Source organism: Lissotriton vulgaris, unplaced genomic scaffold (assembly GCF_964263255.1).
Source record: "Lissotriton vulgaris unplaced genomic scaffold, aLisVul1.2 SCAFFOLD_1719, whole genome shotgun sequence".
NCBI lineage: Eukaryota > Metazoa > Chordata > Amphibia > Caudata > Salamandridae > Lissotriton > Lissotriton vulgaris.
Genome location: NW_028255121.1, coordinates 95,043 through 239,221, shown reverse-complemented (window position 1 = coordinate 239,221; position 144,179 = coordinate 95,043). Strand labels below are relative to the sequence as shown.

The window sequence follows — 144,179 nt, the reverse complement described above, 5'->3', positions numbered from 1 at the left end:
TGTTTGTGGAGGCGAAACTGCCTGTAAGAGAATGGAGCAGTGTCTGAAAGCATGTGTGAAAGAGAAATGTGTGTGTGCAAGAATGTGTGTGTGATAGGCTATTTTAGAAAAAGTTTATGAGTGTGTGTGAGTGCTCATGCAAAAACTGCGGAACCGCCTCACCGTACACATGCACCCCAATGCTGCTAAGTCATAGCCGTCCACCCCCTCACAAGATAATTGTGATGCTCCTTGGTTAAGAGCGGGTGGCAGTTACAAGTCGTTGGCGCCACTTCTGGAGTCTTAGCTGAGGAGCCAATAATCCTGTATTAGCAGGTGCTCAGTATCTGCCCCTAGGGGTGGCAGTACTTTAATTATTAAAGTACTGCCACCTCTAAGGGCAGATACTGAGCACCTGCTGTAGGGCGCTGCTGTCACCCTTTCACAAGACCTGGCGTGGTTATCAGGGGGCAAGGGTCAGGGAGTGGGGGTAGTCGAAGGGCAAGATGCACTGACAGTGCACACAAGGGTGTTCAGCTGTCCTCTCAGCCTTCGGCACTGCATGGTTGGAAACATAGTATCACTGAGAAGAAAAGAAAAACGAAGGAGCACTGATAATAAGTATTAAAGATGAAATGTTGAGCAGTGAAGGCGAGGGGTGTGAGGCACACGCATCTCATTGGAGAGACTGAACTAATACCTGCTTAATAGCATGTATGTGAGATTGGGCTCAATTCGGTTTTTCCCCACTGATTTTCTGTTCCAAATGTAATTATCCGAACTTGTTTAATTCTGTGTTCAATGAATACCAGGTGTTGTTATTGCCCTTATGTTCATTCATATATAATGACTCACAATACCATGCCCCTGTTGCCGCTAATGGAGAACCACAATCTATTAATATTAAGTATCATATTGCTTTCCTAACAGTCAAATCATGAAGGAGATTCTGCCTCACAACGCAATACTTGACTTAGGTAATTAGTTCCTCTGTGACCTAAAACACGGTCATTTAAATATTGGCTCTTGGAGTTGGGGGGCGATGAAGGGATCTCTTCAGTTTTGCTATTCTGATGATTAAAATGCTGCTGTCACAAGTGTCATCTTCTCAACATTCTCTCGAGCTCTTACGTCACCACATCGTTAGAAGGGGTATGAGCATTCTCACGAATTATCCCTGAGCGTGCAACATTTCTTTTAATATTGTCACATAACGATACGAAAAGAAAGGCACGCACGCCGCCAGCTGCACCTCGCATAAACCTAAAGCGTTTCCCAGACTTGACCGGTGGTGGTGGATGTGTTGTGTAGGTACAGCCCCCCCACCCCTTCTGTCCGTATTGGCCAGGCCACATCTGGTAACAGCAGCTCGTGGCTTTGCCATTCATCAGTCTAAAAAACCACAAAGTGACCTGCCTTGAGGAGGCCTGGCCGAGACACCCGGTCAACCAATGCCTGCTGTCAGTAACAAACTCGCCCCAGTCACGCAAAATACTGCCTGCTGTCGGGGTGGATTATGCCAGTCTTTTAAATTTATGCCGCCGGTATTGCATACCGTCGAAGGTATTAGGCCAGCAGCACGTTATCCTTTCATTGCACTTGTCACGAAATTCACCAGTGACCCTAACATGGACAAGTGTATGTTAAGGGGCAGATGTGATAAATAAAGGCGGGGCTTACCGTGCGTGTTCCAGTGTGGTATTGCCCTGGCCCAGTGCTCACTCAGAAAAATCCCTGGATCATTCATCGGCACGAAGCGAGGGAATCCCAAGCAGCCTCCTGCAACTCCACCCCACCCCTTCCCAGGTCATCAGAGGGTGGGGTCAGTGACGCTTACCGACCCCACCTCATCCTATGACGACATGGGAAAGGGTGGGACGGTGATGCAGTCTCAGCAATGATTGACAAGACCTCCGGGAAGTACAGGGCTGATGCCCTGCACGCCCGGGCTGCTTCTAAAATGTGGCGCTGCTGCGCGTCATAATTGGGTGGTCCCAGAGGACCCTAATTACAGCAGACCAGGGCCTGCGCTAGGTCCGCCCTGCGTAGCCAAAAAAACTAAGAAGTTTGTCGGGCACATGCGCACAGCGTGCATGTGTCACACTGGAAAATGGCCTGGTTGCCTGACCCTGCAGTTTGTGAGAGTCAGAGTGATAGAAAGGTAGGCACGGCCGCACGGAGGAACTGATTTGTTTTGTTAGGCATGTGGATGGATGGTAATTGCTTTTGCTTTAAGCAGTTAAAACATCCACATGCTTCACAAAATTAGGAGGGCGGAGCCCCGACGCCCAGGCACAGGAACCGCCACTGTGCTGTATCCTTAGCAGCATTGCATTAAGGAAATCATGGAAAAATCTAGAAAGTGCACTCTGTGAAACCCCCCCAGCAATTGCTATTAGTCCCTGGAAGGAACCTGAGGCTAGAAGGTGTAGACAACATTAGACCTGCACATGGGTGGGTATGGCTAGGGTCATACGTGTATCTCTGTGTAAAATAGGGTCTAATTCAGCAATGAGATCTATTATGGAGTCGGCATTCAGCCTATACTTGTCATATATTTCTGCCTGTGTCTGACCAAACAAAGTGATGCGCAATCTAAATATCCTTTCACTGAGCATCCTCCTTCTCCTTCCTGCTGCTCTCAACCTCCAGCGACGTGCCAGGACAATGGCTGCTGCCATCCTCAAAGAGGTCTACTGCAACTGTACAACCCCTTAAGTACCCTACTAATTGATTTCACATGTTTCCCTTAAAAAAAAAAAAAATTACCACCTGCTCCCAGTACTTCTAAATTCAGGAATTCCTAAATGCGATTCCTTAAAATCGCAATTAGCGATTTTTGATGCATACACTTTTTTGAGAATTTTTTGCGATTCCTTAAAAATGCGACTTTTTAAGGAATCGCAAAAACAATTGCGAATTCGCAAAATGCGAAAATTAAATTTCTTCTTGATGCATCTCAAAATATATTTTTTTATACAAAAACAATTGGCCTAGAGTTCAGTTCTTGAGTGTGTGAATTCTTTTGCTGACTGAGTGTGTACATCAAATGCTTAACACTGTCCTCTTATACTGCCTTACTGCTCGACCAAGCTACCACTTTAGAGAGTAAGGTTCTATCTAACTTTAACCTCTGCCTACCTCTGGAGACCCTTGGACTCTATACACACTATACCTCACTTTGGTGCAGTATACAGAGCCAGTTTCTTACAATACCTCACTGTTATGTCTCTCTCAATTTACATGTGATGTTGCCCAGTGGAAGGAGCAAGCTGCTCTGGTAACTTCTTCAATGCTGGAGTTACACACCCGCATGAGGGAAATATAACTGCTGGGGTCTGTACTTCAGCATAGCATCTTAAAAGGTCAGAGTTATCAGGGGAATTTAACACTCATGTGTAGGGACATCATGCAAGGAGGAGTGGAAGCTATGGGCTGTGCACGACAAGCAGGCTTACACATGGAACATACTCCCAAGGGTGTTGAGCTTAACTTCATCTTGCTTGAATTTGATCTAACATCTGTAATAAATAAGCTGCCTCCGGGGAACACAGACATTACTCCCACCTTTATTGAGAGAGGGTGTGAGACCGTTATTGATTTCACCTTTGTATCTACCCCCTTTTACTCTCTGGTTACCGCTTTTCCAGTGCAGGCGAGTGAATGCAGTGACCACAACCCCATTTGTGTCTCAACTTGCTGGACCCTAACACTAGGACAAACCAAGATGGGCGCGGGGCTGGTGTCCCCCTTAAAGAGGTGGAAGCGGGAAGGAGCGTAAAGTGGGGGTGTATTGTCCCAGAGCTACTCAACGAGTCCCTTTTAACTCGGTGTTGCAGCGAGTTTGCCACCTGCCTCGACGATGAGGCAAGTGCTCCAGACATCATGGGTGCATTTGGATCCAGGTCTACTGTCATAAGGAACTTTCTACGGGGCCTGTTAGAAACCAGGTTCACGATGGTTTGACTTGGCGTGCTCCCAGGCTTCGAGGAACCTGAGAAAGGCCTTGGGTGTTAAGCCCCGAGACTGGGTGGCGGTCAAAGGACTACGAAGAGCATATAAGGCACCTCTAGCAACTCGCGAGTCTGTCCTGAAGGAGGAGGCCTGGATCAATTTAGTGGAGGCTAGTACACTGCGTAATAGCTCAAAGTTCTGGGGCATTATTAACAGCCCATTTCTATCTGGAAATAATGCTAATTTACTGGATGCCCAAATCACAGAGGATGATTGGGTACATAATTTCGAGGGCATCTTTCAGTCGGGTACCCCTCCAATTGAGGGGCAGGAAAGGGTAGAAGGCAAGTCGGAACGTATTTTCACCACGCAAGAGGTGAGTGCCGGTATTCTGGGTCTATCTAAAAACAAGGCCCCCGAGCCAGATGGGATCCCAACAGATCTCTACATCACCCACTTAAAAACCTGGGTGCCTGTCCTCACAGCTGTCATCAATACTGCAGTCCAGATTGGCCGCACAAATTCTTGGGCTTTATCGATTATAGTCCCTGCATTTGAAAAGGGATTAACGGGACAGTACCTATTGTTATAGGCCCATTTCCCTGCTGGACTCTGTGGTGAAGGTGATGGGCCGCATGGTACTTGACACACTTGTATTATGGTTTAGGTTCTCTCTTTGTTTAGAGGACTACACCGTGCGGGAGGCTGGATTATCCCAAGCCAAGTTAGGGAGACCTTGGTCCCGAATACTCAACACCTCCCCACTACCGAATATCTTAGGGAAGGACTTTAAGCTTGGCAGCTCAGCGGAAAAGAGCTACACTCTCTTTAGCCAGTCCATCTCGAGCTCGTTGGATAAGTTGGCACCCCTCCGGAAGTCACGAGGGAGGGTGAATCGAGCTAGCCCTTGGTATACGAGCGAACTACGCCAGCTTAAACTTGGCTGCAAACGCGCAGAAAGAGCGTGGAGGAAACAGTATTTAGACTCGGAGAAAACTGTGTTCCGGACCGCTTTACAAAAATATAAGGCACAGATTAAGATGGCTAAAGCGGCCTATCTTGAATCCACCTTGAACCAGGCCCCAAACAAGGCACAGGCCCTCTTTAAGATCGTCAGGGACCTCGCCCACCCTATGTGTGCGGCCAACACCGTCCCCACATCGCAAGCTCTATGTGATTCGCTTGCTGATGCTTTTGAGGAGAAAATCTGCAAAATCCTGGAGGGTTTGCAGGATCCAGTCAATCCTACTACTGGCTTGGGAGCTCCGGAGGCGATGGCCAGTCGACCCCTGCAGAGGGTTTCTCACCTCTGTTTGGAAGCTCCGGCCACGCCTTCCAGTCGACCCCGACCAGAGGATCATGCACTCAGCCTGGGAGCTCCGGCGATAGAGTCCAGTCGACCCCAGCTGAGTAGCTTTCCCCTCCCCTCCTTGGAGGAGTTTGGCAGCCTGGCTCTCACGATCTCATCTGGCTCGCCTCTTGATCCTTTCCCTCCAAAATTCTGGAGGGTGTTTCAGGAGGAACTTTTCCAGCCTCTGCACTCCATCTGCTGCCAGTCGTTTGAAACAGGGACTGTACCGGACTGCTGGAAGAAGGCAGTGGTATCTCCGCTCCTAAAAAAATCTACGCTTGACCCCGCTTGTCTTTCCAACTATCGGCCAATTTCCCTGCTTCCTTTTCCAGTTAAAATCATGGAAAAACTGGTCACCCGCACTCTGTCCGGCTTCTTAGAAGGTAACACCTGGTTGGATGAGACGCAATTCGGTTTTCGCCCAGCTCATGGGACGGAATCCGCGCTAGTGACCGTGTTAGACAATCTGCGGGCGCGAGTCGACAGTGGTCGGGCAGCCTTTCTGGTGCTGCTCGACATGTCGGCCGCGTTTGACACGGTCAGCCATCCTACCTTGATCATGAGGCTGGAAGAGTGCGGGGTCAGAGATAAGGCCAGGGACTGGCTGATTTCGTATCTGGACAACCGTCAGCAAAAGGTATCGCTCCCTCCCTTCAGCTCAGAGGAGCGGAGAGTAGGACAAGGAGTACCCCAGGGCTCAGCCATCAGCCCCATACTCTTTAATATTTACCTCCGCCCTCTGGTCCAGCTTATTAAATCATTTGGGATCTCCGCATTTAACTATGCGGACGATACCCAGCTGGTCTTTTCACTGGAGGGACAGGATGCAGTCCCATTGGAAACCTTCCACCGGTGCATGCAGGCTACAGCGGAATGGCTCCGATTGAACTCGCTGCAGTTTAATGGGACTAAGACAGAGGTCCTGTACTGTTCCAACGACCGAGTCCCCCGGGATCTCCCAGACGACTTATGGCCTTTGTCATTTTCAGAGACGGTGTCAGCTGCACAATCGGCGCGCAACTTGGGTGTCATTTTCGGGCCCAACTTGCAGCTAGATCTGCACGTAAATAAGACCACCTCAACGTGCATGATGCTGATCCGCATGCTGCGCAAAGTTTTGCCCCTCCTCCCTGAGCAAGCCAGACCCGAAGTAGTGCGGAGTACCATTTTAAGTCGTCTCGACTATTGTAACGCACTACTTCTGGAGGCCCCGATAACACTACTGGGCAAGCTCCAAAGGGTGCAAAACATGGCTGCCAAACTCGCCCTCTCCCGCCCCTACCATAGCTCATCCACGGCAGCGCTACAGGAACTTCACTGGCTGCCGGTCCATCTACGCGTTCGCTACAAAGCAGCTTGCATTGTGTTCAGGGCCATTCATGGCCTGGGCCCGGTCCCCTTGCGGAAAATGTTCGCCTGGTACCTTCCACCCCGAGCCTTACGCTCCTCTTCATCCAGGCTACTTGTAGTACCGCGTTTTCAGAGAGTGAGGATGGGCGGCCGATCGTTCAGAGTAGCGGCGGCCAAACTCTGGAACTCCCTGCCGATATCTCTAAGGAGTCTTGAGGAGCTTTCAGCCTTTTGGAAGGTGTTAAAAACCCACCTTTTCCCCAGGATAGGCTAAGTCGCTGAAATTGTTGGCTCATCGTTCGAAGCGCCAGGATGCCCTTGGGGTGACAGGTCTGCGCTCTACAAATATACCACGATACAATACGATTTGAGGAAAACAACTTTTTATCCGATATCCAAAACGGCATTCACCCAGGTTGTTCCATTGTGGAAGTGTTTAAACCTGTACATGGTTCTGAACAAATACACTGTGGCTCGTTCCAGCCCCATATACCTAGCCTTCATGGACCTGTCGTCAGCATTCAACTGTGTTAATAGGTCCAAGCTGTGGCAGTTGATGTCCTCCATTGGCATTGACAGTAAGATCATTTTATTCACCGTGATTAAACTGTGGTTGTCCGCTATTCAAAGGACCTGAACGTGTCCTGTCAGCTTGACATCAAGAGAGGGGTGCATCAGGGGTGCATTTTAGCACCCTTTCTTTTTAACCTATATATTAATTCCTTAGAGAAGGCCCTTTTGGCCACAAATGCGGATTGTCCCCAGGTAGGCAAGCATAGCCTGCCAGTCCTCCTATATGCTGACGACGCAGTCCTCTTGGCGAGGACAGCTAAGGGCCTGCAACTTCTTCTGAATTCTTTTGCCCTTTTAATGGAGGACTTGGACCTGTTGTTTCATCATGCCAAGTCGTTCATTATGCAGGTGGGACCTCGTAAAGCTAAGCAGTTCACTTTTAAACTCGGACTTTCATTAATACCGAAGACCAATGTTTTCTCCTATTTGGGAGTTGTGTTTGGCGATTCCTTGAGTTGGTGCCCTTTGCTTACTTGGAAGAAAGGGGATCTAGTGAAAGCTTTTGCAGCTGTTTTTAACTTTGCCAGCAGAAGGGGAGGGAAGCCAATAGGGGCTCTTTTGAAGACATATGAAGACAAATATATCTCAAAGGTTAGTTATGGGAGTGAGACTTTGGGCCACATTGGGGTAGGAGCAGTGCAAAGTACTGAAAACTCTTTCCGGCAAAGGGCCCTTTCTGTCCCACAAAGCACTTCGTTTTATGTTGTGCACAAAGAGTTGGGAATGCCTTTCCTCTCAAATGTACTGGCTTTCCGTCCCCTGGCTTTGTGGCTTAATATTTGGGCTAAGCAAGAAAATACACTTAGCAAAGACATCCTACGGGAATGCCTTTCACTTGACAGTGTCTCACGCATCCGATGGCTTCAGTATATAAGAGTTGGCCTCTCCAGGGTAGGTGGGAACTATTCGCTAACCCTGAGCGCAGATGTAAGAGTGACTTTTCACAGGTCAAAAGAATGTTTTTAGGAATGAGCCACTGTGATAGAGAGGGAAATGAGCTGTGTAAGCCTAGTGCGCGTATGTACATCGTGTTAAAAACCGAACCAACCAGCGAACCTTATCTTCTAGGGCTTAGAAGTATCCATAATAATTTTCAATGACCCGGTTTCGGCTCAACCTCTTCCATTACCTTATGGCACACCCCCGTGGCTTCCACAGAGGCCAGGGCCTCATGCCCTGTAGCTGCAACAGTGAGTCTCGTCAGGACATGATGCACTTTATAATGTTTTGTAGTTTTTATACTGTCTCTAGAAAGTTATTTATTATTCCCATTCTCAAAAAAACAGGTTTTAGGAGAGTGAGACCAGCTCTTATCTTTTTACAACTCCTCTCTAAAGACACTGTTTTAGATATGCTTTGCGTTTTACGGTTCACTGTTAGACTCAGGTCAAGCTGCGATTAACTTCGGTACTGTAATTCATGAATTTTTATCTTGTGTTTTGATTAACTTGTACATATTATATTTGTCAATCTGTAACTTGGAAAATGTTTTATCATTTTATGTATGACTTTTATGGTTTTCTTTTATAAAACAGAATAAAGTTTGATGATAATAATCACTAGGGGATTCATTTACAGGGTGGCGTGGTATCCCTCACAATAACTCCAGGAGTCACAGTCCACACAATGTACATGTGTTATTCCCCCTACTTCCAACTTTACATGTATCCCCAATCACCTGCCCAAACCTCTCCCTCGTGATACCAATGTGGTACTCCGTCAACCCGCAGACTCTATTTTTGGCCTTTTTGAAAGTGCCCATACAATAAAAATGCTGCAGTTGTAAATACATATCAACTACCATTTGCTGTGTTTGAAACATTTTATTGAATAATAAAACCTAATAAACATAAGCTGATTATTAAAGCAAAACAGAACATCAGTTGCCATACACATAAGAGACGAAAGTTGTACATAAAAATCAACAAACTGTAACACAGCAAAGTTATGTAGAGCACAATTCTTAATTTCGGGCAATCTTTAAAGTTCAACAATTGAAACATTCATACATAACAGATTCAGGAAAGAAAGAAGGTGGGATACAGTGGTTTCATTAATGTAATGTTTCCTACATATAAAAAACAAATACTAATTATTTTCCTTAAGCAATAAAGTCCTCACATTAAAATACTAAGAGAAATATATTGAACAATGAACATTTCATGTGTAATTAGAATTCAATTTGAATATTGTAACCTTCTCAGCATTATTTGACTCATGATTACAACCTGAATGCTTTCTGGAAAGGAACCGCCTCATGGGGTTCAAAATCATATATTTTGCAACAATAGGATTCAAATGATAAACTTGAATTTCAATTTGATTTATTGATTTAGGCCTTCTTGGAGATCAACAATTTTAAATATATACAAAATCCATACACTTTTGTAAAATTGTCACCTAAACTTGAATTCAATCCACCTTTTGATCAAACACTTCCCATTCCAGCAAGCATCACAGGACCACTTGTTATTATCTTCCCAATTAGTGATAATGTGTCAGATGGCAACAACAATAAATATGTTTAGAATTTTACCTCCGAAAGCAAAACCATGCCATTTCTGAATATGGTGCACAATAAAATGTAGGAACAGAAGGGCATCTTTAGGTATAGCATTCATTAAGGTTTGACCAGGCTTGAAACTAGAATTCCTGAACTTTTGGACATTTAAATGTCATTTTAAAAGAATTCACACAGACCCAGCATGAGCTCCGTGAAAAATTGAAGATGATTGAATTGTACTTAGACAACATGTGCGGATTAGTAATCTATGGATGTAAAATACAGTGGTCAGGCAATGCTTGTGGATTTAATCTATTCAGTTTTCAGTTTCAAAAGCTTTTATTCGATTTGTACATACAAATCATACAAGCAGAAATACATAATTGAAATATTAAAAATCGCCATATAATCATTCCTAAGGGGAAAAAAAGGCTAAAGTGCATCAAGTAGAAAGTGATCATGCCTCTATCGGTCAACATATTATTATAAAATACAAACATTCTTACATTGACTAGCTGGGGATCAGTAGGAATTACTCACTAGGCTTTTCATTAGAACTGTACATTAAAATTATTAAGTAATCATTCAATACTGTGGACCTCTTCATGTTTAATAATACCTTAATTACAGAAATTGATATAAAATTTAAAAATGAAAGCATATATATACAGACAGGAGTGTTTAACAGTAATATCATCATAAACAGATCCTGGCAGCTGTATAGCATAAGTACAGACAGGTAAGTAAACAACATTATAATACAATACTTTTCCTGGCAGCTGTACATTTTAAAATAAAAGTAGCCAAAAAAAAAAAAAGTCTCCTCGTTCTCTAATGAAGATAAAAATATCAATGCTGTTTGTGTGGTACAAATGTTATATTTGATAAAAATAGGTTTAAGGTATTTTAACCTAAAAAACTGATAAAATTTACAAAAAAGTAAGAAATGGCAACTACTCTGCCTGGAGGTGCTATCGCATGGACAGGGTATGTTTGAACTAGTTTTTGTGTTTGGAAAAGCAACCAAGTGGTGTACAATGCCCAGTCTGACCCGTGTTAGGACATACTGGTGAGAAGGGCGAGTCACAAATACAAGATAGGATTGTAGTCCGGGAGCTAGATTTAAGTCTTTATAAAATTTCATAGTAACAAGATTGCCAACGGCTTTGTCTCGTTCGGCCTTGCGAAAATTAAGGAACGTTATCTTAATTTCTTTTTTTGAAATGGAGACAACCTTTTCGGGCTCACGGAACACATCAATGTTAAAAAGAAGTAGATACCAACGATGAATGTATCTTAACCATAATACACGTGAGGAGTGATCCAAACCTATACAGTCAAGGATAATGTCCTTGGTGAATCGAGTCTCTGGCTTAGCCCAAATAGAACGCCACAATAAGAGTGGCCGAACTGCTGCTAAGTCAGAAATATACTCGATCCCAACTTCTTCATGGATCAACTGGATGGAGGCAGAAGGGGGAACACATAACAACCTCCTTAAGAACTTGTTTTCCTCCTTCTGCAGGGAAATACCCTCACAGTGACCCCACACCCCTGCCCCATACAGAGCAGAGGAAACACAACATACATTGTATATGTTCATCATATCTAAGATACTTCGTGAGCCGAGTTTAGAGGCAAAACGAAATATGCTACTAGTGGACCGTAGCATTTTTATTTTTACGGCATCAAATTCCGCATTCCAAGACCCACTATTATTATATGTTATTCCCAGATAACAAAAGGACTTGACAGAAGTTAGCTTTTCCTTGTCAAGGAAGAAAGTATGCTTTACCTGCTTGGCTGCCTGACCACATGACATTACATATGTCTTAGTTTTATTCACACGAAGCCGCCTAGCTTGAATGAACTGCATGAAATTATCAATTAGGCGCTGTAGGCCCAACTGTGTTCGAGATAAAAGAACAGCGTCATCCGCATAAAGTAACAGCGGAACAGGTTTACCATCAATCAAAGGGGCATCTGCTGGGATGTCGGTCAGGGATCGGTCAACACCATTAATAAAAAGGGAAAATAAAAGCGGGGCTAAAACACAACCCTGACGTATGCCCCGAGACACTCTAAAGAACGGGGTACATTCACCAAGGGTGCCATAGCGGACTTTACATGAAAGTTTTTCGTACAGTCTAGCTAAAAAATACACTATTTCCCTTGGCGCCCCTGCATCAAGCAGAACCTCCCAGAGAATGTTATGGTTAACCAAATCAAAAGCGCTGCTCAGATCAGCAAAACATAAAAAGAGGTTGCCACTTTTAGCCACAGTATATTTACTGATTAAAAGGTCCAGATTTACGCATTGGTCCAGTGTACCCAGGCCTTTGCGAAAGCCATATTGGACTCTAGTTAAGATGTTAAAATCAGTTGCCCAGTCTTCTAGCCTCTTCAGCAAAATCCTACTCATCACCTTTACAGAGGCGTCCAGTAATGAAATTGGACGGTAATTAGAGGCCTCTGACTTGTCACCTTTCTTATGTAAAGGAATGATGATCGATTGACCCCAAGTAGAAGGAAATTCACTTTCAGCCGCACAGTTAAAAACCCGCGTCAAAATGGGAGCCCATAACGCTGTTTCGTCTTTGTATAAATCCAGCGGAACCCCATCAGGGCCAGGGGCCTTGCCTCCTTTACTTAAAGAGATAGCTTCCTGGCATTCTTCTAGTGTTATAGCCATCGAAAGGGGCAACCATGGGTTTATATCTGGTGGTGATAACTCAGAGGTTGACCTTTCTGGATTAAATATTTTAGAAAAATGATTAACCCAGTCGCTACATGCCACGTGAGGTCAGTTCTGGAACATTTTCTTTATTGAGAAACGGGCTATTAATTGTTTCCCAATAGAGTTTGCTATTTTTGGTCTCAGCAGCCTCCCTCAGCTTATCCCACGCCTCAGACTGTAATACCCTTTTCCTTTTATTAATAGCTGTTTTATAACAGGCCCTAAGGTATTGTATATCCGTCTTAACACGTGGTTTAGTGCCTAACGCATTCTTTAGATCGCGGAGGGCGACTATACATGTCTTATCAAACCACCCCTGCTTTGGACCGCCATTGACTGACGGGGTCTTAGTAAAAATACCATCAATAATGCTATTCATAGATACAAAATAATCTATTAAGCAGCCAGAATCACTGTCATCATCCAAACAATAACTAATTTGATTCTTGCAAAGAGTAACAACCTCCTTCTGCTTGACTTTGGAATTTAAACCAGTCCATTTGACCCTTAGGCCCTTTGGTCTAGTAGGCACTATATCAGTTGTACATTTACCACCTGGAACCGATGAAGTACCATGCCCCAAAAGGGTAACACGTAGGCTATTGTGGTCACTGAGACTTTCTTCATTCACATACAAATCCGTGTAGTCTCCACTGCTAGACAGCAAAATATGATCTATAAATGAACCTGCACCTCTGCCTGTAAATGTAGGGCATATAATTGCCCGATTATTAACATTGCAGTTTAACAGGGTCATGTCTAGCGTGACTAACATATTATTTAAAGTGGAACCATAACTGCAATGTTGGAAGTGGGGAGAATCCTCCCTCCCCCCCTGGTCTCCCCAATGGCTATTTAATGCTGCATCGAAGCCACAGATGTTCCCATTAGACAGATGGCAGGGCTGCAAGTTAAAATCACCAGCCCAAACCACCTCAGCCTTTCTTTTCGAGATATCAAGGGCCTTAATGATTTCCCTTTCTAGAGGCAGTAAAATATCCCCCCTAGTAGCATCAAAAATATTATTATAGAAATTAACAATGACTAAATCAATATTCTTCCTACACTCCACCCTAATAACTTGGCTGTATGTCCCCACGGTCGTGCTATATTTGACCGTACAGTCACACAGCTTGGTTGACACTAACAATAAAAGGCCCCCCTTAGCCCTACCCGAGCTAGATTTAGTTGCTCTAAGACAGAAGGATGCATACCCTTCGATGTTAATAGGGTCTGGACACCAAGTTTCCTGAAGTAGGATTAGGTCAAATCCCTCACCCAAAAAGCTGGTCCAAAAGGGTGTACCTAATTTGCCGGTAAGACCAGCGATGTTCCAAGAAATAAGAGAAATTCCTGCTGGTTTACCAGGATTACCAACAACAGATAACTCCGGCTGATTTGCTGGTGGTAAAAAGGCAGGACCCTCTTCCCGAAAGATGGTAACTGGACTTAGGCTCGGGCTAGCAGTAGTTATACATATATCAGAGCTACCCTGATTACCTATGTACTGGGGAGGTATTGATAGTGACAATATAGTAGATTCGTGAGGTACAGCAAGGGGCGTGACAGAGGAAGAAGAACACTCCATATCAGGAAAGGGCTTAGGAATGTTTAGATCCAGTGCTTCTAGAGGGCTAAGTCAGTCTACCTCATCTAGCACGGCATATCTATTTGGGTGGGCGAATTGTGAGGACATGGGGTCTTGGGAGTGGGGCGGGTCCTGCCACGTTTGTTGCCACGGATGTTTGTCTAATTGTGATGGCTGAAAAGATTGCTGCCATTGGTAAGCAGACTGAGGTAAAGGTGGCGGAAAATGAAAAGGGTGTTGCCAGTGGGCTTTAACTTGATGCATAGGAAAAGGTGAGGCATTTGATAGCTGTTGCTGTAAATTAACGTAATGTGGGAAAAAAGGGGGCGGATAAGGTGGTTGCAGCCAAGGTTTAACGGCTTGCTGTGGAAAAAACCCCGGTCCACTGTTACTTTGAAAAGTGGAACAAGGAGGGTTAGGTCGTGCAGGCTTTGATAAAAAATACGACAAAGGAAGTGGTTTAATTTGGGTCGCAGGACCACTATTGGGTGCATTACATACATAGCTTGCTGCCCCTACATCCCTAAAATTAACAGTTATTACGTCCCCTACTATTGATTTCTTACTTCTGCCCACCCAATCCCCTCTACGCACGGTAAGAATTTCACCGCTCATGTTATTAGGTAGGGGTTTATGTAGATGGAGCCATTGAGCACATTTATTTCTAAGCTCGGTAAACGTTTCTTTTACTCCCTCTTTCAATGGGGGAACTGCTGTCAACACAACAACAAAGGGAGAAACCTCTGGTGGTAAATTAATGGACCTGAAACGTGCCTGCTTTGGCTTAGGTCCTTCAGGTTTATTTATAAGAAGAGGTGCAAAGGTTGGATTGGGTTTCCCTGCTACTTCTTTAGCTTGAATAGTTGTGGTGGCAATGTTAGCAACAACAGGGTGTTGATTCGCCTGAACAGGGACATTCTCCTTTGAAATCGGTACAGTTATTGGTTGAACGGAGTTGTTCACTGTTTGCGACACAAGGGATATAACTGGGTTCCCAGGGGCTGCAATACCTTGAACCTTATTTGATACGTCTTTAGGGGACTGGATGCTCGTTAAACATTCAGGGGCTAATTCTGTAGTCCCTTGTAACTGAACATGCCCTTGTCCCTGCTTTTTTTGTGGCCATTTGGAGTGTATTAAGGAAGTAAGCCTATCCACTTTAGAAATTAAAGGTTTGATTTGTGCTGCTAAAGTGGCTTCAAGGTCTAGTTTTAAATCAATAACCATATTTTGCACCCAGCATGGAATACCTGATGTCATTTGTGGAGTGGGGGAGATCAAATTGTGATTCCTAACTGGTGCTTTTGCTTTACTTTTGCCCTTCGATGTAACCTTAGGCGGGTTAGGAGCCCTTCTCCGGGGAACAGTGGGTACAGGGGCTGTTTCCACATCATTAGACCCACTCAGACTCGGCTCCTCTTTGTCAGGTGACTGGCAGGTTTCTAGATCTGGTGTAACCTCCAGGTCTTCAAAAGACGGATCCGAGTCTGATGGGGCAACCGATAGATCAACAGTATTCGGTACAGTCGGAACACTGTTAGTAGGCATAGTTATGGGTAAGGAGCAATTATTCAAAGTCTGCACGGCAGGGGATTTAACCTTTGCCAAAGGGCCCAAGGATGAGCGCCTAGCGTTTGCAAGGTCCATAGAGACTCTTTTTTCCAATAATACAATACTTTGGTCAATAGTCTCGTGCACGCGTGAAATGAAAAGATCAATAGGTCCAGTCACCTGGGCTACCGCCGTAGCTTTTTTCGCGCAACTTCGAGTTCTGTTGCGTATGGTCGACATTTTGGACGTTATGGTTATCAGTGGCGAAGACACAAGAGTTCTGGGCCAGGGCCGTCCTCTGCCGTCCTTGAACGGCCTTAAACGGCCCGCTCTTAGCCCGGTCTTCGCCCCGGTAGTCGCCCCGCGCGCGTCCCGCGTCGCGGTAGATCTGAGGCCAGCAATGAAGGGGGAGGCTAGGGGCGTGGCCGCCGGGGGAAGAGGCACAGCTGTGTGCAGCTGAGGCTGCTGGACCTCGCAGTCCCCCGGTAGGCTCCACGCACAATCTGTTGATTCAATCCTCAACCTGGGAGCGCGTTACTCACCACGGACTGTGGATCTGCTCACACCAGGGAGGACGGGGCAAAAGAGGCGTTGAGCGGCACCCGCGAAGCGGGTGTCGCGAACAGTTGCAGGAGATGCCAGGAAGCAGGGAAGCACACAGCACGAGTCTGGCTCCTCACGAATAGCAGGTAAGCCCAGAAAGCGCCAGTCAACCAGGAACCCAGGCGATGTTAAATGCGGAGGCTGGGGGCGTGGCCGCCGGGGGAAGAGGCAGCAGCTGTGTGCAGCTGAGGCTGCTGGACCTCGCAGTCCCCCGGTAGGCTCCACGCACAATCTGTTGATTCAATCCTCAACCTGGGAGCGCGTTACTCACCACGGACTGTGGATCCGCTCACACCAGGGAGGACGGGGCAAAAGAGGCGTTGAGCGGCACCCGCGAAGCGGGTGTCGCGAACAGTTGCAGGAGATGCCAGGAAGCAGGGAAGCACACAGCACGAGTCTGGCTCCTCACGAATAGCAGGTAAGCCCAGAAAGCTTTAACTCCATAGTTTGTTCAATAAATTGACTGAGCATAATACTTGAAGTCCATCTCTCAGATCAGTTCTATTACAGTTTCATTTGCGATAACAATAAAAGAGATCAATGATAAATAGGTTTTAAAAGCCATGGGTGGAATTGATCCTTGGTCTAAATCTAGATCATTGTCTGCAATAGAAACCAGTACAAACAGATCAAATTTAAAAGCATTGAATATGTTTATTATAGTGGTTTAAAGTAAACACAGATGACACATTGTTGCTGAAACTCAGAAAATGTATCGAAAGATTATGATTACAACCTATTTTATGTCCAGAGACCGGTTTAGATGCTTTCCTGTTTAAGTGACAACATTTGCAACTATATTTAACAAAACATTAAAGATGGATGTCAGAAATTCTGTCTTTAAGCATTGTGTAAGAGTTATGTGTGATGGTTTTTATTTGATCTGAAGCAACACTAAATAGGTACGTGCACCGGTTATCATTTAACTAACATTATAAAAGCAAACTTAATTTGGAGGGAATTGAGAAATATTGACTCATGTACCAAGGGTTTTATTGTTAAAAAATCCACTGGTTCGGTAATTCACAGAGTTTGCAAATGTCTTTTTGAAATGTACTAAGCCCATTTAACAATTAAGAATTTGGAAGGGGAATGTTAATAGTGTACCTTCTAAATACGTTATACCTCCTTAAGGTATGTATTAAGCTTTGAAACCATACGTGGGCTGAAAAACAGTAACAGGAGGTAGTAACCATAGGGGGCATTCGTGAATCTGAAAGTAAAATGGGGTGCATTAAAAATGCCTTTATTTAAAAGCCATCACAGACACAGTAGTGTGCTGACTCCACAAGCAACCACTTTTACCAAATGGATTATTAATACATGAACCTCAGTATTTCCTATATATTATTGAAATGTAGTCTCTAATATTTTTGTCGTGTGGTGTAAATATTTGTTTCTATTATTTTATTTCCCATTTCAATATTGTCATGAAATGTACCTATTCTTTTTGTCAAACATATTGAAATATCTTTATCACAATTTTTGGGGCATTCTAAAAAGTGTTTTCACTCTCTAACTTAAAGCTTTCTAAGAAAAATACTGATGTGCAGACCTGGTGTCTTCTAGATCATTTAGCTTTCTAACTAAACCGAGCACAATATTGATTTGAGAGAGGTGGTTATTGTAGTCATACGCACTGGGGTTAGTTTAGAAAAGACAAATATAGAACTTCCTTTATCTTTAGAAATAATACTTGCAAAAGTTTATGTCCAATAATTTCAGATAATTTACTGATAAAGATATCAGATAAAGATCCCCTAATTTCTTATACCTTGTGGTATCAAAAATCTGCTAGAATTAACAGACTTCTCTTCTAGATAAATCCAGGTATGAGAAGGTATTAAATGCAATTATCAACTTTCCGTCACAGCATTTCAAGCAATGGTCTGTGCTTAAACGTACAATGAAGGGGTAAAAATGTATTTCTACCACAATCAAGAAACCCTTGGGTCTATGAGGATTACTGTTGCAAATGAAGACCTAGCTAAGATGAAATATCCCTTTAAAGGGAAGATTTCTCTCACCCACCATAGTTGGCATGCTTCCTCATTTGGAATCTCCTCCCACCGTTATACTTAGTTACAGTACAGGGTACAGCCCCCTCACTGAGAGGGAGCAGTTCAGGCATGTTTTGTTATAGAGAATGGTATACGAAATACCACAAACATGAGCTCAGGGTAGTTGGGGCAGCAGAGTGAAAGTTAATAAGAGGTCAACATGTTTCAGCCTATTAACCCTCCAAAAGAGGTGTTTGCGGCTTTCTTCAGGACCTAATCAAAAGTGCTGCTGCTCATTGTACTCAATCAATAACAAGCATTGGCATAGCCAATAGGTCTCGCCTTTGGGACCTAGCGTTTAGCCATGCAGATCCAGTAACAATGTGAAATAATTTCTCTTAAAAAAGAAGACTATAAACAAACTAAGCTAGAAGTGACTTTATTACTGGTTTATCAGATCTTTCTGGATGTTTAGTATATATAAAGAACTCCTTTTTTCTATAGCGTATCATATAAAATTGATGCTCTAAATTTTGGTAAGAGTAAACAATGTCAAAAAATTCAATACTGCTTTTATATCAATTTACTTTTGAAAGCTTGAAGTAAAAGAGAATTCTAAATGTCATTTGCTTATGAGTAGGTGCTAATGACTATTTCCGGATGACAATGTAGTTAGCATTTTTTTTGTAAAAGATGCGTTAGAAGTATGGGTAGGAAAAATGGATATTTTGGCCAAAGGCTCCCCTTTCTTTATGCATGCTAGTTTTAATTTGTACACAGAATCACAATTTTTTTATGTGGTACACTGTAATGTTGATGAATCTGTTTTACCCTTTTGATAAGCAAGAGGTGACGATGAACCGTTTTTTCGTCCCTGATTTTAAATGGATTCAGGTTGGTACAGACAAGGTGTTGGTTGACTGCCTCAGAAAATAGTTGTTTCCCGCATGCTTCTTTCATGCGACTTAACCACATCGCTGCTATCAGTCTTCCCCTGCTGTGCTGGGCCATAATGTAAATGGGTGTGGTCATGACGAGCTCAGCTCGTTATCAGCACACGAGCACTGTGCTGCATGACGAGCTGAGCTCGTCATGAGCACAGAAGGGGTTAAATCCCTTCAGTCGAAGAGGCGGCTGCATGCCTGCAGATATGGACAGATCAGCACTTGACTGGTTCAGTTCACCAGTGGGGCTAGAATAGAAGCTGTTAAGGGCAGGGGCTTAGCTTCCTATTGGTGCAGCAGGTGCTGTGGCACCAGGTCCCAGACGCCTTAAAGGCCCACTGAACCCTGATAACTGCTGTTTGTCACAGTTCAAACAAAGCAAAAGGAGTTAGGTCCTTGTCGGCACAGAAGGGAAAGCTGGACCGTTTATGAATTCAAACACACACGAAAATGCTACCCTTCATAGACTATTTCAACTTTTCATTAGTAACGACCAAATAAACACTTGAATTAAATCTGGACAGGTATATTTATTTGTACCTTTCACTTGTTATTTTTATTTATTTATTTATTTATTTGTGTCCTCATTTTCGCCCTTGGTGATCAACTAGTAGCATGTGGAAACGATCTTACTGTCTCAGATATACTGGAGGGAGCTCCGGGGCATACATCTCTAATTGCTCCACAGTGAGTAGAATCGTAATCCAACAAAGCCACACTGAATAACCATATGGGACACATGCTGCGTTCATATACCCAACGTGTTGGAATATATTGGGTATAGTCAAGTGGAAAATAAAAAGAGGATGCCAAGCAGCTTAATCATTGGAAATGGGGAAAAAAAAAAAAAAAAAAACCTCAAGATCAACCATAGCTCTTTACCAATTCAGCAGACTCCAGAATTTTCTCTTGCTTTGATTTCCTGATCTTAAAAGGTCCATCTTTGATGTTTGTAGAACTGACCTTTGCCAATCTAGCAAGATTGGAGGTGATGGATCTTTCCATTTTTTACATATTTCCCTCCTTGCCAGCAATATACAAAAGAAAAGTAGATTTTTTGCTGGACCAATAAACTCTGGTGAAATTCCGAAAATAACAAGAGCAGGTTTCACTTGTTATTTATGTAAAAAGATCTTCTCCTCTGAAACGGAATTTCATGGACAGAGAGAGAAAACACACAACAATCACAAAGCACTTATAGTTCTATTACTTAAACACAGTGCATTACAATACATTTAGACTAGCATACAATATCACAAACAATTATAAAGCAACAAATTCTCAAAAGCAACAACCAACGAACATTTACAAAAAATAATGTGACGAATTTGAGATACAGTGGATTATTTTTTAGAATCACAGTCTTTAGAACACCAAAGTATCATTTATAAAGAGCATTAACATTTATGTCATATAATCAAAAAGAACACCAGATGTATTGTTTTGGCTCTTCAGAATCGTGGCAACAGGAACAACAGAGGTAGACCGGGCAACCAGGGTCACCATCAGCAATGGCATCCACCGCAAATGGGAATGGGCCCCCACTGCTACCCATACCAACAACCTCAATATCCCTTCATGGGTTGGAACCCAGGCTTTATGCCCCCTGTCAATTTCCACAACCAATACAGACCGCCTTTTTTAGAGAGCGGCTGGAGGGGACGAGGCAAAAGGAGAGGCAGCAACAGGGTATCCTGGGAAGAGGACGACTCTGTAGAGAACCACACTCGCAGCAACAATCAACAACCAGGAACGAGCGGAGTGTGAGTCTAGTGACTAACCTGTCTGAAAGGTTGCTAACACCAATTGAAGTCCAGGTCTTGGAGAAAGGCCTAGGGTTTGTTCCAACAGCAAGACCTGACAAATTCAAACTGCACTGTGAACTTGCTGGTTTCTTCTGCAAACTAAAGCTGAAAGCTTTCTTCGAAGGGAAAACAGACCCCAATGAATCCATTCGGAAAGGTGATATGGGGTTAAGACCCAACTCGACTTTCACTCCTCCTCCACATTCTATACCAGCGACTATTACCGCCTTTGAGCAGGCAGTATTTAAAGACCTAGAATCTTGCCAGAACCCGAAAACGTTTGGTAATTTCACCACTGCTGAACACCAAGCACTACAGCAATTGCAGAACGACACCACAATAACCATCAAGCCGGCAGATAAAGGTGGAGGGATTGTCATACAGAATACCATAGACTATGAGAAAACCTGTGAAGACCTGTTAGGGGACAACAGGAACTATACTCCACTGACGACAGATCCAACTGCTGATCTCACCAAGAAGATCACTACCTTAGTTAGACAGGCGGAAGAAAGAGGACACCTGTCCAAAAATGAAGCAGATTTTCTGAATAGCAACAGTAATGTCATACCATATTTCTATACACTGCCAAAGATGCATAAAAAGCGGTTGCCACCTCCTGGACGTCCCATAGTGTCAGGGATAGGCTCCCTCTTGGAGCCTTTGTCGCGATTTTGCGACCAATTCTTGAAACCACTGGTGCAGTCAACCCCCACCTATCTCAAAGACACCAAGAGCCTATTACGGCTCCTCTCAGACATCACCTTCGCAGAAAACACAGTCACTCTGGTGACACTGGATGAGGAAAGTCTTTATACTAGCATCCCACAGGACGACACTATCAAAGTCCTGGGCAAGTCACTCAACTCAATTGAGTGGAGATACCAGACACCTAAGGCATTTATCATCGAGTGTGCTACCATAGCCCTCAAAGAGAATTTTTTCTCCTTCAAGAACAAGCTGTTACTTCAATGCTCAGGTACATCTATGGGCAGCACCTTTGCCCCGAGTGTGGCCGGACTCTATGTGGCTGATTTTGAAGCCAAATACATCTTGCTGCCAACTGCAGAATTCTTGCAGTCCATGCTTTTATGGAAGCGCTACATTGACGATATTTTGCTCTTATGGACAGGCAGTGATAGAGACCTTGAGTAATTTCTGGTATGGATCAACACCCTTGACCATAACCTGAGGTTCACCAACACCACTAGCAAAACTGACATCATCTTTCCCGATGTAGTAATTTCTGTTTCCGGAACTGGTCTAACAACAAAAACTCATCATAAGCCGACAGCTAAAAATAATCTACTTGAGTTCAGCAGCTTCCATCCCCGCACTCTGAAGGAGAATCTTCCCTATGGGCAATATCTTAGGCTGAGAAGAAATTGCAGTAAACTAACAGACTTCAAAGAACAGTCCTCTGGTCTAACTTAAAAACTGAGAGATAGGGGGTACCCAGCGTCTACCCTTAGCAATGGCTTCAAGAGAGCAAGAAACCAGCCAAGAGAGGCGCTACTGGAAGAAAAAAACAATAACCGAGAAGCAACACCACTCACGTGTGTAACCACATATAACAGCCTTTCCAACCTCATGAAGAAAACAATAAATAAACATTGGAAGATCATAACATCTTCTAAAGAGGATTGGGAAAAACCTCTCTTCTCCTTCAAAAAGGGTCGGAGTCTGAAGGATGCCTTAGTTCACACCCGTCCAAAAGAAAAGCCACCCCCTAAAGTCCCTACAGTCACTGCGGCATGGGGTTTGCCTCAAATCACCGGGCACTACCCCTGCTCTGATTGTAGCGTGTGCCACCTAACGGAGGCTTCAAAAACACTTTCGTTGGAACAAGGTAAAACCTGGACACAGAATGCACACACTAACTGCAATTCAACGAATGTGGTTTATTTAATCACATGTCCTTGTTCTTTACGTTATGTTGGCATGACTACACGCAAAGTGAAACAACGTATCTGTGAACACCGGAGTAATATCAGGTGCAAAAAAGTAACAACAAAGTTGAGTCGTCACTTTCTGGATTGCAATCATACAACCAATGATATGAGATGGACAATTATTGAGGCAATCACTGGCACAACTAACGTAACTAGCAGGCTCTTTGAAAAGGAGCAGCGCTGGGTGTACCGTTTAGGTACCAACACCATTGGGCTGAATGATGACATCCCGTGGAATACGGTCCTGGCTTAACAATGTGGTCACCAATACCCTATAGTCTCTATTATGTTCATGTACAAACTACATCTGCAAACCAGACTCAGTACCTCTTTCAACATTCATGTGTGACTACCCCACCACTGTACTGTTACACTGTCTGTGTGATTATGCACTCTGTTATTGTGTGTGGGCAACTATGGCCATGTTCATGGTAATCTACACCAGCCTGGCACAGTACTTCACCCTAAGTGACTTTTGTCTGAATGTCCATTGACAACTAGAGTTTTCCTTTTTATAAAAAGCTCTCACTGAAAAACAGCTTCAGTGGCACAAGACTGTAACTTTGGATGTAATCCATGTCATTACTCATGCTCTGGGCAATTGTGATACTCATGGGAACCCCTATTATTAGCCTCTATACCTCGAAGGCTTTATAACTATGCTTATTGCATTTTCTAAACAATTCATACCTCGCAGCCTCACCCAACTGGCTGACGATAAGCGGATTAGTGCTTGTTTACTTTGTGATCGGAGAATGTTAGTTTACATAAAGCTTCCGATCATCATTGAAGCCGCTTAGGCTCCCCATTGGCCATTAAATTCAAGCCTCTTTGTGAACAAAAGCTGCGCCCCTCCATCCAGGGCCGGCGCGTTCCAAGCCTCGCCTTGGCTATGGACACGCCCACCCGGAAGAGCGCGGCAGAACGAACAAACGCTTTTAAACTTATTTACCGGCCCCGCTCGCCATCGTCGGGGTCCGGTTTTGAGGTTATGCACAGGTGCAAAAGCGGGCTGAGAGCGTTGAGGGCGTAAGTGACACCACCATCACGATCGGCCAGCATCTACAAAATCGAGCTAAGTGAAAACCCGATCCTGGGTATTTTAAGCCTCTTCTTTCTAATTTCAGGATGTGCCAGGTACGCTCCAACCCCCCTCCCGAGACCCATGGTGCCAGTAGCGCCACATTGTAAAGTGAGATATGATTTGTAATTAACCATTCAAGGGGGTCACAGACCTTTGGTCTATTGATCCCTTCAAAAGGAGTACATGTATCGTGTTTTTAACCCTTTCTAGCTACTATGTACGTTTTAGAACACCTTTTCCACTTCACTCTAGTGGTATCATCCCTATAGGGCTATATGGATGGTGTTAAATTTAGGGTTTATATGGGAACACTATCTATGCCACAACTATGGAGCACCCTGAACAAACTCAATGACCTATATTTACAATTAATTGTGTGTATGTCTTCTGTGTTTGTCTGTGTTATTTACTTTACAGGTGCAGAAACACTCCGCAATTTGGAGTATTTTTGGAATGAGCAATTTGCTCTTCCCCTTTTTTTATGCACTTTATCACCTTTTTTGACTTTTCACTTTCACGTCCCCATGTTAGGGTGGACGATTAGAGAGTGGAGAAGCGTGGCTCAATGGTTAGAGCGGCAGACCCTGATGCTGAGGTCTGGCCCGGGACAAGGGTTCAATTCCCGCCTCGGCGGCTGTTGGACTCAATTTCCCCGGACCTGATAATTCTCGCCTCGGTGCCTAGTCTAATCATGGGTCCCACTCTGTGACTCTGGGCAATAGCTTGCTTAATCTCCACAACGGCCCCAGCAGCGCTGTGGATGCCTGGCTTCACCTTGGGGGTGCCCAGGAGTGGACATTTCACAGGAAAGCCAGCGGTATGAATACAGCGCTACGAGGCCTCCGGGTAGAAGTGCGCTATATAAATACACTACATTTACATTTACATTTACATTTACATTCATTTACCGCCAGGGTATAATTCTGTCCTGATGAATGCCTAGGTAAATTTAAACCACCTCTAAGGCTGAAACATGTTGACTGACTTAATTATTTTCTGAATTAAACCAATCCTTGGATTGTTTAAGACTTGACCATCGCTCCAGTATACCTTGGCCCTGCCATATTCAATCGTGGTATAAAACACTTTATGAAATTGACATCTTCATGGAACCTGAAATGGGGGCGGGAATATCAAAAAAAGAGCTTAAAGTTTCATTCCTGAAACATAAAAGAAGTACTAGACTGATTGAATGTGCAAAACAAAGTATGTTTAACTTTTATCAGGAGCATAATGTTAGTGAAGGCTTCCAAATGTACCTTACTGTTGTTAGCAGAAGCTCTCATCGCTTTGTTTTAACTCGTTTACGTCTAGGAATTGCACATCATTTAGTTGCATTCCCATTGACTAAGCAGCATGGTACATGTTTATGTCCCTGTGATGGTATTTCTAAGCAGAGTAGCTCCCATTTTATGCTGTTTTGTAAATTTTATATCCCTTTTAGGAAATTTTATTTAAAGCCCATCTTTTTCAAATATGATACTCGTAGCACTAAGATAGCGATGCAGCTGATGTTTAACCTAGGGAGCCCAGATATATGTTTTTATGTGGCTACATATATTTTAAAATGCATTTTTGCACGGAAATCGATAATTATATGAACTTATCGTATGGTTTAACATAAATGCACTTTAATATTATTGCCAATTGCACATGTATCAAAAGAGGAAGGTGTACATTGAATTTTTACTCAAATGCACTTTGTTACTGCCAAATTTGCACATGCACAGGAAGATTAAGATTGCACTTTGCGATTGCCATTTTTGCACATTGTTTATTAGTTACGGTTACCATGTATTTTAATAAGGATTATTGTTGCCCTATATTGAATCGTTATCATATGTTACTTTTAAGAATTAAGTTTGTATAATGTGTAATTTAGAACTAAAATGGAGTTAATCCCTGCTCGTACATGTTACTTGTCAAATTAGGATGTGATGTAAATTAACGATGTACATGTAATTTTCTTTGTTGCTATATGGTTATATTTATATATACCGAATAAAGCACTTTTGAATCAAATCGACTTTAGACACTAAGCTCAGGGGGAGCAGGAAGACTACGCCAGTGTCTGTGCAAACAGCCACGTTTTAAGTAGTTGCCTGAACTGGAGAAGGGATGTGGAAAAACGAATATCCAAGGTAAGGGTATTCCACAACTTGGTGGCAATTGTGGCAAACCTGCGTCCTCCCATACGTTGGAGCCTAAAGCGAGGAACGGTCAAGAGAACTTGGGAAGCAGACCGAAGATTGCGTGAGGGTATGTATTTGGGCAAAAGTTCCTGAATGAACCTGTGGCTATGTGCAAAAAGGGCTTTAAACGTCATGCAAGCGACCTTGAAAAGGGTACGTTGTGCAACAGGAAGCCAATGAAGTTGCCTGAGCAATGGTGTGGCAGATTGCCAGCGAGGAAGACGGTAGATAAGTCTAGCTGCTTGGTTTTGTGCCAGCTGCAGATATTTGCTCAGAACAGTCGGTAGGCCCAGGTAGATGGCGTTGGCATAGTCTAAATGCTACAGCACCAGGGCCATTACAATCTGGGTCAGAGCAGAGTGGGTGAGCAATCGGCTGATCTTCTTTATTTTCCAAAGTTGGAAAAAGCACGATGACACCACAGTATTGACTTGAGGCTTCAATGATAGCTCATCATCAATGAGTACCCCTGGCTCATCACCGATTTGGAGGGGTTAGGAGGTGAACCAAGTTTGGGAGGCCAGAAGAGCTTACTTTTACCGAAGAGAACCAACTCTGTCTTTCCGGGATTCAATTTGAGATGATTACTGTCCATCCAGTGACCTATGAAAAGCATGGTAGATTGGAATTGGTGGACAGATTCTGGGGAGTCGTCAATAGTGAAGGTGAGTTGCAGATCGCCTGCGTAATTAAAGGTGGTGACTTTAAATGATTTTAATGATTGTAGCAGGGGGAGCATGTAAATGTTAAACAAGATAGGAGATAAAGAGGAGCCCTGAGGGACCCCACAAGTAGTGAGTAATTTGGGCGAGGAGAAAGGGGGAAGACCTACTGCCTGGGAGCGATCACTTAAGAAGGACCTAACCCACTCCTGGGCAGGGCCCCGTATTCCGGCTGATTTGACATGGTCGAGAAGGATGTCATGGTCGACCGTGTCAAATGCCAGTTGACAAATGGAGCAGGACCAGGGCCTGAGGGACGCCCAGGTCCGCATGATGGCGTAGGGAGTCCAGGACAGCAGTAATGACTGCCTCAGTAGAATGAGCTGGACGAAATCCAGCTTGAGCAGGGTCCAAAAAATCCGACTGCTCAATAAAGTTGGAAAGGTGCGTGGTGACATGGGCCTCCAGGACCTTGGCCCGATAGGGCAGTAGCGAAATAGGTCTATAGTTCGACAGAATGGTAGAGTCCACTCCTGTTTTTTTTGCAGGGGTATTACCACAGCCTCCTTATATGAGCTTGGTACCCTGCCTGATGTCAAAGAGTTATTGAGAAAATTCAGTATGGGCAAAGGAAAGGCAGTTATTACCTTTTTAAAGATATGAGGAGGGCAGCAGTCACGAGGGGAGCCTGACTTAACCCTAACCATGAGAGCAAGCAAGGCTGAGGCATCCAGGGGGGGGAGGAGAGGTCAAGGGAGGACTTATTAAGGGAAAGGGTGTTATCAAGAGGAATGGGAGAAGTAACAGGGATACTAGTCTTGATGAGCCTAATCTTGTCTTGAAAATAATTATTAAGGGTATTGCAGAAATCTTGAGTAGCTTTGGGTCTGGGCTGAGTTCTTGCAGGATTAGTAAGCCCATCCACAGTGGAAAATATATCCTTTGACTTATTAACAGAGTTTTCAATGGTGTTGGAGAAAAACTGCTTTGGCCAAAAGAATAGCCTTCATGTAGGCAGAACGAGCAGTCCGATATTGGGTCTTTCCGATGGGATCGTAGTTCCTTCTCCACTCGCGTTCCTTCTGGCGAACTGCAAGTTTCTTGGCCCGGAGGTTCGAAGAAACCCATTTATGAGCGTCAGATTGGCGCAGTGTTTTTGATGTTTTCAAAGGGGCATGTATATTGCTAGCTTTTACAAGCCATTCGGAAATATCCTCTGCAGATTGATCAAGATCGTCATTAAAGACGGGGATAGAATTCGGCAAGCTGTTAAGGAAGGCTGGGGTGTCCAGGGATCCCCACTTCCTAATCATGCCTTTCCTAGTATCAGTAGTCCTGATAGGCTTGGAGATGGAAATAGAGAATTGAACCAGAAAATGATCGGACCATATGCACAGCGAGATCATGGGCAAGGAGACGCGTTGGAGCTCCAAGTCTGGTCCAATGTGTGCCCTTTAATATGGGTGGCTGAGTCAATATGGTGATTAAAGTTAAGCCCTGTGAGAAGGTCCCCAAGTTCGCTTGCTGACGGGTCTCTGGTCCTGTTGTCCAGCCAGTAGTTGAAGTCACCAATCAGCAAGATCCTAGTTTAATCGGTGACCAGCGTGGCTAACTGGTCGCATAAGGAGAATGGGAAAGAAGTCATGGACTGGGGGGGTCTGTACATCAGAACACAAATAAATGTACCTGGACCGGAGTCAAACCTAATTACCATGTTTTCGGCTGCTGAGAGGTCGAGTGACGTCAGTTTAGTGAATGCTAATTGTTTGTTAATAATGACAGCAACCCCACTACCTATTTTGCCTGGGGCACGGTCTACCTGTAAAATATAGTAGTCCTCAGGGAGCGCGCCGAGGACATCTGGTGAAGAGTCTGCATTGAGCCATGTTTCTGTGAGCAGAAGGATATCAGGCTTATGATCCGTTAATAGAAGGAAGATATCCAATTGGTGTTTTACCAATGATCTCGTATTGAGATAGAGGATGAGTAATTGTTGAGTGTCCATGGTGATTTGGCTAGGTGAGGGAGGTCTATGAGATGTAATAGAGAGATGGTTGGTAAATGCCAAGTCGCCTAAGGTGATTAGTAGTGGGGGGGACTGAGGAGTCCAGCAGTGCTGCAAATCTTCAGCAGGTCACTTGAGGGGTAATTCAGGAAAGACGTATAAACAAAAGAAGAGAGGTTAAATAGGTCTCAAAAAGCCACAGAGACGGAGCGATGCAACAGGGGAATCACACACCCACTTTGGGTGGATAAGAAAGCCCTCACACACCGACCTAGTCAGTGTCATGCTTCATCATAGGGCCCCACCAAAGAGGCTGAATGCCTCTTTGGTGTGCTACGACGCCAGAAGACTGCGGAGCTGGTTGTGTGAAAAGGGCGTGCAGTGAGGTGTAAAAGTGCCTAAAGGGTATCTGCAAATAATATTTTAATGGTTGATCCCTAGGACACGATTAAAAGGGTTATGTGTCTGAATTTGCTGCCAAAGGTAATGGATTGGTTAATTCAGAATTTTAGTTAGTCAGTCAACATGTTTCAGCCTTTACAGTGGTTTAAATTTACCTAGGCATTCATCAGGACTAGTTTATACCCCGGCGGTATGGACTCTCTAATCGTCCACCCTGACCTGGGGGCGTGAAAGTGAAAAAATCAAAAATGTGATAAAGTGCATAAAAAAGGGGGGAAGAGCAGGTCGCTCATTCCAAAAATACTCCTCATTTAGGAGTGTTTCTGCACCTGTAAAACAAATAACACAGACAAACAAAGAAGACATACACACAATTAGTTGTAGGTATAGGTCATTGCGTTTGTCCAGGGTGCTCCATAGTTGTGGCAAAGGTAGTGTTCCCAAATAAACACTAAAGTTAACACCATCCAAATAGCCCTATAGGGATGATACCACTAGCTCTAGGAAGTGAAGTGGAAATAAGTGCTTAAAACACGCAAAGTAGCTAGAAGGGGTTAAAAACACAATAAAAAGCACTCCATAGGAGGGATCAATGGACCAAAGGTCTGTGACCCCACCGAATAGTTCATAAATTCAAATAGATATCTCACTTTAGATTATAGCGCTAACTGCACCATGAGTCTCGGGAGGGGGGTAGGAGCGTACCTAGCACATCCTGAAAGTAGAAAGCAAAGGCTTGAAATACATTGGATCGGGTTTTACTTAGCTCGATCGCGTCGATGAAGTCAAATCATGGTGGTTCAGCAACTCATGCCCTCAACGCTCGCAACCCGCATTTGCACCTAGCATAACCTCAGGACCGGACCCCAACGATGGGGAGCGGGCCGGTTTCTGAGTTTAAAAGCGTTTCCTCGTTATTTCTCGCTCTTCCGGGTGGGCGTGTCCCGCATTTGAGCGAGGCTTGCAACGCGCCGGCCCGGGTCAAAGGGAGGCTTGGATTCAGTGGCCAATGGGAGCGGGCATGTTTCCATGGCAGCCCGGTGGTTTCAATGTTCGGAATGAAAACTTTAAGCGATCCATAAGCCGCCCAACTTACACCGCAAGCAGCAATGCAATGATGCAATAAGCCATAAGTCAATTGCGGGGCAGACTGCCCAGAGTGTAAAAGGATAGTAAGAGTTGCCAAGTCATCCAAGTACATAAGCTAAGGCACGGGGCATAAGTATGCAATCAGTGTGACATCAAAGCTACACAGGGGTGGGGGTGTCACTGAATTGAGAGTATTAGATAGGTAGTATCAAGGGAGGAGAAACCTCTTAAGTGAAAAAACGGTGGTGGAGAAAACCACTACATTTGGTATGCAAAAACAGTTGTACACGAGCCCAACAAAGACTACAGGGTAAATAATGGTGACAGCTGCTGTAACATGTGTCATGGACCACCTTGTTACCCCAGGACTGTATTCCACGGGATGTCATAGTTCAACCCAACAGTATTGGTACCCAAACGATAAACCCAGCGCTGTTCTTTTTCAAACAGCCTGCTCGTGATGTTAGTGGTACCAGTGATTGCTTATAAAATTGTCCATTTCATGTCATTGGTGGTGTGATTGCAATCCAGAAAGTGACGACTCAGCTTCGTCGTTGCTTTTTTGCACCCGATATTACTTCGGTGCTCACAGATACGCTGTTTCACTTTGCGTGTGGTCATGCCAACAAAGCGTAAGGCACAGGGACACGTGATTAGATACACCACATTGGTTGAGTTGCAGTTCTTATGTGCTACCTGGGTCCAGATTTTTCCTTGCTCCAACGAGTGTTTTTGATGCCTCCGTTAGGTGGCACACACTGCAATCCGAGCAGTGGTAGTGCCCTGTGATTTGAGGTAAACCCCATGCCGCCGTGACTGTAGGGATTTTAGGGGGTGTCTTTTCTTTTGGACGGGTGTGAACTAAGGCATCCTTCAGACTTCGACCCTTCTTGAAAGAAAAGAGAGGCTTTTCCCAATCCTCTTTTGAGGATTTTATGATACTCCAATGCTTGATTATTGTCTTTTTCATGAGGTTAGAAAGGCTATTGAAGGTAGTTACACAAGTGAGTGGTATTGTTTCTTGGTTACTGGTTTTCTCTTCCAACAAGGCCTCTCTCGGCTGGTTTTGTGCTCTCTTGAAACCCTTGTTTAAGGTTGATGTTGGGTAACCCCTATCTTTCAGTTTCTCAGTTAGTCCAGAGGACTGTTCTTTGAAATCCGCCAGAGTAATGCAATTCCTTCTCAGTCTTAAATATTGACCATATGGAAGATTCTCCTTCAGAGGGCGGGGATGGAAACTACTGAACTCTAGTAGATTATTCTTGGCTGTTGGTTTGTGATGAGTTTTTGTGGTTAGACCTGTGCCAGAGACTGAGATCACTACATCGAGAAAGACAATGACAGTTTTGCTGGTGGTGTGAGGAACCTAAGGTTGTGGTCAAGGGTGTTGATCCATACCAGGAATGACTCAAGGTCACTGTCACTGCCTGTCCATAGAAGCAAAATATCGTCAATGAAGCGCTTCGTGTAACTACCTTCAATAGCCTGTCTAACCTCATGAAAAAGACAATAAACAAGCATTGGAGTATCATAAAATCCTCCAAAGAGGGTTGGGAAAAGCCTCTCTTTTCTTTCAAGAAGGGTCGAAGTCTGAAGGATGCCTTAGTTCACACCCGTCCAAAAGAAAAGACACCCCCTAAAATCCCTACAGTCACGGCGGCATGGGGTTTACCTCAAATCACAGGGCACTACCCCTGCTCGGATTGCAGCGTGTGCCACCTAACAGAGGCATCAAAAACACTCTCGTTGGAGCAAGGAAAAATCTGGACCCAGGTAGCACATACGAACTGCAACTCAACCAATGTGGTGTATCTAATCACGTGTCCCTGTGCCTTACGCTATGTTGGCATGACCACACGCAAAGTGAAACAGCGTATCTGTGAGCACCAAAGTAATATCAGGTGCAAAAAAGCAACAACGAAGCTGAGTCGTCACTTTCTGGATTGCAATCACACCACCAATGACATGAAATGGACAATTATAGAAGCAATCACTGGTACCACTAACATCACGAGCAGGCTGTTTGAAAAAGAACAGCGCTGGGTTTATCGTTTGGGTACCAATACTGTTGGGTTGAACAATGACATCCCGTGGAATACAGTCCTGGGGTAACAAGGTGGTCCATAACACATGTTACAGCAGCAGTCACCATTATTTACCCTGTAGTCTTTGTTGGGCTCGTGTACAACTGTTTTTGCATACCAAATGCAGTGGTTTTCTCCACCACCGTTTTTTCACTTAAGAGGTTTCTCCTCCCTTGATACTACCTACCTAATACTCTCAATTCAGTGACACCCCACCCCTGTGTAGCTTTGATGTCACACTGATTGCATACTTATGCCCCGTGCCTTAGCTTATGTACTTGGATGACTTGGCAACTCTTACTATCCTTTCACACTCTGGGCAGTGTGCCCCGCAATTAACTTATGGCTTATTGCATCATTGCATCGCTGCTTGCGGTGTAAGTTGGGCGGCTTATGGATCGCTTAAAGTTTTCATTCCGAACATTGAAACCGCTGGGTTGCCATGGAAACATGCCCGCTCCCATTGGCCACTGAATCCAAGCCTCCATTTGAGACGTGCCACGCCCACCTAACCCGGGCCGGCGCGTAGCAAGCCTCGCTCTGATGCGGGACACGCCCACCCGGAAGAGCGAGAAACAACGAGGAAACGCTTTTAAACTCAGAAACCGGCCCGCTCCCCATCGTCGGGGTCCGGTCCTGAGGTTATGCTAGGTGCAAAAGCGGGTTGCGAGCGTTGAGGGCGTGAGTTGCTGAACCACCACGATTTGACTTCATCGACGCGATCGAGCTAAGTAAAACCCGATCCACTGTATTTCAAGCCTTTGCTTTCTACTTTCAGGATGTGCCAGGTACGCTCCTACCCCCCTCCCGAGACCCATGGTGCAGTTAGCGCCATAATCTAAAGTGAAATATCTATTTGAATTTATGAACTATTCGGTGGGGTCAGAGACCTTTGGTCCATTGATCCCTCCTGTGGAGTGCTTTTTATTGTGTTTTTAACCCCTTCTAGCTACTTTGCGTGTTTTAAGCACTTATTTCCACTTCACTTCCTAGAGTTAGTAGTATCATCCCTATAGGGCTATTTGGATAGTGTTAACTTTAGTGTTTATTTGGGAACACTACCTTTGCCACAACTATGGAGCACCCTGGACAAACGCAATGACCTACACCTACAACTAATTGTGTGTATGTCTTCTTTGTTTGTCTGTGTTATTTGTTTTACAGGTGCAGAAACACTCCTAACTTAGGAGTATTTTTGGAATGAGCGACCTGCTCTTCCCCCCTTTTTTATGCACTTTATCACATTTTTGATTTTTTCACTTTCACGCCCCCAGGTCAGGGTGGACGATTAGAGAGTCCATACCGCCGGGGTATAAACTAGTCCTGATGAATGCCTAGGTAAATTTAAACCACTGTAAAGGCTGAAACATGTTGACTCACTAACTAAAATTCTGAATTAACCAATCCATTACCTTTGGCAGCAAATTCAGACACATAACCCTTTTAATCGTGTCCTAGGGATCAACCATTAAAATATTTTTTGCAGATACCCTTTAGGCACTTTTACTTTTATACCTCACTGCACGCCCTTTTCACACAACCAGCTCCGCAGTCTTCTGGCGTCGTAGCACACCAAAGAGGCATTCGGCCTCTTTGGTGGGGCCCTATGATGAAGCATGACACTGACTAGGTCGGTGTGTGAGGGCTTTCTTATCCACCCAAAGTGGGTGTGTGATTCCCCTGTTGCATCGCTCCGTCTCTGTGGCTTTTTGAGACCTATTTAACCTCTCTTCTTATGTTTATGCGTTTTAACCGGGAACTAAGAGAGTGTTCTTTAATCTCCCTGCCTCTCCTATGGTTGTTTTGTAATTCAGGAAAGAGGCAGGGGGGGTGGCCCCTAGCCCCGGCCTGTCGCGGACAGGCGCAGACAGGCTTACCTTTGCGCGGCCGGGGGGGGGGGGATGCACATTTATACTGTGCTAAGGGTCGTGCGCGAGAAAGCTGCAACGCCAACCCTGGCTATCCCCAAGATGACGGACCCCCTGTCAGTCCCGGTAACAGCACCTAGTCGGCTGCTCGGAAAAACAGGCAAGACAGTGTGGCGAAAAGGTGAGTGCTAAAGTGCAAATACAATAATTCACAGTCAGTAGTAAATCAAAAACACAATGATAATGTTAAAAGAACAAGCGTTGCTCCCGGCTTCCGCCTCAGGAGTTAGCTGGCAGACTGTGGGTAATGCGCGCAAAGAGCGAAGTGCAAATGCAGTAATTTAAAAGCAGTAATACAGGCAGTACACAATAACAGTTTTAAAAGGTCAAGCGTTGCTCCCGGCTTCCGCCTCAGGAGTTAGGCAAAAGACTATCGGCTCTCTCAATGAAGGATTCACAGTACTAGATCTGCTTGAATCCTTGCATTGAAGGGCCGCCCTCTCTCCGCTTCTGTGCTTGCTGGTTTACTAGCACTGGTTTGGGTGGTTGATCTGGATAAGTTGTTCACTTGCTGCAGCCTGCAGAGCTTGAGTGGTAACTAGTATGAATTCTACCCAAGTAATGCAACTGTTACCTTCCTATCCCTCCGACTGTAAAGCGCTCTGATATCCATCGGGATCATGTTCACGCTATATAAAACTTTATAAATAAATAAATCATCTTGACAGCTCTCCACACATAAGAGACAATGACGATCACTACAGACTACATGGACATAGAGGAGGTCCCCACTATTGTGAGACTCTCCAGTGTGCCATGACCCCAACAGAGAGCCGCAGCCTGCGTGCATCTGGAGCCGTGGCCTCTCATGGATTGCTCTGGCCATCTGAGGCCGGGGCCTGCCTGCATCTGGAGCTGTGGTCTCTCATGGATTGCTCTGGCCATCACAGAGCGCCAGCCTGCATGCATCTGGAGCCGTGGTCTCCCATGGATTGCTCTGGCCATCAGAGAGCCCCGGCCTGAATGCATCTGGAGCCGTGGTCTCCCATGGATTGCTCTGGCCATCAGAGAGCCGCGGCCTGCATGAATCTGGAGCCGTAGCCTCCCATGGATTGCTCTAGCCATCAGGGAGCCGCAGCCTGTGTGCATCTGGAGCCTTGGCCTCCCATGGGTTACTCTAGCCATCAGAGATCCGCAGCCTGCGTGCATCTGGAGCCGGGGCATCCCATGGATTGCTCTGGCCATCAGAGAGCCACAGCCTGCGTGCATCTGGAGCCGTGGCCTCCCATGGATTGCTCTAGCCATCAGAGAGCCACAGCCTGTGTGCATCTGGAGCAGTGGCCTCCCATGGATTGCTCTAGCCATCAGAGATCCGCAGCCTGCGTGCATCTGGAGCCGGGGCTTGCCGGTCGGCAGTGGTAGAGGGGGAGATATTGCAGACACGCCTGGAGGGCTGCTGGTCTAGATAACCCCGGTGGGGCACCCCCAGCAGGAGATGCCTGTCGTAAATTAATGATGATCGGGTTGAGCATTAGCCGAAGACATATGCCATATTAGCTATATTCGAATCAACCGAACTGACTCCATCTTTGTTCTGTGAGTCGGCCATGTGCTCACCACCTTTAAAGGTTAATAAACTTGATCTTTTGTATTTCCAGTTTCCGTGCCAATTTCTTCCTGGGTTGAAGATTCTGTGCAGAGAAGGGCGAACCCCTTGCACTAACGGGCCTTGCTGAGGCTTGCTTACATCAATTGGCGCCCGACACGTGGGGCTCATCGGCGACTCGGATGCCTGAAGGAGTGGTCGTGACGAAGGATTGGAATCTCGCTGCGGAGCGTACGCTTGCCATATAGAGACCTGAATGGAGGCATCCAAGGCGGTTTTTCCTTTCTTTCCGATCTGACCATCCAGGTGGCGCCGGTCCTCGACTGAGATCTCTTCTGTGGGTCTGCAGTGCAGTGGCCGTTTGGTCGAATTTAGAACTTGACAGTTGGAGACTGGGCCCTTTTGATTGGTAAGAGCCGTTGTACGGTACTTGCTGTGGGTTTTTGGTAGCCTGAGAGTGGCAAAGCAGTTTTAGGATACGCTTGTCAAGGCATTTGGTTTTGGTTGATTAGTCATTTTGTATATGTGTATGGGTAATATATGTGTTGCAACATATATAGGCAGGTAATGAGGAGAGATTTCTCCAGAAAGACTTTGAACGGCGCAACGTCTTAAAAATACTTTAAGTGCCCCTTGGATTATAATACTGCATATTCTGCATTATTTTTGGCATGCCTGCTTTTAGTGCACTTCGAAGAATGTGCTGCTTTTGTGGAGCAGACCGGTTAAATCTTGAAGAATCGCAGCCGGCTCCCCCAGAGGGGACGCCTAATCGAGATGTGTATGTGAAGTATGGTCTTTCCCCTAGAATGTACAACACGTTATGGAGGACATATACACGTAAAGATGCTGAGTTGCGTTGGCCAAAACATGGGTCATTTGATATGCGAAAGATCGAGTATGTGGAGCAATGTATGTTCGAGCGAAAGTTTAGACAAGACATGTTTGAGTGTGTGAGAATGAGGGTGAAAGAAGTACGTGAACGCTAGAAACGTGAGCAAGCGCTGATTGAGAAAGAACAACGAAAGAGTGTGCATGACAAAGCGCAAGAATTGAGAAAGAAAGAAGCGAAAGAACTGGAGGAAAGACAGGAGAAGGAGCATAGATTACAGATATCTGGCCAGCATGCTGTTCGACAACCTCTCTATCCTGTCCTTAATAACTCTCAAGATCATTTTTCGTTACTAGACCGACCTCTGCCTCCATATGTCGTTCCGACCGCTCCGGCTGGCGAAATTGTGGATTCCGACCCGACTCAAGTGAAGCCAGATACTCGTTCCAAGTTATCGGTAGATCGGGCGTCTGACCTGAGGAAGCAATGCGTGATGATGCTTTATTGTCTGCAATTTTAGATGATTTACAGGGATGGTGTGATAGAGAGAAGCTGTACTTTACGGATACCTTTGCTGACGAAGTTGTTGACTTATATCGAAAAGTTTCTGGTATTTTAGAACCTGATGATGTTGCAGCCGATTGTATGAAACTTCGTAAAGGTCTTTTTCCTTCTTCTCAGTTACCTGATATGATGCAGCGGTTGTTTAAACTACGGACTGAGGCACTTCGCCTGCGAGAGGAGAAGCGGAAATCGGAGGCACCCGCACTAACTGGTTTGCCCGATGGGAGCCAATCATCTCTCCCTGGAACAGACAAGATCGCTGTAGTGCATGCAAAGCCTATGCGAGAGGCTGCACCTTTATATGTCCCTTCTAAAGGGAAAGGCATGGATGATGAGGTAGATTCTGTAGATGCGAAGGGGTATTTTATTTATAATTGGGTATATACTCCCTGGAATAGGGCGGATGTTGTGGCGCTTAAAGCTGCGTTACCTGACCCACGGAAAAATCCAGCTGCTTTCTATGAGGAAGTCGAGGGAGCTATACATTCTTGCAGTATGACGCTAACCGATATTGATTTGTTTTTTGGGTTGATATTACCCCCTGATATGTGGAGGTTTGTGCGGAGAGTTGATGACAGTGCAGCGTATGGGGCACTATGGAAGGAAATAGAACGAGAGGATGCAAACAGAGATGTTAAATTCAATAAAATAAAGATGAAGGGTCCTTGTTGTAATGTACATGTAGTATATTTATTCTTGAGATTAGATAGAAGGTACAGCATTCAGGTAGGAATGTAATATGGTAAGAAACCCCACCGGGAGCAGATAACTTCCTGCTCAGCCTCCAGGTAACTGATAAATCCCTTGAACAGCAACAGGTAGAATCCTGGATGACATCACAGAGACATGACATAGACAAGCAGACACTAACACTAAGGAGGGACAAAGAGAGAGGAAGAGCAGGATATAACACACCTCCCTCCTTTAATTGAAAAAAATGAATAAGATGAAACTAAAGAAGGCAGAAGCAGAAAGGCAGAAGAAAGAAAGAACATAAATGCACCAGAAATAAACACCCTCTTCAACATGATGGAAAGAAGAGGTAATATCAAAGGGGCGCAGGCACAAAGGTTGTACAAGCACCGTAAGCTAACAAAAGAATGTAAGCTTAAATGAAATGAAAACTGAACATCTCAATACAAATGAGTAAAGGTACAGTATGGCTCAGTACCGTAGATAGAAAATGAAATATCAACTCCTCAAATTCGAATATTTTCGATTCCTCTAAAATTAAGCACAATAAAAATGAGCCCAACTTCTCAAAGTAAATACATGAACTCCTCTAAACATAGAGCACAGTAAAAGTGGTCCATGACAAAACGTCTCTTCACAGAAAATGCACAACTTCTCTATCAATAGAATAAAACTGCTCTAAAATAAAGCACAATAAAAATGAGCTCAACTTCTCAAACTAAATACATGAACTCCTCTAAACATAGAGCACAGTAAAAGTGGTTCATGACAAAACGGCTCTTCACAGAAAATGCACAACTTCTCTATCAATAAAATAAAACTGAGCCCATGCATCTCCTCACAGTAAGTAACAGAAAATCACCAATAAAACTGAGCCCTGCGGCTCCTGACAGTAAATAGATGAACTCCTCTAACCATAGAGCACTATAAGTGGTTCATCTGAAATGACAATAAAATTGAGCCCCTATGGCTTCTAATAGCAAGCGCATGAACACCTCTAACAATAGAGCACTATAAAGTGGTTCATAACAGAAATAAACATCAAAATTGAGCATCACTCAAGCTCATCATCACTAAGAATGAAAACAAATTGGAGCACCTCAACATAGTTGAGCACATAAATGACCCCAATAAGCATAACGCCTACAAATCATCACCAAAATGAAAGCAAATGAGCACCTCAGCAAAGGTTGAGCACAAACGTGGCTCCAGTAAAGTAGGCAATATTAGAATAAATTATTTCAACATGTATCACTTGCAAATCCACACAGAAAAGAACATGTAACAGCATACATACATAACCTAGAAACAGAGTTCTAAGCATTGAGCATATAAATAGATATTTAGCACACCACAGTACTTGGAAGAAATGCACTCAAGGGTAAATTACAGCGCAAACTACACATTGCATAAATTAGGAAGTATGCAAAATTGTTCACAACATCTTAAACGTAACAAATCAAAATAATAAAAGTAGTCACCGTTGTCATTTGAATGAAGGGAGACACAAACAGCTCTGTAGAAATCTCCATGGGAAAATGTAAAGAAAATCAAACAGTACCTTGTTGGAGAATACAATTTTTTCCAAGGGAAATAAATAAATAAATAAATAAATAAATAAATAAATCATGAAACAGCAAACACCGGTGAGCGATCTCTCACCCGGGTTACAGATCCAAACGTAGTGTAATGTCAGAAATTAATGGTGTGCAGATCAAGTTCCAATTCTTGAAGTCAGGCATGTAGACAGACTCCCAAATGGTGTAGAGCCAAGCGCTGGCATGTGAATTACAGCACAGTTTGCAGAGTATGCTCAGGACGCGATTGGCAGAAATAGGCATCAGGTCTTAGCGTAGGCCACACGGCAAGCCAAATAATAAAGTAGAATAGCCGTCTCTTCACTCAAACTGCTAGTGCACAACCTCCAAAGTACCGAAACACCGAGTTCACACAGATTGATGCAGGCAGACTTTAATTTTAATTGCAGGATGTAACGGTCCCAGTTAGTAGCGCTTTTGTAAACAGGAGACCTTTCAACAGCAGGTTAGCACAAGTTGCGAAGGCAATAAACTGAAGTCACAAAGTGAGCTGACAATGTTTTAAACAGCAGATTTCAGAAATACTACAGGCACACTTTCATTTAAACAGGAGGTTGCAGAAGTAGCACAGGCACAGCTAGGACAGACAGCAGCAGCAACGTTACTCACGTAAAACGCTGATTCACTAGATGAAAACAGGGAGACCTTTAAGTTTGCTCTAGTGCCAGATGATTAATAGTAGTATTACTTCAGCAAAGGTTATTCCAATGCTCTGGGTTGAGACTGTCTGTTGGAACCAGACACCGGTGGGGTACCCAGAAGCAGGAAAGTAACTTTATACGTTTCTCTTCTTGTCTTTGGTTGCAATGATGTCCTTTTTAAATTCAATGATGTCCTTTTTCTTTTAAATGGGTCCTTTTTTACCTCGTCGCCAGTGTTAAATTCAATAAAATAAAGATGATGGGTCCTTGTTGTAATGTACATGTAGTATATTTATTCTTGAGATTAGATAGAAGGTACAGCATTCAGGTAGGAATGTAATATGGTAAGAAACCCCACTGGGAGCAGATAACTTCCTGCTCAGCCTCCAGGTAACTGATAAATCCCTTGAACAGCAACAGGTAGAATCCTGGATGACATCACAGAGACATGACATAGACAAGCAGACACTAACACTAAGGAGGGACAAAGAGAGAGGAAGAGCAGGATATAACACCCCGTTAACGCCACGACGCCCGTCTCCGCAACTACTTCAGCTCCCTCCACGCACTCAACCCCGGACAATCATGCACCTGCTGCCTGGCTGCCCCTAAACGCACCCAAGGACCCTTCTCCTGCCAGAACTGGCACTTCTTTACGATCCCAAAGGGATTCTATAAGGACAGTATCCACTTGTCCTGGCTCAAATTTACATTTTGTAACAATCAGTCAGGGAACTTAGAGTCAAAGAACTTAAAGTATAAGTAAAAGATTCATATATTCATCTGAAATTTCAATGCTCCACGTTCGATTTCTGAAGAACGAATACATTATTGTGGCTTCTCTCCGCGCTTCTGGTTAATGAAACACCGCAGAGAAGACCTACAACATAAACGGGATGCAGCTGGCAGCCGCAGCGTGTGCATGCAGTGTTCAAAGGCCTCGTGTAAGATGGCCGATCAGTTGGGTGGCGGTTTAGCTGCCGCTTGCTCTATGGTAAAAGTGGGGTGATACAAAGTATGCATCTAAGACTACCCAAGGTTACAGTCCTGTTTTTCTATTACAAACTTACTTCAAATGTTTTGTTTGATTTAAGTTATTCCTGTAACTGTTCAAAACGAAGAGATTGATCTTGAGAACACAATTTGTCACAAGGGTAGGCCGAGAATTAAGAAAAACAACAAATCTCCTGGTTTTATAGATGCCATCTTGTTTTTAGTGTATGTCACTGTCTGTGATGGTGAGACCGGGACTGTTCTAATCATGGAAATGCCACTGAGTGCAAGCTGCCCAGACCTTGAATAGAGAGTTCTCAACCACAATACTTTGGCAAAGAGGTGAAGCCACAAATAAATGAGTGAGGTTTGTGGCTGCCCAAATCAGTGAACACCTTGTTGGGAGGGGGGGGGGGGGGGGGGGAATCACAAGAATTTTTTTAAAGCACTCGCTACTTTAACAGAGCCAGTTTCCAAGCACTCAAAGTGTTTACCGATAAGAGACTAAGGGCCAGATGTAGGTAGCTAAATACCAGTCGGTAACAGCCAAAAATCTATGAATTTCCCGTTACAGACCGGTATTTAGCCCTTTCCAATGTAGGAGGCTGTAAATAAGGATTCGGTAATTTACCGATTCGTTATTTTAAGGAATCGGTAAAATACCGATTCCTTATTTTAAGGAATCAGTAAATTACCAAATCCTTAAAACCTGTGTAGGTAGAACTTAAGTTGTAGTGTAGTTCCTATATTCCCAATAGGCTCTGCGCATTGGAATAATATATCCTGTAGTTTAGACATACGACTGAGGTCTACTAGGTCTCTACCGGCTATATTAGACTTAATTGTGAGTGCCAGCTAGCTCAGAGGTCACTAGAAACTTTCTCGAATAAACAAGAAGGGATTAGTTTCTGACAACCGCATAAAACATGACAACTTTGTTTCCCAAGAATAAGAAATCAAATCTCTAGAGTCGCGGAAACAATAGATAACTATTTCACTCAGTCAATCGTGCATGCTTAGTTTCACCAGAGGTGCAAGAGAAATAGAAAGACAGGCGTTTTCAATAAAAAGGGATTTATTGAACAGTCTTCTTTCTCAAGCATTGAAAATGAACTGCTACAATAGCAAAGCTTACTATGAAGTACAAGGCATATAATACGAACAGTATTATAAAGTAGCACTGTAAAAGCATGATATGGTTTCTAAGCCATAAAGTGAATAAAATGTATAAAATACATAAAATACTTACAGTGATAAAAGGATGACTAAAATACCCACTGGTGCTCCTAGAATACGCCCACCCCGGTGTACCTAACCTAAGTCTGGTAAGAGGGAGGGAGTATTAGAGGAGGAGTTTAAGTCTAGGAGTTCTCTGCCAGGAATCTGATTCCAAGAATTCTCTACGGGTCTAATCAGCTCCGTACCTTGGTTTTAGAATGAAAGAGGTCTTGTATCTCGTTCTCGGGACTCGATTTCCCATATACCCGCAAGGGTAGCCCGGAAACACTGGAGCTGAATTTCTCGGCAAGAGAAATGACAGAGTCTCGCAGTGCGTCTGCTGGAGGGTCGGCTTCCTTCGGCACTTGCTGCTGCAGGGCGTCGTGCAAGTAGATAGTCGATCTGCTCCAAACCACTGTGTGTTTGTTTAGGCAAATCAAGGCATATTTATACTTTGAATGTGCCGAGTTTGACGCATGTTTGGACTTAATAATGTCACTCAAAGGCTCATTTCTTGGAAAACGCCGGGAGTTCTAGGAGAACTTAATATTCAAGCAGGGGGAAGTTCCAGGCTGCTGAAGGCGGGTCTTTCCAAGAAAACGTCGTTAATTCTTGGAGCTTAGTCGAAGTATCCATGCCGTATTTGGGCTGTATGGTTTGGGCCAAATATGGTAATGATTTCTATGCCTATATAAGGGAATGATAAAGTATACCTATATAAGGGCATGAATCAGGAAATTTATATGGGTGCGAGATTGATTTACAACAAAGTGAGTGCATTTTTGCTTTAAGGATTCTCTATTTACCACCAACTACAAGTCGGTGGTAAATAACCAATACCTTTAAAAGGCAATTATTTGCTTTTTTCAAAGTGTCATGTGACAGACATACATGCCCTTAGGGCATGTATGTGCGCCACATGCACGATTCAGGGGTGTAACAGGGTATCAATGTGACACCCTGTCACCCTTGAATATGCTCCCGCTATTACCGATCCGGTATTTACTGAATCGGTAATAGTGAATGGCTTCCTATTCATTCCAGGCCCATAGGAATGAATGGGAAGGTATTCCTCATTACCGAATCGGTATTGCCAATTCGGTAATAAGGAATATTACCGAATTGGTAAATTTTACCTATTTTTTACCTACATCATATTTACCGATTCTTAAATACCGAATCGGTAAAATTCGGTATTTAAGAATCGGAAAATTGAGAATACCTACATCGGGCCCTAAAGGTATAAGAAAGTGATAGCGATGCCTAAGATTTTATTTCATACCAATCAAGTTACTTCCTGTGTAAACTTAGCTCACCAAATGCAGCAATAGCAGGCAGAAAAGGCGTACTTTAAGTTCCAGTACTGTCTAATCTATGTTTCTTCTAAACACTAGGGGATTCAACAAACTTTATTCGGTTTTACAAATTGAAAAAACCCATAAAAGTCATAGATAGGATGCTTTTTTGCAGCATGCTGCTGGGGTTCTGGACAAGGAGATTGAACTGGCTATTAGACAATTATCTCGCTCACCTTCCCACCCTTCCCTAGTGGTTTCTTCTGTTGCTCCATATGCTGGTTCCCATACTCAGTAGGCTTGGTGGACATACCTCAAGATATGCCTCAAGACCAGGCTGGGGGTATTGTCCCCCTTACACCAGTTGTTGTCACAAGGGTCGGTGCCCAGTCTCCAATTTTTGGGTCAGCCCCTGACATGACCCCTGGCAAGGGGTGGGGCCCAGGAGGCGCTAAAAGGAAGCGCCCCTCAGTTGGGGGCCCTGGTAAATGCAAAAAGAACATTGGATCACAGTCATCTTCAGCAGTTCACCTAGAAGTGTTGTTGTTGTTGTATGTACTTTATTCGATAAAAATGTTATCATAAAAGTATGTACATCCTCCAATCATAAAAACAATCCATTTATACATACAACCAATATACAGGACAATAAAATGCAATAAAAAGAATATGTACAATAAAAACCTAAAGTGCCGCTACAGTACACTCGAGGAACAGCAATCGGAGTGGACCCGCTAGCTCCTAACTCATGTTTTTCTTTAACAACTTTGTACGGTTTTGCCAAGCACTACTCAGGTACTTTCCTACCCCGCAGACAATGACCAAGGACGTAGTATCAGTGCTAAGATACGTTGAGCCATCCTGTGGTGCCTAAAACCCAGCTCTTTGCAGATTGGTTTCAGCCATATTCTTCTCGCCACCCTATATGCTTTACATACAAAAAGAAAATGGGCTAGCGACTCCGTGGGAGCTGTACACCCTGGGCAGGGAACAGATGGAGAATTACACTTGTTCCAGCCTGCTGTGATTTCATTAATCGGGAGGGTTCCAAACCTCAGCTTTAAATAGAGTGTCCTGTCTCTGGGATTTTGAATCAAGTCGAGAAACGGTTCGAGCTTCCTAACAGGTTTGTACTCCAGAAACTGCTCGGTAAGGGGCCCCCATTTGGAACTATGTAACTCCTCTGCCTGCACCCATTCCAAATATTCTTTCTTAGTTGTTTGTTTGGGTGGCGGGCACTGGCTGGCCCACGTTTCGCTCAACCCTATATTTGAGACAAGCTGCCTAAGTTTGCTAATCCACTTGATGTTATTACAGGTGTTCAATTAAATGAGTTCCTCAAAGACTGCTGCATTCTTTGCCTGTTCATGCGTCCTTCTTAAACGTACCCAAAATAATAGAGGGCGAAGACGTACTATGCCTTTAATTGAGCGTTTACCCATGTCCTGACAAAGGGGCTTTAACGGGGTGGAGGCTGGAAGAGAAACCAGACCTCTAATGAACCTATTCTCAGATCTAACCAGGTCAATGGTGTTCTCCTACCCCCATAAATCAGACCTGTATACTGCCGAAGACAATGTATTCCCTTCATACACTATAGGGTACGCTCACTGCTCTCTTAGAATTGCTACTGACACTCGCTTGTGGTTGAGAAGCATTTTGGCCATGTGGGAGTTCCAATTCATCCTGTTATTAACCCGAACTCCCAAATAGTCAAACGACTCAACCACCTCTAGTGGAATACCATTAAGGGAGATGTTATTCCTAAATCTTTTGAAGGTGACAGGGTCATTAGCTTGGTCTTGGTGGTCTTGATGGTTAGGCCCCTTTCTACACAAAACAAGCTAAACCTATCCAGCAGTTTTTGAAGGCCTGCTGGGCTTTTAGAGATCAGGAGGGTGTCATCGGCAAAGAGCAGGGTAGGTGTTTTCTCCCCCGCCAGGACTGGGGCATCGGCTGGGTCGTCTCTCAAAACGTCTACCACGCCATTAACGAAGAGAGAGAACAAAGTCGGGGCCAACACACAGCCCTGGCATACCCCCCTGTTCACTGCCACCCTCTCTGTCAACTGCCCCGGATCCCCCATCTGATTTTGGCACAGTTCCCCTCGTGAAGTTTCTTAATAAAATCAAGAAGAGAAATGGGGAGGCCCAGGTCTTGCAGCACCTGCCAAAGTTTATCGTGGAAAACCAAGTCGTAGGCGGTCTTTAGGTCTATAAAGGCCAGGTATAGACTGCCTTTCCCGATGGTCACGATTTTCCAGTAAACCATAAAAAATCTGAATACCTGGTCCATCGTGCCCACCTTCTGTCTGAAACCTGCCTGGAAGTGTGAGAGTATGTTCCCTTCTTCCATCCAAGACCCTATCCTGGAGACAATGACCCTGCCAACTACCTTCTGGATTACATCGATTAAGCTAATCGGCCTGTAGTTGGCAGGGTCCTCTCTAGCACCTTTTATATATATGGTTACCACCTCATCTCCCTTCCACGAATCGGGGATGGCGTGGCCCCTTGCAATAAGATTCCTTAGGAGGGAAATAAATGTGGCCCAAAGCACAGGATCATATAAGAGTAGATCTCCAGGAAGACCATCGGGCCGGCAGCCTTTCCCGGGGCTATACCCTTAATGACCACATGTACCTCTTTGATTGAAAAGGGTTCTGCTGGTACAGAGTTCTCTGATCCAGATCTTACAGGAGCTCTTTGTGGGGACTGAGATTCTCGTACGCCACAGTACAGGTTGAGAAAATGGGTGTACCATTGTTGCTCTGTAATGTGGTTTGGGTTAGGATCAGCTCCCCTTCTATTGGCTTTATTAATTAACTCCCAAAATAAGGTTGGGTCTTTCATCTGGGAGGCAGATTTAAGCTCCTGCCAGTGCTGTTCCTCCCAGTCACGCTTCGCTAAAACTGTGGCTCTTGAGTACTCCTTTCTGGCTACTCTCACTAATGTCAAGTCTTTCTTGCGCAGGGCTACAGTTAAAGCCTTCCTCTTTCCTCTGCATGTGGCCGTATATCAGAGGTTACTCGATTTTACAAGGTTCAGTTTCAGCGTTCTAGGCTCCTTGATAATAACAAACGAGCCCAGCCTCTCTATTGTGTTACTATAAAATTAAGTAAGGGGGAAGACCTGAGTTTTTTCATGGGCTACGTTAAACAATTCCAGCTCTACAATCTTCTGCTCTATGTGCTTCCTAATACTGGATAATGTGTCCTCCTGACATGCAACCAGAAGTGCCTAACCTGGATGCAATTTTGTTAGACATGCTCAAAGCAGCCTTGCTGTCAGAATTTGGAACTAAATTGGACCCCATGATACTCCGACTTTCTGCACTGGAAAGCAACCTGTCTGCACTGATAGCTACTTGCAAAGGGACCGTGTCCTTCTCTCCACAAGTATCCCTCTTATAAGGCCTACGATGTCGACCACCATTTCCAGTCCCAGTGGTAGTGGCACAGAAGCAGGAGACAGAGCAGTGTCTATCACGAAGCAGCCTAGTCACATGGTAGGAGATACAACTGCACCTATTGCCCAGGACTGACCCTCAGCACCGTCCAGCCAACCGGAGGGGGGCGGGGGGCACCCAGTATCTTTTCAGTCTCAGGCTTTCAAAGTGGGCGGATTGTACAGTTCCGATGATAGGTGGGAAGTGCAGGAAGCCATGCCCCCAGGACTAGAATAACTATTATCCTTGTTTGGCCTCTGTTCATCTCCTACCAGAGTCCACTATGCTTGTTGTGGTGTTAGCTAGAGTACCATGCCTCAACCCCGGGACTAAGGAAGACTTTTACCAGCTGAACAATAAGGTGGTGCACTGGCTCAATACCAACATGCCCCTGGGCTTAGGGTGGAAAACCAAATTCCCATGGTGCGCCAGACACAGATTGGGAACACCGAATGGTTGGCCCTTGTTAAGAGTTTTGATGTGATATGCCTCCAGCAAACATGGGCTGGAGACAATAATTAGCGCCTGTATGGCTATAAAACACTCTTTGTTCCAGCTACCCCATCCAGGTCAGGGAGAGCCAAGAGGGGGCTTATCATCTTTGTTTCTCTAGCTGTCCTTGGCATCTCCGCTCCCTGTAGGAAGGAAAATGCTACTTACCAGTGTGCATCTGTTCTTGGCATGTAGAGCTGCAGAGATTCACACTCTGTGCATAGATCGCCATCTGGTGTGGGGCTCGGATGCTTGCACCTTGTTGTTGTCTAAGAAGAAGTCTTTTGTAGTCACAAGATAGGTGACTTCTTTGGACGATAGTGCGCATGGGCATCAACTTCATCCTCAGATTGTTTTTCGCCATGAAGGGAAATGATGGAGTTTGTAAGAAACAGAGATGTCCATAAGAATGTATCTAAGATAACACTGGAACAGATACAGGTTCCGAGGAGGTGGGGGGCGTGTGAATCTCTATACATGCCAAGAACAGATTGTAGTATCTTGTCATTCCCTAGGCTTTCCCTCTCTACCTCCATTAGAATGTTAATGTGATGCATCTAACAGAATGTTGGTGATCTGCCTCACAGATTACAGTTGGCTGGGCTGAGCACCATGCTGGATGCTCCTGGTGGGGTCTCCCTTTACATCTTGGAATAAAGCATCATTAAATACTACTCTACGTGTGGTCTTCTCATCATTACATTCATGGCGACGATCTAAACAAAGAACCTACACCTGTCAAGTCTGGAAGAACTTCAAGCTGTGTGAAATTAAGAAAAGAAACAAGAAACCATGGAAGGTCCTCAAGCAACAGGAAAAGTTACCCCAACTGCCAGCATGACCCCACCAGTGACCTACAACCGGTCGCCCACAGCAGTCTGGCAGTCGTCCTGTGTAACAGTGAGTCTAAAAAATTTTAAATGGAGCTGTGCCCTGACTTTGGATAAGCGTGCCTGTTGTGACTTTGGGACTCACGTTTATTCCTCACATGAGGGTAAGCATTTGATTGGGCAATTTTGTATTTTGTCCTACTTTTAAGGAGAGCCAACGTCCTATTTACAAGGAATGCGTTTTTTTTTGTGGTTTTGGAGCTGCTTCATCAAGAAAAAACCCTTAACTTGTCAGCTCCTGGCTCATCCTGTGCTGTGCCTTTTCTTGAGGAAAATGATTTTATTGGGCAATTTTGTATTTTGTCCTATTTACAAGGAGAGCCACTGTCCTATTTACAAGGAGAGCCTACTATATGCTGTTTTGGAACAGTGCCCTCAAAAATTAACTGTGGTCTCCTCAGATGTGTGTCTGTTTCTACACTTTTGCCTCTGAGTGGAGAACATGTCTACCAGTGTACCTGAGCGTCAGTGTCTTAGCTTTGTGACTGCTTCACTACGACCTCATGTGGATGCCTGGGAGTTAGTTTGTCTACATTGTTTGCAGTGCCACCAAGAAAGATTTCTTTTACTTGAAATTGTCTGCTGTTCTTTCAGCGTCTCATCCATTTCTTCAAGAGCCCAAAGCACCGTGTGTTTTCACTGCAGTCTCACCAAGGAACATTCCTGCTGTTTTGACTAGTCTTCACTATGTCTAAATTGCGCAGTTAATTATTTCTTTTAACTTTTTACAAACGTGTGACTGCAAGCAGTTTACAAACAAAATGGCATGCCAGAGTTTAAAGGCAGTCGTGGTGATTCTGTAATGTGTTCATTATTTTATCGTTTTTGAGGGGAAATACAGTCATCAAAGCCAGCGTTTGTTCAACTGTCTTTCAACATTTAAATATGCAGCGCGTGTCCTTCGCTCTACGCGCACTCACCTCATGTCTTCTTCGAAGCTCCTGTGACGTTTTTCCTTCCCTGCACCATCAGCCGAAGCTCTTTGATGTTAAGTAGTGCCGTGAGCCACCCGGCTTTGAGTCTACTGTACGTGCCGCCATCTTTTCTTTGGAAGTCTTCTGTGTTTCCAGCCCCATGTACGTGGTCTGCCACAACCTCATTTGGTGCACTTCTCATTTGTTATCTGCTGTTTCCCTTTGTTCAGTCAGCGGTATGCAACGGACATTGAGACTGATTGAGCGCTGTGATTAAATCCAAGGTACTGTACTTTCCCGTCATGAAAATGCCGGAAATGGCATTTTAATTTTCTCTTCGTCTCAGCGCTCTAGTGAGTCTCTGTGTTTTCATCATCTTTGGGGATAGTTTTTCGGGAGCATAGATCGAGCTCCAGTGTTGCCTCCACTTTGCCTTCACTTTTGCACGGTGACAGGCACACCGGTGTCATTAGGATAATAGTGTTTTGTGTTTGTAGAGCTTGCCTGTCTGCCTCATTCCGGTGACATGCATGTCATTTCATTTGCGTTATTATTTGCTTTGACAAAGTAATGGGGGTGAAGAATGCGTTTTCTTTTGGCATGTTTGTGTGAATTATTTGTTTTGGTATGTTTCAGTTTCCTTAAAATTCGTACTTTCTTGCTGTGATTAGCATAGGGGTGGGTCTAAGTCCCATTTTTCCTTAGAAACATGTTTTTGAGTGGGGGTTTGTTTTTAAAGTCCCATCACCCCAGTATGCCTGTTGGCATAATGTGTTTGCTATATTTACAGTGGGTTTTAGTCCCATCTGTTTTATTTATTGTGTTCTATTGATGGGTTCCTAGTCCCATTTCAACACAGTGGGTTTGAGTCCTACCTGTGTGGTTTAAATGGTTGTAATGGGTCCGAGTCCCAATTACTTACAGTGGGTTTTAGTCCCATCTGTATTATTTATGTGTTGGCATTGGGTTATAGTCCCATTTGCTAACTGTGGGTTTCAGTCCCACATGTTTAATTGTTGCATTGGGTTTTTGTCCCTTTTGCTTATATTGCAATGTTTTTCTTATGGGTTCCAGTCCCATTTTCTTGCAATGGGTTTTAGTCCCACTTGCGCTGGTTATGTGTATTTGCAATGGGTTACAGTCCCATTTCTTTGTTGTAGAGGGTTTCAGTCCCATCTACTTGATGACATGTTTTTACTATGGGGTTCATGTCCCATTTTGCTGTAGTGGGTCTTAGTCCCACCTGACGCTACATCAGTTGTTTACAGGGTTTTGGTGCCCTTTTGGGTGTGTGTATTTTCAGTCTCCTTCAGTGGAGCTATGCTAGGGTTTATAGTCCTTTTGCATTATTGTATTTTTCTTTCACATTTAGATTTTTAAAAGTTTTACATCATATTTAGCTTATGCCTTCTATTTATGTGCTTTTATACTTTTTATGCTAAATATGTTCGGATTTACATGTATTTAAATGCTATGTACTTTTATTGCAACTTCTCTTGCACTATTATCTCTTTCATTACATTATTGTATTTTGCTTAGTGGTAATAGTGTTTTCGTGCGGTTTCACCTCTACTTTTCCTTTTTGTTCTTTTCTTTTCTGTTTACTTCCTTTGGTCTTTTCTTTTTAGTTCTGTGAGAAGAGAGGATGGTCTATATGGTGTAAGAAGGGTGGATGGTTGATACGTTTTTTTCCATTCTTCTATCTTGTTCTCTTTTTAAGTTGTTCCTCTTTTCTGTTCTTATTTTTCCGCTTTCGCTCATTCTACTTGCCTTCATTTTCTCCAGTTCTCCGTTCCTGTTTTAAGCTTTTTGTTTTCTGTTAAGGAGAGAGGATAATGTAGTATCTTGTCATTCCCTAGGCTTTCCCTCTCTACCTCCATTAGAATGTTAATGTGATGCATCTAACAGAATGTTGGTGATCTGCCTCACAGATTACAGTGGCTGGGCTGAGCACCATGCTGGATGCTCCTGGTGGGGTCTCCCTTTACATCTTGGAATAAAGCATCATTAAATACTACTCTACGTGTGGTCTTCTCATCATTACACAGATGCATACTGGTAAGTAGCATTTTCTGTTCGAGGCATATGAGTCGCAGAATTCACTAGCCCCTAGTTGGCGTGTTGAGTGCGCTCTAGGGGGAATTGTTAACATGCATTTTGCTTTCTGATAGCATATTTGAATGCATTTTACTATCCACCTGGCAATTCCAGCATTGAAAAATGGGTTGCCTTTATGAGGTTGTGAGAAAGCCACAAACAGTTGTTTTGTTTTCCTAAAGGGTTTAGTCCTGTCTATGTAATAAAGTAAAGCTCTTTTGACATCAAGCGTGTGAAGATCTCTTTCCGCTACAGAACCAGGGTTTTGGAAAAATACTGGTAACTCTACTGATTGATTAAGATGGAATGGAGAAATCACCTTGGGAAGAAATGTTCTAAGAACCACTTTGTTGCGATGTATTTGTAAAAATGGTTCTTGTACTGTTAAAGCCGGAATCTCACTTACTCTCCTGAGAGAGGTGATTGCGACAAGGAAAGCTACTTTCCATGTAAGGAATTGTAATTCGCATTTGTGTAAAGGCTCAAACGGGGGACCCATGAGCCTAGTAAGAACAATGTTTAGGTTCCACACTGGAGATGGTGGCAGTCTGGTTGGAATTATTGTTTTAAGGCCTTCCATGAAGGCTTTGATAGCAGGTACCCTAAACAATGACAAATGGTGCCTGTTTTGTAAGTAGGCTGCAAGAGCAGCTAGATGTAATCTGATTGATGAGTATGCAAGATTTCATCTTTGTAGATGTAGTAAATAGCAAATAATGTTCTGAATTGAAGCATCTAATGGGTCAATTTTGTTGTTATTGTAGTAAATGACAAATCTTTTCCATTTAGCTGCATAGCAACCTCTAGTAGTCGGGCGTTTGGCTTCTTTAATAATATTCATCAGTCCGTGGGAGGTTCAGGTAACCGAACTCGAAGATATCAGGAGCCAGATTGCTAGATTCAGTTGTGCTGGATCTGAGTGCCTTATCTCTCCATGGTTCTGCGTCAGCAGTTTTGGGGACAGATGTAGTTTTTGGTGTGGAACTATTGAAAGTTTGAGGAGTGTTGTGAACCATGGTTGCCGTGCCCATGTGGAAGCAACCAGGATCATCTTGAGAGACGGCTGTTGGAGCTTGCGTACTACTAGTGGGATGAGTGGGAGTAGCGGAAAAGCGTACGCAAATCTCCCTGACCAGTTCATCCATATTGCATTGCCCTTGGACAACGGGTTTGGGAACCTGGCAGCGAAGGTGTGGCATTTCGCGTTTGAGTGTGTGGCGAACAGATCTATGTCTGATTGGCCCCAAATTTGGAAGAAAGGTTGAAGGACTTGTGGATGAAGTTCCCATTCGTGTATTTGTTGAATCTGACGACTTAACAGATCCACTATCTGATTATTTACTCCTGGAAGATGTTCTGCCAGGAGATCTATGTTTTGTGTAATGGCCCACCTCCCTATACTTTGCGCTAGGTGAGACAGCTGCAAAGAATGTGTTCCTCCTTGCTTTTGTATGTAGTACATTGCTGTCATATTGTCAATCCGGACTAAGGCAGCCTTGTGGAGAAGATGTACTTGGAACTAGAAATATTGCCAGTGGTTCTAGGTGATTGATGTGGAGCGCTTTTTGTTGAGCTGTCCACTTGCCCTGAATTGTGTGATTTAGGAGATGGGCTCCCCAGCCGGTGAGTGATGCGTCTGTTGTTAGCAATATTTGTGAAACTGGCTCTAGGAACGGCCGTCCTTTGGAAAGGTTTTGTGTGTTCCACCACTGCAGAGAGCCATGTGTTTGGCTGTCTACCAACATCAGATCTATAAATTGTCCCAGAGCCTGATTCCACTGACATGCCAAACATGCTTGTAAAGGGCGCATCTGAAGTCTTGCGTGAGGTACGATGAAAATGCAAGAGGCCATCATCCCTATTAGCTGCATAAACACTTGTGCTTAGAGAGAGTGTTGAGGCTGAAACTTGGTGATGAGGGTTTGCATGCTGGCTATCCTGGCTGGATTGGGGCATGCTAGAGCATTGCAAGTGTCTATTGTAGCTCCTAGATACTGATGTACGTAGGAGGGTTGAAGGTGTGACTTGGTGTAGTTTAGTGTGATCCCTAAGTCGTGTAATAGCTCAATCATTTGATAAGTGTGATGAACACACTGACGTATGACTTGGCTTTTTAGAGCCAGTCGTCCAGGTATGGAAATGCGTGGATTTGCTGCCTTCTTAAGTGCGCTGCTACTACTGCAAGGCTCTTTGTGAACACCCTGAGTGCTCTGGTCACCCCAAATGGAAGGACCTTGAACTGATAATGCTGGCGTCCACTGTGAATCTTAGGTATTTCCTGTGAGCAGGGTGAATGGGAATTTGGAAGTAGGAGTCCTTGATATCTAATGTGGCAAGGAAGTCGCCTCTTTGAAGCAGTGGAAGGATCTGCTGAAGAGTGATCATGTGAAAATGATCTGATTGAACGTAGAAATTGAGAGGTCTAAGGTCCAGTATTGGTCTTAGAGTCCCGTCTTTTCTGGGGATTAGGGAATACAGGGAGTAAACCCCTGTTCATTGATGTTGTATGGGAACTGGTTCTACTGCGTGCTTTTGAAGCAGTGAAAGAACTTCTTGTTTGAGGAGTGTTAGATGTTCCCCAGACATTGGACGCTGTTTGGGTGGTAAGTTGAGGGGAGTAGCAGAAAGTTACAGGCAGTCACCATACTGGATAATATGTCTTACCCACTTGTCCATAGTGATGGAATTCCATGACAGGTAGGAACTGTGATAGTCTCCCTCCGACCGGAGTGGAATGAGCTGGAGGGAAGTCACTGCTTACTAGCGGGGGAGGTGCGAGTGTTGTTGTTACGGCGACCTCTCCCTTTGTTGTTACTTTCCCTGTATCCACCTCTAAAATATCACCTACTGGGAGATGTTTTTGTGGTGTTTTTGTATGAAGAGAAAATTGTGCCTGTACCAATGTTCTTGGATTATCCTCTGTAGAAGGAGCGGCGAAAAGAACCATGTGTGGATGGAGACTGTAATGCTCCCATGGATTTAGCAGTCTCTGGGTCCTTCTTAATTTTTTGGTGTCTACAGCCGGTCCAAAAAGTTGTTGCTGATTGAACACCTGGTTGAGGATAGTTGTTTGTACCTCCTGTTTGAAGCCAGAAATGTGCAACCAAGCATGTTGTCTGAGTAACATGCTAGTGTTAAAGGCCCTAGAGGCGGTGTCTGCTGCATCAAGGGCTCACTTGATTGATGCATTGGTTATTAATTTCCCCTCTTGGATGAGATCATTGGTCTTGGTCTTGTATTGATCTGGTAAATGTTGCAATAGGGTTTCTAGTTGGTCATAGTGAGCCCTATCATATCTAGCAAGTAATGCTTGTGTGCTGGGTATCCACCAGGTATTAGCTGCTTGAGCAGCACCTCGTTTGCCGGAAGCATCTAATAATTTATACTTCTTGTCTGGAGGTGGTGCCTCACCAGAGGTCTGCGAATTAGCCCGTTTTCTAGCGTTAGCTGCCACCAGGGAATCTTAAGGGAGTTGACTTTTGATGTAGGCGGGATCATTGAGAGGAGGTTTATATTTTTTGTCAATTCTCAGATTGAGAATTCTAGCCCTAACAGGGTCTTTAAATATGTCAGGGGCATGTTTGATGACACCTTTTAACATTGGCAAGGTTTGTACAGTCTTCAGTGACTGCTCAAAAGTGTCTGAATGCATTGAAACACCATGGTATGTTGCTGCCCTATTTACAAACTGACTAAAGCCAATATTGTCATCTGGGGGAGATGGCTTTGTTGGGTATGCCTGGGGATCAGGGAGGTCTGGAGGGTCGACCGAGTCATCATAATCGTCCCAGTCGTCCTGTGGTACGCCTGTTGGTATTAGGGTCTGTAAAAGGGTCATTGTTGCCTCCCCCATCCCCTAAATCATCATCTACCTGTGGTAATCGTGAGATTGTTGTAATTATAGGAGAGTATGGAGGAGAAATAGGATTGATAGGAAGAACAGGAGAATAGGGTTGTATAGGTTTAGTAGCACAGTTTTTTTCTTAACAGGCACTGCAGGAATGCCTAGTGTATCCAGTTTCCTCTTCTTGTGTGGAACAGTAGACACATGTCCGGTGTTAGGGTGTATGTGGAGTGTTTTTTTATTCGGATCGATAGGATCCGGTCGAAAAAGTTATTCCTCTTCGGTAGACGCTTTCGGTGCCGATCTTTTCGGGTCCAAGCGAGGTTTGGATTTCTGCTCCGGAGCCTTGGAAGGTGTTTTTTGATCCTTCGGCTTCGATGTGGAGGCGAAAATCTTTTTCGGTTCCGAATGTGTTTCGGATCAGATGCCATTTCTTTCGGCGCCGGGGTGGTCGATGCTGATTTCTTTCTGGGAGTAGGCTGTGCTCCCGACTTCGGTGCCGATGGAGCCTGTGGGACACTAACATGCGGCTTGCTCGGTCAAGAGCTGCCTGAAGGCTTGTCCTTTGTCTTTGGAGCCGAGCCCGGGGGCGGGGCTTCTGAACATTGTTTTTGGTCACAGCTGGGACCAACAGCCGAAGTCTTGACCAGGGCCTTCTTTTTTGCAGGTGGGGTTGGGGTTGCGGCAGTGACACTCACTTGTTGATCGGGAGGGATGGGGTGGTCCGAGTCGGAGTCGTCTGCTTCGGACACGATTTCCAGTTCCTCAGAATCTTCCTCTGGGACATCGGGCCTTCATCAAAGATGTCCACTGGTACCAGAACTGCTTGCTGCGCCATGATGTGTCGTCGGGCCCGGCGATCACGGATGGTCTTTTTGGATCTAAAGGAGGCGCAGGCATGGCAATTATTCTCGTCGTGCTCTGTCGAGAGTCCCAAATTACAGACCTTGTGGTGGTCACTGTGTGGAGTCCTTTCCATGAGCCGTAGGCCGAATGGCGTCGATAGGCCCAGCGGCCCGTGTCGACGACCGGAATGGGATATTTGGGAAGTGTGTCGAAGGTCACGCGATCGAGAAACAATACCGTTGAATTTTATGATGGTTTGTGCTTCGAAAAGGTTTGGAGATATGGTGCCGAACCGGAGCGCAGAAGTTACATCGAACCCGATGGCAGAAAAAAACAATCTGAGGATGGAGTCGATGCCCATGCACACTATCGTCCAAGGGAGGAGTCACCTATCTCGTGACTACAAAAGACTTCTTCAAAGACAACAACAAGGTGCAAGCATCCAAACCCAACACCAGATGGCGATCTATGCACAGAGTGTGAATTCTGCAGCTCATATGCCTCGAACAGTGGGTTTCTGTTGCAGTAACTTGGTGCAGAACAAAGTGAAGAGTCGACATGGCACACATCCTTGTGTGCCATGCCCACAAACCACTGCCCTGGCATACATCAGTCACCCCTCTAGCTGGGTGTCCTATGCCAGTGGTGAGTGTACAGGTGCATGAGCCCTATATCCCTACAGTGCCCAAGTTTATTCCTGGGCATTTTAAGTGCAGTGCTGCTATTAAGAATATATGGTGCTGGGAGCTTGTCATTACGAACTCCAAAGTACCATTCTGGCTACACTGAAGACTGGGAAGTTTGGTATCAAACTTCTCAGCACATTAAACCCACACTGATGCTAGTGTGGTATTTAATGTAAAATGCACACAGAGGGCATCTTAGAGATGCCCCCTGAAACTCGACCAACTCCTAGTGACCTGACTGAGTGGCTGCTTAGGCTGCCACCTCCAGACATGTTTCTGGATGCCTTGGTCGAGAGCTTGCTGCTCTCGGGGGCCTGAAACAATGCACATCCTGGGAAGAGGTGCCAAGCCTCCTCCCCCAGGATATCCAGGGTTCACGAAGGGGAAGCTTCAAAGGCATGCCACCTTTGTGAGACTCTCCAGACCATTTGCGGCTTTCAGCAATGGGTACCCACTGGTTCTATCCCCCACTTTGGGCGGGAGAACCGGCGGGAAAAACAAGTGCGGAAGAAAGTTGTGCCCACCTCTGCCAACTCCACCCCTAAGGTGGGGAGGCGAGGTGAAGCACAAGCTCGAGTCCCCACTATCTTGAGGATGGGGGAACCCAGCTAACCAGGGACTGGCTCAAGCCCCCCTCCCACTGAAGAGTGACAGAATAGGGGGTGTACCCACCCCAGGGAAGGGACCCATTGGTCCCTGCCCTTTACCTACCTCTAACGTCCCTAGAGTTAGTATTTAGTGGCAGCCTTCCTCAGATCCAGCAACAACAAGAAAAGAAGAGAAGAAGGATGAGAAGCTGTGCAGAGCTAACAAGAGGACAACGCCCACTGACTTGGCCCCAGCCCTACAGGCCTGTCTCCCCTTGAACCTGCTCCTGCGAAACCCCGGCCTTTCCAGCAGCCAGCACCCTCAAAAACCCCAAATGGCCGGCCTGCCTGCCTTCACTTTCAAGACTGTTTCTCCTGTGAACACCGGATGTGTTTAAACTGCAGCTTCTGGTGCCAGCCAGAAACCGAGAATCCAGCCCACTCCACATCCGCCGAACCCGACCCGAGCCCGAGTGGAAAAACACCCCAAGGAGGTCCCCCTGGCGATCCTGACCCGAGATCCAGTGACCCATGACTTGCCTCAAGCCTCCAGAAGACGTCTGTAGCCACAATCCAGAGGACTCCCTCCACCGTGACCGGAGCGGGTAAGAAAATCCGACGTCCAAAGGCACCCCTACATCCGACGCCCCGCGGCCTTGTGTGCCTAACCCAGCGGTGCCTAACCAACCTACAAGATCCAAACTTACCACTCGAAGTGGTGGGCATTCCTGGAAGATCCTCATCCACAAGCCTGCAGTGTTTCTTTGTCCCGGAGAATCTCCATTGAAATCAACAGGGCACCCTACCTCAAAACAGCCCCTGCGCCCGGCCGCCCTAGTGCCGCTGAGAGTGCACCTTTGGTCCCCAACTTGCCCTGAGCTAAACCCTAGGAGCTTTGCTCCCACAATCCTGTGGTCTGCTTGCCAGCCGCCACCAAATGAAGCCCCCCTATCCTCCATAGGATAACATTGGGCCTCAACACTCTCAGCCCGGCTGTCCTAGTACAGCTGAGGGTGCAACAACAGTGCATCACTGACCCTAGGAGACCCCCTGAGTCTAACCCCAGAACCTTAACTCCCACAGTCAAATACTTACCTGAGAACCGTTAACCTGTTTTCCCTTCATAGGATAACATAGACACTTTTTCTCCAAAATCTTTCGAAGTGTGGGGTTTTGAAATCTAAAAATATTTTTTTTAATTGCACAAATAACCAAAACGTGTTTACTTACCTGTTTCAAAAGAATGTCCAGTGTTGAATCTAGGTATCCAAAGCAAAACAAAAAGGGGAGGATGGACGGAGCGTTTGAGCAAATCAAACACTCACCCCCAGTCAACTGATCTGGGTTTAATCCATCACCATTCTTTAGCTCACTCCGCCACCCCAGTTCCGAAATGGCCATATGCAAATCAGTCTGACCCTGTGCCTCATGGGAACAGTCCAGCCCGAACTGCCAAGCCATGTCTTCCCTGGACCGGAAACAAGCATCCTGGGACGGGTTTCGGGTTCATAACCCTCATCAGCCAGGCTATCTTGAATCCAGTGGCAAAGTGAGCATACCCTGCCAACTTAGGGTGAACAACGCGATACAAAGGGGGATGATGGACGGAGCGTTTGAGCAAACCAAACACTAACCCCCGGTCAACTGATCTGGGTGTAATCCATCACCATTCTTTAGCTCACTCCGCTACCCCAGTTCAGACATGGCCATATGCAAATCAGTCTGACCCTGTGCCTCATGGGAACAGTCCAGCCCGAACTGCCAAGCCATGTCTTCCCTGGACTGGAAACAGGTATCCTGGGACCGGTTTCGGGTTCATAACCCTCATCAGCCAGGCTATCTTGAATCAAGTGGCAAAGTGAGCAAGGGACTCATGTCCGAGTATACCATGCCAACTTAGGGCGAACAAAGCGATACAAAAGGGGATGATGGACGGAATCTAGGCATCCATCACTGAGTTTGAAAAGTAACCCGAAAAGTAACTTACCTGCAATTTATTGTAGAAGCCCATTCATTTCAATGTACTGCTTCAAAAAGTTTACAAGTGTGGAGTTTTGAAAACTGAAAATATTCTTTAAAAATCATGCGAATAACCAAAACGTATTTTCTTAGCTGTTTCTAGGAAATGTACCAGTGCTGAATATAGGTATCCATCACTGAGTTAGAAAAGTAAAGCAAAAAGTAACTTACCTGCAATTTAGTGAAAAAGCCAATTCATATCAATGTACTGTATTTGCTAAGTGTTGCATACTACTTATCACCTGTAAATCAAACAATTTCCACTGAATAATTGAACTGTGTTCATACAAGTAAAAGATTACCGCAAAGTATTTTTATGCTTACCTGTGCCAGGCTTGCTTGGTTCTAGAAATAAAACAACAGTATATTTTTTTATACAAAAACAATTGGCCTAGAGTTCAGTTCTTGAGTGTGTGAATTCATTTGCTGACTGAGTGTGTACATCAATTGCTTAACACTGTCCTCTGATACTGCCTTACTGCTCGACCAAGCTACCACTTTAGAGAGTAAGTTTCTATCTAACTTTAACCTCTGCCTTCCTCTGGAGACCCTTGGACTCTATACACACTGAACCTCACTTTGGTGCAGTATACAGAGCCAGTTTTGGACAATACCTCACAGTATGTCTCTCTCAATTTACATGTGATTTTGTTGCCCAGTGGAAAGAGCAAGCTGCTCTGTTAACTTCTTCAACGCTGGAGAGACACACTCGGATGAGGGAAATATAACTCTGCTGGGGTCTGTACTTCAGCATAGCATCTTGAAAGGTCATCACAAATTTATTTTAACACTTATGTGTAGGGACATCATGCAAGGAGGAATGGAAGCTATAGGCTGTGCACGACAAGCAGGCTTACACATGGAACATACTCCCAAGGGTGTTGAGCTTAACTCCATTTTACTTGAATTTGATCTAACATCTGTAATAATAAGCTGCCTCCGGGGAAAACAGACATTACTCCCACCTTTATTGGGAGAGGGTGTGAGGCCGTTATTGATTTCACCTTTGTATCTACCCTCTTTTACTCTCTGGTTACCGATTTTTCTGTGCAGGCGAGTGAATGCAGTGACCACAACCCCATTTGTGTCTCAACAGGCTGACCCGAACACTCAGACACACCAAGTTGGGCGGGGGCTGGTGTCCCCCTTAAAGAGGTGGAAGCGGGAAGGAGCGTAAAGTGGGGGTGTATTGTCCCAGAGCTACCCCACGAGTCCCTTTTAACTCGGTGTCGCAGCGAGTTTGCCACCTGTCTCGACGATGAGGCAAATGCTCCGGACATCATAGGTGCATTTGGATCCATGTCTACTGTCATAAGGAAGTTTCTACGGGGCCCGTTAGCAACCAGGTCCACGATGGTTTGACTCGGCGTGCTCGCAGGCTTCCAGGAACCTGAGTCAGACCTTGGGTGATAAGCCCCGAGACCGGGTGTTGGTCAAAGGACTAAGAAGAGCATATAAGGCTGCTCTAGCAACTCGCGAGTCTGTCCTGAAGGAGGAGGCCTGGATCAATTTAGTGGAGGCTAGTACACTGTGTAATAGCTCAAAGTTCTGGGGCATTATTAACAGCCTATTTCTATCTGAAAATAATGCTAATTTAGTGGATGCTCAAATCACAGAGGACGATTGGGTACATAATTTTGCTCCAGATGGGATCCCACCAGATCTCTTCATCGACCACTTAAAAACCTGGGTGCCTGTCCTCACAGCTGTCATCAATACTGCAGTCCAGGTTGGCCGCACAGATTCTTGGGCTCAATTGATTTTAGTCCTGGCATTTAAAAAGGGATAGCGGAACAGTAACTATTGTTATAGGCCCATTTCTCTGCTGGACTCTGTGGTGAAGGTGGTGGGCTGCATGGTACTTGACACACTTGTATCATGGATTGATAAAAACAACTTTTTATCCGATATCCAAAACGGCATTCGCCCAGGTCGTTTCACTGTGGAACAGTGTTTAAACCTGTACATGGTTCTGAACAAATACACTGTGACTCGTTCCAGCCCCATAAACCTAGCCTTCATGGACCTGTCCTCCGCATTCAACTGGGTTAATAGGTCCAAGCTGTGGCAGTTGATGTCTTCCATTGGCATTGACAGTAACATTGTTTTATTCACCGTGATTAAACTGCGGTTGTCCACTATTCAAAGGACCTGAAAGCATCTAGTCAGCTTGACATCAAGAGAGGGGTGCATTTTAGCATCTATATATTCATTCCTTAGAGAAGGCCATTTTGGCCACAAATGCGGATTGTGCTCAAGTAGGCAACCATAGACTGCCAGTCCTCCTATACGCGGACAACGCAGTCCTCTTTGCAAGGACAGCTAGGGGCCTAAAACTTCTGAATTCTTTTGCCCTTTTTATGGAGAACTTGGACCTGTTGTTTCATCATGCCAAGTCGTTCATGCAGGTGGGACTTTGTAAAGCTAAGCAGTTCACTTTTAAACTCTGACTTTCATCAATACTGAAGAGCAATGTTTTCTCCTATTTGGGAGTTGTGTTTGATGATTCCTTGTGTTGGTGCCCTTTGCTTACTTGGAAGAAAGGCGATCTAGTGAAAGCTTTTGCAGCTGTTTTTTACTTTGCCAGCAGAGGGGAAGGGAAGCCAATAAGGGAAGTGTTGAAGACATATGAAGACAAATATATCTCAAAGGTTAATTATGGGAGTGAGATTTTGGGCCACATTGGGGTAGGAGCAGTGCAAAGTGCTGAAAACTCTTACCTGCAAAGGGCATTTTCTATCCCACAAAGCACTTTGTTTTATGTCGTGCACAAAGAGTTGGGAATGCCTTTCCTCTCAGATGTACTGGCTTTCCGTCCCCTGGCTTTGTGTCCTAATATTTAGGCTAAGCAAGAAAATACACTCAACAGGCATCCTACGGGAATGCCTTTCACTTGACCATGTCTCAAGCATCCGATGGCTCCAGTTTATAAGAGTTTGCCTCTCCAGGGTAGGTAGGAACTCTATTCGCTAACCCTGAGCGCAGATGTAAGAGTGACTTTTCTCTGGTCAAAGAGTGTATTTTAGGAATGAGCTACTGTGATAGAGAGGGAAATGAGCTTTATAAGCCTAGTGTGCGTATGTACATCGTGTTAAAAACCGTACCAACCAGCGAACCTTATCTTCTAGGGCTTAAAAGCATCCATAATCATTTTGAATGACCCCGTTTCGGCTCAACCTCTTCCATTACCTCATGGCACACCCTCTAGGCTCCCACAGAGGCCTGTGCCTCATGCCCTGTGGCTGCAACAGTGAGTCTCCTCAGGACATGATGCACTTTATAATGTTTTGTAGTTTTTATGTTGTCCCTAAAAAGTTATTTATTATTCCCATTCTCAAAAAAACAGGTTTTAAGAGGGTGAGACTACTTCTTATCTTTTTACAACTCCTCTCTAAAAACACTATTTTGCATACGCTTTACTTTTTACGGTTCGCTGTTAGACTCAGGTCAAGCTACGATTAACTTCTGCTCTGTAATTCATGAATTTTTATCTTGTGTTTTGATTAACTTGGACATATTATATTTGTCAATCTGTAACTTGGAAAATGTTTTATAATTTTATGTATGACTTTTATGGTTTTCTTTTATAAAACCAAATAAAGTTTGTTGCTAATAATCACTAGGGAAATCATTTACAGGGTAGCATAGTATCCCTCACAATAACTCCAGGAGTCACATTCCACACAATGTACATGCGTTGTTCTCCCTACTTCCAACTTTACATGTCTCCCCAATCACCTGCCCAAACCTCTCCCTGCTGATGCCAATGTGGTACTCCGTCAACCCGCAGCCATATTTTTGGCCCCTTTGAAAGTGCCCATACAATAAAAATGCTGTAGTTGTAAATACATATCAACTACCATTTGTTGTGTTTGGAACATTTTAATAATAAAACCTAATAAACATAAGCTGATTATTAAAGTAAAACAGAACATCAGTTGCCCTACACATAAGAGACAAAAGTTGTACATAAAAATCAACTACTGTTACACAGCAAAGTTATGTGGAGCACAATTCTTAATTTCGGGCAATCTTTAAAGTTTAACAATAGAAACATTAATAAAGAACAGGAAAGGAGAGAACGAAGGTGGGATACAGTGGTTTTATTAATGTAATGCTTCCTAAATATAGAAAAACGAATACTAATTATTTTCCTTAAGCAATAAAGTCCTCACATTAAAATACTAAGAGAAATATATTGAACAATGAACATTTCATGTGTAATTAGAATTCAATTTGAATATTTTAACCTCCTCGGCATTATTTGACTCATGATTACAACTTGAATGCTTTCGGGAAAGAACTGCCTCATGGGGTTCAAAATCACTTCTTTTCCAACAATAGGATTAAAGTGATAATCTTGAATTTCAATTTAATTTATTGATTTAGGCCTTTTTGGAATCAACAATTTTAAATATATACAAAATCTATACACTTTTGTAAAATTGTCTCCTAAACTTGAATTCCATCCACTTTTTGATTAAACACTTCCCATTCCAGCAAGCATCACAGGGCCATTTGTTGTTATCTTCCCAATTAGTGATAATGTTTCAGATGACAAAAACAATAGATATGTTTAGTATTTTACCTCCGAAAGCAAAAACATGCCATTTCTGAATCATGGTGCACAATAAAATATAGGAACAGAAGGGCATCTTTAGGTATAGCATTCATTGAGGTTTGACCAGGCTTAATTGAGGTTTGACCAGGCTGAACTTTTGGAAATTTAAATGTCACATTTTAAAAGAATTCAAACAGACCCATGATGAGCTCCATGAAAAATTGAAGATGAGTGAATTGTACTTAGACAACATGTGCTGATAAGCAATCTATTGATGTTTAATACAGTGGTCAGGCAATGCTTGTGGATCTTAATCTATTCAGATTTTAACTCCATAGTTTGTTCAATAAATTGACAAGGCATAATACGTGAAGGTAAATCTCTCAAATCATTTCTATTACTGTTTTATTTGCAATAACACTGATAGAGATCAATGATAAACAGATTTTAAAAGCCATGGGTGGAATTGATCCTTGGTCTAAATCTAGATTATTGTCTGCAACAGAAACCAGTGCAAACAGATCACATATAAAATCATTGAATATGTTTATTATAGTGGTTTAGAGTAAACATAGATGACACACATTGATCCTGAAACTCAGAAATTGATTGCATCCTATTTTATGTCCAGAGACCGGTTTAGAGGCTTTCCTTTTTAAGTGACAACATTTGCAAATATATTGAACAAAACATTAAAGCTGGATGTCAGAAATTCTGTCTTTAAGCGTTGTGTAAGAGTCATGTGTGATGGTTTTTATTTGATCTGAAGTAACACTAACACTAAATAGGTACGTGCACCGGTTATCATTCAACTAACATTATTAGCAAACTTAATTTGGAGGGAAGTGAGAAAAATTGACCCATGTACCAAGGATTTTATTGTTCAAAAATCCACTGGTTCGGTAATTCACGGAGTTTGCAAATGCTAACCCCCTTTTTGAAATTTACTAAGCCCATTTAACAATTAAGAATTTGGGTGGGGAATGTTAATAGTGTCCCTTCTCAATACGTAATACATCCTTAAGGTATGTATTAAGCTTTGAAACCATACGTGGGCTGATAAACAGTAACAGGAGGTAGTAACCCAAGGGGACATTTGTGAATCTGAAAGTAAAATGGGGTGCATTAAAAATGCCTTTATTTAAAAGCAATCACAGACAGAGTAGTGTGCTGACTCCACAAGCAACCAGTTTTACCAAATGGATTATTAATACATGAACCTCAGTATTTCCTATATATTGCTGAAATGTAGTCTCTAATATTTTTGTCGTGTGATGTAAATATTTGTTTCTATTATTTTATTTCCCATTTCAATATTGTCATGAAATGTACCTATTCTTTTTGTCAAACATATTGAAATATCTTTATCACAATTTTTGGGGCATTCTAAAAAGTGTTTTCACTCTCTAACTTAAAGCTTCCTAAGAAAAATACTGAAGCGCAGTCCTGCTTTCTCCTAGATCATTTAGCTTTCTCACTAAACCAAGCACAATATTAATTTGAGAGCGGTGGTTATTGTAGTCATACGCACTGGGGTTAGTTTAGAAAAGACAAATATAGAACCTCCTTTATCTTTAGAAATAATACTTGCAAACGTTTATGTCCAATAATTTCAGATAATTTACTGATAAAGATATCAGATAAAGATCCCCTAATTTCTTATACCTTGTGGTATCAAAAATCAAGATTGTATTTCTACCACAATCAAGAAACCCTTGAATCTATGAGGATTACTGTTGCAAATGAAGACCTAGCTAAGATGAAATATCCCTATAAAGTGAAGATTTCCTTCACCCACCATAGTTGGCATGCTTCCTCATTCGGAATCTCCTCCCACCGTTTTACCTAGTTACAGTACAGGGTACAGCCACCTCACTGTGATTGAGGAGTTCAGGCATGTTTTGTTATAGAGAAAGGTATACTAAATACCTCAAAAATGAGCTCAGGGTAGTGGGGGCAGCCGAGTGAAAGTTAATAAGAGGTCAACATGTTTCAGCCTATTAACCCTCCAAGGAGGTGTTTGCGGTTTTCTTCAGGACCTAATCAAAAGTGCTGCTGCTCATTGTCAATAACAAGCATTGGCATAGCCAATAGGTCTCGCCTTTGGGACCTTATTAGTGTTTAGCCATGCAGATCCAGTAGCAATGTGAAAGAATTTCTCTTAAAAAAGAAGACTATAAACTAACTAAGCTAGACGTGACATTATAACTGGTTAATCAAATGTTTCTGGAGGTTTAGTATATATATAGAAGTCCTTTTTTCTATGGCGTGTCATATAAAATTGATGCTCTAAATTTTGGTAAGACTACACAATGTCATAAAAATTCAAAACTGCTTTTATATCATTTTACTTTTGAAAGCTTGAAGTGAAAGTGAATTCTAAATGTCATTTGCTTATGAGTAGGCGCTAATGACTATTTCCGGATGACAATGTAGTTAGCATTTTTTTGTATAAGATGCGTTAGAAGTATGGGTAGGGAAAATGGCTATTTTGGCCAAAGGCTCCCCTTTCTTTATGCATGCTAGTTTTAATTTGTACACAGAATCACAATTTTTTTATGTGGTACACTGTAGTGTTAGATGAATCTGTTTTACACTTTTGATAAGCAAGAGATGAGGATGAACTGTTTTTTCGTCCCTGGTTTTAAATGGATTCAGGTTGGTACAGAAGAGGTGTTGGTTGACTGCCTCAGAAATAGTTGTTTCCCGCATGCTTCTTTCATGTGACTTAAATCCCTTCAGTCGAGGAGGCGGCTGCATGCTTGCAGATATGGCCAGATCAGTACTTGGCTGGTTCAGTTCACCAGTGGGGCTAGAATAGAAGCTGTTAAGGGCAGGGGATTAACTTCCCATTGGTGCAGCAGATGCAATGGCACCAGGTCCCAGACGCCTTAAAGGCCCACTGAACCCTGATAACTGCAGTTTGTCACAGTTCAAACAAAAGCATGAGGGGCCCACAGAACAAATATTGCTGTTTTCCACAGTCAAAACAGAGGGCAGGTGTCACATTTCCTTTCTTGCCTCGGGCCCAGGGCACACTGGCTAGGCCACTGGTTAAGGATGCATTGGGGAAGAGGTGGGGAGACAGGTGGATATTTAAACAGCTCGACAATGACTTCATGCCTGGGTATTAAAGTATTCATTGAAATTAAGGACTGAAGCAGGAATAGATCTCATAATATCGGGAGGCCTACTTACAAATGCAACTCGATAAGCGGCTGCCTTTTAACATCTCACTTATCACCTCTCCTAATTTTCAGTTTTATTTTAGATGCAGACTTAAATTGTGACCTATGAATATGTTTATCTATCTTTAGGTTCCAAATGGTCCATCTTTTCCATATGCAAGTATCAGACAGGTCGGGAACACCCAATGGCGTTGAACTTCATAAAGCCACATTAATCACTGGTCTTGAAATGCAAATGGCAGCATTAGGCACGCAGAGGTGTATTCTACGTAATCTCATTATGTACCTTAGTATACAAGTAGTACCACATTCTTTGTATACCTGAATTAAATAGGCACACAAAATAGTACCGTATTTCAAGGCCCAGTTCAGAATTACAGGGAAGGTGCACTGTCCCAGACTACACAACGGTGCAGACTTCAGTGGGTGCTGTCATGTCACACAGGGTAAGTACACCAGATTATGCTGGAAAAAGCATGTGGTGCCCCAACGGAGGTACCCTTGTAAACCACCAGTGTGCTTACAAAGTAAAGCGTCTGGCAGCTATTAAACGAGGTGGCACGTTTCCCCTGCAGGTGGTTGGGGTCTGTCACCATCCTGTCAGGTGGTGGTATACAATCAGTGCGCCTCCTAACTGCTTGTGTGCCCTTTCGCCCGTGTCAATAATACAGTGCAGTCGCAAGACAAAAGGTATTCCCACATTTGAATGTGGTCATGCCCAATACAAAGAAAAGAATGCCCGCTTAGAATCTCTCTTACGTGATCCAAGCTACATAAAGGGCTATGGAAGTGTCTGCAGCCTCTTCTGTAGAACAAAAGCCAAAATGCCCATGGGACGCAGAAAGAGGGTGCACTCTGATGCTTCATCATGTACGAAGCCTTTGGCGTTCGTCTGTACTAAGCTAGTGACAGAGTAAGTGGAGTGTTTATTGCCCTCTATGTCACTCTACTTCTAAGCACCTACTACAGCTTGTACATTGGTTACTGTAATATGTTCACCTACATTATGCTTAATATAAATAGTGCACAATTTCGGCGTTTGTGTCTGCCTACAATGTGGACATGATACAAACAACAGTACCTACTGTAGTGTAGTTCCTATATTCCCAATAGGCTCTGCGCATTGGAATAACATAATCAATAGTTTAGACGTAGGACTGAAGTCGACTAGGTCACTATTGAATATGTTAGACTTAATTGTGAATGCCAGCTAGCTAGAGGTCACTAGAAACTTTCTTGAATTCACAAGAAGGGATTAGTTTCTGACAACCGCATAAACATGACAACTTTGTTCCCCAAGAATAAGAAATATATCTCTAGAGTCACGGAAACAATAAATTGCTATTTCACTCAGTCAATTGTGCATGCTTCGTTTCACCAGGATTTGCAGAGAAATAGAAAGACGGGTGTTTTCAATAAAAAAGGTTATTTATTGAGCAGTCTTCTTTCTCATGCAAGAGAAGTGAATTGCTACAATGGCAATACTTGATATAAAGTAAATTGCGTACAGTAAAAAGAGTATTATGAAATAATACTGTAAAAGCATGATATGGTTTCTAAGCCATAAGATATATAAAACGGATAAAATACATATAATGATAAATAATGACTAAAAGTACTCAACTGGTGCTTCTAAAATACGCCTACCCCGGTGTACATAACTTAAGTCTAGTACGAGGGAAGAAGTAAGTGAGGTATAGTTTAAGTTCAGTATTTTTTGCCAAGAATCTATCCAAGATTTTATCTAAGGGTCTAATGAGCTCCATACCTTGGTTTTAGAATGAAGGAGGTCTTGTATCTCTCTCTCAGGACTCGATCTCCCAGTAACCCGCAAGGGTAGAAGGGAAACACTGGAGCTGGATTTCTCGGCAGGAGAAAAGACAGCGTCTTTCTCAGAGCGTCAGCTGGAGGGTCGGCTTCCTTCGGCACTCGCTACAGCAGGGCATCGGGCAAGTAGCTAGTCGATCTGCTCCAAACCACTGTGCGTTTGCTAGAGCAGATGTGGGTATATTTATACCTGGAAGGTGCAGAGTTTGACATAAGATTGGACATAATAACCTCACTAAGAACTCGCAGTTCTTTGAAAACTCCATGAGTTCTTGGACAAATTAATACTTAAGCAGGGGGAAGTCCCGGACTGCTGAAGTTTAGTTTCTCCAAGAATTCGTTGTGGATTCTAGGAACTTGTGGAAATAGCCATGCCGTATTTGGACTGCATTGAGTATGTATAAATATGGTTATGATTCTTATGCCTATATAAGGATATAATAAGTTATACCTATATAAGGGCATGAATCGGGAAACTTACACTAGGGTCCAAGATTTGTCTACAACACTACTAGGTGGATGTTACAATTCAACAAGAGTCTAAAATACTTCAGCACAATTGACTTTGCATCAATATTACGGGACATCAGTCGTGATGGCAAGCCAACTTTGTTTACATTATTATGAGAGACTATACTTGCCACTTGGATACAACTTTACAAGACAATTTTATAAATTTTCATACAGTTGTATTTATATAATAAAACAACCTACAGACAATAATTGATCTAGCTATTCATCTTTTTGGGTTCTGGAGTAGCATGCTACTCGCTGAAAAGCGCTTCAAAACCTCATCGGGGTAGCAAGCACTATATAAATGCAAAACCTTCCCTCATCTATCCCTCCAGTCTCTTTTTCAACCCAACTAACAGACTAACATGTCCAGCTCTCAAATACATTTTATATTTCCCTACACTAATTCACCACTAATCATTTTGGGATCCTGGAGTAGCGTGCCACTCGCCAAAAAAGCGGTTCAAATTGACCCTAACGCATTCTGCTGCTCGCCGAACTCTGCGTTGAGCGGTTGAGTTTTTTTGACACTTTGCCGCGTTCTTCATTGAGGAACACCACCTAGGCCTAATCTTAGCATGAAAATCTAGATTTCAGTCATATGTTAAGAAACAAGTGTGAGTAGAAACCTTTTGGGTGGAGAAAATTTAAGACATTAATATTGTGAATTTTTTGTTAATTAGTTGATGTTTGCAAGTACGAACACTTCTCTGTGTCAAGTAAAGACCTTGAGAGTTTTGTAACTTTCAGACACTCAAATTGTGGATTTTGTTGCAATTAAAACATTTTCAAGGCCTGAAATTTCTTTGGAGGTTGCATGCGGGCAGCCTAAGTTATCCTGCAAGAATTTCTTGATTAATCCTATTGCAACTACAATATGTGTTCTCTCATGTAAAGTCAGGTTGTTAGAAGCTTTTCTGCAACTCAAGATACGCCTTACTTTTTACCTGGTGCGGGTGCATTTCTCATGTTTCGTGAGATCTCCTTTCTGAGTATAACGTTTCTGGCTTTCCCCTCCTGTATAAGCCTTTAGTCCAGTGTGAATTCTCTCGTGTGAAGTGTAATTGTATTCGTGATTAAACCTTATCTGACATTCAGAACACACATAAGGCTTTTTTCTCCCGTGTGAGTTTGCTCATGACAAGTGAGACGTAATTTGTGACCAAAACTTTGCTTGCATTTCAAGCACTCATAAGGTTTTTCCCCAGAGTGGGATCTCTCATGAAGCATAACTCTGTCTTTCCGATTCAAGCTTTTATGGCATAAGGATTTTCTTCAGTGTGGAGTTTCTCATGGTGAGATAGCGTTTTTCTCTGCAGCTTTTCTGGCATTCAGAGCACTCAAAAGGTTTTCATCAGTATGGAGTGGATTATGGTTAGTGAGGCTGTGCCTATCAAAAAATAGGAATTTCTGTCATTCACAGCATAGGTAATGTTTTTTCCCTGTGTGCGTCTGCTCATGTAGGTGAGATTGCATTTATAATGGATGCTTTTCTGGCACTTGGAGCACTGAAGTATTTTTGACGGAGTGTTTTCTTATGGTGCATGTAACCATCACTACCTCTGAATCTTTTCTGACATTTAGAGCACTGATGTTTTTCCCCCAGTGTGGATTCCCAAATGTACAGTGAGATCAGATTTAAGGCTGAAACATTTTTGGCATTCAGAGCACTGATAAGGTTTTTCCCCAGTGTGGGTTCTTATATGGTGAGTGAGATTGATTTTTTCACTGAAACATTTCTAACATTCAGAGCATGGATAAGGTTTTTCCCCAGTGTGGGTCCTTGTATGTGTAGTGAGTATTCTTTTTTCACTGAAACATTTCTGGCATTCAGAGCACTGATAAGGTTTTTTCCCCAGTGTGGAATCTCACATTTCAGTCAGGTCAGTATAGCTCTAAGCTGGCCCTGTACGCGGATGACTTGATTTTATATACGGGTGATCCAGGTACAGCTATTCCTCGGATCGAGGAACTGACAGCAGAGTTTGGGGCATTATCAGGATACAAGATGAACAGATCTAAGACTGAGGTCATGTGTTGGAACGTAGATCAATGGTATTGCACTGAGAGTCGGGAGTTTAGATATCTGGGAATATATATTGTGAGGGAATTGGATCGAATTCCTAAGTTAAATCTGGACAAACCAACTAGGGAAATGGACCGTTTGTTTAGCAGATAAAAGAACCTCCCATTGTCAATATATGGGAAAGTGAATCTAGTGAAAATGGTCATTCTCCCCAAGCTCTCCTACCTGTTTCCCACAATACCGCTAAGATTCCCTAAGAAAGACATATATAAGATACAGAGCAAAATAGGTAGTTTTTTGTGGGGGGACAAAGGGGTGCGCCTGACCTGGAAGAAACTCAGAAGAAGCTTATTAAAAGGTGGGTTAGCTCTCCCCGATATTAGTCTATATGTAGTGGCATTCCAGTTTAAGAGCCTACGCATGCTACTTACTAAGCCAGACGACTCATCCTGGGGCAGATTGCTGAAAGAGATGGTGAGAGCAGAAGGGGGAAGCAATGCCTTTATGTATAAATTTGGATCTCCTAGATTCTTCAAGCGGGTTTGTTTGAAGATACTAAAAACCGCCCTAGAGACATGGTACAGGGTAAGGGTAAGCAGTGGGATTGGGTACTATTCAGACTCAGCTCCAGTTTGGGATTCACCTGGTACCCCGGACTGCTTGAACGATGCCTTGGCAGTACCTATAAAAAGGGCTGGGATTACGAAATGGAGAGACTTAATGGATGAGGAAGGGATATACCCATGGGAGTACTTGAGGGCAAAGGTAGGGACAGATTTATCAAGATTTAAATATCTTCAATTGGTGTCTTGGCATACAGCGGAACGTGAGGAGATAAAAAGTAATGAGGAAATAGAAAGGCTAAGTCAATCCTTCACACCCATTATAAAAGAGATTTCGGTATGGTATCAATGTCTACTAAAGGGTGAAGACACTGGGATAGCTTCGGCAGAGGGGGTTTGGAACAATTTCACCATGGCACCACAGGCAGAGGGCATGCTTGAACCATCTTTGAAGACACTATACAAACATACAAAAGCCTGCCTGTCTGAAAAAGAACAATTTTTTCGTGGTCAATAGGCTTTACTACACTCCTTATAAAATCGGGAAATTTGCCCCCTCACCGCCACCAAAATGCCCCAGACGTCAGGAATTGCAGGCAGATGACGTCCACATGTTTTTCGAATGTTTTTGAAACATTTCTGACATTCAAAGCATGGATAAGGTTTTTCCCCCGTGTGGGTTATTGTATGTCGAGAAAGACTTCTTTTGTCACTGAAACATTTCTGGCATTCAGAGCACTGATAAGGTTTTTCCCCAGTGTGGAATCTCACATGTGCAGTTAGAAGTGATTTACAGTTGAAATGTTTTGGGCATTCAGAGCACTCCTAGGGTTTTTCCCCAGTGTGGGTTTTTATATGCAGTGTGAGATGTCTTTTTTCACTGAAACATTTGTGGCATTCAATGCACTGATAAGGTTTTTCACCAGTGTGGATTCTTATGTGCCGTGTGAGACTACTTTTTAAACTGAAACATTTCTGGCATTCAGAGCACTGATAAGGTTTTTCCCCAGTGTGGGTTCTTATATGCACCGTCAGATGGCGTTTTTCATTGAAACATTTCTGGCATTCAGAGCACTGATAAGGTTGTTCCACAAAATGGGTCACTGCATGATTAGAAAGACTTTGTTTGTTACTAAATCTTTTCTGGCATTCAGAGCACTGATATGGTTTTTCCCCAGTGTGGATTCTTGTATGTTTAGTTAGTTTGATTTTTACACTGAAACATTTCTGGCATTCAGAGCACTGAAAAGGTTTCTCTCCAGTGTGGGTTCTTATATGATGAGTGAGATAGTTTTTGACAATGAAACATTTCTGGCATTCCGGGCACTGATAAGGTTTCTCTCCAGTGTGGGTTCTTCTATGCCGAGTGAGCTCGGTTTGGGCATTGAAACATTTCTGGCAATCCGTGCACTGATAAGGTTTTTCCCTAGTGTGGGTCCTTGTATGTATAATAAGTCCTATTTTTTGATTGAAATATTTCTGACATTCAGAGCACTGGTAAGGTTTTTCCCCAGTGTGGGTTAATACATGTAGAGAAAGACTTTGTTTTTTACAAAACCTTTTCTGGCATTCAGAGCACTGATAAGGTTTTTCCCCAGTGTGGGTCCTTGTATGTACAGTAAGGTCTCTTTTTTTACTGAAATATTTCTGGCATTCAGAGCACTGGTAAGGTCTTTCCCCAGTGTGGCCTAATACATGTAGAGAAAGAGTTTCTTTTTTATAAAACCTTTTCTGGCATTCAGAGCACTGATAAGGTTTTTCCCCAGTGTGGGTCCTTGTATGTACAGTAAGGTCTCTTTTTTCACTGAAATATTTCTGGCATTCAGAGCACTGGTAAGGTTTTTCCACAGAGTGGGTTATTACATGTCGAGAAAGACTTTGTTTGTTATAAAACTTTTCCTGGCATTCAGAGCACTGATAAGGTTTGTCCCCAGTGTGGATTCTTATATGTTCAGTGAGATACCATTTACTGCTGTAACTTTTTTGGCATTCAGGGCACTGATAAGGGTTTTCCACAGAGTGAGTTAATGCATGTCGATAAAGTTGCGATTTGAAACTAAACCTTTTCTGGCATTCAGAGCACTGGTAAGGTTTTTCCCCAGTGTGGATTCTCATATGCGTAGTGAGATTAGATTTACTGCTGAAACTTTTTTGGCATTCAGAGCACTGAGAGAGGATTTTCCCAGTGTGCATTCTCTCAAATTCAGTGAGATGAGATTTATGGCTGAATCTTTTTTGGCACAGGTAACTTTTTCCCCAACTTGGGGTATTTTGCTTTGATTGAGGCGGGTTTGAACACTGAAATTGTTCTCAAAGCCCGTGTTTTTAAAAGGTGTATTCATAGAGTTAATATCTCTACATTTAGTTTTCTCTTGCTTGTATGCCACGGTAAGAGTGAACCCGATTTTAGAGTCGGGCTTGTTTAGATAATGTTCAGCATTTATCTCTAAAAGATATTGTGTGTAATCTTCTTAACACTTGAATTGAGCAAAATATGTCTGGATGCAGCCCTGTAACACCGGTTGAAATGTTGGTAGCACATAATAGTGTTTTGGTTATAGCCTCTCCGGCAGCAACTTATTTTGTGACTGAAGTTTTTCTCAAATCTATTTGTATAGGTTCTTAGCAATGCAGTAATAAGGTGTTAGTCTGATATTTAATGATTAAACTGAGAAGTACCTTTTTGCACTGGCGTAATGGCAGTAACTGAGAACATTAGAACATGCACAGTAATATTGTGGCTCATCAGTCGCAGAACATCAGTTCCTTTTACCCGTTCTGTGTTTGGTGTAAGGTTAAGGATTGTAGTTCTGAAGACAAGGATTTATTTACATTAGCTAGCGCAACGGTGCTCATTTAATCCATTTTGATATTTAACAGTTTTAAATATCACTCCTGCACAACAGATAAGGTTGAGGCGATTTACATAGAATTACAGAACAGTACACAATAAAAAGGAAACATTCTGAGATGGTCATGAACAACACAATAAAGTGGTGAATTTTTAACGTTTTTGCCAGAGTGAGCAGAGTGGGTCGAGGTGTTATATCCCGAGGCAGATAGTCTTAAACTTGCAAAACTGGTTAAAAACGGTTGTTGAATAAAGGTGATTTTCCAATCTTTTGGTTGTTAGCGTGTCAGCTTCGGAGTCTTCTTTCAGTGTCTTTTCTTTGATGGTTTGCAGAAGAAACCTTTTGTTATATCTTTCTTTTATGCAGTTTGTGCTTCCTCTCTGGAATTACATGATGCTTTAGATCATGCGTGCTTTAGATGAACGTTATTCTGTCATGCTGAGGCAATTTATCTTTCTGATAATATTTCAGATGAGGATGTTGTGATTGGTCTTTCTGGCACTATTTCCGATGCTGTGTGGACAGATATGACTTTGCTCTGGGTTAATGAAATGCAAAATTAGAGACCTCACTTACAGGTACAGTACTTTCCTCAGCTCCTTGCCAAACCTAGATTTTGGAAATTGTTTAAACTTAGAATGCTGGATGTCCTTCAGTTTTTCAAAATAATCCTTCTTATGGCACTAACATTCAGTTGGCTGGTGCTAAATCTTGCTTTCTTCGTCCGTAATTTCAATCACCTATAGTATTAAAATTAAATAGTTAATACATGTAAATATCCCCAAAAATAATTTACAAGCCATATCAAAGCAGAATTTTGAAAGTGTTGAGCTGTTCTTCAGACAGAGCAGAGTGTAGAATGGTAGCCTGGGAGTACTTGGATCTAGGAGTGAGGATTTGTAGAATTTCCAACATTTTATTAAGCTCAGAAAGGATACATGTACCCTATGGACTTGTAACATAGAATCCCAAAAGCAGACATTAAAGTCATATGGACTGGCACCAAAAAGATATTTAAAATAGAATACTCTTCATTAATGTTTAATGTAGATTTCTAGGATGGGAATTTCCCCTCCACGGACAACAGGCGTTTCCCCCTGCCCTGAGTTACCACCTACTTGTATCTGGTAACCTGACTTTTAAGCTCTGGCCTCTGCCGCACGCAAATCTATTGTGTGTTGCGAGGACTACGCCTAGACCAATCCCTCAACTATGTCCAGAGTATGAATCAAGGGCAATGAAACTAAGGAGTACTTTCATGTGTTCATTTTATTCCACCTGATTATCAGTTGTTAGGCTTTTCTGCACCTGGATTTACCAGGTGCAGAAAAACAGGACACAATTTTTTTTTCCAGACAGAAAAATTAGACTGAAAAGACCCACAAGACTCGGTGCAGCAGAAGCAGCCAAGACTTATGCTGTTTTTTTTACCAACTGTGGGAAACACACAATTCTTCCCTCTGTTAGAAATATCTTTCCCCTTCCCTCCCCTGCTTCGCCCATCTCCCCCCAAACAACCACATGCATATATCTACCACCTGCTTAAAACAAGGGGTAAATAAAAGCAGAAAAACACTATGAAATAGTGAATGGAATGTGATTTGACAAGCAGAAGAATCTGTTCCTCGTGGCAACTCCCCAGTACATGGCGTCAAAACTGTAACTGCACGTTACTGGGATAAATCTACCGCAAAACAATTACATGAGATTTTTCTGCCACCGCAGTACTGTGCAACTTCTAACAAGGGACTATGAGAGATCTTGGACCGGTCCTGTGACCTGGAGGGTCACACCAAGTGTGCCCTCATTTAAGGCAGAGGACTGTCATGGGTTTAACAGCTAGAGCGGTGATGGCAATGCACCCTGTTGTAAGGATCAATAGCCTGATTAGATCTTTGCATCATGGTCAGTCGAGTGGCTTTCTACTGACACACCCATGTAATGCTCCATTTCTATACCTGTGCCCAGACTTTGCGATAACATCAAGTGCATGTTTAGGGTGTTGGAGTGCGTAGCATAAATGCAATGTGAGAGTGCAACAGAGTAAACACCATCTCCTGCCTGCCAGTTGTGTATACTAGTGGGACCATCTATCCCTCATTTATACCAGAGTTCAAAGTCCTCTGTTACCAAGGAATAATGTGCTCTACAAAGTACACAGGTGCCTGCTGTGGCACCAGGGATGGTGTCAGCCTGACAGTTTATCTAAGTTGAAGGGACATCACCTGTAGGCTGAATACCTTAATGGAGAAGCTGTGTAACTGTCCTGAAGAGCCTAGAAGTCTGCCTAGAAGCCTGCCTGTCTGGTAAGAAAGGGAAGGGAGTTTCACTATCCAGCAGGAGGACAAGGCTGTCCTGGAAAAAGCAAGGTCCGACACATCCTCGTTATCTATAGGGCGAGCCGGAAAGCCATCCAGCAGGACCAGCTAGTCTGAGGGATACCAAGACTCTCCCAACAGTTCAAGGCAGAAAATAAAACTCTACGACAACATAATTGTTGAGGCCCAGTAGGACGATTGTGTGCTGCCAACAGGCCCATTCAAGGTTGCATTTGCAAAATTCCTAACACAACAGAGTCTGAATCTACTGATTTCCTGGAGAGCCTGTGTTGGGCTTTTAGCTGCTGAATTTCTAACTACTCTGTGTCAGAGGTCCATGAGGGACTACAACTACTCCAGTGTCGAACACCCTGTCTGAGCTTACGCCTGTGGTCCAGCCGGCCACAATGTGGGCTCAATTGCTGATGGTCAGGCCTCCAGAGGGAGCTGCACTTACAGACAGGCCAGGTGTGACTGCTACCTTGGGACTGCTGATCTTCAGGCAACTGCAAAGAAAAGAGAGTGGGTGCCCTACTGAATGCAACACTATATCCAGGACAAAAGCGCTCCACAAAAGCCTGCTGGTGGGTCACTGCTCTCTCGAGTCTTCAGGCGTGCCATTCAAATGTCGGGAAACAGGAAACAGACCCAGTCAAGACTGACTCATCCTGTGAAAGGGTAAGACACTTACGACAGAGCATACATGCATTGGGGTGACTGGAGTGACAGAACTGCCCCTATACTATATTCATGATACTCCTAAATGCCCCTAGAGTGGAAGAGGGTATCAGAACTGGACGCACCTGTCTGCAGCACATGGTAGTCTGGCATGCCTGCACTATCTTTTCATCCGGACTGTCCATAAAGATGACTTTAGGGCCGCTACACACATAGCAGGGGGAATCTAAGACCATTAGCTGGTGGAGGTGCAACTCGATGGTCCGGTTGGTATGAATTTAGGCGACTAAAAACGGTTCTGACATTTGCAGGTGGGTCACGCTCTACAAGGTAACATCTGGGAAGGGGGGGAAGTTGCCTGATGCATCCCCACTGGAGGACCAGCTGCTAACTAATCCACTGACCTGGATGTAGCGGTGTATGTCCTCAGAAGGAGTTGGTTGTTGCAGCACAAGGGGTTTATGCCATTCCATAGGAGGGATAGCAGAAGGCACACTGACATGGGGGTGTGGGGGTAGAGGGGGAGGTGGGAGGGGGACTCGGATAGGGACGTGGGATACGGAATAATGTTGATTTTCATCCTGAACAACGGACCCACGGTGATGGTGGTCCTATTATGCTGAATGTTTGTAGGATGATTGACGAAAAGTTAATAAAAATGTTTTTTTTTTTTAAACGAATCCCCTGACCGAAAAAGCAATCTCAACCATCTATAGGAAGTTGATCTACAATTTTCTGTATCCCTTGGGGATGTTTTAGGCGGCCATTCACCAACTTTTGTGTTTTTCAAAAACAAGCTTCCAAAGCTGGAGTTTGTTTTTAAAAACCAATAACTAATCACCCTCACACCCTTGGAACTTTCTCCCTGATTAATCTACTCCCAGGAAGTGGGATTCATTTGAAGACAAATTCTCATCACGACTGCCAGGTATTCCCTGGTGGTCATGAATAAGAGAAAAATACATCAGACTGCTTGATCTAAAAAGTAATGGTCGTCCGATGTATTTACAGGCAGACCATCCGTTTGCTGGACAGGGTACTCCACCACGCTTGTGAAGGAGTACCCTGCTCACCAAACACTAAATCAAGACCTTTATCTTGTCTGTGCTATGCATGTTTCTCTAGGTCCGCTTCATTATGTGCATCAGTCTTTCTATGATGTACCCGTTATTGAGGCGTGTGTGTTTAGTACATGTTTAATCTTACGGTGTGTGTGGGAGTTTATTTGAACCCTGTGGTTTAATCTGCACTTGTTGCTTATGCGGTGGTATGTGGTGTTGTCACACCCTTGTAATTATAACAAGCATTTGCAATGCAATAGGTCTTGCATTAGGAAAGTTTGAGCTATTGGTATTGTAAATGACACATTTTTTATTAATGTGTTGGTTTTGAAAATAGCGAAATTAATAGCTTTGTCATTTACAATGCCAAAAGTTTTAACTTTCGCAAATGTGACACCTATACCATTTGTAATGCAATATGTGTTGTATTTACGTGACTTAGATTATTGATATTACAAATAACAATGGCTTTCAATTTTTTTAAATAATTAATACTTAAGTAAAAGTTATTGTAATTTATAATGGCAATTGCTTAAACTTTTGTAAATAACTTTTGTGAAGATTATGTTCAGTGTATTTTATTGTGACGAAAATCCAAGAACAGAAGTGAAATATTAACATCTTTTTGTGACATTTGTAATAAAGCTTGAAACATTGAGAGAACATATTTGAACTAGTTGTTGTTGAATTGTTGCACAGATTGCTGCTGTGGTGGCGCTGAGTAATGTTTTGGTGGCGCTGAGTGATGCTGTGGCGTTCACTGGTGCTGTGGCGTTCAGTGATGCTGTAGTAGCGCATAGTGATGCTGTAGTAGCGCATAGTGATGCTGTGGTAGTGCATAGTGATGCTGTCGTAGCGCATAGTGATGCTGTGGTAGCGTATAGTGATGCTGTGGTAGCACATAGTGATGTTTTGGTGGCGCTGAGTGATGTTGTGGCGTTCAATGATGCTGTGGTAGCGCATAGTGATGTTGTGGTGCCCCTGAGTGATGCTGTGGTAGGGCGACAGACAGACAGAGTGAGGGCGACAGACAGACAGAGTGAGGGCGACAGACAGAGTGAGGGCGACAGTCATGTCCAAGTCATTAGATATGGTTCAAACTCCAGCCAATCAGGTGACAGCACCCTCTGGAACCTTCTCCTCAGAGACTCAGGCTCTCCAATTTTTTAGCACAAGTGTGGTCCTAAGAGAAAAGGAGAAGAGCGGAGCCTCTGAGGGGAGGTGGGTGAGTCACATGTGAATCTATGAAAGATATCAATACTGGAGAAGCACAGTTTTCAGGTAAGTAACTTATGTTCTTCTCCAGTATTGGGGTATCTTTCATAGATTCACATGCTTGAATCAGAGTATATAGCAGTAATTCGAGAACTGTGCATAGTAAGCCATAAGTACATTGTAAACAGAGTACGAGAAAATACATATACGTATATTACAGTATAGCAGTAAACATGGGCACATCTGCAAAAGCAGAAATATATACATATATACAATGTGTGCAGGAGGAGGTAAGAAACAGAGGCTCACCTTACTTAAAAGTAACCAAGGGGTATCGATGGGCAACCAAGGGGTATCGATGACCCCTAGGGTGGAGAACCAACGAGGTATGTATCCTCAATCAGCAATATATACTTATACTCCTTAATCATAGAAGAATCAATCATCAAGTAAGAGGTGAGCACAATATTCCATGTTACACCGGTAACGGGGTGGAGATACCTTAGTCGATTCAATAGTCTTTGATTATACCCCAAGCTCCTGTCACCAACGTTCAGGCAGCATGTAAACAGCGTGTTCAATACGCGAAAGAAGGCCGAGCCTGGGTTCCACAGGATCGCCGCTTCTCAAGTATAAGTATATATCGCTGATTGAGGATACATACCTTGTTGGTTCTCCACCCTAGGGGTCATCGATACCCTTGGTTGCCCATCTCTATCTTGTCCTGATGAAGACTTGCATGCCCCAGGTTTAAATGACCGGTTGGCCCTAAGTCGAGTCGAAACGTCGACGCTATTATTTCTACCTTGGACCTGTTTCTTGACATTACATAGTGCACACTGAGGACATGGATGTCTCTTTACAATGTTTTGAATGTAGTGGTTACTAAAATCTTGTTTGGCCAGGTAGATTCAATACGGAAAAAACTAGAATACCGTTATTGACCAAGAAGTAATGTGAATATGTTATGATTATCACTGTGAATTTCTTTTTCCTTCTTTATTCACTAAACACTCTGATCACTCTCTTTTGCACGCTCCTTTGGGAAACCGTTTCTCAGTTTTTTACCTCTGAAATAATGCAATATTGTGCAAAATGAATTCAAAAACATGAGACAATGAATTAAATACATTGTTACTCTGTCTCTGTTGTAGTGGCTGTTGTGTTTTCTCTTAAAATTATTAATTATATTTGTGAATTGGAGCAGATTCAGTTGAAATTCTCTTAAATATTTGATTTAATGAATGAAGATTGATTAGGTCAATTATTTCAATGAATAGGTCTAGGACCACTGTTTATTTAAATCTGAGAGTGCACGGGAGGCGGAGGAGTGGTGTGGTTGCACTAGTACCATTTTGGCCACCATGGTCTGTACTCTCTGCAATCTCTCAATCAGATATTGCGGGGATTCTAGTAACAGGGCATCACAATAGTCCAGCTTACTGAGGATGGTGCTCCGGACTATCAGCGTTCTGTTCTGTTAAGAGAACATCGGAAGGATTTTCCGAAATGCTCTGATCAGAGTAAAACCACTTCCAGCTGTTTTGTTGACAGTTTTCTAATGTCAATTTGTTGTCAACCATGACTCCCAGATTATGTACCACGCTACTGGGAGCCAATGGAGTAGCAGGGGATGTTGGTCAAAACTCAAGCGGAAGTTTAGAAGGGATTCTATCTACTGCACAGTGTAGAATCTCTGTCTTCTCAGAGTTAAAATGAAGAATTTGAATTTGAAGCTTCACACCAAGGATAGAACCGTTTCCACTTGAGTTTGTAGGTTTTGATAGTGGAGGGTGCTCTAGCATTAGTGAGGACCTCCCTGCAGTCCGGAGGAATAATCAAATTAGCAAACTCATAGTGCTCAGGCACCAGTTGGATTCGGATGGCAGATCAGGCCATGGTTCATAGAAAGAAGATTCGAAATTGTGAGCAGCCAAATTGGATTGCACTCCGACAGAAGGAGGAGCTCCGTAAACCAGAACTGGCGAGGCCATCTGGGGGCTATGAGAAGAATGCCGCAGGGTTCTTTCTGCATTTTCCAAAGTACCCTTGCGACTAGAGGAATCAGTGGAAAAGCGTGAGCATATATTTTTGACCAGTTCATCAAAAACGCATTTCTGCACGATTCTGAGTGGGGAAGCCAACTTGCATAGAATGGGCATTTGCGGTTCAGGTTGGTCACCAATAAATCCAGATTGGGGTGTCCGCAAAGCTGAAAGATGCGGTCCAGCGTCGGCTGATGAAGTTCCCACTAGTGGTTTGATGAGACCGACCAGCTCAGGGAGTCCGCTAGCAGGTTGGACACCCCCGGAACATGGACTGCTGTGATCTGATGTTGAATCGCCCAATCCCAAATTTGCTGAGCTTGTAGGGATAGCAAAGTGTATCTCGTGCCCCCTTGTTTGGTCACATAATGCATGCTTGTTCAATCAATCAATCAACAGATTTGTAAAGCGCGCTACTCACCCGTAAGGGTCTCAAGGCGCTGGGAGGAGGGGGGGGGGGGTCGCTACTGCTCGAAGAGCCAGGTCTTGAGTTGTTTCCTGAAGGAAAGATGGTCCTGGGTCAGCCATAGGTGGGTGGGGAGGGAGTTCCAGGTCTTGGCCGCCAGGTAGGACAAGGATCTTCCTCCGGCGGTGGCTTTGCGAATGCGTGGGACGGTGGCGAGGGCGAGGCTGGCGGATCGGAGCTGGCGGGTGGGTGTGTAGAATGTGAGGCGGCTGTTGAGGTATTTGGGGTCCATGTCGTGGAGAGCCTTGTGTGCGTGGGTGAGGAGTCTGAACGTGATCCTCTTGCTGACGGGGAGCCAGTGCAGGTCTTTCAGATGGGGAGAGATGTGGCTGTTACGGGGGATGTCCAGGATGAGTCGTGCAGAGGCGTTCTGTATGCGCTGGAGTCTTTTCTGGAGTTTGGCTGTGGTTCCAGCGTAGAGGGTGTTCCCGTAGTCCAGTCGGCTGGTGACGAGGGCCTGGGTGACCGTCTTCCTGGTTTCGGTGGGGATCCACCGGAAGATTTTTCGTAGCATGCGCAGGGTGTTGAAACAGGATGACGAGACGGCGTTGACTTGCTTTGTTTGTACAACTGCATTTTTACTATAAAAGCTTGTGAGCCACGGAGTAAAGTGGCAGTCTCCTGAGAACATACTTGGTGTACTTCTAGGACAACTGTGCCTAGCTGCAGCTAATAAATTCGGTTTCCTACGACAACAGAGTGTTCCGTGTCTCTGTGCAACAAGACAGGTGAACTCGGAGATTAAGGCGTGCCCTCCGCCGCCAGGCCCATAAGGCCCGGTTCTTCAATTGGCGCCCAACGCTGGGCGGCTTCAGAGGTAGTGGTTGAGCCCGAGGATCGAGAGGAGCCCCGCAGGAGAATTCCGGAGGAGGCGCCCCACATCAGCGACCCCTGTATGTCGAAAGTGGACCGATGGTCTTTAGAAGCGCAGCTTCTCCGTTCCAACGGCTGCTGGCAACTGCTTCCCTGACTGCCGCCCTGTCTTGGTCCCTTGGTGATAACTGGTATCTCGAGACATTAGAACGGACCTCTGTTGGCGTAAGGAGACATTTGGTTAAGTACTAGTGGGTAGCTCCCACTTCTTTTGTTTTTGGGTTTTGATTCGACTATTGCAATAACCGAAGCCAAGGGGTGAGTACGTTTGTGCTGTGTTGCTTGATTAACCCCTTGATGTTTTGGAAAGAGGCCAGTGAAATAACGATGCCTGGTTTCAGTAAGTTCAGACGTTGGTGCTGTTGTGATTGTGATAGGGATTCCCAACTGGAGGACTCTTGTCCCATTCCTCCGGCTGGAACTCCCACATATGAGCTCTATTCTAAACATGGTGTGGGCCCCATCACCTTTAATGAAGTGTGGGTCCGCTATACTAGGAAAGATGGTGTTCTGCAGTGGCCACAAAATGGTAGTTTTGAACCTGACATCCTAGATAATTTGGAAGCTACATTGTTTATAAGAAAAGCCCGGCCGGCTATGTTTGACTCTTTTCGCCTCTGGCTCAAGGAAGCCAAACAAAAAGAAATTAAACAGGCAAAGAGAGATAGAAAGGAAAAGGGCATGGCTGTCATACAGGCTGCCCAGCAGTTTACTGACAATGAGACTGATCATGTGATTGAGGTTTTAGAAAGACGACATCGTATGGCTGTGGATAAGAGTTATCTGGTGTTGCCAACTTCCCCTCCGGACAAAGATATTGACCCCAAAAAGGATCCTTTAATGTCCCATTTGTTGAGATTACCCCGCCCTATGCACAAGGTGCTAATGCACCCTTGTTAATACCACCCGCTCCGCCACCTGTTGCTTAGCCACCTGTTGTTCCTCAACCAGTCCCTGCACCTCCACCACAGCCCCTTCAAGTTATGCCTATCATGCCACCTCCTTTGCCACTGGCTCCTTTGCCTTCGACCCCCTTTATACCGGTTACCCCTTCTTCTGCCCCCTCTTGTGCTCCGCCTAATACCTTGTCCCCTGTCCTTATGTCCAACTGCCCCTCATTTTGTAAACGGATAGTTGATACCGTTTCTGGTTTCTTTTCCCCTTTCTTTGGGTCATTGAGCACAACTCCTGTTCCTCCTTGGAGGCAGGCTCGTAGACAACTCCCGGGCCCTGACGAACAAAATGTGTTAGATGTTCTTGCTCGTAAGTGTATCATGAATGATCACGAGTATAGTGTACAAGATATCATGGACACTTTTTCACAGTGGAATGCACCAACACAAAGACATGTTTTTGATGCCATGTGCGTCATTCTTAGCCAAAAGTGGGAGAATACGGGATTGGGATTAGCTTCCCAGGATCTGCTAGACATTCAGGCTGACTTCGATAAAGGAATAATTGTGGGTCCTGAAGTTGAGAATGCTGAAAAGACACTTGTCGCTCTTAGGTCCATGCTTCTTCTCGGTCTTTACCTGAACCCGATCTTTCCGTTAGACGGAAACTGAAACACTATACTATGAGAGAGGTTCCCCCAGTTTGGAGGGACGAGGTTGCACCTGTGGGAGGAAATCCTGCTATTCCCGCTCATTTTCAACATGTATGGGTACATGTACCTTGGAAGAGATCTGAGGGGCTGGCCCTTAAACAGTCCTTACCTGACCCCCGTAAGAACCCTGCTGGTTATTACAAAGAACTGTCTCATACTGTTGATGCGTGTGTTAGGAATTTGGCCGACATAGATATGCTGATGGGAAATGTTGTTCCGCAACCATTGTGGGCTAGAATTCGGAAAGATAACCATGTCTAGGAATTAGGAGGAGATTGGCCTGCTATAGTTGCCGCCGATAGACTCCAAGTGGGTGGTTCCAAACCTGATAATCTAATTATAGAACTTCCTGGTAGGATAATCACCTTAATGAAAACTATGATGCCCGCTCTGCGCGTTAATTGGGATAAGTTAGCTGCCTGTAAACAGAAGAAAGATGAGTGTGTCTCCGACTTCTTTACTCGGTTTGAGGAAACGTTTCTTGATCACAGTGGTCAAGATATGAGCACAGAAGGTGGGCAGCGACTATTTGTGGATAAATTTGTATTTAATTTACTTCCCGAACTCTCTAATAAATTAAAGGATTCTGAAAGTTTGTGGGCCGTTTCTTCTTCAGCCCAGATATTGGCTACTGCTCAATATTACGAGAATGGGGATAAGGAGGAAAAGGATAAATTGGATAAAAGACTAAAGATTTAAAAACGAAAGTTGCAACAGGCTTATCCCCCTCGCCCCGCTCAGCGTCAGTTTCAGCCGACTCTCCAGTTTCAGAAGGTGTTTCAGAAACCTGAGCCCTTTGTTCCACGACCTCCACTGGGCCCTAATCAATGCGCCTATTGTAAAGAAGAAGGTCACTTTAAGAATAATTGCCCAGTTTTATTGCAGCGTGCTGGTGGTACGCCTGGGCCACGAGGCCGAGGTGGTTTTCAGTCGACCCCAAGGGGGAGGGGGCGAGGTACAATGTCCCAGGTGCAACGTTCCTTTCCGCCCCAAAATTCCATGAATTGTTTTGATCAGCAAAATACTCAGTCTGCACACTATTATAATGACGATTATTGTATGGAGGATGAGACTCAGTGTTTTAATTCTAGCTAGGACAGCCATAGACAAAGTGAGGGAGTCATTTCAGTTCCAGTGGACCAAAATGGGCCTTATGTTGAAGTCGTTGCGCTTGGTGTGTCAGAGCCATTTCAATTGGACACTGGTGCAACGAAGAGTTCTATCATCCACTCCAAATTCCCTGGGGCACCTTAATCTGGCTTAACAAATGTTTCTGTAGGATTTTCTGGCGCCCCAGTTTGCAACCCAGTTTCTTTTCCTTTGCCCATTTCGATAGGTCCTTATGACTTAGAGGCTCCACTTATTTTGACGACTGGTTGTGGTGAGAATCTGTTGGGTTTGGACTTGTTGAAAAGACTGTATGCAACACTGCATTGTTCCCCTTCTGGCGTGCATCTTACTTTAGGTAAGTGATTGATCTCCCCGACATATTTGTCTAGAGACCAACTCCCTTCTGAATTATGTTCCTTGCCCACTGATCTTTGGGCTACAGGTCCCAATGATGTTGGTCTCTTGCAGATCCCACCCTACATTGTCACCCTCAAGTCTAATGTTAAGCTACCTCGCATTCCCCAGTATAAGATTTCGAGTGATGGTGAGAGAGCACTGTTGGCTATTATTTATGATCTAGTTGAGAAAGGTGTGGTTGAAGAGACTAGGGGAAATGTATGCAATAGTCCTGTCTTGCCTGTTCTTAAACGTACTGACTCTTCCCAGCCACCTGTTTATCGTTTTGTGATCGATTTTCGGGAGGTCAATAAGATTGTTGTACCACAGTTTCCTGTTGTCCCAGATATCACTGCTTTATTGACGATGATACCTGCTTCGGCTGCCTAGTTTTCGGTAATTGACCTTAAGAACGCTTTCTTTAGCATTCCCATTGCTGAGGAAAGTAGGGGTATTTTTGGTTTCTCTTTAGGAGGCCGAAGCTTTCGATTCAAGCGTGCACCTTAAGGCTATTGTGAAAGTCCATCCATTTATAGTCAGGCTTTGAAAACTCAGCTTGACGCTTTTACTTTGCCTCCAGGTACCACCCTTATTCAATACGTAGATGATCTATTGGTTGCTGCTGATTCTGAAGAAATTTGTTAACAAGTTACTATTTCTCTGTTACGTCACTTGTCTGACTTTCATCACAAGGTTTCACCCTCTAAATTACAATATTGTCGCCAAGAGGTTACCTATTTAGGTAATCTCTTGTCGAAGGAGGGACAGCGATTGACCTCAGAACGAATCCAAGCAATTGCGCAAATGTCTGTACCATGTACACAGAGAGAGGTGCGTGCCTTTTTTGGCATTACCTCTTATTGCAGACAGTGGATTCCTTATTTTTCTTTATTAGCGAAACCTTTGTTAGCACTTACCCTTAAAGATACACGCCAACCTCTCCCTTGGACTCTGGAATGCCAGACATTTTTTTCTGATTTGCGCACTTCTTTATGTTCTGCTCCTGTGTTAGGTACTCCGGATTACAGTAAACCTTTCACACTTTATGTACATGAGAGAGAAGGTTGCCCATGGTCATTCTTGACACAGCAATTTAGGGACAAGCGACGTCCATGTGCTTATTTTTCGGCTATGTTAGATCCCGTGGCTAAAGCATTACCTAGTTGCTGGATTGGTGCTAGACAATACACTTATTGTCATGGTACCACATGCAGTGGATACTCTCCTAAATAGGACAAAAACTTTATTTATTTTTATTTAAAACATTTATAGAGCGCGGCTGTCACCTGGCAGGTATCCTGGCGCTGGTAGCTACTCCTGGGTTTTTAGGCGGGGGGGTGAACTATGGGCGAGCGGGCTTAGAGGGGAGGGGGAAGAGCCAAGTTTTGATTCGCTTCCTGAAGGGTAGGAGATGAGGGATTTGGCGAATATCGGCAGGCAGACTGTTCCAAAGCTTGGCCGCAGCTACTCTGAAGGATCTTCCCCCAGTCCTGGCCTTCTTGCATCTGGGTACTTTCACAAGGCAGGCGGTTGCGGACCTAAGTGTTCTGGTGGGGATGTACCACGAGAACAGACGTTGAAGGGGTCTAGGTCCTGCACCGTGTAGTGCCTTGAAGACCAAGCAAAGGGCTTTGAAGGCAATGCGTTGCTTCAAAGGCAGCCAGTGCAGTTCGGCCAAGGCAGCGGTGGCCGAGGATCTCCTGGTCCAACCAAGAGCCAGTTTGGCTGCTGCCGACTGAACTCGTTGGAGTCTGTCCAGCAGTGTCGCAGGGGATTCAAACAGGAGGGCGTTACAGTAGTCAAGGCCACTAAGAATAGTGCACCTGACTATCAATGCTCGGGCTGAAGGTGGTAGTAGAGGCAGGACTTTGCGCAGTGAGTGCATAAGGGCTGAGCAGGCTGAGCAGGTGGCGACTGTTCTTACGAGCGTGCGCCTATCTGGGTATGAGCTGACGCTCCTGGCTAGTCATGTACACATCAAACGATGTAACACCCTGAATCCGGCTACACTGTTGCCGATTCCAGTAGAGAAAGGAATTCGAGAACAACATGATTGTTTTCTTCGTACTGAGGAAGAGACGAAAGGTAGAATCGATTTGAAGGATAAGCCACTCCTGGACCCGGATGGGATCCTATGGGTGGATTGTTCTTGTTTTAAGCTTCCCAATGGTGAAACGACTGCAGCCTATGCTGTTACCACCTTGCATACAATTGTAAAAACAGCACGCATTAGGAAGAATTCAGCCCAAGCAGCTGAATTGATAGCTCTGACTAGAGCTTGTGTATTGGCTAAAGGAAAAAGAGTGAATGTGTTCACCGATAGCCAATACGCATTCGGGGTGGCCCATAGTTTTGGCCGCCTCTGGAAGGAAAGAGGATTCTTTACCTCACACGGTACTAAAATACAACATGGCCAGCTAGTAAATCACTCGCCTTGCCCACTCAGATAGCGATTGTGAAGTGTAGTGCACATAAGAGGATCACTGATGACGTAGGTGAAGGAAATGATTTCGCGGATCAGATAGCAAAAGAGACAGCTAGAGATGTGACAAGTCGTATGTATGTTGCTGGACCTGCCAGATGGGTCAGTCAAGGAGGAATGTGTGAGGACACAATAGAAAGTGTGAAAATGATTCAGGAAGAGGCTACAGAGAAAGAATTAAGTAAGCGGAAAGATGGTTCGGGAATGTTAGATGTGACGGGGTGTTGGATAGAATTGTAAGAACATCAGCGTTGGCTGCTACCGGACACCTATGTACTTCCAGTAGTGACTATGGCGCATGGTCCAGCCCACATCAGTGCAAAAGGAATATGCAAGCTTTTGGCTCCGGTATGGCAGAATGCGGGAATCCCTAAATGTGCAGACAATCTAGTTAAGCATTGCATTGTTTGTTTAATGCATAACCCAGGAAGAGGGACACCAACTCCAGCAGGCCATTTTGCTCCCCCAACGTATCCTTTTGAGGTGTTGCAGATAGACTACATTCATATGGAGGGATGCAATAACCTAAAGTATGTCCTTGTGGTGGTGTGTGCCTTTTCTAGATGGATAGAGGCCTACCCCCTAAAGGATAATACTGCTTTGTCTATAGCCAAGGTCCTTCTGAAGGAATACTTCCCGAGGTTTGGTATACCTCTAATTCTCTGGAGTGACAATGGAAGTGAATTTGTGGGCCAAATCATGGAGAAAGTATGTACAAGTCTTGGTATTAAGCAGAAATTCCATGCGGCAAATCACCCTCAGTCAGCGGGTTTGGTAGAGTGCTATAATGGCACTCTCAAGCTTAAACTTGCAAAGATACAGGCCAACACGGGTCTTGCCTGGGCCGATGCTTTACCTTTGGCTCTCTTGTCCACCCGAACAGCTATTCATTCTCGTGTGGGACTTAGCCCATATGAAATTGTGGTCGGAAGCCCGGCTAATGTCTGGGGTGTCCCTAGGCCCAAAAAGTACTCGGATATAGAGTATCCAATGTTGGTTGATTATTTGCATGACCTCACCACTAAATTGTGTGTTCTCCATCAGCAGGTACAAGACGCTTTTGCCTCAGGTCTCTTCCAATCCCGGGCACACCATCCAACCTGGGGACTGGGTGTGTCTGAAGAATTTCCAAAGAAAAAAGAATCTGGAGCCCTGCCAAGACAGGTCCTGCTGACAACACGTACAGCCGTGAAGGTTGTTGGGAAAAAGAACTGGATTTATGGTGTGCACTGCAAAAAGGTACCCTTGCCTTTGCCTTTTGACCAGTGGGTCCGCGAAGGTATAGGTGATTTTGAAGGAGAAAGGGTCCCCCGGTTTGTACCTTTTGGCGATGCACACCTAGAATGGACTCGGACTGAGAAGGAAGACGATGATGTTTTGCAAGAAGCTGTACCATCGCATCTCAGAATAGATACAACTGATCCAGAAACACTTTTTCAGGACCAGACTGTGCTGAAAACAAAAACAAATACAATCTAAGGCCTAGAAAGACAAGAGACATTTGAAAACTTTTCCTTTTTCTGAACTTACATTTCAAATTTTGAATTGCATATATATTTTTTTCTCCTTTACTGTGTGATACTGGAATCATCCAATTTAAGTTGCAGGGTCGTGGTAGGAGACTTGGTTTGTGACCTGAGTAGTGGCAATAGACATGCAGGATCTGCAGTGTCGTAGGACGGCTAATAACCACAACTAAGTGAGATAGGAAGATTGCCACGAGCAACACTTTAGAGGATAAATTCTGGTGAATCGGAAAATGATAAAAGAGCAGAAATGAAAACGAAATATTGTAAGTTATTGTTTAGTAGATGTGGCGTAGTATTATGTGTTTTGATTTTTCTATGTGTTTTATTAGCTTGTGTGGGTTGAGTTACTCACACTTTGCATCCAATACCTGTACCTACACCCACCTCTCACCCTATATCTTTTCACACTACTGTCTCCCCGCACCAGCTACATACCCTCTCTGAACATGAACAGACCAGGAGAACAGAATACTTTAACAATTCATTCATACAGTTGTTGCATCAGCATCAACTGGTCACTAACACCACGATTGTTGGGTCTGTGGGCTCATGCCTCACAGCACAGATAAGGGGATGCCATATTTAGCCTTGCCGTTTTCTTATGATGGATCCTCCTGGACGTTTCTGGCCATGTTTTCCAACGCATATGAGCACCAACCTCGATACCCTGTTAATACTGATGTTGGTCACGATCCGTTGATGAAGGGAATAGTAGCTATGACAAGGAATACTGGTGAAGGTGGGAAGATCCCACCTGACGAGAAGCAAGCATATGATGGTTGTAACTTGACCCGATACAAAAACAGCCTTACAGATAGGGCTGGACGAAAAAGATCTCCGCCCGTTTGGACTCTACCCCGTCGAGGCCATTACTGTTTGCAAGGGAATGGTCAGAATGCCAAAGCCCAATTAGGAAAGAGCACTTGTACCCATACTTATACTTTTTCATCTCAGACTTCTCCTCTGTTAATACCAGCTCAAGGTACATATTTTGTCTGTCATGATAGAGTCTACACATGGTTGCCGACAAATTTTTCGGGATCGTGTTATGTGGCTTTCCTCCTTCCTCCAACATATACAGCCACTTCGGGACATCATAAGACTAGGTACGGGAGAGGGGTTATCGCTTCAGGAGACACGGCAGGACAAGAGGGAGGGGACTTTATCAAAGGACTCCTCCCATTTTGGGGCCCTATGGCCAGTAGCAGAGACATCAGACACCTTATTAGCGTTGTCGAGGCTACAGTAAACAATACGGTGGGGGCATTGAGTAACCTCACCGCTGAGCTTCAGGTGGACCGTCTCGTAACTTTACAGAACAGAATGGTGTTGGATGTTATTCTTGCAGATAGAGGCGGAGTATGCAAATTGATTGGGTCTAGCTGTTGTATTTACATACCAGACAACGCCCCTACAGTATACCAGGCCATATCAAGATTACACCTAATCTCTAAATCCATTCACCAGGACGAAGGGGTCTGGTCATTAACAGGATGGTTATGGGGACTGCTGTCCATGGGGATGGAAGGTATTGACTTTCATTGGAATAGTTTTGGCTATCATCTTTTCATGCTGCCTTTGTTTGCAATGTGGTCCCGGAATTTGTGGTCTTTGTGCCACTATGTGTGTTCCCAAACCTATGTCACAGAGGACAGAGAACATGAAGATGATGTTGCAACAACAGCTTAACGACCTAATGATCATCGACATCGACTCAGACTAACGTGAATCGTTGTGTATTGCCTGTGTAATGGCAAAAGGAGGGTCTGAGGTTCTCTAAATTCGACTCCATCTTACATTCATCCGCCATTTTGTGTTGCCTTTACACAGGCCGCTCGATGAACGAATTGTCTCTGCCCTTTTGACTGCAACGTGTCGCAAGACCCCCTCCGTCCTTGTCCGAAACCAAGCCCAGACAACACCCGGCCTAACTAATCCTTGTACCAACTATCTGTTAAGCCTTTAGCATTCTTCTCTTGCCGTATCTTATCTATCGGCCTTTCGCTATTCTCTCCTCTTGTTTTCCTATTTAACAACCTTTCCTTTGAAGCATACAAGACATGTCTTTTCATTCCAGACTGATTAACTTGAGGGGCCGAATAACACACAAACACGTAAGCAGAGAACATTCCGGTTGCACAACACTTTGTTTTCAAACTCTTCTGACTGGCTGTAACTTTGTGCATTGGGTATATGTTTGTACAACTGCATTTTTACTATAAAAGCTTGTGAGCCACGGAGTAAAGTGGCAGTCTCCTGAGAACATACTTAGTGTACTTCTAGGACAACTGTGCCTAGCTGCAGCTAATAAATTCGGTTTCCTACGACAACAGAGTGTTCCGTGTCTCTGTGCAAAAAGACAGGTGAACTCGGAGATTAAGGCGTGCCCTGCGCCGCCAGGCCCATAAGGCCCGGTTCTTCACAGGTCACACTCACCTGCGCCGTGCGGCCTCCATATGAGGCCAAGTGGGAAGGAGGTGCAGCTGGGAGGCGGGAGCGGGGCGGCCAATGGGCAGGGGGTACAAAAGAAAAGGGGCGGGGTCACAAGGGAGCAGCGGCGGGGAGCGGAGGGGGCACACACAGAGGGCAGGGATACAACAGCAACTACAAAAAATACCGAAAAATGCAGAAGTCCAGAAGAAAAAGCACAATTCACAAGTCACAAGTGAGGGCAGCAGCAGAAAGAAGGAGAAGGTAGCAGCAGGGGGACACCGAGGTCAGGGGCGAACCTGCGGCGCCGGGGGCAGAGACGCGGTCACAGCGGAGGAGCCGTGCGGCGTGGGGGGTGGCCTGGGGTCAGGTTGTTGTGTTGTCCATTCGGATCAACACTGAAGCTCCTTGAATGAGGGTGCAAAAGGACTTCAGAGCCGGGAATATCGCCAGTAACTCCAAAAGGTTTATGTGCCAAGTTCATAGGTGGGTGTCCCATTTCCCCTTGACTGTGAGGGCTTGAAGATGACCTTCCCACCATTCGAGGGAGGCATCTGTCGTGAGGATGAAACTTGGAGTGTCCACTACAAACGAACTGCAGAGATGTTTGGTATGCGAGTCCACTATACCAATGCTGTTCATATCTGTGACGTGATGTTGATGACATCGTCGAAGGACCCTGAGACTTGTTGCAATTGGTTGTCGAGTTCTCCAGTCGGGGTCCTATTTTGAGGCGACAGTTGGGAATTAGGGGAATACCGGAAGACATCATCCCCAGAAGCGATTTGAACTGTCGAACAGAAACATACTTTTATGTGCACAGGAGTTGCCAGTTTGGAAATCTGCTGTTGTCTTTCATTGGAGACAAAAGCCCTTGTTTGCTGTGTGTCTATGATGGCTCCCAAGAAGGTCCTCACTTGAGAGCAGGTGAACTGAGACTTCTCCAGAGTGATGGAAAGACACAGAGACAGGCATGACTGAGTGTGTCTGCTTGCGACTGCGAACAACTGTGCCTTTATTAGGCAGTCGTCAAGGTAGCGAAATATTTGGACATCAGCTTGACCAAGATATGCTGCCACCGGTGCCAAGACTTTAGTGAACATTCGGGTGCAGAGCGAAGGCCAGATGGAAGGACTTGGAATGGGAAATCTCTGCCAGCCACTCTAAAGCGCAGAAAGTTTCTGTGTCTGGGTAGGATAGGGACATGAAAATAGGCATCTTGAAGGTCCAGTGTTGGCTTTAAATCCCCTTGAGGCAGTAATTGAAGCACTTCTAGGAGACACAACATCGGGAAAGTTTGCTTCTTGAGAATGTTTTTGAGGGAACGAAGGTCCAGAATGGGGTGCCACTTCCCTGATTTTTCCTTGATTTGGAAGAATCTTGACTAGAAGCCTGCACCTCTTTGAAGATTCAGTACACTTTGATCGCTCCTTTCCTTAACATGAGATGGATTTGGCATAAAAGTTCCATCAGACGGGCAGGAGGAGGACCTCTGGGGGGAGATTTTTGAGGGAATTTCACAAATTCCAGAGTGTAGTCTCTGGACACTATGTCCAAAAGCCATCGATCTGTAGGTATTACGGACCAATTGGAGAAGAAATGGGAGATCCGCCCTCCAACTTTGGTCGGATTGATGGGAAGAGCGGTTGACAGTTGAGGAGTGTGGCTCAATGGTTAGAGCGGCAGACCCTGATGATGACTTCTGGCCCGGGACCAGGGTTCAATTCCCGCCTCGGCGGGTCTTGGGCTCAATTTCCTCGGACCTGATAATTCTCGCCTCGGTGCCTATTCTAATCATGGGTCCCTCGCTGCAACTCTGGGCAATAGCTTGCTTAACCTCCACACCGGCCCCAACAGCGCTAGGATGCCTGGCTTCACCCTGGGGGTGCCCAGGAGTGGACACTTCACAGGGAAAGCCAGGATGGGTTCCACAGCGGTATGAGTAATAGCGCCAGGAAACCGCTTGGTGACAGTGCGCTCTACAAATACCTTGACATTTACATTTACATTTACAGTTAGCAGTTGTCCGTGCTTTTTTGAGGAATCTCTGCCTCAGCAGGAGGATTTCCCTCTGTGCTGCTCGTAAGCACAGAGGGAATACTCCCCTCAGCAACGAGCACTCCAGCGATCCCCGCCCATCTGAATCCTGAATTGCCATCGAGCAACCCAACCAGGAATGAGACACGATCGGTCCGGTCTCCTATGAAGAGGCTTTCTTGCCCTGGTTTGGAAAATAATCGAGCAATATGCTCGGATAATTGAGTACCTCGCTCTACGTCCTTTGATACTGGGCACCGGCCCCCGGAAATAGACATTGTCTGGACCATAAAACTGGCCACAAACTGTCAAAAATTTTCAAGACAAGCATATTAACTCTCTGTCCTGAAGATGATGCCATTTATCTCAGAATAGGCATCGAAACGTCGTCGACATAATAGCGTCATATGTATAATGAAAAGTAGAAATTGAATACAATGATGCTTTGAAATGTATTTTTGTCTGTTCACTGAACTACTAGTACAGACTGCCCTTGTTCGCGTTAACCCTACCCCCCTGTTTTGTCTTGTCCCCTGTGGGTTACTGGATGTACCCACTTTGTAAACAAATTCCTCTTTATCTTTGCAATTCTCTTTAATTAAAAATCCTGTCCGGCTGGACAAAGGTCATACTCACTATTGAGCGTATGTCTATCATTTTTGCCAAGATCCCTGAACTACTAGGGACCACTGTTTTTTGAAATATGAAGCTCGTAAGAGGAAGCCTGCGGCTGTCGAAACGACTGCTGTTGCAGGGAGGAGGAGTAACGCGGTTGGCCCGGATAGGGATGGTACTGCTGATATTGGCTGTAACATCCCCGAAAGGAAGAGGAGGAGGCACGACCCCTCGAACCCCCAAAGGGCTGCATTTTAAACTGTACAGTAGAAACTACACACTACACACGGACCCAAGAGGCCTGGAATTTAGACTTTGACATTCCAAAGGAAGATCAAGACTGGCAGCGGTCCTGTGAACTAACATGCATGGTTTCTATTAATGCCCATTTTCGAATGATACATTATAATTTTCTGTGAAGAACCTACTTAACGCCACAAGACCTTTATCGAATGGTCGTGTCTTGCCCAGATATATGCCTGCGCTGCAACACTGTGGGGGCTGATTTCTTACATTAACGATGGCCCTGCGATGCAATACACTCCTTCTGGCAACAAGCTGTCGAAGAAATGGTACATGCGACACAACTAAGTATTGACCTGACACTGAAATGCTGATTATTAAGCCTCATTAGATGCCAGAAGGGCGCAAGATAACCTTTCAATTTGGTCAGTCGCCTATGGTACTGGCATGACGTAATAATGCAATCACATGGCTGTCCCAGCATGTCCCTACGATTGCGCTCTGGCATAGAGATGCGCTCGACTGGGCCCTAGCTGAGGAGACACATATGCGCCTTAGCAGAAAGGATGACATATTTGAGGATACACTAAACACTTGCCGTGCTCATACAGATAACTCCTAGCTCCTGCTTCCCGAGTGACAACAGACACAGACTCTGGCTCTGAAACTGAAGAGGCAAAACAATACACACTGGGGATGAGCAAGGAGGTGCCTCCACATGATCATTATAAGGTACATTCCCAATTAGGGGAATGGGACACTTATTGATCACCTGGAGAATCGGAAAGCAGATTAGTGCATGTGTAATTATTGACTGCTTATTGATTAACCTACTTATGTAGAACATATTGGTATGATATGCCTATGTATACTCTGACTGCCAGGTTGTATGTTGTTAAAATTAAAATAAAGTTCTAAAAAAAAAAAACAAAGCCATTACATTGTGGGTGGTAGAGGGTAGTGAACCGGTAATTCACGCCACATTCCTTCGACATGTGTTTCAAGTAGCCAGACATGAAGTTGGTACCTCTGTATGACACCACCTCCTTAGGGAAGCCCACCCTGGTAAAGATGCTAATGAGGGCCCTAGCCACTGCAGGGGCAGTGGTACTCCAGAGGGGAATAGCCTCGGAATACCTGGAGGCATGATCTACTACCAGCAGAACTGTTCCCTGATACTATAGGGGAATCAAGGGGACCAACAATGTCAATCATTGCCTTTTCAAAGGGAACGCCAACAACTGGAAGCGGGATTAAGAGGGCCTTTGGGTGCCCAACCGTCGTGCCACTGGCTTGACAGATGGGCCAGGAGTTACAAATCTCCTTCACCTTCTGGTGCATCCCTGGCCTTTAGTTCTGGTCTGGACAAGGTGTCCAGCTTTGGGGATGCCACAACCAGGTCCTCTAGGAAAGATACAAACAAGTTTGCCCCACTGAAGGGAAGATAGCTTAACAGGAGCTTCTGAGAGTTACTTACCTTCAAGACTCTCATCCAGATATGCTTCGTGGCTGCTTTCACTGATCTTAAAGAAGATGTGGATGCACAGACGCCAAACAATACGTCATATACAACTCTGACCCGAAGTTCTATCATGGAAAGCAGAGAAGAACAGTCCGTTCTTTGATAATCTCAAAGAGTCTGGACAGAATAAGTCGTATATGTGGCTGCTTATAATGCACAAATGGAGGCGCAGGAACTCCCCCAAACGCCAGAGGCTCTACCACTCTCCTAGTGGCACAAGGTTTGGGGTCTTTGGCCTCAGTGTAAAGTATTTCCTCCTCCCAATATGCCCAGTGGGCACCCCTGCCATCACCTCCTTCCTGTGCTGCAGCTTGCAGTCACAGGTTTTCAAGAGTGGGACAGGTTTTCTGTCCCTGGCACAGATCTTCCCTAGAGGGTCGCCCCAGGGCCAAAAGCTCATCCTGGTAAAACTTCAGCTTCTGAGGCTCGGTTGTCTCTGGGGCTGACCCTTCTTCCTCCTGAGGAGAACGGTCTGGTGTCTGACTAGAAGCTGGTTTTCCAGTTTTCCTGCCTTTTCTCTTGGAGGACTGGGGCATTATTCCAGACTTCAGCACCTATTTTACACCCGAGCTCTGCTCTGTGCTATGGTTTTCACACACACACCCAGTGTGACGTTCCAAGCATTTCTGCATGGATCCTCAGTTCTGCCTCAGCCCAGGCTAAGGGTTCCAAATCATTGCCAAGAAAACAATCAACTAGCATGGATGAAGAGACTGCTACCTCTTCCTTGCCAGCAACTCCTCCCAAATCAAAAGACACCCTCGCCTGCGGGATGGGTTTTTGTCCCATTTTCAGCATTGATGACTGGAAAGGTCCTTCCAGGCAGATGCTGTTCCAAGGAAACTATCTGCTCAGTCACCATGGTGATGCTGGCACCAGTGTCTCTCAAGGCCTCCACCCTAACCCCATGTGCATGTTAGTGGGCCAGGGAGCTAAGGTGGCTAAGGCCACATCCCTACTTGAGTCGGCTAAGAGAGCTCATTGGCATGGCCATTGCTCTCCTCAGATCCCATCTGGAGATTGGCAGCTGCAGGTGGACCAGAGGTATATTTCTTGTTTTTACAGCTAGAGTCTCAAGGAAAGTGCCCAAGTGATCTACAGCCATGGCACCAAGCCCATCTTAGGATCCCAGTTCTTACCCTGGTACGCACCCTTTGGCTGTCAAGAGTCTCTGGGCCCACTCTCTTGAACAGGTTTTTGGGGGCCTGAAGTAGAATCTTTCTTTTTCGGGTTACCCCATTTCCCTAGGGTCGCTTTCTGACCTCTTTCTTTTAGTCTCCCCCACCAGCAGGAGTCTTGGTCACCCTTGTTTTGACCCAGTGGTCTGCCTTCTTCCCCAACTCTTGAGGAGAAAGTGGACCAAGGTCTTCCAGGAATTGATATAGCTTCCCTTGGTAACAATTACTTAACAGATGCTCCTTCATTATCAAATGATAAAGCCATTCAAAGTCATGCACATTCTTACTTACTAACCAACCTCCTACTGATTTCAGTGAATAGTCTACAAAATCTACCCAGGCCTGGCTATGGGTTTTTCGAGCCTCTCTGAAACTGGTGCTATACTCTGTACTGAATCCAAAGCCCTCACTTAGGGTACCCTTCATGAGGTCATAGGATTGAGCCTCTTTCTCACCGAGTGTCAGGAGTCTATCCCTGCACTTTTCTGAGAACATTTCCCACAGGATAGCACTCCACGGCTTCCTGTGGACGTGCCTGCTAAGACAGGCCTGTTCAAAAGCAATGAACCACTTGGTGATATCATCACATAAATAATCCCTTTGGGTTTTTTAGGGTCAAAGGAATCTACTTTCTCCTTATTTATGATTGTGATGCCACCAAAGATGCGTCCTCGGCCAAACTCCTTTCTCTTTCTTCTGTAGCTAGGAGTTGGGCTTCTAGAGCTGCCCTCCTGGCTAGTCTTTGCAGAGCAAGCTCTTCGTCTGAAGAGGCTTCTATGTCTTGGGGTGTCACACTGCCACTTTTACGGTCAGTATTTTGATCTGTAAGATCAGAGTCATCCTCTGGATGGTCTTTGTCATATTCTGCCAAAAGATCCTGGAGCTTTGCTTTGGTAGGGTTTGACCCAGTCCTGAGCCTATAGGTTTTACCCAAGCCTCTGAGCTATTTTATATTTAAAGACATAAGGTGTGAGGTCGATTTCCTTCACCTGTATCAGCTCTTCTGAGTGACTACTTCTAGCACTCATTGTCTTTACAAAGTTGGGAACCTTTTTGGAGAGGACAAATCTCTAATACTGGTTTCCTAACTACAGCAAGAGTTTGACTTTTGAAACAGCTGTACTCAAGGGGACCGAACCAGGGCCCTGACATATTTCAAAATTTGGAAAAATAGTCAATGTACAAAACTACAATTTAACGAAAGGCAATTTCTGGATTGAATCTTGTTGTCACTTATTGTCAGAGCGGACCAGCAAATGCAAAGTCGTGTACCCTACCGCTACGCCACCAGTGTAGGAAGCTGGCTCTCTATATACTATACCAAAAAGAGGTAGAGTGTGTCGTGTACCCCACCGCTGCGCCACCAGTGTAGGAAGCTGGCTCTCTATATACTATACCAAAAAGAGGTAGAGTGTGTCGTGTACCCCACCACTGCGCCACCAGTGTAGGAAGCTGGCTCTCTATATACTATACCAAAAAGAGGTAGAGTGTGTCGTGTACCCCACCGCTGCGCCACCAGTGTAGGAAGCTGGCTCTCTATAAACTATACCAAAAAGAGGTAGAGTGTGTTGTGTACCCTACCGCTGCGCCACCAGTGTAGGAAGCTGGCTCTCTATATACTATATCAAAAAGAGGTAGAGTGTGTTGTGTACCCTACCGCTGCGCCACCAGAGTAGGAAGCTGGCTCTCTATATACTATACCAAAAAGAGGTAGAGTGTGTCGTGTACCCCACCGCTGCACCACCAGTGTAGGAAGCTGGCTCTCTATATACTATACCAAAAAGAGGTAGAGTGTGTCGTGTACCCTACCGCTGCGCCACCAGTGTAGGAAGCTGGCTCTCTATATACTATACCAAAAAGAGGTAGAGTGTGTCGTGTACCCTACCGCTGCGCCACCAGTGTAGGAAGCTGGCTCTCTATATACTATACCAAAAAGAGGTAGAGTGTGTCGTGTACCCAACCGCTGCGCCCCCAGTGTAGGAAGCTGGCTCTCTATATACTATACCAAAAAGAGGTAGAGTGTGCTGTGTACCCTACCACTGCACCACCAGTGCAGGAAGCTGGCTCTCTATATACTATACCAAAAAGAGGTAGAGTGTGTCGTATACCCAACCGCTGCGCCACCAGTGTAGGAAGCTGGCTCCCTATATACTATACCAAAAAGAGGTAGAGTGTGTCGTGTACCCCACCGCTGCGCCACAAGTGTGGGAAGCTGGCTCTCTATATACTATACCAAAAAGAGGTAGAGTGTGTCGTGTACCCCACCGCTGCGCCACCAGTGTAGGAAGCTGGCTCTCTATATACTACACCAAAAAGAGGTAGGCTTATCCGAGGGTAGTCGTAAGCATTTGTTGTACACACAGTAGCAATAAAAGAGAGACACACGCAATGATTAAATCTGAGACCAATTCATAAAAATGACACTTGGTTGGATGTATTTTGCAGAACCACAGAACGCTGTCTTAGATAAATATTTTTCACAATAGAAATACATTTTCAATATAAAAAGTGGACACACTGCAATTTTCAGACTTTGCAATGTTAAGCAATGGGAGGAAAAAACATTAAACATACTTATACGCAACATTGACTTACAAGACCAGTCTTCGGAAGTTAAGGTCAGTACAGGGCAAGGTTCAGTTCAGCACCAACAGTGCACCACAAGTGACAAAGGGGTGGCCAGGCGCACGGTGCAAGTTCAAGGTCAGTCACTGAATACAAAATAAAGGGGACTGGGGCAATCGGACAGAGGCTGCTTACAGGTAAGAAGCAGTAGCTTGGAGGAACAGTCTCCAGGGCTGAGGCTAACACTGAGCAGGGGCCAAGGCAGCACCAACACTACAACACTAGCGGCACAGGGGCTGCTGGATGCACGGTGCCAACACAGCATCGGGTGCCCAAGGAAAAGCAATGGAGGCAGGCTAAATCTGAAAAGGGCTGCAGGCTCCAGCAGGAGGCCGATCGAAAGAAACCAACAGCCATTGAGGTAAGTTATGATGCTCAGGGACGTAGGGACACCTTTTGTCCTCTTCACCAAGGCCCAGGATGGATGGGTGAAGGGGTGCCTTTTGGTGTCAGAAATGGCTAACCAGTGCACGTCGCGGTTGAGAGGTCTTCTTGCAGAAGCTGCAGGCAACTTCTAGGAGTCCAGGAGAGGTCAGCTCATGGTGGAGTTGGGTTCTTGAGAGCAGGGCAACCTTGCTGAACCGGTGGGCCACTTGGACTCGGGCTGGTGGCATCAGGTGCAGAGGTAAAACCGGGGGGCAGGCTGCGCAGTTCTTCAGGTCACAGAGTCTTTACTTTGAAGAGGGTTGCTTTGTGAATAGGTCTGCTTTTCTCTGGAGACCTTGGTCTTTATCGAAGTCAGGTAGTCCTCCCAAGGTTCTTTAGGTCGCTGGGCTGCAAGACGAGTTGACTTTTGGTTCAGGATCATCCAGGGATGCAGACAGGCCAGTAGGGCTGGGACCATGTCCGGCTTTCGAGCTGGGTACTCGACAGAATCAGCGCTGCTTCTTGCCACTGAAACCATCAGGCAATTTGTGGATGCAGGTCAAACGGCGGCCTTGATCCTGTTGGATCTAAGTGCTGCCTTTACACTGTAGCCCATCACACGTTGGTACAATGTCTGAGGAAGGGTGGGGTGTCTGGCAATGCCCTGAATGGCTAAATTCTTTCCTGTCTGGTCGCTGCTTCAAAGTGAGACAGGGCGAACACTACTCTAGGGTCATCAAGCTGAATCAGGGAGGGCTGCAGTCTGACCCTGAGTCCGACCCTGTTTAATCTCTATGTAGCTCCCGTTGCGGATATTGCTGAGGGGTTCGGGATCAGGGTCGTATCCTATGCCGATGAAACGCAGCTGGTGGTCTCCCTGACCCAGGCACCGGAGTCGGCTGCCTCCAACTTCATGGCATGCATGCAAGAATTGGCTGCATGGATGGCTAAGAACTGCCTGAAGTTGAATGGCAACAAGACAGAGGTGCTTGTGGTGGGTAAGGCCCCGACTGCGTGGTCATCGGCATGGTGGCCCCAGGACCCACGCCCTGTGTGCAGGCAAATAACTTGAGAGTTTGGTTTGATAGTCGAAGGAAAGACTGGGATCTAACCAGACGGGTGGCAGGCGCCTGTTTTGGGATCCTGAATGTCCTGCGTAAAACCTTGGACCTACTCCCTGTAGCGGCTAGGAAGACTCTGGTTCATGCCCTGGTGACGTCGCACCTGGACTATAGTAACATCCTTTATCTAGGCGCGATAACGAAGTGTATGCTCCATCTGTAGGGAGTGCAGAATGTGGCAGCCCGCCTTATTTTGAGGCGTCCAAGAAGGGCATGGGCTAGGGAAACCCTGGACGCGTTACACTGGCTCCCGATTAAAGAAAGAGTCACTTTCAAGGCACTTTGTGTCTGTCATCGGATCCTGCAGGGAAGGGCCCCTCCGTATCTGTCGGATCTCCTGACCCCCTATGTCCCCACACGTCAGCTGAGGTCATGTGGGGTAGGATTGGTGTGCGTACCCAACATTAAGAAAGCCAGGATGGCAGGTCGGTCTTTCCGCCTATTGGCGGCCAAGCAATCGAATGCTCTCTCGATGGAGCTCCGGATGGAGGACCAGGAGAGATGCTTCAGGAAAAAACTAAAAACGTTTCTCTTTTCCCAAGTTTAGTAGGGTGAGGGTAGTGGGCATCTGATTACTGGCTAACTTTACCGCAGCGCGGGGACACACTGGCATAAGTGTAACCATTGCGCTTTATAAGTGGATCTATTATTATTATTATAGTTCTCTACAGAGCCTCACCAGCAGAGAAGGCTGCTGTGCCCGGCTCTTCCTAGGTCGCCAGGAACTGAAATTCAGGGTCTGAGGATGCCACCTAAAATCTTGATTTAACGGTGTTACAAGGGAGTAAAAGGTGGTGACCAATGGGCCACTTTCCCGGGGTGTCTACACCCTCTTATCATGCCCACCTCCTGTGGGAAGGGGACATAGTCCTAGCCCTTATTGAATAAGTTTCCCCATCTTCAAGATGCTGGGCACTACAAAGTCTACTTCACCTCGCCTCCAGCACCTGAGGGGTGGAGTTGGCAGAGGGGATGGGGGGCACACCTCCTATTCTATCTAAGGTTTTCCACCTGTTCTCGGCTAAAAAGGGGGTGAGGACAGGAAGATCGCTTGCTCCGTCTAACAGGAGAGGCTGGGGTCGCATTACAAAGGTGGCAAGTCCTTTGAAAATCCATGCCACAGATAGCTCTTCCTGACCAGGGGAGGAGTGAACACCTCCACCCAGGAAAGGCATTGTTCTCGACCTCAGAGGGCACAGGCACTCTCCCCATGAGGACAGAACACAGTCTGGTGGTAGCAGGCTGGCTTAGGACAGTCGATGATCACACTAAGGATTGGTAGATCTTAGGGGACCCCTCTAAGGGGCACTCTGTGTGCAATTTTTAATAAATCGGCCACTGCAATTGGCACAGGTTTATTATGCTGAGATGTTTGGTACCAAATATCCCATATTTCAGTGAAACCTTCATGGAGCTGTGGAACTCGTAATGACAAGTGTCCAGCCAATGTACTTACTATAGAGCTTCCCTGGTCACTTGCAATATCCCGGAATCGACAATGATATTGCTGGGGTATATCTGCTCATGCAGATATGCCCTCACAGGAGATATCCCTAAAGGAGAGTGCACTATAAGGCCTGCTAGAGGGGCGTCTTACCTATCTCTCAGACAGTCCCTATGGGCATTGCATATAGGGATGAGTGCCATGTCGACTCTTCAGTTTTGTCTGCACCAAGACACACAGCTGCAGTGGCAGTATGTATGAATGTATGTATGTATGTATGTGCTTGGTGAGGGGTCCCTTAGCGTGGCATAATGTGTGCTGCAGCCTTTAGAGAACCTCTTTCACAACAAGGCCCTTGGTCCCAGAGGTATCTTTTACAAGGGACTTATAAGTGAGCTAATGGGGTGACAATCGAGGAAACGACAGGTACACTTTAGGGAAGGAGATCGGGCTCAGGGGACCTGGTTGGCAGGGACCTTGTGCACTTCCAGTAAATACTATATCATTTTCCAGGTAAAAAGTGAAGGCTAACCATGTCCAAAACAGGCCCTTTCCTACATTGAGACATATTTTCTAGGACTATGAAAACTCTACAGCAGGTCTTGCTCACAGGCCTTATACTGTGACTGCCACTACTGAACATTAATCTTGAAGTTTTAAAGCAGGGCCAGGATCTGTACAGGAGCCAATGAACAGGAGGGCAACTCACCAGATAACAGAAGTCTTCTGTCTTCACACTCACCTAGAGAGAACAATGCCATCCCATGTATTGCATGACAAAGAGCCCACAACCCTCAGTGAGACACTCACCTCTCAGATGTGATTCGTTAATAAAATGAACATAACGGGTCCCTGGGACCCCACAGATACACTGCTCCTACCAGTACTATAAATGCTTGAGGTCCCGCAGGTAAACCTAACAGTGCGTCAGAGGCTTAGGGGCCCTACAGGTAAACCTTTCCTAACCCAGTGCTACAAATGCTATGTGCTCACTGCAGCAGGACTGGGCGCTCTAGGGCAGCAATTAAGTTGCTTGGCATTTATCTACCATTAGCTAAGCCACATGATAAAGGCAGTAGATCAGGAAGATTCTCCTTGATCAGAAGTAGCTCTCACTATCGAAAAGGTGAAGACCCTGGTATAACACAAACGCAGACATGCGGTTAGGCTCGACCAGGAAATGCAGTAAACTATTAATTTATGTATCTTTAGGATTAGATTGTATTGCAAGTTAATTCATATGTCACTATTTTCCGCACACAACATACAACATAGATTCCTCACATGCGCACCCTGATGAAAGGAGAACCCCCAAAATGAATTGGGGCAGACTGAATTTAAATTTACTTGCGGAACAGAGGATTTTGAAAGTGATTCTATGAGAATAAATATGCTTAAACTGGAATACAAGTGGATTTGCTTCCAAGGGAAGGAAACATTGATGCACTTTTACGGGTACAAGCTGTGGAGCAGGAGACACAGACCTGATCTAGTCTGGCGCTATATAAACAACTGTAGCCACACACATCTCCCTTCTGGCACGCGATGAGTGGATTTCATAAATACTACAATAATGAATGAAAAATACACAGCATGCATAGACAAGGTTTGCTATGTAACATCTGTACTCCTGTAAACCTAAACAAACACCAGTAATCAGACACTAGGGACATCACCTGAAGCTCGTTAGATTTTCCTTTTGTTTGGTGTCTTGTTTTTGGTAGGTGGGTTTTTAGGATAAGCTATTTTTGGGTGCGTCTGGGGGTGGGGTGTGTCAGGTAGCCCCTGTGGTAGACGATGGGATACAGGATAAGGAGTGCCATGCCATCCCTTTATATATTTCTCCCCTCCTATATTCACAGTCCCCTTTTACCAGTTGTCCGCTTTGCTGTCATCAAGAAGTGGAGAGAGGGAAATCGGCAGGCGGCCCCTTTAAGCCGGAGCTAAGGATGGACATCAGAGGATACACACTTGAAGAAGGCGGTGGCGGCGAGCATGTCAGGTTGGTCAGTAGTTGGTACAGCTACACGCGGAACGGGAACGCGAGGCGGAGAAACCAGGGGGGGAGACCGGAAAGACAGAGAAGGAATAACAGCCTTACGAGAGAGAGAACTGAGCCCAGGGGAGGTCACAGCTTGTTGGCGAGCAGAACACCCGAACCTGGCGGAGGAGGGCAAAGCCAAAGCAGATGACCAGACCTCACTGAAGGACGCGGAGTCACCACGCCATGGCCCCGGAGGGACGTGGCTCTTCCAGGTGCGTGGACGTCTACGGGGTTTTTGGAAAGGGGCTGAGTAAGAGAGGGACGGGAGGGGAGGCTGAGGGGTGAAAGGACCCAGGGAAAAGGAAATAAGTGAGACAGAAACAAAGAGAAGAGCAGAAATCATCTGCTACTCTTTTTCTTTTGGTTGCTCCAACCTCTACACCCTCCCTTCACATTTATTCATAGCTATTATTCATCCCTCACATCCTCCCTTGACTAAACCATAAAGCAAAAACACTTACCTGAGTCTTTTCCTTCTGTCAGAGGGACGACGGCGGCCGAGGCTCACCAAAGGGACTGAAGAGGAAGACCCTGTGGGAAAAAAGAATATAACATAGACAATCAATCATTGTGATTTCCTGTAATACTAATAAAAAGTGCATACCAAGAAATTATTCAATGCAGTGTGCTCCTTCTTGACCGACTCTTCTACAACGGGGAGCTACATACTTTCCCTACAGGGAATGGGAGACAGAAACACAGAGACCAACAGACACACACAGACACACACACGGGAAAGCATAGTAGGAAAATGCTATATACAGTTTTTATATGCTTGCATATGTACATTGTTTTAGAAAGATGGTGGAACTATTTATTCTGTTCAATGTGCTAATTGAACTTATATAATTATATAATTACTTTTATCTGCTTCTATTATCATTGCAGTTCGGGCTGGACTGTTCCCATGAGGCACAGGGTCAAGACTGATTTGCATATGGCCACGTCTAAACTGGGGTGGCATGGTGAGCAAAATAATGATGGATTTAACCCAGATCTCTTGACTGGGGGTGAATTTTTTTATTTATTCTGCATTCCGTCCATCAATTGTGTGTCTTTTGCTCTATTATCATTGCAGCACATAAATTCTATACAAGAATTACGATGGTTAAATTAATGATGAAAATGCTAATGATATGTTATTTTAATTTGATATTGCACATGAATTGCCACTAAACAGAAACTACTTTAAGGAGAAATTTAGGATTGGTACGTAGAACCACTCTATCGTTGTGAAGTTGAAAGAAGGGCTCTTGTATAGTTAATGCCTGAAGTTCATCAACTCTCCTTAGTGAGTTTATCGTTTTGAGGAAAACAACTTTCCATGACAGGAATTATAACGGACATTTGTGCAGTGGTTCAAAAGGCGGGCCCATTAGCCTTGGAAGAACTATGTTTAAGTTCCACTCTGGAGCAGGGGGAATATTTGGCGGTATAACCCTTTTTAATCCTTCCATGAAGACTTTAATCACTGGTACTCTGAAGAGAGATAGGTGTTGCCTATTTTGCAAGTATGCAGCTACGACTCCCAGGTGTAAACAAATGGATGTGTAAGTGAATCCACATTGCTGTAAATGCAACAGATAACAAATTATATTCTGCACAAACGCATCAAGATGATTGATATTGTTGTTCTTACAATAGGCAACAAAACGTTTCCATTTGCTGCATAACATGCTCTAGTAGTAGGCTTTCTAGCTTCCTTGAGAATATTCATGCAGTCTGGTTTTAGTTGTAAATAACCAAACTCTATGACTTCAGGAGCCAAATCGCTAGGTTGAGTTCTCTGGGAATTGGATGTCTGATTTCTCCACGGCTCGGAGTGAGGAGACAAGATGTGATATGTAGCTTTTGATGTGGAACGACTGAGAGTTCTAAGGATGAGAGTACCAAGGTTGACGAGAACATGTGGGGGCTATTAAGATCAGTGAGGGACATTTGCCTGAGCTTCCGAACCATAAATGGAATTAGCAGGAGAGGCGGAAAAGCGTAGGCTATAGCGTTTTCTCCATGTTAATTTCCATAGGAAATTTTGCGACAAGCTACAGCCCGAACTGCTGAACGGAATTACCCGAAATTTGGAGAAAAAAGGTAGAGCTTGGTTCAAAACGCGACCTTTTTTAAAATGGTGTAAATCCGTTCAGTAGTTTTTGAGAAAATCTAAAAATAAGAGTAAAAAAATCAATTTCCCATAGGAAAATTTGTGCAAGGCTACAGTCGAAACTACTGAACGGAATTACCCCAAATTTGGCAAAAAGGTAGTGCTTCGGTCAGAAAGCGACCTTTTTAGGTCTCACCTGAGCCAGCGCATGCCCTGCACTGGCGAGACTTTAAGTAAGTGGGCTTCAGAAAATTCTACCACTGTGGCCTAGAGCTTGCGGTTACGCGCTCGGGTGCGCGCTCACGAGCAGAGGAGCTATATGGCTTTCCTCTCTCCTCATGGGTCATCAGCTTTCAAAATACGAGAGCTTTCTTTCACATTTCTGAAGTTGATAGCTTCCTTTTCATTTGCCTATGTATCCCTACCTCTCTACCTCTACTCTACCTCTACTCTACCTCTCTTCTACCCCTCTACCTCTCGTCTACCCCTCTACTTCTCTTCTACCGCTTTACCTCTCTTCATTCCTCTACCTCTCTTCTATCCCGCTACCTCTCTTCTATCCCTCTACCTCTCTTCTGCCCCTCTACCTCTACTCTACCTCTCTTCTACCCCTCTACCTCTCTTCTATCCCTCTACCTCTTTTCTATCCCTCTACCTCTCCTCTACCCCTTACCCCTCTTCTACTCTACTATCGCTCTACCTCTCTTCTAGCCCTCTACCTCTCCTCTATTCCTCAACCTCTCTTCTACCCTTCTACCTCTACTCTACCTCTCTTCTACCCCTCTAACCCTCTACTACCCCTCTAATATCCCTCTTCTACCCCTCTACACCACTTGTACCCCTCTACTACCCCTCTACCCTACTACCCCTCTATTACCCCTCTACCTCCCCTCTACCTCTCTTCTACCCCTCTACCTCTACTCTACCTCCTCTACCCCTCTACTACCTCTCTTCTACCTCTACACTACCTCTCTTCTACCCCTCAACCTCTACTGAACCTCTCTTCTACCCCTCTACCTCTCTTCTACCCCTCTACCCTTCTTCTACCCCTCTCCTACCCTCTACCCCTCTTATACCCCTCTACTATACCTCACCCCTCTACTACCCCTCTACCACCGGTCTCCTACCACTCTACCGCTCTACTACCCCTCTTCTCCTTTTCTACCCCTCTACCCCTCCTCTACCACTCTACTACCCCTCTACCCCACTACTACCCCTCGTCTACCCCTCTACTACCCCTCTACTACTGCTCTACAACCATCTACTACCCCTCTGATACCCCTCTACCTCTCTTCTACCCCTCTACCTTCTACTATCCCTCTTCTATCCCTCTACCCCTCTTATACCCCTCTACTATACCTCAACCCCTCTATTACCCCTCTACCACTGCTCGCCTACCGCTCTACTACCTCTCTTCTACCGCTCTACCCCTTTTCTACCCCTGTACCACCTTCTACCCCTGTACCCCTCTTCTAACCCTCTACTACCCCTTTTACCCCTCTACTTCTCTTTTACCCTTCTACTTCTCTTCTACCCCTCTTCTACCCCACTACCTCTCTTCTACCACACTACCTCTCTTCTACCCCTCTACCTCTCTTCTACCCCTCTGCCTCTCTTCTACGCCTCTTACCTCTCTTCTACCCCTCTTACCTCTCTTCTACCCCTCTTACCTCTCTTCTACCTCTCTACCCCTCTTCTACCCCCTACACCTCTATACCTCTACCCCTCTACTACCCCTCAAACCTACTACCCCTGTAACCTACTATCCCTCTAGTGCCCCTCTACCTCTCTTCTACCCCTCTACCTCTTCTACTACTCCACCTCTCTTCTACCACTCTACCTCTCTTCTATATATTTTATATTTTATCAATTTATAGGGCGCAACAGCTACCCAAGAAGGGTTTCCCGGCGCCTAGACACAGCTAGAAAATAAGGACAGAAAGGAGGTAACTGTATGAGGTGGTTATTGTTCGTACAGCCAGGTCTTTACAAGCTTTCTGAATCTACAGTAGTTTTCTTCCTTCCGGATGCCTGGAGGAAGCGTGTTCCACAGGGAGGGTCCAAGATAGGCAAAAGATCTGCCCCCTGATCTTGCACGTTTAAACCTTGGTATACAGAAGCATGCTGCTGTCTGAGACCGGAGGTTTCTCTTTGGCGTGTAAAGGCAGGCAAGGGATTGGAGGTATTTTGGTGCTACTCCTGTTTTTATTTTGAACATGTAGTTCAAGGCCTTGAAACGATCTCTGCTCTCTATCCTGAGCCAATGAAGATCCCGACGATGGTTCGAGACTCCAGCGTTCTTTGGAATCTTACATAGGAGTCTGACCGCAGCGTTTTGCGCTACTTGCAGTCGTCCAATGACAGATTTATTTGCGCCTAAATATAGGATGTTGCCGTAGTCAAGCCTTGATGTGATAAGGGCATTGACTACGGTCTTTTGTGTTGACATAGGCAACATCCACAGGATTTTCCTCAACCATTTAGCTATGGTGAGACACAAGCCAGTAACTTTACTGGCCTGCTTGTCCATGGATAAGGCATTGTCCAGTACAAAGCCCAGATTTCGAGCATGGGACACTGGGGTAGGAAAGATGCCCATCTGGTCTGGCCAATGCGCGGGGTTCCAGAGAGCTTTGTCTTTTCCCAAAATCAGTATTTCCGTCTTGTCGCCGTTCAGACTGGTTTGCTGTCATCCAGTTCAGTATTTTTAATAGTCCTTCCTTGAGTAACGACGGGGAGTGGGGACAAGAATCAGACAGGGAAAAAATGATTTGGGTGTCATCGGCATAGTTCATAAGCGTTAGACCAAGCTTTTCAACAAGCTCTACCAGCGGTTTGAGATAGATATTAAAAAACAGAGGGCTCAGGATAGACCCCTGCGGCACTCCATGAGCTGCAGGTAGGGTTTCTGACACGGCCTGTGCAGATGCGATCTGAAAGGTTCTGTTTGCCAGGAAGGATTTGATCCAATCCAGAGCCTTTCCTCTTACGCCATTAGTGTGTAGCTGTCTAATAAGCGTTTCATGAGAGATGGTGTCGAACGCCGCACTAAGGTCCAATAGCACGAGTGCTACCGTCTGGCCTTGGTCAAGAAGTTTTCTGATATGTTCAGTGACACCTAACAGGGCGGTCTCCGTCGAGAACCCAGCCCTGAAACCAGATTGCGAAGGATGGAGTAAGGAGTTTTCTTCTGCAAAAGTGGCTAACGTGGAGTGAACGTGTCTCTCGAGGCACTTTGAAAAAGCAGGAAGTAGAGATATAGGCCTATAATTGGCCAGTATTTCTGGGTTAGCATTTGGCTTTTTCAAGAGGGGTGTCACCATGGCATGCTTCCATAAGGCCGGGACAGTGGCGAGGTCGAGGGACGAGTTTAAGAGATTGGCTATGATATTCAAGGACTGGTCATCCAGTTTTTTTATAATTTTAATAGGGATGGGGTCCCTAGGGGAGCCGGATTTAACAGTTTTTAGGATTCCTTTGAGATTCTCTAGTGAAAGAGTCGGCCAGGATTCCAGTAAGCTTTCGCCCAAAGCAGTGGGTTGAGGCAGAATAGGGTCAGAAGGAGGGGGTGGGTCAGAGGCAGAAATTTTAGTCTTGATGTCTGAGATAATTTTGTCGATTTTCTCAGTAAAGAAACAAGCTAACGCCTGACATTGTTGAGCGCTTAGGGGGGGTGCAGCAGCTGTGGTATTTGCGCCCGCCAGTTCCTTGACTTTGGAAAAAAGAGTTTTAGGCATGTTAGTTGCTTCAATAATTGTTTTTGAGACGAAGGCAGCTCTTGCCTTTGTACACGCCGCATGATAGTGATTTCTGGCTTCATGATAGCATTTTTTGGCATTAAGGTCGTACTTTTTACGCCATTTACGTTCTAGTACTTTGCATTTTGATTTTTCGGTTTTAAGGCTGTCGTTAAACCATGGGGCCGGGGGACGGTGCCTACTCCCTTTGGTGTGAGTAGAAGGCAGACAGCTATTTGCTGCATTTGTTAGCCAATTTTGTGTCTCAATTGCTACGTGGTCCATGTTGGAGTTAGGGCTAGGAGGGTTTTGTTTGAGTGCCGCATTTAAAGCATCGATGTCGACTGACTTCCAGTTCCTTCTATCAGTGGCATCAGTGTTTTGTTTCACACTGGGGGAGGGTGGGAAGGAAATGCTAAAGCTGATGAGATGATGGTCGGACCAGCCAGAAGGTACGGTGGCAATGTACGTGAGTTCCCTGACGTTAGATATTATGGGGTCCAACAAATGGCCAGCTATATGAGTAGGGCTAGAGTTGATAATAGGTAGATTCAGTGCAGCTAGATCTTCCAGCAGATTGTAACATGAGGGGATGGTGGGATCTTCAAGGTGTAGATTTAGATCACCCAACAGGGAGAAATTGCTAGATGAGATATAGTAGGGAGTGATAAGATTTGCAAAGTTAGATACCCATTGAGAGGGGTTACCTGGTGGTCGATAAATCAGAAGGCCTGACATTGTAAAATTGGGGTTCAAAATGATTTTAAAAAGACCTGCTTCACAATCTGGAATTTGTACAGATTCCAACGTGCATTTGAACTCTCTGTTAAAGATGATAGCTATCCCGCCCCCTACCTGTTTTTCCCTATCAATTCTGGCAATGGCGTAGTTGTCAGGGAGGGCATCAGCAACATCTGGGCCGGCGCTGTCATGTAGCCATGTCTCGGTTAAGAAGACTGCGCTAGGACATTCTTCGGTGAGGAGATTAAAAATTTCATGCTTATGCTTGGGCAGTGATCTACAGTTTGTACTGTAAAATACGTATGTTGACTGTACATTTTTTCGTAATATTTTACATTTCCTGTGTCTCCTATGTGGGTCGGGGTAGGGTTGATATACGATGGTAGATAGTTTACACTCGGAGCAAACATGATTTCCGACTTTGTGGAGGTTGGACAGAGAGCAATTCGGCTTAGGAGTAGGGTGCAGCGCTCTCAAAGCGGCAGAAGTTCTTACCAATCTGGGAGGAGCAATGGGAGTGAGAGCCTCGGCCTCGTGCCCCGTCCTGGCACGGACGGGCACAGACAGGCTAGTCTTTGGCGTGTCTTCGGCGTGCTGAAGGTGTGCCTGCTGCGCTCGACCGCTGCGCTGTCGGGTAGTGAGCATAGTAATGGGAGGAGAGAGGAGTGGGCGTGGCTACGAGGGTGGGCGTGGCATCGAGTCACGTGTTGCAGCGACGCTGAAGAGGGATAGAGGTCTTCCCCTTCAGGCGCTGTTTTAGTGCGTTTTGCTAGTAATCAGATCGAGCATAAAAACATAAACAGAGTGCAAATGAGCAAGATTTTAAAATAAACGTGGGTTCTGTAGCAGCCCAGTCACTCCGGCTTCCGCCTCAAGGTACTAGCTGGTCAACACCGGCTTAGGGCGAGCGCGGTGATTATATGCTTCCTGGAGTGGGCGTGGCTACGAGGGTGGGCGTGGCCTCGAGTCACGTGTTGCAGCGACGCTGAAGAGGGATAGAGGTCTTCCCCTTCAGGCGCTGTTTTAGTGCGTTTTGCTAGTAATCAGATCGAGCATAAAAACATAAACGGAGTGCAAATGAGCAAGATTTTAAAATAAACGTGGGTTCTGTAGCAGCCCAGTCACCCCGGCTTCCGCCTCAAGGTACTAGCTGGTCAACACCGGCTTAGGGCGAGCGCGGTGATTATATGCTTCCTGGAGTGGGCGTGGCTACGAGGGTGGGCGTGGCCTCGAGTCACGTGTTGCAGCGACGCTGAAGAGGGATAGAGGTCTTCCCCTTCAGGCGCTGTTTTAGTGCGTTTTGCTAGTAATCAGATCGAGCATAAAAACATAAACAGAGTGCAAATGAGCAAGATTTTAAAATAAACGTGGGTTCTGTAGCAGCCCAGTCACCCCGGCTTCCGCCTCAAGGTACTAGCTGGTCAACACCGGCTTAGGGCGAGCGCGGTGATTATATGCTTCCTGGAGTGGGCGTGGCTACGAGGGTGGGCGTGGCCTCGAGTCACGTGTTGCAGCGACGCTGAAGAGGGATAGAGGTCTTCCCCTTCAGGCGCTGTTTTAGTGCGTTTTGCTAGTAATCAGATCGAGCATAAAAACATAAACAGAGTGCAAATGAGCAAGATTTTAAAATAAACGTGGGTTCTGTAGCAGCCCAGTCACCCCGGCTTCCGCCTCAAGGTACTAGCTGGTCTATCCCTCTACCTCTCTTCTACCCCTCTACCTCTCTTCTATCCCTCTAGCTCTCTTCTATCCCTCAACATCTCTACTACCCTTCTACCTCTCTACCATCCCTCTTCTACCCCTCTAACACTCCTATACCCCATCTCTACCCCTACCCCTCTTTTACCCCTCTATTTCTCTTTTACCCCTCTACTTCTCTTCTACCCCACTACCTCTCTTCTACCACACTACCTCTCTTCTACCCCTCTACCTCTACTCTACCTCTCTTCTACCCCTCTACCTCTCTTCTATGCCTCTACCTCTCTTCTACCCCTCTACCTCTACACTACCGCTCTTCTGCCCCTCTACCTCTCTTCTACCCCTCTTCTATACCTCTACCCCTCTTCTACACCTCTTCTACCCCTATACAACCGTTCTATCCCTCTACTACCCCTCTACCCCTCTTCTAACCCTCTACATCTCTTCCCTTTCTTCTACCCCTCTACCCCTCTATTACTCCTCTACTACCCCTCTACCTCTCTACTACCCTTCAACTCCTCTTCTACTGGATTCTATTAGGGCCCAGAACCATTTTATTTAGTGATGTCCATCTGCACACTTTCCTGCATCTTGTAGTAAAGTGAATATTGACAAACAGAAGTGTTATTTCCACAAACAGTGAGTTCTGCAGCTTGTCTGTGTATCTTTTATCTGCACCTCACAGACGCCTCACATTCCTCTCGAGAGAAGATCCTGCCTCCTACTCATTAGTGTCGTTTCAGTAACTGTTTCTATCATGTGTTCATGTTTCATTGACTTGTATTAGGAGAAAAGTGTGTAAAAATACATTGTGTAGCATTAGCATTATATACTCAAATTGCTTTAGGGTGGATGCTCTCGTCCATTGCAAAGTCAATTGTCACTTGTTAGTTTGCTTGGCCTTTTTCTATTTTTGCATTAAATGTATTCAATGTAATCTGCCTGTTACTAAATGACTGACTTGAATTGTATCTTGCTGATGTGAGCTGCGGAATTGCTCGGTGTATTGTGTCTGCCATGATTTTGTTCCTCAATAAAGATTTTTGAAAACTTTAAAAAAAAGAAAAAAAAATTTTTTTTGCATTAAATGTATGATAGATTTATTGGCCTCCCGGTGTGCTGTGTTTTATTTTACATATCACAAGAGATGCCGAGGAAAATGACAGTCCAGTATACCCATTCTTCATATAAATCAACTCACAGTATACTGTTCTGGAGGTTCAGTCCCACAGACATTATCTCTAACTGAACGCAGGCACTCTAGGAAGCATGTGCTTTTCAAACCAGTTGCCCTCTGATGCGGCGTCCTCGCTATTGGATAAGTCAAAATGTCCTGAATTTTAGGAGGATTACCATATGTAGTGCACTCTGTTAGACAGCGCTCACCTGTGGTAGTAAGATGGTAATAGGCACCTTATCACCTATGCACGGTGCAGGGCTTTGAGTTACAGAGCTCCTCACGCTGCGGAGAAGATTAGGTCACATTTACCCATTTTCCCATATTTGGTCCTGATGAAATGCCAACAGATTGCTCCACGACTACACAGGGCATGAACAAAGTGGACCTGAAGTATAGACCCCAGCTTACCAGCAGGTCCATAGGTGATCGACACTTTCACACAGTGATAGGGGCCATTAGTGCCTCAATTTCTCTGCCACTGTTTTTAATCTCAACATGGACCAGGATGATCACATTAACTATATTGCGGCAACTGGCCGATAGTTGATCTTATATTCAGACTTTCACAAATCTCACATCTTATGACACAACATCCTCTGTCCTACTATGCTCATCCCGAGTACTTAATAAAAGATCTCCGACAAAGTGTCCTCTTGTGGTGCTCGCCGGGCATTGTAGCGCCGGCCTGGTGAGGAGTATAGCCCAATGATGAAGCATGTCACCTTCAGGTGAGTGAACGCAACTTGTCTTAAAATCACATGCTTCCAAGGGTGTCTGGGTTCAGTTACAGATAATGTCTCTGGGACTGAACCTCTGGAACAGTATACTGTGATTTGATTGCCCTTCTGACCTACCGGCCATTTCCGCCTGCCCTTTGCTGCTCTGTGCTGCCCAGGGACCTGCTTGTTGTTTGTGGCTGCCTTCTTTGACGGACTTTGCCCCATCTACATTGTGGAGCAAGGGACTGCCGGGACTCCAGTTCCCAGGAGGCAGCACGCTCTTGCGACATTCCCATCGGGCCAACGAGGATAAATTAACGTTGATGCTCCCGCGGCGCGGGACGAGCGCGGGCTCGCCCGGGCCAAGGGCAGGCCCGTCCTTGTCCGTCAAAGGCTGGAGGAGGCCGAGCAGGGCCACCCCTCTTGAGTCTGAAAACAGGACACCTCCCATAGGGACGGACGCTAGACCCAGAGTGGCAGTAAGTGAACCGGCGGATACACTCTTTTTAAAAAATATTTTTTATTGAAGCCAAGGTTTGTCAACATAAACATTTGCATAAACCAGCATTATATCATAGCAAAAACCGAACAGCAAAAACAAATCTATTTGAACCAAAAGAATCACCATAAGTAGCTATCCCAGGTCACAAACTTGTTATACATTTCATAAAAGAGAGTTGATCAGGTATAAAAGTACAAAAATCCCGTAGAAAAAGCCCCCTGTAAACATTCACACAATAAATAGATAAATAGATAAATAGACAATTGACGAGGTCTTAAATCTCATTCCCACCCGCCACCAAAAAACCTGGCCACTACATTCTCACCCTCTGTTTTAATCAAATCTCGAATCCCATGTTTTATTAAATCTATTAAGTCCCCCATTTCTTGCTGCAAAGGTATATTCACTTTTCTTTACCCTTCTCATCTTATGCCCCCATTCCAAGGCTGACGGAATTAAGTCAGAGCGCCAATTTTGAAAGACCTGTGATCTTGCAATCGCCATAGCTATGTACAGAAATCTAGTCACTGAATCTGCAAAATGGATATCCGGGTCAAAGCCAAAAAGAATTAACTTGTCATTTACTTCCAACTGTAAATTGCATTCTTTTTCGAGATACACAAATACCTCTACCCAGTACACATTAATCTTTGGACAGCGGAGCTTAATATGTGACCAATTGGCAGCAGGAAAGTTTAAACATCGGAAACATTGGGAAGACTGATTGGGGTACATTTTGGCCTGGGCTGCTGGGGTTCGATACAGCAGCCATTTACTAAAAAAATAGCATCCTGCGCCAATTTGCCCCTCTTAAGGAGCTGAAATTCAACCTGTTCATAGTGGTCCAAATATAGGGGGAGATTTCACAGTTTTCATGTTCTGACCATTTCCTTAAAGCTTTAGATTCAACATCCACCCCCCTTACCGAGGTCAAATATTTCTTCCAGGCACCAGGCTTCTTGTCTGATACCTTAACTAAAAGATCCTCCACCAACCGATTCTGAGCCAAAAAGGAAATAGCGCTAGTTTCTGCAAGATATTTAAATAAAGTGCCATAGGAATTCATGAAGATGAAATCATCGGTCAATGATTGACACATATCTACAATAGACACTACAGTTACCATCCCGTATAAAGTCAGAGATTTTAACAAACCCTGCTTCCGCCCATTTTACAGCCAGATATCTAGGTTATCTAACACCTATGAAGGAGAGAACATCTTCTAACAAGGAAGCAGAGTTGATTGCAGGTATGGAATATTTTTTAAAGAATGCCTGCCTTCTTTTAAAAAGCCACTGCAAGCTCTTGTAGCGGACCAGCTTTGGAGATCTGAACATTAACAGGGGAGAATGAATTTGGGTTTCCTGACACATAAGATTGATAAAAAAGTTGGTAAAACAATGTGTTTGTGGTGCGGCTTAAACCTCTATAAATATTGTGCAAAATACGCATCACAGTAGCTTTTAAGATTGGGAAGTGCTAAACCACCCTGATCCAAGTCTTCATATAAAGTGCTAAGTGCAAGGCGTGGGACTTTCTTTGCCCATATAAAGGCTGTAAACATTGACTCAACCTGAGAAAAGAAGAAATTTGATAAAGTGCACGGAATTGAGGCAAACAAAAAATAAATAGCGGTAAAACAGACATCTTAATCAGAGCCACTCGTCCCATAATAGACAAAGGAAGTAAATTCCATCGGGAGAACAGCCCTTTAACTTTCTTTATTAGGGGATCAAACTTTAATTTATATAGATCATCAATTAGATTTGAGAAAAATATTCCCAAATATCTCTTTGGATTCGAGTCAACAGAGCCCCGGATATCAAGGTGTAGATTTATAGCATCACTCCCACACCGAATAACTTCAGTCTTGCTCTTATTAATGCGGTATCCCCCTAAAGCTTCAAAGTCCTCAAACAACTTGAAGACCTTGGATTGCACCTCAACTGTGGGCTTAATTAAGAGCATGATGTCATCAGCATACAGCTTTATTTTGGGCATTTCTGTAATTGGAGGACAAATATCGACACAGATACGAATAGCTGTTGCTAAGGGTTCAATAAAGAACGCAAATAGCACCGATGATAAAGGGCAACCTTGCCTCGTGCCTCGCTTAATTTTAATAGATCCTACCACTTCCGAATTGATGATTATATTGGCCATAGCGTTCTCATATAGAGTCTGAATTAAAAGTATCAATGACCTTGGGAATATTAAAAGAGTGTAAAATTAAAAATAATGTCTCCCAGACCACAAGGTCAAAGGCCTTTTCTGCATCTAATAATAAGTTGAGAGACGGAATGAAAGTGAGTGTTAGTAGACAATTGTCTACCAGCTAGAAACCCATTCCGGTCAGGGTGGATCAACTGTGCTGCAAATGTATTGAACCTACAAGATAAAAGTTTTGTAACGATTTTGTAGTCAGAGTTCAGCAGCGTGATCGGACGATAAGAGCTAGGATCCATCTTATCCTAACCTTTCTTTGAGAAACTTACAATGTTCCCCTGCCTAAAAGATTCCGGAACTGGCCCTCCTTCTAATAAAGAATAAATCAGGAATAGAAAAAAATCTGAAAGTGCTCCAAAAAAGACCTTAAAAAATTCTGCGGGTAGTCCATCTGGACCACAGGCCTTGCCATTCGCCAAACCTTTTACGACTTCTTCCAGTTCTGACAAAGAGAAAGGGCTCGCCATAGATTGATTATCTATTTCAGACAAGGTTGAGGATGGATTTTCTTGAAGGAATTTAGCAAGCAGTTGGCCATCAACCCTTTGTGATTTACCATAGATAGAGTCGCAGTGGGCCATCATAATGTCCCCTATTATCCCTGGGTCTTCTGTGGGAGCTGCTGTCAGGGGGCATTTTAATGCTTTAATTTGATTTGCTGCGGCCTGCTCTTTGGCCTGCCACACCAATAGCCTACCAGTGAAATTACTTTCCTTATAAACCTTAAGTTGAAAGCGTTGAAAAAAGATCTCACTTCGGATGTTATAGGCAGAGCAGAGCTCACGTTTGGCCTGATCAAGACGTTTTTTATTAGAAACAGTAGGATCTTTCAAAAATATCTCGTTTAGGGCATGGATCTTATCTTCATGCTGTAACTTTTCCAGCCTAGCTTTCTTGGACATGGCTGCATCTTTGCGTATTAAAAGCCCCAGCACAAATGCTTTAAGTGAATCGCAAACTATATGTGGTGCAGCAGACATAGTGTTCTGATTCAAAAATTGTCTAATCTCTAACTCCATGGACTTTACCCAGTCTTCATCATTTAAGTACTGCTTATTGAAAGCCCACCGTTTTGGGAGTCTCAATCCTTCCCCCAGATGGATTTCCAATGTGAGCATTGCGTGATCTGAGAATGCATTAAAAAAAAAAATGTTGTTGCGAAAACTCTAACCCTTGGGAGATTAAAAAAAAATCAATACGGGAGGATACACATAGTGAACACGTCCTCCAGTGAATGAGTGGAAGTAATAGCTGATTACATCAGTTTTAGCAGTTAGGGAGGCAGCGCTCTGTGCTTTGTGGACTCTATTTAATTTTTAGTGCCTTTCGTACTGTATGTAACGTAGGACCTGACCATAGTTCTATAGCACATCTGCGCTGTATCCGGTGGGAGTATCGAACACCACTCAGTATGAGTAAGCGGAAGGGGATTCATGGGGTAGGGGGCGGGGTTAAGGGGACCCTTGATGCATTTCTTCAAAGAGCAGAATCACTGTTAGTCCACGAAATTCAGCTCACAGAAAAAAGATTGTCCACTCCAGTGTTTGACAGGCCAGAACAAGGGCCATCAGAGTTGGTAGCCTCTAGGGCCAACTCAGGTATGGGAGCCATAGTAAGGGGGACGGAGAAGTGATCACAAGATCAAAAGGTGCAATAAAAGATACATCTACTACGCAGTTGGTATCACCTCTAGCTGACGCAAGGACCCGGGGCACACGATCGGGGGGGGGGGGGCGATTGTTTCAAAGCCAAAATCAAAACAGAAGGGTGCCGTAAAGACCAGCAGAGGGAACACTGCCGTGGGACCCATTTGTAGCACGCAATGTTCAAACTGTGGGAAGATGGGGAGCGGACAACGAATGGAAGATCTATTAAGGTCAAACTTAGAGCTCCTTTTTTCCACCCATTTGGGACCGGTGCTCGAGAGAATTAAGGTTATTGAGGAAAAACTATCTCGGCTATGCGATCAGGTGAATAGTGTGCCAGGTAGAATTAGGGGACCGGAAATGGGGGGAGCAGAAGCCACATCATACTCAAAGCCCACAACTAGTTATGAGGGTCAAGGAGGGGAGCACCATGAAGGCGGGCAGTTGGGCAAAGACAGTGAGGGCACCAACAAGAGTGCCTTGGCGGGTAAAACGAACGGGACTACCCTAAGCATAAACAGAATGGGGCCACCTAATACGGTTTGTCCAGACACAGCCCAGAGGGGCTCGGAGGGAAGAAGGGCAATAGTTAGTGATGAGGAGTTAACAATAGCGGACGCTGTGCAGAGCGCTAGGGGTTTACCGACATTGGATCTCCCCCCAGCCTCAACCCCCTACACAGTGGTCCTTGTAGGGGTTCCTACTAACGGGGATGAGAGGGAGGAATCCCAGCGCACTCTAATTAACAAGACAGCACATTGGCTAGTCAAAAACACGGGTTTCAATATCACACAACACAGACATATTCTGATGGCAAGGAGGGTGGCTTGGATCGGAAGAGGCAGAAAGAGCTTTGCGGGTGATTGTGTGATTTTGAATTTCAGATACCCAGAGTTAGTCAATGAGCTCCTCCATAGTCAATCCAGGGGTCAATACCAAGGGGATGGAGGGTCCAGTATCAGACTGCTCCCCTTGGCTTCTTTCTATAGGGATATGGCACATAGGAATATGCAAGGTGACCATAGGAGGAATAGGATTGCATCAGACGGGGGGGACCAGCTAGTTTCACTCATTAACCGATTTGCACCTCTCCACTGTGCTTCATCCCTAAATGAAATAGATTGACAGGTGAGGGGGTTGGAAGACGAGAATAGCGCTCGGGGGGTGTTATGGCAGAGTTTTTGGCTTTACTTAGAAGTGATATAGATCATTAATCCTGCTCGCATCTAGTATAGGTATTCTTAGCCTGTGTTGGCCCTTTTAAGCCCTTTTTCCAGACCTAGAAGAGGATAGCTGCTTAATATGCCTTTATTCTTGACTTTAACCTGTCTATTGCCTATTGGCTTTGACATATTAGACATATTGGTATGGTTCATGTAGGTATTCTGACAGAGCTAAGGAGCATTTCACCCCTTTCAGGCCTAAAGCTAGAGAGACTCCATCTTGATGGAAGCAGAGAGGCTTTCTAGGGCAAAAGTAATGTTTATAGTTAAGGCTGTTTTCCACTTGGAGAGAACCGGTCTGGGCCAGCCCTTATCGGTAGGCTGTATTATTCTCTGTGTTGAAGACACCACAAAAGGCTGGCCAGCTGGGTGTGTGTCCTTGATGCGAAGTGGTGCAGAGATCTGGTAAGCGGAGGGCTGATGGATGGAACTTTCCATGAGGAAACAGCATTCTATATTTGTGAAGTGCAGAGGCGGAGTCAGTCAGTCGGAGAGGAGTCGAGGAGAGAGTGAGTCGTGCAGAGGAGAGTCCAGCAGAGAGGAGCAGTGGAGTGGAGTTGGCAGAGAGAGAGAGAGGGTTCAATCTGGAGAAGAGCTGAGTTGAATAGTGAGCTGGAACTGAAGGAAGCAGTCAGAAGCAGTGGTTTATCAGGAGGAAGTGTGAATAGCTGGAGTCTGAAGTAATGCCTTTTAGACGAGATAGAGGAGAGCTCGTGGATTAACCTATGGGAGCAGATGGAATTGGACATTGGTGCAGAGATAGAGCGAATAAGAGAGACAGAATGAACGGTGATCAGAGCGGCAGGAACTATTAAAAGATTGAAGACGCAAGGTGAAGAGACGGTTTGTGTGAGGGAGAGGAGTCCAGAGACAGAGCGATCAGCGCAGAGGTGTACCCAAGAGTGCAGGAGAGGAGAGAGAGCATGAGATGAGCCAAGGCACAGACGAGAGAGGAACCCAGATGACAGCTAGAACAAGACTTCACACTAATCAGGTGATATTGTTTTCATCACATTAGCTATACTTAATCTTTTCCTTTTCAGCGGAGTGTTCCTGTTATGTGTAATCTTTTCTCTTTCAAGCGGTGTGTTCTACCTATAGCCTTTGTTAGATTTGCATAAATGTTTATATTACTGTAATAAATGTCCCCAGTTTATAACTAACTGGCGTGTAGTCCCTATTCTTGTTCACTAAAGGTAAATGGCACTTCTAGGTAATTGCTAGGCGCATGAATGGATGAGTAATCCCAATCAGGTGAGTGGTGATCACATAAATAGGGAGTGAGTGGACCTTTGATGCCAAGAGCAGAGAGTACATTATATAATCCGGACCCACATCTAAAGTTATTATTGTAGTTTCATCCCGAGTAGACAGCTGAGATAATATCCCAATATATATATATATGTATAGGTGTTCATAGGAATGTGGTCGTCGTTTGACATGCGGCGTTAATGAGAGCACTGGAGTGTCAAACCAGTGTGTAAAGCCACCGGATTGTGGTAAAAGACTAAGTGAGAGCGGTAAGAGGGAGATTACCGTGTATGTTTCGCAGGATCGCGAACGATTTGGAAAAAGGGAGAGCACTGGGGCTGCAGACCCACGTGTGTAGACGCACCAGATTGTGTGTCAGATCTGCCCTAGGGTAGAACGGTCTGGGTCAGGGTGGCCGCGAGACCAACTGATGTGAATAAGTGTAGTGTATGGATATCCCTAGTAATATTCTTAGTATCCCTATAGATTTAGTGGTGTTCTTAATAATATGAGCTTGTATATTGCGAGTTCCCTATCCTCAGGTAGGTACCAGGTGCCTGGATAGGTGGTCCTGAGGACGGAAGGTGAGTACGTTTTGGCTGGGTCATAGGGGCCCCTGGGGGCTGATCCCATCTAAACAGAAAATCCAGCCATTACATTTTGGCGTAGTCGGCATCTTACGAACTCTGTGTGCCTGGCCATGTGTTTAGATTGTCTCCCATGTGTTGTGTGGGAGTGCCCTGAACGCCAATTACATTTTTGGCGTAGTCGGACAGTTTACGAACTCTGTGTGCCTGGCCATGTGCTTAGAGAGTTGCCCATGTGTTCTGAGGGAATGCCCTGAACGCTAGTTCCATCTGGCGTAATGTTGCAGTTTATGTAGCCTGTTAGACCTATTGGCTTGAACAGTTGCAGCGTGAGGAGATTGTATTACATCATGGCATTTGGTTTATTCAGGGTGGAAGGAATGGTTTTCATCTTGGTGTTTAAACTGTCAGAGTTGAAGGATGGCATTACATGAGGAAGTCAGTTACATCTTTGTGATGGTCCAATTGTATAAATGTGTGTAAAAAGTGCTTTTAAATTGCCCATTCAATTGCTTGCTGCATCTGCTTATGCTGTGCAATGTGAAATGTGTTCATTTTAATATGATCTGTGGAGTTCTGTGAATATAGCTCCTTGTAAATATGGCTTTAGAATAGCGCCATTTTAATGTGCCTTATGAGGTGCATGTTCTCATGTTGATCTGCTGTGTTGCTTGTGAATGGTGCTTTGAATATATTCTTTGTGAAAAGCGTGTCGTTTTTTGAGTTTGTTTATTGTCTTGTAAATATGGCTTTAGAATAGCGCCATTTTAATGTGGCTTGTGAGGTGCAGGTTCTCATGTTGATCTGTTGTGTTGCTTGTGAATGGTGCTTTGGATATATTCTTTGTGAAAAGCGTGTCGTTTTTTGAGTTTGTTTATTGTCTTGTAAATATGGCTTTAGAATAGCGCCATTTTAATGTGGTTTGTGAGGTGCATGTTCTTATGTTACTTTGTTGTGTTCCTTGTGCATTGCGCCTTGGAAATGTTGTTTGTGAAAGGCTTGTCTTGTAAATTTGGCTTGTGAATAGCGCCATGTGGTCATGGCTTGGACAGGACATGTTCTCATTACGTTTGGCAGGAGAGAGCTGGATCTTTCTCGGGTGCTTGGGGATAACGTTTTTGAAAATGTGTACGTGTTAGCTGTAAACGTGAAGAAATGTGCTAATGGTTTTCCCATGTAAAAATGGACGTTGGGAAATGTTTCCATTTGAGCTGCCAAAGGGTTAATATCTTGAGTTGAGATGGCAGCCTTTATTTTTTACATGCTGTCAACATGCATGGTTATCTGACCTGACTATAAAAGTCAGTGGATTTTTGATGGTTTGATTTTGACTTTTTTTTGGTTCCTTGGTCAGCCTACGTGCTTTGTCAGTTTCTTGACGGAAAGGTAACATCTTGTGTTTTGAGGAGGGTTCTGTTCATTTCACATTCCTTTTGAAATGCGTCTACATATTTGTGTGGGTTCACTTTGGAACTGAAGTGTTTATAAATCAACCAGTGAATTACGGAGAAAGCTGTTCTTTTAAAATGAGAGAAATGTTAAAAAGATAGCCCTAGAGTGCACGCTACGAGCTGTTTTCATTAATTATTTCTGTGAGGGGTTTCCATCTAGACAGGAATGTGATGGTTGCAATAATAATAGGTTTAGAATAATAAATCTTGCCCGACAGTGCGTGGTAACATGTGCTTTTAATTAGTGTGAGGCAACCATGTGCTTTTAAATGAAAAAAGTTAAAATGTAACATTATTATTTTCCCAAATGTGAATTAAAATGTATGCTTTTATAAATGTGTCATCAAAAAATGTGAACTTAAATATAATGTTGAAATGAATATGCATTTTATGCTGTTTTACAAATTATTTCTTTTTGACAAATGGGCCATGTTAATTCGTTTCTCAAATGCAGAATGTATATAATTTGGTGTGCAAAAGATAGTTGCCCCTTTTAAATAAGTGCTCATATTTTTAAATGTTTTGTGGACAAACGTCTTTCTAAAAAAAAATTGGATCTTTTTTTTTAATTGGCAATACACTGTAACAGAATTGTTTTTTTTTATTAATATTCGCCTCCGTTAGTTTGAGAATCAGGCCATGAGAACAGGCAAAAGGAATTTGTTTTTTTGACCTTGGCAGACCAGCTGGTCTGCGCAGATGAATTTCCCTTCATTCTGCAAGTTTCGATCACGTCCCAGTGTGTTATGATGGGCTACAATCCAATTTTCTTCCGCGCACGGCTTGTTTATTTAAGGGCGGGGTGGCCTGGGCTTCTCTGACCATGGAAATTAGGAAGCTTGCAGTGCCCTGCTGATGCTGTCATCATTTGGCAGTGTTACAATTTTTTTTTTTCACACTGTAGCATGACTCTTGCCCAGAAGGGTGAGACTGACTTAGTTAGGATTAGGGTATGTTAGGCCCCACTCAATGTTGCTAAAAGTTAAATTTTGAATGTTTTAATTAATTAGGATATTTTCTTTTCAATAATGAAAGGCACCCGGGGTGCTTTTTAAATGGAAAATTTTATTTTACAAGAATAATGATACTTTTTCTCTGGTTTCTAGGATTGCTGCAGTTGGGGTGCGTGCGTGCATCTGCCCACTCCCTTTATTTGTTTTAGCTTTTTATTTTCATGTTATTATTTTAGTTTATTGTTTTGGATGATGGAACCAGACCAGACCAGACCAGACCAGACCGGGTGATGGATGGCCACATTGGAGGAAGTATCCAGGATGCAGGGTGGTGGCCTACACTGAAGAATTTGGACATTAAATAATCCCTTGGACAATCAGGCCCCACTTTTAAAGCAAAAAAACGTGTCACCTATTGTGACTAAGTTATTTAATTCCTTGGCCTGCAATACTACAAGCAGGCCCCACTTTTAAAGAACAAGAAAAAAAAATGTTTTCTTTGTAACAGTATTATAAATGAATTTGGACATTGAATGATCCCTTGCACAAGCAGGCCCCACTTTTGAAAAGAAATGAAACCCAAACATGTTTTATTTGTTACAGGATTGTAAAAGGACTTGATTCATAATCCCTTGTACAAGCAGGCCCCACTTTTAAAAAGAAATGAAACCCAAACATGTTTTATTTGTTACAGGATTGTAAAAGGACTTGATTCATAATCCCTTGTACAAGCAGGCCCCACTTTTAAAAAATAATGTGTCACCTATTATAGTTTTTCCAAATGAAGGACTTTTTTCAATGATGGCGCACACATGTGCTCCACTGTGTGATTTAAGCTTGATGTTACACTAGTAATCTTGTAGACTGGGGTTGTAGTTTTTTACTGTTCTTGCATTTTCACCTTAATTGATCAAAGGGTGGTTACCTTACAATTTAGATGGTTCTGGGTGGTGTGTCTTTTAGTATGATTATGTGTTAATGTTTATCCAGACCTTGCAACAGTTTGTCATGTTCATTTCTCAGATTTCACCTTAAATTGACTAATGTCAGCAGGTAGGCCTCATTTAGGCCTATTGTTATTTTCATCTCACATATTAGCACCTACACCAATAGTTTCATGAGTCATCATTAGCTTAAGTTGCCTATAGTACGTAAGGCTCATTTAGGCCCTTTCTTGTTCTCTCATTAGAAGTTGAAACACATTTAGTTTTTAAGTTCACAACTGTAGGTAGGCCTCATTTAGCCTTAAGTTGTCCGAAGTAGGCCTATTTAGGCCCCTTGCTGTTTTTATTCAACACATAAGTCCCTACATCATTAGATTTCACCAGTTATCATTAGAAGTTGAGGAACATTTAGTTTGTGGATGCTTTGGTTAGTTTCTGTTGTTATCAGATCCAATCTCAGATATGTTTCAGCATTCAGGTCAAGGGTGCTTTGATTTGTTTTTAGGTTTCTATTTCCTACAATTGAGTTTCAGGTGGAATTTTCTTGAGTTGTCATTGTTTTTAGGGAGTTTTTTAGGTTTTTGATTTGTTGATAGATTGTGTTGATGTTTGTTTATTTAGATGTTATTGTTTGTCAGATGTTCGCAAGATAAGGATCTAAGGGTGGATGGCAGGGATATTTAGCAGTGATATAGATCTTAATCTTGCTCACATCTAGGATAGGTATTTTTAGCCTATGTTGGATAGATTATGTTGATGTTTGTTTGGATGTTATTGTTTATAAAGATGCTCGCATGATAAGGATCTAAGGGTGGAATGTTATGGCAGAGTTTTTGGCTTTACTTAGAAGTGATATAGATCATTAATCCTGCTCGCATCTAGTATAGGTATTCTTAGCCTGTGTTGGCCCTTTTAAGCCCTTTTTCCAGACCTAGAAGAGGATAGCTGCTTAATATGCCTTTATTCTTGACTTTAACCTGTCTATTGCCTATTGGCTTTGACATATTAGACATATTGGTATGGTTCATGTAGGTATTCTGACAGAGCTAAGGAGCATTTCACCCCTTTCAGGCCTAAAGCTAGAGAGACTCCATCTTGATGGAAGCAGAGAGGCTTTCTAGGGCAAAAGTAATGTTTATAGTTAAGGCTGTTTTCCACTTGGAGAGAACCGGTCTGGGCCAGCCCTTATCGGTAGGCTGTATTATTCTCTGTGTTGAAGACACCACAAAAGGCTGGCCAGCTGGGTGTGTGTCCTTGATGCGAAGTGGTGCAGAGATCTGGTAAGCGGAGGGCTGATGGATGGAACTTTCCATGAGGAAACAGCATTCTATATTTGTGAAGTGCAGAGGCGGAGTCAGTCAGTCGGAGAGGAGTCGAGGAGAGAGTGAGTCGTGCAGAGGAGAGTCCAGCAGAGAGGAGCAGTGGAGTGGAGTTGGCAGAGAGAGAGAGAGGGTTCAATCTGGAGAAGAGCTGAGTTGAATAGTGAGCTGGAACTGAAGGAAGCAGTCAGAAGCAGTGGTTTATCAGGAGGAAGTGTGAATAGCTGGAGTCTGAAGTAATGCCTTTTAGACGAGATAGAGGAGAGCTCGTGGATTAACCTATGGGAGCAGATGGAATTGGACATTGGTGCAGAGATAGAGCGAATAAGAGAGACAGAATGAACGGTGATCAGAGCGGCAGGAACTATTAAAAGATTGAAGACGCAAGGTGAAGAGACGGTTTGTGTGAGGGAGAGGAGTCCAGAGACAGAGCGATCAGCGCAGAGGTGTACCCAAGAGTGCAGGAGAGGAGAGAGAGCATGAGATGAGCCAAGGCACAGACGAGAGAGGAACCCAGATGACAGCTAGAACAAGACTTCACACTAATCAGGTGATATTGTTTTCATCACATTAGCTATACTTAATCTTTTCCTTTTCAGCGGAGTGTTCCTGTTATGTGTAATCTTTTCTCTTTCAAGCGGTGTGTTCTACCTATAGCCTTTGTTAGATTTGCATAAATGTTTATATTACTGTAATAAATGTCCCCAGTTTATAACTAACTGGCGTGTAGTCCCTATTCTTGTTCACTAAAGGTAAATGGCACTTCTAGGTAATTGCTAGGCGCATGAATGGATGAGTAATCCCAATCAGGTGAGTGGTGATCACATAAATAGGGAGTGAGTGGACCTTTGATGCCAAGAGCAGAGAGTACATTATATAATCCGGACCCACATCTAAAGTTATTATTGTAGTTTCATCCCGAGTAGACAGCTGAGATAATATCCCAATATATATATATATGTATAGGTGTTCATAGGAATGTGGTCGTCGTTTGACATGCGGCGTTAATGAGAGCACTGGAGTGTCAAACCAGTGTGTAAAGCCACCGGATTGTGGTAAAAGACTAAGTGAGAGCGGTAAGAGGGAGATTACCGTGTATGTTTCGCAGGATCGCGAACGATTTGGAAAAAGGGAGAGCACTGGGGCTGCAGACCCACGTGTGTAGACGCACCAGATTGTGTGTCAGATCTGCCCTAGGGTAGAACGGTCTGGGTCAGGGTGGCCGCGAGACCAACTGATGTGAATAAGTGTAGTGTATGGATATCCCTAGTAATATTCTTAGTATCCCTATAGATTTAGTGGTGTTCTTAATAATATGAGCTTGTATATTGCGAGTTCCCTATCCTCAGGTAGGTACCAGGTGCCTGGATAGGTGGTCCTGAGGACGGAAGGTGAGTACGTTTTGGCTGGGTCATAGGGGCCCCTGGGGGCTGATCCCATCTAAACAGAAAATCCAGCCATTACAGGGGGTCACCCATAATAGGAGACAATGAAGGTTCAGGGCGCACACAGTCAGATGATTCCAATGCCAATGTGAGAGTTACAGAGCCCGGTGGGAGAAATGTGGAGAAAGATGCAGGGAATTTGGGTGAGGTTCCTGTAATGCCCACTAACCCTACAACTGTCACAGCAGGCAGTCAAATAGTGGGAGAGATTAAGATCATATCCTGGAATGCAGCGGGCTTAGCCTCAAAAATAAAAAATCACAACTGGCTAACGTATATTAAGAAACATCAAATAATCCTCCTACAAGAAACATGGGAGGTACATAGTAACACCCAGGCAATAGAAGGCTACAAAATGTTTTTCGTCCCAGCACGTAAGTCAGCGCCGGGGAGGGCAAAGGGGGGTCCGACGATTTATGTCGATCTTAGAATCTCAGGAAAGTGGAGTGAACTTAGATGGGCCTCGGACTGCACACTGGGACTCATATCGTAATAAGAGTTTTAATTTAACTGTTGTAAATTTCTATAATGCCATTACTCCAGGACAAACTCTCCGAAGCCTAAATGAATTAGGGGCTCGGCTGGCAGGCATGGAGGAGCAAGGGGCACTGTGCTCCCAGCTACTATTAGCAGGGGATTTCAATTGTCACCCATGCCCCTTCCTAAGAATGAATGAGGGGAACTGGTCGGCTTGCCCGATTGTAGAGGGGTGGCACCTGAATCACCCAAGGGAAGGAGGAGCGCTGAATAAGATCCTGGGCAGGCATACCCTAACATATACCATGGATTTGATTGGTGGGGAGGGCAATAGCACGGTCACCCCTACTTTCAAAGGCAGGGCGAAGGGCACTATAATTGATTTTATTTTCGTTACACCGATGTTAAAGTGTCAAGTTACAAAGTTTGAGATAGAGGTTAGCATTTTCAGTGACCATAACCCGCTTCTCCTGTGCATCATAGATCCAAATGCGGTACTTCTATCACAACATAGGGGGGGGGGCGGAGATTTGATTAAAGCCACTGACCACGGTAGGAGACTAAGGTGGGTCAACACGGACTGTGAGGCATTTTACAGAATCTTACTGACACAGGCCGAGTCCAATGTTTGGAAGTGTTTGGACTTGGAGGTTGAGGGGGCAGGCCTGAACAAGGCATCTGAGGGAGCAGCCAAAGAAATAGATGGCTTACTTAGGGGCAGGAAGGTCAACAAGGAACACAGTGCACCAAGGTGGTTCGATCATGACTGCACCCTCGCCTTGAGAGATCTGAAATCGGCTCTGAAATGCATACCTAGGGACAGAGGGAAGGTATCAAGCTGCAGGGCTAGGTACAATAAAACACTAAGATGCCGCAGAACCGTATTGCAGAACCAGGCATGGGAAAACTTGAGAGAAGCGGCCGAGACAAAGGACTCGACTGCTTTTTGGAGAGTTGTTAATGAACCATGCTTTCATGATTCAAATAAACCCAAGCTGGCCTGCCACATCCTCCCAGAAACCTGGCTTGAGCATTACAAGGGCCTGTATAACCATGGTAGCATTGAGAACTGGAAAGTGTGAACCCACCCCAGATTACCTTTTCCTTGGGAGAAATAAAGGCGGGGATTGAGGGGCTAACCCGCAATAAGGCGCCAGGACCTGATGGGATTCCACCAGATCTCCTCTTAAGCCAGAAAGAACTCTGGGTGCCCATACTCACCAGAGTAATAAATACAGCAGTGCAAACAATGATGCCAATATCCTGGTCTATGGCCACAATAGTCCCCATATTTAAAAAAGGGGACAGAAATAGCCCTCAATGCTATAGGCCTATTTCATTAATTGATGTTACCGTGAAAGTGCTAGGTAGGGCCATTCTTAACCGATTGATTGATTGGGCGGAGGAACATGAGATCATTACGGATACCCAGTATGGGTTTAGGTGCGGCCGCTCCACCACAGATCAATGCCTTAATTTATATCTCCTGGCAGCCAAGTACACCGTAGCCAGTGAGGGGACGGTGTACATGTCTTTCATGGACCTCACCGCGGCATTTGATCGAGTAAATCGGAAGAAATTGTGGGGACTATTGGGGACCTTGGGAGTTGACCCTGGTCTGGTAAATATATTACGGACACTGCATCAGAATACTTCTGCCCAGGTCAGATATGATAAGGAGGGAAAAGTCACAGACCACGTCCCATGCTCAAGGGGAGTGAGGCTGGGATGTATTTTGGCCCCCTTCCTCTTTACTTTATATATAAATGGTTTCACCCAGGCGCTGGTAGCTCTAGGGGTGGACTGCTCGCAGATAGGTAGGAGAGGGATACCGGTGTTACTGTATGCAGATGACGCGGTACTCTTGGCCCGCACTGTGCGTGGACTGCAGCGCCTCATAGATGGCTTAGTCCATTTTATGGATAGCTTAGATTTGTCATCGAACCTCACCAAATCATATGTTATGGAGGTAGGGAAAGGACCATCCAGCAAAACTAAGTATACAATAGGCACACAGGTACTGGAAAAGGTCAAGTCATTTTCATATCTGGGGATCATGTTCGACAGTCGCCTTAGTTTTAAAGCCCTTGTGGAGGAGAAATGCAATAAACTAATTAACTCAACAGGGGCAACTATGAATTTTGCAAAGAGGCGAGGCCGATGGTCTCCGGAACAAATCCTGAACTTCTTCAGTTCTGTAAGCTGTGCCAAAGTTTTATATGGGAGTGAGGTCTGGGGCTTTATAGACCCGCTTAAGGTACAAATAGAAGGAAACAAATATTTGAGGCGGGTACTGAAAGTCCCACAAAGCATTTCCTCCTACATGGTTCATGAGGAACTGGGTATAACCCATCTGTGCGATAGGCTGCAATGGAAGCCCCTCGTATGCTGGATTAAGGTATGGACAAACCCAGAGGCGACGTTAAGTCAACAAATACAATCAGACTGCATTGCACGAGCACGGGGTTACAATATTCCTTGGATTAGACACATCAAGGAAAACCTGTTAGCCATGGGTTGTGTTAAATATTTTACCCACCCGACCAAAATGCTATCTAAGGATAAGGGCCGTATTAAGTCAGAATTTTTAAACAGAGCCAAGTCAAATAGGGAAGCAAGAGAGCTGACTAAGCCATCAGTAAGAACTCATCAGTTAACAAAGCCGTGCCTGGGCATGGAACCTTATTTGTGTCTTATTTACAATCCTCAAGACAGATTTCTCATGACCCGTTTCAGGCTAGATTTGTTACACCATACTTTGGCGGTTCCAGCAGGGTATGCACAGCATTTGGAGAGTAAGGGCTCCTGTGGCTGCGACCAACGGTCTCCACAGGATACGCTCCATTTGGTCCTACAATGCCCATTTTACGCTTAACCTAGGCGACTATTTTTAAAAGGTATTTTAAGGAAGGCCAAGTTCAAACAAGTTAAGGTGGTCCTACTGTTTCTGAAATTGTCAGTAGAACCTTTAACGCTTTTCTGTGTAGTACATTTTCTAAGATTAGCGATGAAACTCAGAACCAGTAGAGGGGAGGAATAATGGTCCTGTGTGTTCAATATTTGCTCTGATTTGCACTATACTATGGATGAAACATTTTTAACCGGGTAACACCTTGTCATTTCTATAAGATGATCCCCGTGCCGAATCATTTATATTTTATGTATTGTTGTTAAACAGGTTTTTAGTATGATTTTTATAATGTATGAGATATTGTTTTTTAACACTGTACTTTAATGGTATTGCTTTATGCCGAATAAAGTAAATTTTGAATTGAATTGATTGTGTTTTATTTTAACGAATGTAGATAGCAGATATTGGTGCTTGCTTGTTTCACAAAAATGATCGGATACCTGCCTCGGAGCGCACTTCTTACAGAAGAGTATGGGGTTATCATGTTGCTGCTACAAGCTCCTTACCTGTGTGAGTTATCGGGAATGATGCAGGGGGCAGACCCAAACCAGCCACACATGGAGATCAATGACAAATACTGAAGAATGAACAGAGCTTCCAAGCTGGTGACCATTACTTAATTGACCTTGAAAATAAAAGACACGTTTTTAGTATCCTGGTGACTCATGACCATAAAAAACAAAGATTATAAATTCAATATTGTGTCAACTACTTAAAAAGTGGAACTGGATGTGCTCAATCCGATGTTGTCCTAGGTCATGCGTGACACCTTACACCACTATTGCTTATGGGACTTGTAGTTTTGTTTTCCTCATTAAAAGGATGGGCTCTAAAGTCCCAGTGTTCTAAGCGATGTTGGTTAAAATCAGAGGCCTGAAGGAGGGTGAAGCATGACATGGCTCTGCTTAGCAGTGAGATGAATGACAGTTCCCCAGCCCTTCCATTCTTTTACAGACAGAGGCTCGTTAGCTGTTCATATTTTTTGCAACGACAAAGAAACTTTTATTGTAGCTTCTGTCAACTGAAGAGATAAAACCCTTGGGCATGTTTAATTAACTACTGACAAACATGAACAATCAAGAACATGAGTTTCTGGAAAACTATCAAGCACCCAATCAAAATCAGCCGCCCTTCACGCCCAGGAAATCTCGAGGCCTGGCTTTGGAGAGGATGAATTGCACGTGGTATAAGCAGTGGTGGTTGTTGCATAGGGGCGAATGGGGCGTTGCCCCACTAGCCTCGGGAGTCGGGACGGGGAGGAAGACAAGAGAGACACGTACCACACGCATGCAATGCAGCAGCGTCAAATCAATGAACTGCTCACTGCCCCGTGTGTCGCAAATTAAATTCAGTCAGTCTGACTCTGACTGTTTTTTTGTTTTTCGTCAAGGGATGGACGATGACGAGGGCACAGCAGGTCAGCGACCTCCTGCGCATGTGCTGGCTGGGGCGATGAATATTGCTCGCCCCGGAAGCACATGCGGAAAGAGTGATGTCACCATGAAGGGACTGGCGTAATAAAGGGGAAAATGCCTGGTTTCAAATGGGTACAAAAGGGGGTGGTGATGGACGGAGCATCTGAACCAATCAAACACTCACACCCAGTCAACAGATCTGGGTTTAATCCATCACCGTTCTTTAGCCCACTCTGCCACCTCAGTTCAGACATGGCCATATGCAAATCAGTCTGACCCTGTGCCTCATGGGAACAGTCCAGCCCGAACTGCCAAGCCATGCCTTCCCTGGACCGGAAACAAGCTTCCGAGGACCAGTTTCTGGCATTTCAGCTGAACAAAGCGGTCCATCGCCACCCCCTTTTGTACCACTTTGTTCGCCATAAGTTGGCAGGGTATGCTCGGATGTGAGTCCCTTGCTCACTTTGCCACTGGATTCCAGCAAGCCTGGCTGAAGACGGCTGAAATGCCAGAAACCGGTCCTAGGAAGCTTGTATTTGGAGCGGAGACACCCGCGAGCAGCAGGTTAACAGCAGCAGCATGTGCGCACTTCTCTTCTGCTGCATTGTTTTCCTGCCCCGAGGAAAGGGATGGCTTACTTAATTTAACTACAGTAGATGAGGTTTCATTTTGCATACGTTATGCCACTTGATTGGTAAAAGAAAGAAATGAAATACTGCTATTTCAAATGTTGGCAGGTGTAGCTGTGACGTTAAATGGGAGCTGTGTTGATGTGTCTGACTGATTTTGTATCAATACATCTGTCTCCCATTCCATGTTTGCATTGAGTAAAAGACAGCCTGTTTCTGTTTACCAATCTATGTACAAGCATTTGTAATGCAATAGGTCTCGCAATTACACGAGTTTAAGCTATTTGTATTGTAAATGACAATGCCTTTTATTTATGTTTTAAAAACGAATAAAAAATAAAAGGCATTGTTATTTGTAATGTCAATAGCTCAAACTTGTGTAAATGCGAGACCTATTGCATTGCAAATGATTGTTTTATAAAAGCGCCCCATACTGCTCTTTCACTTTAATGGCGACCCACCCCTTTCTTTAGACAGGGCTCATCTAAGAACAGGGACCCGGCCAACATTAAAGTTAATGCGCTGCATGGGCGTTTTTACAAACATGCATTTGCAATGCAATAGGTGTCGCATTTACAAAACTCTGGTTAATGCAAGAACTATTGCATTGCAAATGCTAGTTTCAATTTACCATGAGCAATATCGACGTTTTTAAAACAAACTCTTTTCCGTGTGCACCTTTTGCATTTTCGTGCTAAAGCAATACATATATTTTTGATAAAACAAAGAGGGTGGCACATAACTCAGCAGGCCACAGGTTGGTCATTTAGACTCAAATGTGCAAATGGCAGGACAATACACATGTCCAGCGCTTACAAATCCAAGGGCGTGAACACACATCTTTCTCGGGGTTGGGGCAATGCACCAGTGAGAAAAGACCAGGTAGAATGTACTACTTTTCACAGTTCTCCCATTAGAATCTAAATACTGTTGATAACTCTGCAGTGTAAACATCTTGTAGAGTTAAGCACCTAAAGGAAATAGGCCCCAGAGCTGTGAACACTGTCACAACTAATGTGCTTGCACCATTTGCTTTGTGGAAACATCGAGCTGTTTCTGTAAGAAATAACACTGGAATCAGCTCCTGTTGTAAATATTTTGTTACATTGAGCAGAAAAATGAGATGACAGAATGCACTCAACTATACCTGGAACAAGAAGCCAGGGGCTTTGAAATTCCGTTTAACTGTATCCACTCTTCAAACACCCGCCATGGGGCCCCCTGAGCAACTAGAAACTGAGACACCTTGTCCCAGACCCACCTGGACACCCAGTGACCTGTCAATGGCGCCTGTGCCAAACAAACTATCAGCGCGGGTTAGAGGCTTTGCATGAACTGCGCATGCGCTGGGGACAGTTATTCAAGCTTGCCTTTTGATTAACAACTGCGCATGCGCGGAGAACGGACACTACGTTTCAAATGCGCAGCACCCGAGCGAGGTTGGGGGTCCGATACAACTGCGCATGCGCGGCGAACAGACACTGTTCAAGGGGGCTAGAATTGACAGCTGCGCATGCGCGGAGAATAGACACTGCTCTTAGGCCTTATATTAAAAGCTGCGCATGCGCGAAGGACAGATAGAGCCCCCTGCACCAGAGCACGAGAAGTCATCGAATGAAGTGCATTGGAAGAAATAAATATCAAAAATTCCTATATTTTGAACAACGAGAAGCTCTAAACATATTTTGAAAATAATGAGAAACTACTGAAATGAAAGGTCACTAATCTACAGCCTCTTTCTAATATAACTACATTTTTAAACTAATTGCGGCAAAGAAGACACATGAGAAGGAAGTTTGATGGGGCTGAGAGACACTTGCTTAGCTTGACAAGACCTCACTCGTGGAGCAACACTGTGCAGCAGACAAAAAGGAAGTTTTAGAGGCCAGTGCGTCAAGAAATATTGATTGGCCAGTTACTCTGAATCTCTTTTGCAAATGAGCGCTCTGTACAATTATACAAATCTCAACCTCAGCTGCACAGAGAGTGTTATTATTGGTGCAGAAAAGAATGATGCTTCATTTCCACCGCGCTATTCTAAAACACAGACTCTTATTTCCTCTGCAAACGACGTAATAATTCATTGCCCATCAATTGTCAAGGTACGAAATTGTGGCTAACATGAGGCTTTACCAACAAGCACTTACAATGCAATAGATCTCGGGTGAATTAAGTTTGAGCTATTGGCATTGCTAAATATTGCAACTGCAACAAAAGTCTATAAATTGTAGGCCAAAAAAAATGTCTATTTTTGTAGCAATGGTGGAATGCTGCGCTTTAGATGAATATGTTTAACCCCTTCGATGCTTAAGACGGCCCCCAGCCGTCATGCATCACCGGGCTTGTGTGCTGATGACGGCTGGGGGCCGTCATAAACCCGCCCACTTCGAAAAACGCCGCACAGGTGCAGAATCGCGGCCGCACGCAAGGGGTTAAAAGTAAAGTGCACCATACTCCGATTGCTACAATAGTTAATTGTGGATGTGTTCACAATTGATGTGTACACTGATGGCTGGTGGTGTGTGTGCCTGTAGAAATTGTGCACTGATGGCTGGTGGTGTGTGTGTTTGAGTTTGAGTTTAAAAGCACTTTTAAAGCGCACGTATACCGGCGGTTTCTTGGCGCTGTAGCTAGTGGGGGCTGAGGTTTAAGAGCAAGGAGAGAGGAAGGTGCATTTATTCAAAGGATTTTGTGAATAAGTAGGTTTTAAGACTTTTGCGGGATTGGGGATAGAGGGTGATAGCACGAAGATGAAGGGGAAGGGAATTCCAGAGGGTAGGTGCCAGGATAGCAAATTTGGAGCCGCCCCACTTCTTTCTCCGGAAGCGAGGGATGGTGAGGAGGGACTGGGAAGACGAACATAGGTCCCTGGAGGGGACATAAGGAACAATCTCAGAGGAGATGAAGGCGGGTGCCAGATCCAACCGGGCCAGGAAAGTGATGGATGCGAGCTTAAATTGAATTCTAGCCCGCACGGGGAGCCAGTGAAGAGATTTCAGAAGTGGGGTAGAGTGGTGGAATTTTGGGAGGTTGAAAGCCAGTGCCTGGTGGAAGTATGCACTGCCAGCTGGTGTTGTGTGTGCCTGGTGGAAGCGTGCACTGACGGCTGGTGGAAAGCGTGCACTGACGGCTGGTGGTGTGTGTCCGATGAATGCATGCACTGACGGCTGGTGGTGTTTGTGCCCGGTGAAAGCATGCACTGATGACTGATGGTGTCTGTGCTTGGTGAAAGTGTGCACTGACGGTGTGGTTCTGTTTGTGGTTGTGTGTGTATGGTTGTGTGTGGTTGTATGTGTTGTATGCGTGGTTGTGTGTGTGGTTATATGTGTGGTTGTGGTTGTGTGTGTATGTCTGGTTGTGTGTGTGTTGTGGTGTGTGGTTGTGTATGTGGCTGTGTGTGTGGTTGTGTGTGTGTGGCTGTGTGTGTGGGGCGGGTGAGGGGGCAGATAAGCGTAATGTTGTCAGCTCTGAGGAGCACACAGTTTATGCTCATATTCTGAAGCATGTGCTTCCAGACTCCCTGCACCCCCTTCACGGTCGGTCCGAGTTATACCTTGCACTGCTGTTAAGTCTCAATAAATCCCAGGCACACTTCCGCTTTGCATCTATCGCCAAAGGGAAGAAGCAGTGTACCAGTGCATTGATTAATTGGCCGGCTGATGAGACCCTCCTGTGAAATCTAAAGCATTTAATAAAATAACACTCTTGTTTGCTCTTAAAGTGACCCTCATATTATATCCTCAAATTACCTTCACGTGAGATAATAAAGTGACCCTTCGGTGAGACCCGAGAGTTAGCCTTTGAGATCCAAGGGTGATTAAACCTGAGACGCCAAAAGAAGCTGCTGTGACATGTCCAGGAGCCACCTAAATTACCCAACTGTATTTACAACAAGCCATGTAAGGAATATCGCGAACAGATGTTTGTGACGGACCCTCAGGAAGTGTGCTTACTGTGCCTGGTGGCGGAGCACAGTTCTAGGGCTGCATCGACTGCGCTCAGTTGAATCTGAAGGTCATGCAGTTTGCTTACTGTGCCTGGCGGCGGAGCACAGTTCTAGGGCTGCATCTACTGCGCTCAGTTGAATCTGAAGGTCATGCAGTTTGCTTACTGTGCCTGGCGGCGGAGCACAGTTCTAGGGCCTGCATCGTCTGCGCTCAGTTGAATCTGAAGGTCATGCAGTTTGCTTACTGTGCCTGGCGGCGGAGCACAGTTCTAGGGCTGCATCGACTGCGCTCAGTTGAATCTGAAGGTCATGCAGTTTGCTTACTGTGCCTGGCGGCGGAGCACAGTTCTAGGGCTGCATCGACTGCGCTCAGTTGAATCTGAAGGTCATGCAGTTTGCTTACTGTGCCTGGCGGCGGAGCACAGTTCTAGGGCTGCATCGACTGCGCTCAGTTGAATCTGAAGGTCTTGCAGTTTGCTTACTGTGCCTGGCGGCGGAGCACAATTCTAGGGCCTGCATCGACTGCGCTCAGTTGAATATGAAGGTCATGCAGGACTGTGAGGTGAAGTTCCATGTCAGCAAATATTGGAACCCTTCACACCATGACATGTCGGAGCGTTGTGACACCACCTACCGGTGCGCAAGAGTCTTGCATTAAAGTTTCCAGATCCAGTCTCACACTTGGGGAACATTCCTTCGGTGAGTTAACTGTGGGTAGAAGTATCCATCAGAAACAGACCACGTTGATAACAGGAGAAATGACACCCGGTAACAGTGATGTTGGACAGGCCCCAGGAAGGGCTCGCTCCCTCCCCGCATGACAGAGCCCGGACACCGGCTCTCCAGGTGCTACCCACAGAAGCAACCCGCAACCCGTCCCCTACGGGACGCCTGCCCCCGAACATCTCTGTATCACTGGCCCGGGCCACCGTCAGCACCATTGCCCGGGCCCAGCCGCCATCTTGGACACTGCACCACGAGGCCGCGTGGCCTCAGCTCGACCCCAACCCTGGGCCTGGCCAGGCCCCGACATCCCGGCACCACCATCCACCCAGGAGGTGAACGGACCACTTGGCAGGTTAATAGGAGAGAGGAGTGTCGATGGCTCTCCCCCGCCAGGTGCCGATCGCCCCCAGCCTCCCCGGGTGCTGGCTCCACCCCCCTGCTGGGTGTCTGGACTCCCTCATCCGGACCTCCCGACCTCCAAGTGCGAGGGTCCGGATATCAAAGGGCGCCAGACCTATAACTGAGGCAGCTCCAGAGCAGGAAGGCAGTTGTATCCTGGAGTCGAGAGACACCGTGAAGAACTCATCCTTGACGGACTGCTGGCGCTGCCGCAGCCCTGCCTTGTGAACTGTCGTCCTGCCTGCTGGCGCTGCCGTGGACTTCTGCAACCTTCATCCTCGTTGGGACCTGCTGGCGCTGCCGCGGCCCTTTGTAACCTACGTCCTCGTCGGGACCTGCTGGCGCTGCCGCGGCCCCTTGCAACCACCATCTTCGTCGGGACCTGCTGGCGCTGCCGCGGCCCGTTGCTACCTACGACCTCCTCGGGACCTGCTGGCGCTGCCGCGGCCCGACTTTCCAGAGCACCGAGCTCGAGGATTGTGAGCTACCCATCATTCCATCTCAGTACCAGATTGGTAATAAGACTGTCCCGCTACCCCCTTTCCCTTCCAGAGACTAGAATTGAGAGGATCCTCGTGTCCTGATCTCCTTGTACCGTACTACCTTACTTCAAGAACTGCATATAAAGAGCATTAACCTTATCCTTGTGTGGTGTCCATCTGTGGGGGGGAAGTTACTTGTCTGTACGATCGCTGGAGACGGCTCTCCCCGGAGGCCTCTCCCCTTGTCCTCGGCCGACCCTCCAGGTCCCCGCCTAACATTGGTGGCCAGCGGCGCGATCCGAACCAACGCGTAACCGTACAGAAAGTAACTCACCCCACGACTAAACCACAATGACAACCAAAGAGAGCGGATCCACAGAGAAATTCCAGATGGAAAAACTAGAAGATTACAGCCACCGAGCACTAAAACAATTTTGCATAGAACTAGGCATTGCTACCACCGGTCTGAGCACGAAAGAGGACTTCAAACACGCCCTAGAATCTTGGGCGGAAACCGATGCCGCCAGACCCCGGGACCAAAACGTCGAAGCACCAGAGACAAACACCACTCCGACCGAAGAGAGGAGAGCGGGTCTCTCCCCGGAAGAGATCCAAGAACGAGAAAAAAACAGACTCCACGAATTAGAGTTGGCACGGCTCAAGTTGGACGGAGAGCTGAAACTGGCGGAACGAAAGATGAACTTAGAACACTTACGGCTCCGAGAAGAGCGGGAAGAAAAGCAAAGACAAAGAGAACTCGAAGAGAAAAGACTGGCATACGAACACGAGCGCAAGCTAGCAGAGATCGAAATGCGGAAACAGAACAAAGAGCTAGGGGTGCCCGAGCAACCGCGCACCCCAGGCGCTACAGAACAAAAGGTCCACATCCCCAAAGATGTCGTCCGAGAATATTATCGGAACGACGACATACAACAGTGGTTCAAGGCCTACGAGATCGCCATGACCTCCCACCGGATCGATCGAAGTGACTGGGGAGTCGGTCTATGGGGGATGTTCGTCAATGAAGGCCGCGATGCCCTGCTACAGCTCCCGGACCATCAGATGAAGTCCTATGACCACATGAAGGCCGCCCTCCTCACTCGATATGGGCTTACGCCCGAGATGTACCGCCAGAGGTTCCGCGACTGCACACGGATCCCGGGTACGACTTGGGTAGAATATGTGAACTATTTCAGCCGAGCCTTCGAGGGATGGATCAAGGGTAGCCGTGTAACCACCTACGAGCAACTCTTCAACCTCATTGTGTGGGAGCACCTCTCCAACAACTGCTTCCTCGAGCTCAGGCAGCACCTCCTCGACAGTAAATTGACTGACCCTCGGCAGCTCGCCGCTGAGGCTGACCGATGGGAAAGCACCCGAGTGGCCCGGAGTGGGCCAAACGAGCAGAACCGAACCAACCAAGGTCACCATCGTCCCCGAGGAGGAGGAGGAGGCCAGGGCCGGGGCAGAGATGCCGTCCCGGCAGCTCCCGCCAACAACACACCGCCCCCGGCCGGTCGGGGGAACCCCCCGATGCGCCCAGGGTTCCGAGCCAACGTTACTTGCCACCGGTGCCAGCGAATCGGCCACTATGCCAGCGACCCGAACTGCCCAAAGAACCAGATTCCCAGGCCCCGCCAGGTCGCTGCCGCCGCTCTAGGAGAAGAGCAAATCGCCGAAGCGCATGAAGAGTACGAGCAGGAGCAGCCCGAGTGGGAACCTGCCGCCATGGTCCTGGCTTGCCTAGGGGGAAGAGACATGATCCCGTGGGTCCCCCTACCCGCAAACACCAGAAAATACAGCCAGTGGGTGAACATAAATGGGCGCAAGGCAGAAGCCCTGTGTGACACGGGGGCCAGTGTGACGGCCGTCCGCTGTCACCTGGTGACCCCAGAACAAATCCTGCCAAACGTTCTTTGCCCCGTCCGATCGGCCGACAATTCTGAGAGCCTGTGTCGGATGGCCTGTGTCCCCTTCGAATGGGGAGGAGTGTCCGGCATGCTAAAAGTGACTGTCCGCGATGATGCCCCCGTGGACTGCCTCCTGGGAAACGATCTCGAGAGTTCCCCGTGGGCGGCCGTTGAAAGGAGAGAACACCTGGGGATGTTGGGCCTCCCGGACTGGGCGTGCGTAACAACCCGGTCCATGGCCGCCCGTGCCATCCCCAGACCCGAAGAACCCGAATGGCCAGCACCTCCTCCCCCGATCACTCCAGAGGAAGACACCGTCCATACTGACCCCTCAGAGCAAACCCAAGAAGGGCCTGCTCAGCCCCAAGACCTTCTAGACCTGGCTCAGTGGCGTCAAGAGGGGGGACCCACCCAGGAACAATTCCGGCAGGAGCAAAAGACCTGTCCCTCCCTCGAGGGACTCCGACAGCAAGCACTCGCCCAGAGCGCAGGAGACACCGCAGGGGCCCACTGGATCTATTGGGACAATGACCTACTGTACAGCGAGCAAAGAATCGCGGAGTTGGGGGCCAGTCGGGTGCTGGTGGTGCCTCTCCGCTTCAGAGACTTCCTTTTGAACTTGGCACATGATGTCCCCCTGGCTGGGCACCTGGGGCAAGACAAAACATACAACCGCCTGGTAACACACTTTTACTGGCCAAAGATGAGAAATGACGTCTCCAACCACTGCCGGGCCTGCCCCACCTGCCAGGCCAGCGGGAAGAGCGGCCGAAAACTCAAGGCACCCCTGCAACCATTCCCCGTCGTCACCACCCCGTTCGAAAGGGTGGGAATAGACATTGTGGGGCCCCTGGACCCCCGAACAGCACAAGGGCATCGATTCATCCTGGTCCTGGTAGACCACGCCACCCGCTATCCCGAGGCCGTTCTCCTTCGAACTGTGACAGCACCAGTGGTAGGCCGAGCCTGAATGGGGATCTTCTCTCGAGTGGGCTTCCCCCGGGAGGTCGTCAGCGACAGGGGCACGAACTTTATTTCCAAATATATGAAATCCCTCTGGCAGCAGTGCGGAGTCACCTACAGATTCAC

The 144,179-nt window shown here is 45.0% G+C and overlaps 2 long non-coding RNA genes across 2 annotated transcripts; one reads left to right on the top strand and one right to left on the bottom strand.

The window, feature by feature from the left end:
* Positions 1-75,055: 75,055 nt before the first annotated feature.
* Positions 75,056-136,959, bottom strand: LOC147659231 (uncharacterized). Its single transcript, XR_015307292.1, has 4 exons — positions 136,775-136,959; positions 134,090-134,208; positions 106,934-107,003; positions 75,056-75,808 (listed from the first exon to the last, which is right to left on the bottom strand). It is a non-coding gene; the product is annotated as an uncharacterized LOC147659231 (long non-coding RNA).
* On the top strand, positions 122,708-129,469 carry LOC147659232 (uncharacterized). Its single transcript, XR_015307293.1, has 2 exons — positions 122,708-124,164; positions 124,265-129,469. It is a non-coding gene; the product is annotated as an uncharacterized LOC147659232 (long non-coding RNA).
* Positions 136,960-144,179: the final 7,220 nt, after the last annotated feature.